The sequence below is a fragment of the Phalacrocorax carbo genome, chromosome 1 (genome assembly GCF_963921805.1).
Source record: "Phalacrocorax carbo chromosome 1, bPhaCar2.1, whole genome shotgun sequence".
Lineage (NCBI taxonomy): Eukaryota > Metazoa > Chordata > Aves > Suliformes > Phalacrocoracidae > Phalacrocorax > Phalacrocorax carbo.
Window position 1 is genome coordinate 141,243,814 of NC_087513.1, and position 144,179 is coordinate 141,387,992.

The 144,179-nt window shown below is 38.8% G+C and overlaps 1 protein-coding gene and 1 long non-coding RNA gene across 2 annotated transcripts; one reads left to right on the forward strand and one right to left on the reverse strand.

Moving 5' to 3' along the window:
- The first annotated feature begins 3,972 nt into the window (after positions 1-3,972).
- PRKX (protein kinase cAMP-dependent X-linked catalytic subunit) lies at positions 3,973-67,144 on the forward strand. Its single transcript, XM_064437438.1, has 9 exons — positions 3,973-4,469; positions 34,898-35,066; positions 39,325-39,588; positions 46,099-46,218; positions 52,103-52,198; positions 56,389-56,446; positions 59,575-59,652; positions 62,662-62,810; positions 63,331-67,144. The coding sequence occupies exons 1-8, from the start codon at positions 4,277-4,279 to the stop codon at positions 62,785-62,787; spliced, it is 1,104 nt and encodes a 367-aa protein (XP_064293508.1). The 5' UTR covers positions 3,973-4,276; the 3' UTR covers positions 62,788-62,810; positions 63,331-67,144.
- Positions 34,803-54,017, reverse strand: LOC135310248 (uncharacterized). Its single transcript, XR_010370400.1, has 3 exons — positions 53,910-54,017; positions 43,228-43,341; positions 34,803-34,923 (listed from the first exon to the last, which is right to left on the reverse strand). It is a non-coding gene; the product is annotated as an uncharacterized LOC135310248 (long non-coding RNA).
- Positions 67,145-144,179: the final 77,035 nt, after the last annotated feature.

The following is a 144,179-nucleotide window of genomic DNA, read 5'->3' on the forward strand; positions in this document are numbered from 1 at the left end:
TACTAACAGCATTTCCGTGTTTGAACCAGCTAAGTTGATGCACTTCCAAAGTGAGGCATCAACTCAGCAAGACTCTGTAGAATCGTGATTTTGGATATAGGCATCTACCTTATATTCTTGGTGCTTCAGTTCTCGTTTGGAATCAGCCACTATACTCATAATCATTTAAATGCTTTAAAAAAAAAAACATTAAACATAACCATATTAAAATACAGATGTGATAGTTGCTTTATGAATGTGTAGATACATTCACATGATGTGTGATTGCTCATTACACGAATGGTCTTATTTCCATACTATGAAGGAATTACTTCAGACGGGTGGAACAATTTCCCCCGTCCTTTTTCACAGGCAGGGATTTCTTGCATGAAAGGGTGCTCATTTACTTTGTAGAACTTGCCTGATCATGAGCTTCTTTAGCAAAACAAAATAAACAAGAAACACAGACCAGTACTAATTATTTTTACCAGTTATTCTTCCTCCTCAGAGCAGTCCCACTTTTTCAGGCGCTGTACATAATGTGACAAAAGGAGAAGATACAGAGGTATTTACTAGTAATAACCACCATTGAAGGACTTCTCCATTTCCTCCCTATGGGTCTGAACAAGTTCTGTAACAAACTTCTTGTAGTAGTTTTACTATGACGGTGATGTTGAAGATACACTTTAACAAGATTTGTAAGGAAAATTTTGTATTTGCAGGGAAGGAAAAAAGCACACTTTCAGGTAGACAAATGCAAACCTGCTCAGACCACAGGAGAGACTCCTGTCTGCAGTCATGGAGACATTAAAATGACTGATTCCTTCCTCAGAGAACCAGAAGACCAAGAGTTAGGTGCTTAAACCATATTCCATTTGCATAATACATGTATCACAATGTCCCCTTGAAATGACAGAAGATTGATATCTTGTATCATCAATTCATAGGTAGTCAGGTAGAAAGTTTGTAAACATTTCCATTAGTATAAAATTGTTAACCAAAGGTTTTCTGGGGGGGGAAACAAAAAGGAAGGAATGGGAGGTAGGTTAGTAATTCAGCACCTACTGGTGTGGCTGTACCTGAGACAAACTGAAGTCTGGCAAACATACATAAATGAAAGGCAGCATGGAGTAGCCAATTTGACACCTGGGACCCTTCTGGCCCCTCAAAATTCTGAGCTTATAAAGGAATATAAGTACACGGAACACTTCTTGCAGCAGAAATGGAAGAAAAAAACCCTCACCTAAAATCCTGAGTATTGTGAAAGCTATTTAAACTACTGTTCTCTATATTAAAAGTATCTTTCAGTAAGGCATTCACTGTCTGTGGAAAGAATAATCTGTAACAACTGGTACTTTTAAAGGAAAATGAAAATAGAGCTAACCCCTGGTGTAAGGACCTGCAAGGTAAAGGAATGGAAATGTAAGGCATTAAACTCTGCTTTAAACTAAAGGAACCTGGCTGTAGGCATCTACTGCACGTGTAGGGAAGGTGAAAAAGAGGAGAACTATGAATTTTCAAGGGCAAAGAAAAGGCTAAAATTATCTTTAAAGCACCTGTCACAAAATGTTCCCATATTAAGTTAAAATAATGGCAAAAATGAAAGACAGGGCTGCAGACTTTCCTATCAAGTGTGGACAAATTGGGCAAGAAACTAGGTTTCATACATGCTATTGCAACCCTGTGGGCAGCTCTACTTCCACATGAAATTTATGATTTTTTTTTTTTCATATTTTTCATTGAATTGAATTCACATTCACAGAATCAATCAAAAATTTAAAGTTTTGATTCTCAATCTTGTATTTAGAAAGAATGTCTTTTCTTTCCTTGATATATTGTGAATAATAATCAGTATCTGCAAGATAAATTCTAAGTAGGTTATACAGAGGTGGTAAAGCACACTAATAATATGTTGACATTCTAAATATAAACACTGCAATTATCTTGCTACAGCTACAGCTAGTGAATGCTTTGGATGCCAGGCTAGCAAGGTAGGAAGCTAACTTTAATCGTAAGATGAGAGACACTGCATTGAACGGAGCTAATCCTGCGCTTATGAACCTTGCTGAATCACAGACTTTTTGATTGTGTGCTGTCATACAGGCCACCGACTGTTAAAGCATGGCAGGAGGAGGCTGTTTAAACAAAGTTTTAAGTTCCTGAATGCAAGTCATTTAACTACTGATTAAAGTCTGTAGCATAAATAGAAATATCAGCTGAAAGTAATCAATACCTTTTGTAAAGAATTTTATGTCCTTTTAAACATCTAGGCAGTGAGTGAATGATTTCTTAGCTTTTATGAAAAAAAAAAAAAGTTTTCAGGAAGACCTCATATTGATCTTCTTGCCTACACTGAAGTCAAGGTACTCTCTCCTGAAAATTATGATCACAATGAGCTTGTACCTTTTCCTAAAAATCGTCTCAATTTGCAATTATTTGGCTAAAAGACAAAGTTACATTCATATATACACTGAGATTTCCTCAGTGTATGAATGTTCGTTTTTCAAACTGTTATCTTAAACAATATTTTCTGTTATTGTTAAGAGAAGTTTGTTGGCTCACTCATCTTTTGACCAAACAGGAACTAAATTTCTAGCCTGCCAGAACATTTACAATCTGCAATTGAAGCAATCTCTAAAATACTGAATTCAAGGCATAAATCACAGTAACTTCTGTACACAAAGTACAAAACATAATACAAAAAGAAATTAAGCACTAAAGCAAAATAGAAGTGCCAAACTTGCATTCTGAAGAGTACACAAATGAAATTTGAAATTTTGTAGCAAAAGTGACATCATCCTCCACAACTGGTGATTCTTTTCTCAGGCTGACGGGAAGCAGAGATGACCTAGCATTTTCCCAAATTAGTCATAACCTTTCATGTCAACAAGCTAAAAGATAAAAATACATGTTATATCCTCTGAGTAACATGACTATGAACAAGACTGTAAAATCTTTTAAAATTCAGGAAAGATGTGTAAGAATTACAAGTTTATGTACATCATTTATATATTTATACTCATTTTCTGTACACTCACACATAATTATTTCTATTATTGAACCTACTCCAGACAGAAACTAGTAGGCCTTACAGTCCCATGCTTCCACATTTCATAAAAACGAGATGCAAAACACCACCTTTGTGACTCGATTTACACATCAGCTTCACAGATATTACTGGAGCATAGGGCAGGAGCTGTGAACAGTGTAAAACTGGGCCTGAAGAAGGCTTGGAAAAAACTAGGATTTCCCTCCCAATTTTGACACCAACGCTCCTCAAGTGACTCGGCTCGCGCACCGATTTTCCCTGCCTTTCACCATAATCGTCAACAGTTTCTTGGCTGCCGTGGAAGGAGCTATATTCGGTACTCGCCCGCTCCTACGTTAGGTGCCCTCTCGGTTCAGCTCGGGGCACCCGCCAGCCGCCCCCCCCCCCCCCCCCCGTCACCTGAACGCTTTCCAGGCTCGAGCAGGGGACACGGAGGGGCCGCGCCCGGTGCAAGACCCACACTTGCTTGAAAACAGGGAGTAAAATAAGGCGTGAGAAACCCTTGGAGGTGCGGGGCTGAGGGACACGCGCGAGCCCCGGAACAGCCGCGCTGCTCCCAACGCGGGCTCGCGCGCGTGGGGAGCGACCGACTCTTCCCCAGCGTGGAACCCGGAGGGCCAGCAGGCCGCTCTGCGGGGGGCCCGCCACTCGTTCTGAACTTTCCGCGCGGAGCGGGCGGGACCTCTCCCCGTCCCCGGCAGCGGCCAGTGCCCTGCTCCGTGTCGCCTCCCCACCCCCCGCCACCCGGCGCTGCCTCTCAGCGGGTGGGGAAGGACGAGCGAAGGGCACCGGCCTCACCAGGCGCCCCCAGGCCGTGCCCGCGGCGGGGGGCGAGCTCCGCGTGCCCGCCGTGCGGCGGGGCCGCGCCTCCCTCCCCACCCCTCTCCTCTCCTCCGCCCCCTCCCCGCCGCGCCAGCCCTCTGCGGGACCGTGCCGCAGCGGCAGCAAGGCAAACCCCGCCCCGCCTGTGGTGCGGCGCGGCGCGGCGCGGCTCGTCACGGCACAGCACGGCACGGCTCGGCCGGGCTCGCCCTCGCCATTGTCTGCCTGCGCGGCGGTCGGCTGGCCGCGATGCTGAAGGGCTCTGCGCCCCCTCAGAGGCGGCAGCGGGAACGGGCTCCAGCCGCTCCGCCTGCTCAAGACTGAAACTTTGCGTCCTCGCCGCTCCCTCTCCGCCCCCTTCCCCTCAGCCGGCCCGGCTCGCCCTTCTCCATGCGCTGAGCGGCCGCGGGGCGCCCGCTTGGCCCCATGGACGCCTTCAGCGCCGCCAAGGCCAAAATGGGGGCGAAGAGCGGCGGCGAAGCGGCGGCAGCCGCGGCGGTGGGGCTGACCGTGCCTCAGCCCGCCGCGCCGGCACCCAGCCCCGCCGGACCGGGCTCGCCCGCAGCGCCCGAGCCCGCCGCCTACAAGCTGGAGGACCTGGAGACCCTGGCCACCGTGGGTGAGTGCGGGAAGGGGCGAGGCGGCGGGACCGGGGAGGAACAAAGGAGCTGCCCAGGTGCCTGTCTGCGGCCGGGCGCGGCCCCCGGAGGCACCCCAGCAGCCACATACCCCCTTCCCTTCCCGGGCGCCCTCGTTTTGTGGGCGCTCCCCCTCTCCTCCTCCTCCCTCTTTCTCCCGCCGCGCCCCGGAGCCACGGCCGCTGGGCGTTGTGGGCCCGTTCTGAGGCAGCGGTGTTGGACCGTCGGCCGTTAAACGGCCGGCAGGTGCCGTTGGGGGCGACCCCCATCGCCCCGACACACACGCCAGCGCTGCCGCTGCCATCGTCTGCGGCTGCGAGACCGTGGTTTTGATCCCCCGCTTGTGAGACGGGGACAGTCGGTGCAAGACCTTTTGGCGTGAAACCTGGTTTACCAGGTTTAACTTCATTTACCTGTATCATGATAAAAAATTCATCATTTAAATGTGGTTGTTGGGCCAGCGAAGAGATCTGACAGGTTAACTGAATATAGCAAAATACATTGCAAAACTCCGACGCGCAGTTGCCCTGAATATTGATGGAAAGATGCTTTGCGTGCGTAGAATTTTGGTAGGAGGCAAGGTCACGTCTCCCATCTACTACGCTTGCTAAAAACTGCCTGTAACCAGCAGCATTGCAGAGTCAACACATGTGTTTTGTAAATTGGCATTTCAGACATCAGTGATGACTTTCCTTGTGTTCATCCCCACTTGTATTTGTCTGTGCATTGTGTTTGGACATACGTATGTGTAGTTGTATACGTTTTTGCACCTGGTTTGAAGGATTGTCTGTTCAACCATATGGAAGTTTTATTTTTTCTTTAGAGGACTCTGAAATAATTTTGGATAGATTTATTCTAGTAAGTGATGTAAATACCAATCTCCCCTAAGCGTTCTTCAGCAGAAAAAGTGTGATTTAAACCCTTTCTTAATGAAGTGTACGTTTTTAATAGGTATTTTTAAAAATTGAGTTGGAGAGGCCTAAGAATGTTGTGATCGGTGAAGACCATGTTATCTCTGTAGTGCATTGTTTTTATTTTATATCAATTTTCCAATTTGAAAAGTGAACTGGTATCGTATTGACAAATTAATTGAGATTATTAAGAGACTGCTTGAGAGGTTCGTGATGCTTTTTTTACACCAGAAGTGGTTGATCTTGTTTGTTACATCATGACTAGTGGCTGTGGATACAATTGTCATCACAGAGGATTATAACTTGAAGTGAAGCATAGGCTGCAGAAATCCAGCAATTTTTAAAGAAGGCATAATAGTCATGGAAGTGTTCCTGAGGCCAATGAAGAAATGTAGACATAATCCTAGTGTCAATTCTAAACAGCATATCTCTCTAGAGTGTTCTTTAATGTGCACCTTAGAGGTTAAGGAAGAGGAAAGTCATGATTCCACAAGGAATAACGAGAGACTTAAAAAAAGAGAGATTGCTTGATGTGAAGACACAGAGAAGGGAATAAAATGTAAAAGGAGCAGATAGCTGCCTATCAGGGTACTGACAGAATACTTGAAGAACAGTCTCCCTTCTCTGTCTTCTCCAGCTTGAGTTTTTTTTTTTTTTTCTTTTCTCAAATTGTCCTGTCTGAGAAGATGACTCTTCTTTTCACCTCTTAATGAACCATGGCATTGGTTGTTCAGTAGGGAGAAGGAAGACAAAACACAAAACTTGAAGGGTATAAAAATGCGCCACAGATAAATACAGAAGGCCTTACCTTATCAAAGAAGCTGAGCTGGCTTACTAGAAGTTGGTTTTAAAATAAGTTTATGACATGCCTTTGCACCTCAATAGAAAGCTGTAAGGAGGGAAGGGATCTAGCTCCTGACCGGGAAGTAATACAGCAGCCCCAAAGTGATACTGAAACTGAAAACATTTATACCTGCCTCCAAGTGTCAGAGTTTATAAGAAATGCAGTGCCCTGCTAATGTGTCTGCAGTGCATCTGAGACCTGGGCCAGTAACTGCCTGAGGTTGGGCTGCTCCCTACGCACCTACTAACATGGTACGTTGCATTCCCAGGTTAAATGGGCTGCAAGTTAAATCAGTGCAGAGTACTGCAGAATACTCTGTAGATGTGTGGTTTAGCTTGAAAAGCTCTTTTTTTTTGCTTGGTTTAAACCTTTTTAAAGTTACTTCAGTACAGTTTACGTTTATATCAAATGTACTGAAAGAATATATCTACAATTTCTTTTTAGCAGTAGTTTAAGTCAATATTACCCTATCCTCTGTTTCGATCCCCCTTCACAAATAGATGAGATTAATGTATTGTCATCAATTTTACTACATCAATTTAGAGTTGTCTGCAGTTTGATTGCTGTGATAAGAATAGCCATTTCCTTTCTGCTAATGTTCTCGAAAACTATGTGCTTTATCTGAGGTATTTGGAGATGTTTGTGGAGGGGAAGGGAATACCCAGAAATTACCAGACAGGAAATTCTGTTATCTTCCGTGCTAGAATCATTGTTGCTTATAGATACAGCCAGGCTTAGAAACAGTATGGCCTTGGAAACTATCAATTTAAGAAAGTGGCAGAATAGGGAGGTGAGCTCCATGCTCTTACAGCTGTTTATGAGTAGTATTTAAGGTAACAAAATGACGGTGTCTGAGATTGTGGTCATCCCTGACTTTAGGCATCTTCTCCTGGAGGATGGAATAAAGTTCATGTAAAAATAATAATAATTAAAAAATCAGAAGCAGTACCTGCTTTGTATGTAATAGCTACTGTTTTAAATATCCTTCATAGTCTAAGAGAATTAAGATACCTCTGTTAACCTGACCACCATAATGCAGGCTGGATTGGATGTGCTCTTTGTGATTGACATTGGACACTGTGCTTGGTGTAGCAAAGATCTCACTGAGGGAAGGAAAGGCAAAATCACATAACGATTGGGAGGACATTTACCTCCCCCAGATATCCCAGGACTCAACCTCTGTTTTACTGTGTGTGGGCCTTTTGGTAAAAGGCATTGGAAGCGGAGACTAAAGTACAGGTATGGTTTGGGGGAAGTGCCCTAATATTTAGGTGATAAAGCGAAGTTATGGGTTTGGGGAGGGAAAAGGAGTGGGGTGTGTACTGGTTTCTGGCACTAAGAGAGGTTGAACAGGAAGAATATTTCTTTGAGGGTACTTCCTGAGAGGTTGAAGATGTGGCTTTGAACCTTTGAGGTGTATGGGTTTTTTAACTAGTTCTCTTATATGAAAGGCGAGTGCTCTTGCTCTGGAGCTGTTGAAGGCGCCTGGTTGTCCACTGCTGTTCTGGAATTAATTTTCCTTTCAAAGGAGGTCGAAATATGAATGTTTGCTCAGCACTCTCAGAAACTGCTGTTGAGACCAGGCCGAAATATCCTGTGAATCGCAATTTGAGACCAGGCTGAAATATCCTGTGAATCGCAATTGAATTTACATACTCAGCTGTGCCAAGACTGAGGTGGTTCTGTGTTGCACAGAAGTAAAAATTTATATGCCATGACCACCATGTTCACTGAAACTTAACTGCTGAAAGTTCACGGCCTGCCCATGCTCATCTGAACCCATTTCAAACTTTTTGTAGATCTGGTTGGTGGAAGAGAGAGGGTCTCTGAACACTAGAGGCATAGTTTCTGAATCATCCTTGGTTTTGATGAGCATTTAACAAGAGCAACCTTTCTATTCCAGCAGCCAGAGCGGCTGTGTTGGACAGTTTACGGATACCCTGAAATGGAGATATTAAATTTTTAATTATGCCTTAATGAAGAAGTTATTCAGGTAAACTAGCATAATAAGTACAGGAAAACCAGAATGTATTTCTTCACTTTTGAGTAGGTGAACTTGGGAGACCAAATGTTATGTTCCTAAATGAAATGTGTGATAATAGGGAAGGGGGAAGGAAGAGAACTCTAGGAGGGGGAAGAGGACACACTTATTCTTGCCCTCTGTCCTGTGAGATCTGTTTCTTGCCCATTTTTCAAAGCCCAATGAATTCCATAGCAGGCTTTATAAATGTAAATTGGGTTTTATAAATCTATTCAATTGATTGAAATATTTTAATAATAGTATTTTCATATGAAAACATTCTTTTAAACAACTGTTCCCATGAAGTGCTTTACACTAAACAAATGCAGAAATAAAAAGTTGGGCAAACCAGTATTTTAATTTTTATGAGCATGGGAAAATTTTAAAGAGTACATGGGAAAAGTGAGGTGCAACATATTTTTAAATGCTTAATTTCACTGTGTTCACACACAAAATATGGTAGCCAAATATATTTCAAATTACATTATATCAGCAGGACAGTAGGTACAGAACTGTAGTCTAATGCTGTAAGGAGGAATCTGCTTCTGTATAGGGCACTACAGTACTATTTTCCCTGTGTATAGTCTAAGTAAAAAATTCTGCACTAGAATAGCCAAGTTCTACTTTACTAGCAAAGAACACTGGTGGCTTGGTGGTATAGGGTGTTGGTTTTTTAAATTATTTTTTATTTTATTTTATTTTATTTTTTTCTTCTGAAGGGACTCAAATTAGTTTTGTTTCTTACCAAGTGTTATTTTTGGTTTCACTACTGAGGTCCTCACCTATTTAGAATATTATATTTTAAGGGATGTGTGAGCATTTTTTCCTGTTTTGTTACCTTTTCTTGATCCCAAAATGATAAATAATGATCCATGATTTTACTTGGCAACATCCTTAAATACCACAAGTTTTGAAAGAAAACACGGTCTGAATGTTGTGACTGTAACGGTGACCTGAATTCACTCTCACATTTGTACATCTTTAAGACTTTAGTCATAAAGCTAAATGACTTGGATTTTGTTTTCATTCTCTGTCTGTGGAATGTCTTTCTTGCTTCATTTTTCCCTCCCACAAGATCATACTTGTCCCAGAATAAGTCCTTAATATTGTTACAGCTGATGTTCTAGAGAGAAAATGACCAGGTGTGACTCAGCTTTCTTCTCTTGCTTTTCCTGTTATCCACTGCTAAGGTGAACTTCAGTAGCATAATGTTCGTTGCAGCAACAGGTCCTTTCCCATAAGGTCTTTGTACTCATTAGACTGGAAAAATGGATTGAAACAAATGTTTTATCTGTCAGAAAAGTGAGAGTATATGGAATAAGGCTGAACATTTGAAAACTGAAAGTTCACATTTCTGCTTTTCTATCTTCAGTGTTTAAAAATCAGCATTGAGGTAAAAGGCTAGTGTCACCTGTTTCTTTTACCTTAATTTTAGGTGTCTGACTGATTGCAGGAAGAAACTCAGTATTCTTTCTGTGATGTTGTGAACATGATGGTATGTTATAGAATAGGCCTTGACACTGAAATACACTTCTTAAAGATAAATAATTTGTTAAGTCTTGTAAATAGCCCAGAGATGCCCAATATACAAATATTAGAAGAAAGAAAAGGGTGGCAGAGTGTATGTACAATTTCTGTTATGGGAGGCATTAGACGTGTATACAGCAATGAAGAGTGAATTTTTGTGAAGTAAAAGACAGGAACTTTGTGTTTACCTTGCAAGGGCTTGTCTGGGCATAAGCTGTTCTTAACCAAATTAGGTTAAACAACACAATTCACTTACTGTTGGTACTTATCAGTGTAAAATATCTTCACCATTAGCTTGCACTACTCAGGAGTAGTTTAACATGATGTCTTTACTTGGGGAAGCATCCTCCCATTTCTATACAGTTTTAGAGGGTTTTTTAGCAGCTTCAAAGGTATTGGTAAGTACTGTGTGTTAGTGTGCACCTGCAATATTCAGACGATGGGGAACAGCAATTCTCAGAATTAGACTTTATTTCTGTTTTCCCACAGGAAGACTATCTTTCAAATAAAAAACTACATTTGTTCATTCTTGTTTGCGTGGTTTTTTTTAAAGGGGGAGGAGGTATATGATACAACATTCCTTTAACCACTGTTTGCACTTTGCATTAGAGCAGTGGTTCAATCTTTATTTGAAATATGTATTGCTTTATTATTGTTCTTTTTTAATACTGAAGTGGATCAGAGATTTTCCCCTAGTACAGCTTCTTTACCATAGAGACTGTACATTTAGAGTGCTAAAGAAATTCACCCGGGAGACAGGTGAGAAAATTGTTAACTACTTTCACAAAACACATTATATTTGGAAAGTGAGTGGAATGCCACAGAATGAGAACGCATTGAAAAACCACTTATGTCAGTCTCATTATTGTATTTCTGTGGATAATTGTAGTCTTGCTTTGTTAATTTTGGTAAAATAAAATGTTCAAATTTTTGCTCTTCATGTTATGTTTAACATTTTATCTTGGGTAAATGATATATTTCAAGGGTATTGAAATAATTTCAGTTGTGATGGTAAGATTGTAAGTTGGCAAATTAAAGACCTCTTTCTTGAGGGGTTTTGGGGATGGTGTTTGAAAAGATGCCACCTCTGAAACAGTGAGTGATTTTTTTTTTTTTTGTTTTCTTCTAAAGGTTTAAAGGGACAGGAAGTAAAATAGATACAGTGTTTCTGTGAGCAGTTTTGCCCTGAACCCACTGATAATTAAAAAAAAAAAAACACAAAAGCAAGACAAACACACGCACACACACACACACACACACACACACCCCCCAAAAAAAATATTCTGAGAATAATACAGATTTATCATTTTGGAAAGTTTATTTGAACTTGAAGAAAACATCTTGTTCAACTCTGAAGAGCATTCTGAAAATATTAAAATAGCAATCTCGGTATGAGTATTAACTTAAGCTTTTATTTTTACACAGTTTAAGGGCCGCAGTCTTAATGAACTCTGAATTTCATGGTTTTTAGAATTCAGTTTAAGCAACTTAACTGTTCTATGTAAATACCTAAGCTCTTTCACTGAAGGGCCAAAAGGTGACTGGAGCAGGGAAAACAGTGTTGAAATTCTAAGTCATAGCGTACTAGAAGTATTCAGAATGTGCTCTTCCGGACATATCTACGTTGTAGAGTATGCAATTACAGTTCTCCTTTTTAGACATACCTAAACTAGATTTCATCTGTCTTCATTTCAGTGCAACTGCTAGCTATATTGCTGAAGTGCTTGTGCTTTTGTGCTTGTAAAATAAGCTTGCCTGAGTTGCTGTGTAATGCTCATACTGAAGGATTTGTATTAATATCTATACCTATTTTAAGGCAGTTTGAGGATGTTTGTGTTACAGAGTTGCCCTTCAAAAGTGTGGACACTCAAATTTTCTTTTGGTGAATCCTGACAGCTGCCCTATCCAGTCTTAAACGGTGGTGATCTGTGGTATTTGTTCATGAAAACTTTCCATTTGGCTACCCTCTTTCTTCAGTCCCATCCCAGCTTGGAGCAGTTGATAGCTGGTCTATTAATTGACTGACAATAAGTTAAACGCGTTGTCATTTTTCTCCAGGGATTCAGTTGGTCTGCTTCGATGTGCTTCATCTCAGACAAATTGCTTGTGTGTGCGCGTTTTATTTTTTTCTTTATAACTGAAACACATCAAAATTAATGAAGGAAGCATCGTTTCCATGTGACTAAACTACATGGAACAACATATTTCTGTATAATACCAGTGGTGATGGTTAAGGCTCTGTCTGGTTGGGTTGATCTCTGGTCAGTGGAACCACTCCTGAAGTCTTGCTTTGACCCTCAATTTTCTTAGTCTGCTGAGGGAACAGGGAAGTCCAGCTCAATTTGACCTACATTCGAGTTAAGTAAATCTGAACTGCACCCCTCGGGCAATTTGAATACTTTGTGAAGTATCTGGGTTTCTAATCTTGTGACTATTTGTTGGGAGTGTTTATTTAATACCAAAGTAAAAGTAGATTACTTATATGGTTTTATTTAGTTTGCAGTGTATTTTCTAGCTCTTATGCCAACAGGTTATGGTGTCTAAATAAGACTAATTTTTATATACAATCTTCTTTGCTCTTGAATATCACCTACAGCTTTGTCTATTGGATTATAAATTTTATATGTGCATTATATAAACTCATAAGTTCTATAATTCTACAGCTTGATGTAGGAAGATTGAGAATATGCAAAAGATTTGTGCTCATTTTCTGTCTGCATATATAGGACTTCTTAATTGGCTGTCTATTGCATTTAGTAGATCTTTGTTTCTACAAACCATTCATACCATATCTACAGCATTTAGCAATTCTTTTTTATTTTAAATTGGATAATTTTTACTTCCTTAAAGGATTGATTCTGAGCTAATTTTTCTTGAAAGGTCATGTATCTGGTATTTGTTAATTTGATTATACCATGCAATTTGTAAGAATTCAGGTGTAATGATTTCTATTTTGTATTTATTGGAGTACCTGAGAAAGGCAACTCAAGGCAGAAGAGCTATATAATATAAACTATTACTAGCGGTTGTAGCCTGTGACTTAGACATGCATTTGTTTTTGTTGTGTACTAAAGCTATCAATGCAATACATTATTTTGCCTGGAAAATGTGGCTATATAATCTCTGGCATTGTGTAACAGGAGAGGAAACTGCATAGAGCTGCCAAGGTTTGTGATTTTTTTTTTTTTTTAAACATGATTCTTACAAAGGAGATAATGGCTTGTTACCAAAATCATATAAAGTGACCAATTAAGTTACACACTATGCAGTATATTTTATGAGGTTTGGTATGGCGCTTCATTAAAATGTAGCTTACACAGCATTCTTGGCATTTGCTTAAGTGTTGTTGTGTTTATATTGGGGAATATGGGGACTCTGAGCAATCTGAAATATTTACAGTAGTGACACTGCCATTATTGTTGAAGGTGCAGGGAGCTCTCTGGATTAAAGCAAAATGTCTGGTTTGTATTGCTTTTTATGCCTCTCAGGTATTGCTCCAGTCAGTAGATTAAATGCTCTAAAATTGTTTACGTAGATGTTAAGAGAGCTATCCCTCCACAGTCTCTTCAAAAAACAGGCTAAACTGGGTTTAAGATTTTTGCTTTGCAGATCTACTAATTAGGATGCACTGTAATAGCTATATGGATGGTGAACATAAAAAAATAAAAGGCTGAGAGCTGACTGTGTTTATGTGAAACTTCTGGATGCTATCATAGCAGACTCCTCTAGCCACCTGCCCTAAAACTGATGACAGACTTCTAACCTCAGACCTCTTCCCCCCAGCTTGGTTTTGGCTTCTTACAGCTCCTTGGGTGCAGGAGATAGTAGCCTGTACAGTTTTAATTTGCATAGCCTGCCAAAAATAACTTCAGAGTATGCATGGTGAAATTTTAGTTTGTTTTCAGGAAGATTAGTAGGTAACTCCTAGTCTGTCCCTGGAGAACGAATAATGAGGACAGCTGCTGGTCAGTCTATTTCTAAACTGGGATTCTTGTCCCCTGTTTCATCAAAATGTTTCAGATTGCATGTTGGTATGCTGAATTTGTGTTCTGAGGCCACTAAACTCTCCCTGACTTTCGTGACTTTCAAAGGCTTGTGAAGACTTCTGCAGCATGTCTTTATTTAACCCACACAGTTGTCACACTCAGAAGGGGTGGATATACAAGTTATACTGAATCAACATTGTTCTTTGTCTTTTTTTAGCAACCAACATAATTCAGTCCAGTTAAAATAAATTCACATTAGTGGCCATATATGTAGAAACTACTCATTCATTGATTCCTTGGATCTGTTCACGGAAAATTTTCCTTGATTAAAGTTAGTTTTGTTCCTTTTTTTTCTACTAGAAAAGGCATCTGGGAAGAAGCTGTGAGAAAGACAGTGTATCCTACAAGTCAGAACCATTAGAAGGAAAACAAAGTAATTGAGAAGAGATTTGGAAAGAATCTGAAAAAAGATCTAACACTAAAGTTAATGCAAAATATCTTAAAAGACATGGAAATATATTTCTTCTGGGGAAAAAGAAAGGTGGTTTTTAAAGTTAATTTTCTGGATTTCAGTTGTATACATTTCATCCTCATGAGTTGAAAAGTAGAAACAAATAAGTGCTTGTCCATTTGTGATGCTGTAAAGCCTGTGAAAGCTATCCCTTTCCAGTATTTAATAAAATAAACTATGTCCTATGTTCTGAATGTCATGAGTGAAGACGGTTTCTAGAATGATCTCAACTCTTTTAACCTGCAACACATCACTAAATCATAGAATGTCCTGAGTTGGAAGGGACCCACAGGGATCATCAACTCCAACTCCTGTCCCTGCACAGGACAACCCTGAAATTCACACCATATCTCTGAGGGCGTTGTCCAAGTGCTGCTTGAATATCATCACACTTGGTGCCATGACTGCCTCCCTGGGGAGCCTGTTCCAGTGCTCCACCACCTTCTGGGTGAAGAACCTTTTCCTAATATCTAACCTAAACCTCTCCTGGCACATCTTCTTGCCATTTTCTCAGGTCCTATCAGTGGTCACCAGCGAGAAGAGATCAGTGCCTGCCCTTGTGAGGAAGCTGCGGACTGTGAGGAGGTCTTCCTTCAGTCTCCTCTTTTCCAGGTTGAACAAACCAAGTGACTTTAGCTGCTCCTCTTGGCTGCCAGGGCACTTGCTGTTGACCAGAACCCCCAGGTCCCTCTCTGTGGGGCTGCTCTCCAGCCTCTCATTCCCCAGGCTGTATGTACATCCAGGGTTGCCGTGCCCAAGGTGTAAAACCCGGCACTTCGCCTTGTTAAACTTCATATGGTTGGTGATCGCCCAGCTCTCCAGTCTTTCCAGATCACCCTGCAGGGCCTCTCTGCCCTCAAGAGTGTCAACAGCTCCTCCCAATTTTGTGTCATCAGCAAACTTAATTCATATTCCTACCAGTCCTGCATCCAAGACATTTATGAAGACATTAAAGAGCAGTGGCCCTAAGATGGATCCATGCAGAACCCCACTAGTGACTGGCTGCCAGCCTGATGTAACCCCATTTACTATGACCCTTTGAACCCAACCCATCAGCCAATTGCTCACCCATTGCATTATGTGTTTATCCAGCTGTGTGCTGGGCATTTTGTCCGAGAGGATACTGTGAGAAACAGTATCAAAAGTTTGACTGAAATCCAAAAGGATTGCATTGATTGTCTTCCCTTGGTCAGCTACATGGATAACCTTGTCATAGAAGGAAATAAAATTTGTTGGGCAGGACTTTCCCCTCATGAACCCGTGCTGGCTGGGACCAATGACTGTGTTGTCTTTCAGGTGTTTTTCAATAACTGCCAGAACAATCTTCTCCAAAATTTTACCAGGCACAGAAGTGAGACTGATGGGCCTGTAGTTACTGGGGTCATCCCTGTTGCCCTTCTTGAAGACTGGGATAACGTTTGCCAGGTTCCAGTCACCTGGGACCCCTCCAGATTCCCATGAGCATTGAAAAATCATTGAGAGAGGTCTCGCTGTGACATCAGCCAGCTCTTCAAGTGCCCTTGGATGAATCCCATCAGACCCTATTGATTTATAGGGAGGCAGATGGAAGAGCAAGTCCCACACAAGGTTGGGGTTGATTGGGAGTTTATCATTCCCACAGTCATGGTGCTCAAGCCCAGGGCTCTGGGGGTCCCTGAGCCCACCATCGGTGTTGAAGACTGAGGTGAAGAAAGCATTAATGGTCTCTGCCTTGTCTGTGTCCGTTTGTGAGGTGACCATCCTCACTGATGGAACCCGGCACAAATTTTTTTTTTTTAAAATTATTGTTTTGAAATAATTGTTTCCTCCCCACCACAGCTCCTTGTGCTCTGTGCTTGCTGTTGCAGGTTTTCTCTTACTTTGATTACTTACTGTAATAAGTAATATAGTACATCATACTTACTGTATTCGGTTGTTCACTGTGGTTTGCCTTTTTCACAGACACTTATACGTAAGTGTATACGCTTCACATACTTCACATACACATGCTTGACTTATTGTAAGCTAAAAGATTTGTTTTGGTAGTGGTAGAGATTATTTTTTGCTGCCTTTCGTTTTAGGCCTAAATTTTCAATTCTCCTGCTGTACTGTCGGTTGTGGGTTAGGCAGAGTATAGCCTTGTTGGCTTGATTTGGGATAATTCTGGGAAAACAATGCTCTGGAAATCTGTGATAGGACAATTTGAGTGGGTCACATGCATTTTGTGAAATAACCGTTTGACATCTGAAATCTAAAGGATATTTTGGAATTATGCCTTCCCCCCCAAATAAAAAAAAAAAAAAAGTAATATGATTTAATTTTGTGACAGGAAGTTGAGCATAAGATGTGGCCAGGGTGTAATTCCATAAATATTCAACCTGACTGACATCAGAGGCAGACTGAGAAATAGAATCTCAAAATCCTGTTTAGCAAGGATTTGTAATGTTCTTTTAACATAAATATGTATGAATTCTACTATACTGCAGGTGATGTTACTTACCAATGTCTTTATCTGTTGAGAGGAGCTTGCAATGCCTGCTAACAGTAAATAGAGAAGCAACATTGTGAAGTGGGAAACGTAGAAGATGACTGTCTTTGTGGCTAATTAGCCAGTCCCTCGGCAATCTTTATTTTTTTCCTGACAGGTCTGCAGGTAAACCCATCTAACTTAAAACTGAAGCAGGATTTGCTGCAGTTATTGATTTTATAGCTTAGAGTATGCCTGTTTCACATTGCTTTTAAGAGTTTCCCAGGAGTGTACCTTGGTGATAAAAGCCTGCAATATAAATAATTTTGTCTTTGAGTCTTTATCTTCAGTGTTTAATTGCAAGTGAAAAGCTTTGACACCATGTGTTTGGAGACAAAGTTTCACACCTCCATATTAATTCTAAATATTCTTTTTGAATTTTACTGACTTTTTGGCATGGTTGCTATTTGTATTTTAGTAAGGAGGATTTTTAGTGAAATGGGGACTACCAGGGTGGGTGAATACTCAGAGAAGGCTGGCAGGCAGTAACGGAGATGAATGCATAGGAGAGGCTATACCTTTGGTTCAGAATGTTGGAATTCCTACTTAAAAATGATGTTGGAAAAAGAGAATAGGAGAAGGGGAATTAACAATGTTTTAAGATACTCTTCCATCTGTTTAGGTAGGTTGGTGTTTCCTCAAGACTCTTTCATTTCAGAGCAGAACAAGTAGAATGGAATGAAAGTCTGACTAGGGGCATGGTTGGGTATTCTAAATGATTGTATGTGAAGGAACATTTGTTACTAGTGTTTGATTTGGTAGGTATATCTGAACTTATTGCTAGTTAATACTGAGAGTGCAGTGTCAGCAACTTTATGTGGAAATAAGTGAGCTATGGATTCACTGATATCCTGAAGCTGGGCACTCTTGCATGGAATATTGCCAGTTTAACTCCTATAATAAAATACATTGATAAACCTCTCTCTAATCTTCACGTGCTTTGGCATTTAAAATATTTGTAAGAGGAAAAAGTTTCCTGCTGGCTGTTGGATGTAACAGCTAGGGAGAGATTCAGAACTCCAGATACTCCCAGACTAGATGTGATTTCTAGCCTAATTGGCTTTCATTTTTCATAGAGATTTTAGGAGCTGCACTGTTTGAGAACAAACACAACTTTGTTGCTTGGCCTTTCTTGATTTTCTGAAATATGATTCTTGAAATAAAATTAAACAATGATTGTAGTAATAGGAAAAAACCCAAAACCAAGCAACCTAGAGAGGGAGAACAGAGAGATGGAAAAAATCCGTACTGTTTGATCACTTTGCTTTGGACATCCTTCCATAGCATAGTTGGCTTAGTTTTCTAAGCAAGACAAATCTTCTTTTGTGTGTGTGCATGCGTGTGAAATATTGAATGATTTACCATGAAGTACAGTCATCCCTAGAGAGTTTTGCATGTCATGCACAGAGTTCATTTTAAAGACTGAGGAACTCACTAAACTTGACCTGACTAAACAGGAGAGTACAGTGAAAACAGGTGCTTAGGGACTCTTTAAACATTGATGGTACTTAACTTGTGTACTGGCAAATGCTATTAAGGATAACATTTAATTTTTATGTCAAGAAGTAAGATATTTGTATTACTTATTGGCACAGCTTTCTTCTGGTCCTTCCTGAGGAGGTATATTTTGGATAGTGCAATGCTAGTTTCCTCTTCCATCAGTGATATAGGAGGACTTCTTATATATGAAATAATAATTTCATCAGTCTGTGTCATGTCTTCTGAGACTGTTACTTGCTCCTAGGAAATGTGCAAGTATCTGAAACAAACTGAGGTTCACTTCATAGAACAGTAAATACCTACTGTGCCTAATAATTTTTCTTTTTTGTCATATTTCATTTCTCGTCAGGGCAGAAGTATGCCTTTTATATTTGCTGCTGAAAACTTAACATGCTTCAGCTTCTGTAAAAAGTGTTAATGGAAGATATATTAATAACTGTCAGATACCAGTAACATTCAATTACAACTGATTTATTTGGGTTATATATGAACTGATGACCTAGCCCAGATAGACTGGTTTTGTGTTCATTTCTGAACCTTATATCTGCCCTGCCTTCTACTCTTAGCACATTTGTGCTTGTGCAGTATTTCTTTAAGAGTAAGTCCTGAATTATAAATGATATTGAAATGCTTATTCTTTGAAATGAATAATTTAAAACGCGTTTCTGTTGAAAGGTGTGCTATGTCAACTATAATAGTGAATGAACTTCTTAGCAAGCAATGGTGTTACAATTTTGGAGAAACAGTCTACAAGAGCATGTCAAGTACTCTTGGCATGTGAACTACAGTTCATGAACTCAATTAGCTGTAATTTAATCTATCCTATCAAGGTGGTGTTGGATTTGCTATTCATTGCTCTCTGTACTGCAGACTGTGATCCTGTTTTTAAATATATCAGATTAGGTTCAGATAATTAATTCTGAGATTATATGGGGCAAGAGAATGGGAGAGAGTAGAAGTAAGAAGCAACTATGGCAGGAAACAAGAAAATAGATTAACTTGAGGGTTAACTGGTACTAAATTATCAGTTAAACCTGAGGATTAACCTGATACTAAATGGGGGGTGGGGGTGTATATATATTATATACCCATATATCTATGTATATAGGTATGTGTTGCTGAGAAATTTGATGTACGATGAAGACATACATAGGATAAGAGAGTGAAATAACTGAAATCTGAAAGAAAATGTTGATTCTTATGAAAAAAGAGAACTTGTTTTTATTTTAAAGATTTGAGTATTAATGACTAGCTGCTTTCAGTGACTGGAAAGTGAGAACATACAAAAGGCTCTGTATGGCTGACTAGCTCATAACCGTAACTGATACAGTGAGTTGGAAATTTTGTTTCTATTAGTAAGGTCTATCTAGTAGCCTTCACTATTATTACTACTATATAATACACTTGATACTCTTCATGGCCATACAGAGCATTATGATTTAAGATTTGGGAAACAACTCCTCAGGGCCTGTGGAATAGAGCAATTGGTAAATTTTTAATGCTGAAAATTGGTTTCCATGCAGTATTCTAAATACACTATATGTAAAAGTTAAACTCTTGTGTTTGGAATAGAGGTTTGTGAGAAGGGGTGTTGCTAGGTAACACTAATCATGGACTGATCGGTTTTAGATCTTAAGGTTCTGATCTCCTGATGCTTTTGATTGTCACAGGTAATGGAGAGGGGTTTTATTATTTTTCTTTTCTTTTCTTTTTAAAGCTCTGTTTTCCATTTGAGACATTCTTTAGATTAGCTACTCCACTCTAGGATAGAGAGCTGTTCATGTGTATTGAGTCAGTGTATTGTCCAAACAGTTGTCCTGAAATGTTGTTTTTAACATCTCAGTTGACTTTTCTTGTGTACATATCTTAAGTGATTTGCTACTGTACTACTTTGACCTTAGTTAACATCGGGTTAGTGGGTGAATCCAATGAATTGTTAAACTGAGATTCTGCAATTTGAGGTGAGTCTTGAACGCTGGATCATTAGTAAGGATGAGATTTTATCAGCCCAAACTCAATAGCTGTAAAGAGTTATATGGGCTTTTCTTCGGGATGCATTTAAAACCTCAATTAAATTCATTTGACGGTGTTTGAAGTGCTTTCAGATTTTATGGCAAGTTCTCAGGTTTTATAGAGATTTGTGTAGGGTACGAGCTCATGTATGTTTTCTTTCTGGATTTATAAGGATTTGTGTCTATGGTATTGTTCAAATCCTGCAACATAGGGAGGGATGAGGTGACTTTTTCAATTTTATTTTTTTTTAAATTTTAATGGAGACAGTCCTTCAATTGACAGATATTTAAGAAAGTCCTACTCATAAACAATTTAGGAATTGTAAATTTGAACAAAACTGGCATCAGAAATGTCACTTGAGATCTGTATTTTGAAAGATTATATACCATTTTAAAAAGCATATAGTGTGCCATTAATGGGACTTAGTAGTGTTCTGCAATACAGGTTTTGGTTTTCTTAGATTCAAGCCTTCTCGTACCACACACACTGTTTTATACTGGATAGTTGGTCATTCTATAAAACCAACTACCAAATAGTATAAAATTGCTCTGAAATCACATACCCTCATTTTCTTCTCCAGTGTTTATATTAGCTTGGAAATTTAGGAGTGAATATTGCACCTTGGTAAGTGTAAATTGAGGTAAGCTAAATTGTCCTCACTTGTCCAAATAAGGCATCCTTTCAGGAATCTTAAAAGCCTTGACCTATGTGTGACTGAAGTATATGTACTGTAGGATATTTTATTTCCCTATGTCATTGGTGTTTCATTTTGAATGTTATCCCTGTCTTTGCTCTTTATGTGACTGTGTGAAAAATTCTCACTTTCATATTGTGACTTCTGAATAATTTAAAATCGGATAAATTCTTTATTATACATATATATTTACTCTTTAAATATTTTTGTTCAGGAACAGCTAATAATCATTGCAAATTAGATTTATTTCCATAACCTTGTATGTCAAGCTTGCTTCTGCATGGGGAATAATTTATTGTTCAGGGAGTTCACCTATATAATTTCCTGTTCATGATGTACTGCATCTTCCCACCTGTGTTTTCAGGTGTATGAAATTAGCAAACTGTATTTAATGCAATGCGAATGATGTTAAAATAAATTTTGTACCTTAGGTGATTTTATGCTTTTTTTTTTTACAAAAAAAAAAAAAAAAAAGGAAAAGCTGTACAGAAACAATGTCCAGCACAAAAATGCTTTCTGGGGTCAGCCAAAAAGTCTATCCTTACTGTTCCAAAATTAATCATATTGTTACAATTGTTATGATGTATGCCATAGCCTCTGGAACTTTAGAATTGGCTGTAGCGACCCATTCACCTCTTGATTTCTATTTTCTTGTACAGTTTGTTTCTTGAGAGTCACTTTGCAAATTAAGGTTGTTTCATGCAAGGAATGTATTTGTAGGTTGTTTGGGTGTACTCTTTCATAAATTCTCGAATGTTCTCATCCTAGTTCGTCTTTGACCATTTAAATAATTGTCAATTGCATACAACCTGCTATTTAAAGTCTTATTTGTTGGCTTCGATCTGTTTCTTGCATATGATATTCAGAGGTATAATATTGGAGAGAGACTGGATCTGAGTTTGGAAATGGGTGGGAAAAGGAAAGTGTGTATATAAAACCAAAAAAGGCAGTTGGCTTCTAACTGGAAGCTTTGTAGAATGGCTTTTCTTTCCTATTAAGAAGCTGTATAGTAAAAATAGAAAAAACTAATCTATCCATTCTGCGTTTCAGTCACATAGTAGGCTGAACTGAAGTTAGAAGACAGCAGAATTTTGATTGAGTTTAGACTTATGTTTCTGCATTATAGAGAAAAAACATTGTAGTGGTCCATACAATCCTGAATAGTGTGACAAATTTAAAGACCACAGTCCTTTTCTGCGAGAGTGTGTACGTGTTTATACTAAACATAAGTGTTAAGTCAACATTGGCATGTCTTCAGGAACATTAGATATTAATACAAAGAATATTTTCAGTCTTTACTTTTATAAGTCATGTAATTCCTGGGAACTACAGAGATTTTCTTCTGAAATGTTTAACTGATATTTGGAATTTGGAGACTGGGATTTCGAAACTTAATACTTGTGTTAGTGCACTTGTTCCAGTTTCATGTCAGATATAACTTTATTTGGAAATTCTAGACTTACTCTCTTTTTCTCACATAATAGCTCTTTATGTGGAGAATATTATTATGTCCATTCTAGTGCCAAACGACAGTGATTTCATCACCTTTCCTTGGACAGTGTTACACTATTTTTTTTGTATGATGTACCATGAGAGAATTTGGAAAGGTAATGAACACATGAAGTAAATGCTGGATATGTAATGTATCTTTACTCTGTAGTCTCTCAGGAATATCAGTTTATGCTGCCTTATGAATTCCCTTTGAGGAATACTTGGTTCCACTCGTGAATTCTCCTTGCACTAACCCTTAATCAAAAATAAATCCATTTGCAGTGCTTGTTCTAGATTGAAATAGTGTTTTAGGACAAGATTCTTACTGTCTTGTAGCTTGATTTTGTTTTGTAAAACTGAATTTATGGAAGATAAAATAGAGGGTCTCAGTGGCCCAGCACACTGTTCATAGCTTATAGATGTAAAGAAATTATTTGAGTCTTTCAGGAAGGTATTAATTTTGCTACAGCTACAATGCTAAGTCCTTTGTGCATATTATAATAAAATCTTTAGTACTCAGAACAACCCATTCAAAACAAAGATAAAACTAAATAAAGTTTTCAGAAAAGGGCTTAGTTGCATCAGAAATCTTTTCCCTTTTTTGTCTGCATAACAGCTCAAGTGTAAGGTAAACATAACAATAGTTTTAAGTACCTTCTAAGACTTTTGTGCTGTGTAAACTGGAATGGCTTACGTAAAATTACAGATTACATGGGTAAATGCAAGCTTGCAAATTGGATTTGGTTTGAGCTGTGATTATTTGTAAAAACTGCATTTCTTCTTTGTTGTGTGTAATATTCTTTCTTGTGTGTAATATTAACTGTATAAATATTTTTTTTAAAAAATTGCTAGATGAATGAGCTGACATTTTTAATAGCGCATTTGTGATATTGTGCCAGTAAGTTTTATTTGGGTCACAGTGCTGAAGATTATAATGTTGTATAGGTATCATTAGGCATAGTTTTGGTGACATATATGAAGAATTTAGTGAGTTGCTATTAATTATTTTTTAAACCTAACGAATGTGTACTTCCTTATGCAAATTAGCATATTCTCTGTTAATAATTTCCATGTCGTGAAAACCTATGTGCACTTATCAGACCATATAACTTTGAGGCTGGTTTCATCTGTCTGAATGTAGACCTATGCAGTGTAAACGACTATGAAACCTACATGTGTAGAATCACTTTGTAATTAGCAGAGGGAAATAGGTACTTCTGGGTTCATAAATTGCATGTGTAAAACTGCTCAATTGAATACAGAAGTGCCTCTTTTTTCCCCTCTGTTGACTTGGAAGGAATTCCACCTGGCTGGTCCAAAGGTAAACCCTGTAATAAATGAGGAAGCTCCAATTCAAGGTGTCTGGGAAGGCTGTTGGTTGTTTGCCTAAAAGATGGAGAAATGTCTCTCAGCTTGTGTTTGGGGTACACATGAGTTGGTCAGTTACTGCTTGTGTACATGGTTTGCCTGCAACTTTACTACTTCTGGTTTTTTGTACTGTGAAAACACTTTTTATAAGTTCCCACCATAAATTGCAACAGGCCAAGAACAATAACAGCCTTTCAGGACATATATCCATTGTATCTTTTAATGTCCAACAATAAGGAGATGATATGGGGCTCCATGGTTCTCTGTGGTAGTCTTCTACCTTTGAAAGAACTCCAGTTTGTCATTTTTCAAAAATACCAATCTTTGAAGGTATAATGCAAAGAACAAACTTTCTGATGCTTTGAGGCCTTTAATTACTACTCACTAGACAGGCTTTGTCTTCAGTGTGAATGTCCAGAGGTTTAGGGATTTTTTGTCTGGTTGGTTTTTTTTTCTTTCTTATGCTGAGCTAGTTCGATGTCTGTGAAATTTTAAAAATGAAAGTCAAAAGTCTGAATAAGAAAAGGTTAAACTTAAAAAAAAAAACTGGAAAAGTAGGTATTGGCTGCCACTGAACTTTAATTTCACTGCTAATTTAATAGAATTTGCATTCTGAATATTAGTGTGTCTGGTTTTCAACCTGGCCTTTATAGCTAAATCTCAGTTTTGCTGGTGTATGTGTATGTAAATACATGTGCAAGTGTGCTTCCGGACTGGGGCCTTCTATGCCTGATTTTGTGGTAACGCACAAAATAGCAAAGAACAGGTAATCTTGAAAAATTTCTATTAGTTGCCGATTTAGCTACTTCCTGAAACATACAAGACAACTGAATTGTGCTGAGTGCATCTAAGTTAAGTCAAAGTCTTTGATATGTCTTCATCCAGGAGCTCTTCAACATAATTTAATCTTCAGTCTTATACTTCAAAATCTTTGTAGAAATACCAGATTAAGTAGTGAATGGATAATCTGTTTTAAAAGTATTTAAAAATACAGTTTTTGTGCACTAGGTGAAATGTCCCCCTCAATTTGTTTCTTCTTTAGCACTACTTTAGATGAAGATGGAAATGAAATGTAATTGAAAGGAATGTAGTACAAGAGGTACCAGTCCCGCAAAGGCTTCTGTCCAGCACTGAAGGAGGAGGAAATTGGTCAAGTACAAACAATGTGGCTTTTATTACCTTCATTCAGCAATAATAAACCTTTGTACTTTAATAAGATTTTTTGTTTGCTTTTTAAAAGGACACAGTCAAGGATATTAAGCCTGATACTTTCTTTGCATTAATATGGGACTGACTTGCATCAAGTAGTTCTTCTGGAGAAAACGAAGAAACCTGCAAGAGCTGAGTTTCAGGACAGACAAATTTATGTTAATTATGTAAAAATCCTAGAAATATGTAGAGGTGCATATTTCTGAGTTGAAAAAGAAAGTGGCTAATCAGGTGTTAGACACCTACTAAGTACCCATATTTAGCCTCACATAGTTCAGAGAGGGCTGCTGTTAAAGTTTTGACCCATGCTGCTGCATGTATCCCTGATCTTTATCAGACTCCATGTAACTTTAACTTCTGTGGAACAAAGTGACTCTTTAAATCCTTCATGGATTATTGCATTTGTAAGTGTTTTTTTCTTAGTCATCAAAATGTTGTGTTTTTTTTTTTTTAATTTTATTTTTTTTTATTTTTCTCAGATGAGAACATGAGTTTAGGGCACAGCTATGTTTTGTAGTTAACTTTATTTTAAGGGTCGCTCTTTTCTTTGAGTATAATTATAAATTTTGTCCATAGTTTCACAGCAACACATAGGGCCTAAGATGTTCGACTGTAGGAACTGACAGAGCAAAAGATACTGGAACAATCTATGAAGTACCTGATCTATGGTGTATCTTCTACTGAGGTGCTGTTTTAGACTTCAAAGACCTTAATGACTCTTTCTTTTAGTTTAAGTTACTTGAAAAGGTTTTAAGTCTGCCCTTGACTTTGTGACACAGCAAACTGCTGCAGGTGGTTTTGTTTTGGGTAGTGTTTTGGGGTTTTGGGGTTGTGTTTTGGGTTTGTTTTGGTGTGGTGGTTTTCTTTGTTTGTTTGTTTCTTCTTTTGTTTGGAAAACCAAACTGAATATCTCCATGCTGAATTTGAGTAAGGCAACTAGCCAAATCAGTATTGTAAACATATCCTGTAAACAGGGAAACTGAAGGTGATGATAGAAGTGCTGACAAATGATGAGAGAAAAAGGTTTACTGTTCTTTTGGGTAAAGATTTGATTGTGGGAATTAAACTCAGCAACAGAGCTGGTTTTTTTCCAATTTAGTATGTCCCTGCGTTGGTCTTACTCACCATCTTTCTTCCTACCTTCATTGAGAAGGGAAAAAAGTCACTGGGAAGCACTTCTAGCTCATAATCAGAATAGAATAAGTAAAAAATGGTGTATTAATAATTCACCAGAATTGATTCTTTATGCACTATCAGAGATAAACTGCAAGGTATTAATCTTCATAGAAAACTAGAGGGCAATCCCTTTTGGCTTAAACTTCTTATGGGACACCCAGTTTAAAACTTGGAATGTAGTACTAATCCCAACTCGAGAAGAAGGTGCCATGTGTTCACAACATCAGACCCAAATTTAAATACTATCTGAAGAGAGATCAGGATTCATCGTTCTGGGTTATAATGTAAAGTGTTTCTGTCACAACTTTTTTTTTTAAAAAAAACAACTGAAAGGAATCTTGTAGCCTGAAATCTGGGATTTGGTGGTACCTAGATTAATGCTGGACTCATAATTTTTGGTTTCCGGTTCCCTTTGCCTAAGTCTTGTTACTTTGTGATGCATTCATGTATTATATTTGTGGTAAGTGAAGTGTAACATGCTTTAATTAAAATAGTAACTTTTAGCCTAAATGTCCATCAATTTACTTTATATTTCACTTTAAGGAAGCTGTTTCATAGTGTTTTTAAACACTTAAAGAAAAAAATAAAGCAATTATAAAAGATTAACTTTGAGCACAAATTAATTTAGAAAGAATCCTGAATTTCTGTTAACTTGATGGGAATTTTGAGCACCAGTTAATGAACAGGAGGTGGCTAGATATATGTCTGGCTTTTGTTGTTGTAGGGACCTTTTCTGGGGAGGGGAAGGCAACACAATAAAAAGTCTTCTCTTTTAATATTTACATTCCAAGAAGCTCTGAGTTAATGTGCTTATTTTAATCTTTCCCTACCTCTGTCTGAAAGAAGCAATTCTGTGAATAGGATTTGAATGGTGTTTTGTAACTTGAAAAAGTCCAAATATGGCCTATCTTGCTAGTATACGTTGTAATATATTATTTTCCGACTATAAAAAAGTGACATTTTTTGATAATGCTGCAATTACCTGAAATTCATATCAGATTAAATATATAATTTAATGCTTTCTAGTGTTTTAACTTGGACTGTGTTTCTATCCAGACAGGCACACAATTCTTAGCTTAACTGTGCTTGTCTCTTAAAATGTGATAGACCAGTTTTGTTTTGGTTGTTTTTTTATTTTTAAATCAGGTCAATACAGATTGATGTGCTTTACTTTTAGCAGGGGTTTGATATCATTTAAAATATGCTGTTTCAACAGGCCTCCTAAATTTAGTTCAGCAAAAGTAGCCTAGAGCTTAATTTCTAGATGAGAAAGGAGTACATCTTTAAAGGATTCTGTCTGAACTGTTTTTATAAAATGTTTACATCTTTACAGTTTTGCAGGTGAGGCCTCTCAACACTTCATGGGCAATATTTATGTAGGTAAAAGTAGGAGTAGTAATGACTTTGCAATGTTCTATTTTCAATACGGAGGGAAAACTTCTCATGCACTCAACTGTTCATATTCTTTATGTCAACGTGTCATGAATCACAGGTGGCAGAAGGCACAGGAAGAGTTACAAAAACAGCATTGAACAATCAAGTGGGGAAATATGAGTTTTATGAGAATTGTTCTGAAGGTTGTGGATGTTAAAGTTTTGTGAAGGGAGATGGACAAATCCGGTGTTCTAAGACCTTTTATGAAATGGAAAGGATTAAGGATTATTTTATCACCAGCAGGCTGGTGACTTTCTGGTATCATTTATTAATTGGTCCCTGGTATTTAAAAATAACAAATAAAGAATAAAAAGAGAGAAGAAACTTTCAAGGATTCTGCTTATTTTGTTTAAAGATACTCTTGAGAGTTACAGTATTTTGTAGACACCCAATAAGTTGTGAGAAAAAAAAATTATCTGTATTAGAAAGGAATTCCCATCTTGGGTGTTCTGTTGAATGGCACTTTTTGGAAATCAGGAACCTGTCTCCGAACTATGTGAAAAACAGGAAGCTTGACTAATGGGTATTAATTAGCCTGGTGATTCCTGTGTTCTTAATTCTTAAGGATTGTAATTCAGAAAGATTTAATTGGGTGGATCAACAATAAGAGTTGTTGACAAAATAGCTTGGTATTCTCTGTCATACCAATTCTTGTGCAAAGTTAAAAAGAGACTATACCAAATTCCAGATTGTTAAATGTAGTTTTAGTGGTGTAGTGTTATAGGTTCCCTGTATGTCAAGTAAGAAAGAACCTGAAAATATGTCTGATCTTTGGAATCTGGAAGCAGCAAAGAGGTGGAAAATTTTTACAGCAGCATCTTTGAGTCAAAAGCTAGGCTCTACTTCAAAATGCAAAGTTTCGTTTGAACTTCAAATGAGCTGGGATAAAGTATTAATGATAATGAGCTTTCATTGAAAAATGGGTTGACAAGGGATGAGTCTAGAATCCAAAACAGGCGTAAGAGAGAACCACTGATATGCCACTACCAATAAAATTTCTGGGACAAGTAGTCTGAAAAGTGATGATCTTGCCTGAAATGTAATGGGCATGGTTTTTTTTGCTGTAGTGTTTCACATTATTGCTATGTAGAAAGAAATTTTCGCTGTCCAAGGAGTTCCTAGTGTAAACTGAATCATAGCACAATGGATGAATGAACAAAGTCATAGAAAGAAGTTGCTCTGGGAGAGCTGCATGTGGTGAATGCTGCACAATGCATCTCCATTTTATATGCTTTTAAGGTCTTTTATTCAGACTGTCTCCTCAGATATATTATCACTGAAGGATATACAAAAGCTTTGCAAAAAGTATTGTCTGACATTTACTTCTTGCATTGATTAGTATGAGACACTCAGTTCTAGACAGAAAAATACGTAGCCTGTAAAACCTCCTCTAAATTTATTTTTCTGGCATGTTTTTCACGTTTAGATCAGAACCCTCTAGAGTGGTATAGGAGTAGAGGAGCAGCAGTCTAAAAGTTACAGTGATCAGTCCACAGCGGGTTTGTGGAACAGTGTGAAGACACTGAATGTGAGAAGGTTGAATGGTAGTCTGCAAGGCATTTTCAGTTGACACTGGTCTATGGGTCGAAAAATAAAAAAAAAGTGAACCTGGCTACTGTGATATCCAAAATCATTATCCTCGTTCTGTGTTGCCCTGTTCATGTGCCAACGACATCTTCTGTTGTAGAAGCCCACAGTTGCTCATATCGTGTGGTTTCCCCCTATCTTTCTCTCAAGTGTTCATCTTCTGATTACCAGTCTGTTTGGGCAGACTGGTTTCCTTTGCTGCACCACTTCTTCCCATCTTTTTCAAGAATTAATGACAACCCCCACTCCTCCTTTTGAGACATGTATCGCTAGGCTGTTCAAGTTCCATCCTGAGATGAGACAGATATTAAATGGCAGACAAACTTGACATTTAAGAGTGAGTTTGTAATTTGATACAATTCATCTAGTTTATCTCTGATATTCAACAGAATTAAGTCTGTCATGCTTGTGGCTATCAGCGAAGACTAATGTGGCACAGTAGGAAACATTTCTTCTAACTGTAAATAAAAGCACATACATCTGATACTTTTTGTAGGTATCTGTGGAAGTCAGGACCAACCCCTTTGGGACTTGGAAAGCAGCCCTCAGGGTCGCGGATCTCACATGCCCTAGTTTATTCTTCATTAAAACAGATGGTATCTATCTGAGCAAGGCAAACCCGGTTTTAAGAAAGAGCTGGGGATTAAAAGGATGGGAAGCTGGGACAGCGGGGCCTAATTAGTGGGAGCAAATAAAGAGGCAAACTGAGCATTAAATTAGTCACCTACATCAGTAGCAAAATAGTCACTACCTGACTATTCACTCAATTGTTTTAGCTGATCAAAAGTTTCAGGATTGGATTGGTTTTCCTAGCATCAAAAGTATCTAAAATTGCATCAGAAATATTCCCACATTCTTTATTCTTTTTACCAGGCTTCAAAGAGAGTAAAATCCTGGAAGCTTGCTATGGTTTGGCATAGCATGAGGGAGTCCAGCTTGTTTTGTAAGGCTGAGAATGCCCTTCTTACCTTTGATACCTAGGCCAAGCTGGTCCTCTGCAGTTTTTAGCCTCCTCCCTTTGTGTGTTTAACATGAGAAGGTTACATAATTGAGAATATTGCTGGCATTCCTTCAAGTTCTGTATCTACATTAAATTTGCAAAGGGATCAAAAAATTTTATTGTTTCTGTTGTAAACAGATTATACGGGATTAGTGGTTAGCATTTTGCATGCTTGTTCTGTTTGCCTGTTTAGTTCTGAAAATCTTCAACTGTGTTGTTGGATTGAATGTTGCAAATAGCACAGGCAGCCTTCGCTTGCTTTTGTTACTGGTGGCCGGAAACCTTCATTTGCGATATGCCTTAGGAGGGAGAAGGGGACTGCGCAAATACACTACTTTACCTTCTAATAATTACCATTTCATGAGGTATCATTTTCTGATGTAAGTGCATTTTTGCTCTAAAAGTCTGATATTACGTGCTATAATAGAGGCGCGTAGGGGTGTGTGCGTGTATGTGTATGTGTGTAGCCATTCCTCTTCCTTTAGCAGGATTGTACTTGCCAGATCCCAGGACTCATCCAGAGTGGTACACAGTCCCTGAAGTTCTCGTTTTGAACTCAATATTAAACAAATGTCAGTAGAACATTGTGCAAATCTGTAAACACTATTTCCTTTAATTGTTACATCGTAGATGGGCAAGTACAGAATATTTCTATTTTAAGGTAGTCCTAAGGAATGTTTACTTATCTGTCACAGAGGGTCAAATTTAGCTGGTTTATACAGCCGAGCTCTGAGGTGATTGGGGAAAAAAATGAAAAATTCTTTCATGTGGATTAACAGAAACTGTTCCATGAGCTCAGTGTCCCTTTCCTAGAGGGCAGGAGGCAGTGGTGGTTTATAGAAGGCTAGTAACTTTTCCTTTTTCTGCTTCCAAAAACCTTCCCTGAAATTTATGGAGCTGGTCCTCCATCTTACACGCTGCCACTTCGCTGCTTCAATTTTTTAGTTTTCTTTCCATGAATGTGAGGGGCAGGATTTCCACCTAGTCACAACAATAAGGACCTGTTTTTGTAAAACAGCTAGCTTTTCTTGACTGTGCTAAACAACCATAACAATATTTTGTTGCAGCCTCCCACCTTGAGCGTCATGTCCCATCCCATTCCTCCCTTTCATTTGCAAGGAAGAGAATTTAAAAAATCTTTGCAGAAATGGCTAAAAGCTTGAGCAGGAGATCCACACCAAATGTTTGAAGTGAGATATTTGAATTTTAGTCATCTTTGCATGCAAACCTGATCTGGTTGTCTGAAGACTGGCTAAGCATACAAAAAAACCAACTCAACAATTAATCCTGTATGTGGCTGTGCAAAGGCATAAATTAAAATCCATTTGCATGCTTTTATACAACTGTTTTTAAGTTTCAGCAAGTTACCCTGCTCTCCCATGTTAATGGCCCCACATGGTTGAAGTCTGCGGTTGAAAAAATATGTAGTAGTCACCATGTTTGCTCCTTGCTTCTTTTTACAGTAAGAGGAGTTTGACTGAACAGCTTAAATAGTGTAAGTAATTTCCAGAATATCACTTTGATTTAGGGCTTTAAGAGAGCATATTGGTTGTCAAAAGTGCTGGAAGGGTGGTGGTTGTGTGTATGGGTATTGTCACTACCAACTGATGTAGGTCTGATGGATTTTTCTGAGAAGACCGAATGGGAGAAAATTCATATTATGAAGAGATGTCTGAAACAAATGTTAGATGCGCCTTGGTCTGTATTGTCGTCCTGTTTTCCACAGTTGCTTGAAACTGGGCTAAAGACATTTGAAAAAAGACTGCCTGCAATTGGTTCAACAACAAAACTGGTTAGAGAGGTGGTATGTTCTCGCCTGTGAGGTCTTTTGGTTTTCCCAGAGGCTCTCTAGATTGCCACTGTTCTGGAATAGCCTGCCAGGCTTTGCTGTTCCTGTCAGAGACATTTTTAAAGAGCCTGGGTTTCCAAAGTTAGGGCTATTGCTAAATAAGTCCCTGACAGGTTCTTCTTTGAAAATGGATAGAACTTGTGATTGCTGTTGTTATTACTGATACTATTTCTGTGCAGCACCATTTGTAAAGTTAGACCAATAGCATAATGAAAAATTAAAGCATTTTACAATAAAAATTTCCAGGACAAGTAGAACAAGTCATGAAACATGAGATCGCTAAAGACCTAGGAACAATTAGATATGTGTTCACTTATGACTTCCGTGTTGAATATGTCTATGGAAGCATTTTGTTCATACAAATACTAAAATGCATATAAACCCAGCATTTACTTACAGATACTGTTAATGGCCCTGAGTTCACATTTGGAAGTCTTAAAAATATAAGACGATTTTTACTTTTGGTGTGCAATGCAACTAGTTATTCTTGACAGGGTTCCACATACTCAGAACTTAAATTTCAGCTCCTAGTTCTGAAATAGCCTAAGTTAATTTTTGTCTATGCATTTAGTAAAGATGTAAATAATCAGTATTTTAAGGAGCTTGAACAGATGGCTCTGCTTGGAAGCTTTTGGGCCTTTTTTTTTATATGGGTTTTTTTACTGCAGAAGCCCATCCCCATGAAAATAAGGTTGTTTACAGGTAGTGTTATGTAATATGACTGCATTGTTAAAGGATTTAATTGCATGATAAATTTTCCAGGGTAGCCTGGTGGCTTACTTCACTATAACAGCAGGCTTTATCTGAGACCTATTTACACTTCTCATGGTTAAAGGACTGTAACTCAGGACAGGTGGGAATGTAAAACTGCTTTGATAGAATCTTTTGTGCTTGGACAACTGTAATCCTTGGTGGGTTTGTGTAGTGAGAAGTTTTATGTCAAAAGCTGGTTTTGCAAGCTGTATTGGTAATGGAGCTGCAAGTTCCATAAAACTAGATTGCTGAAGTTGATAGTTTCTAGTTTGTAATATTAATATTTTATTTTGGTTTTTAGTAAACGTGGTACTCTTAAACAATACTAAAAGTGACTGGAAGCAATAACTCCTAGAGAAAATGCAAATGTTTTAAGTGAGACTACGCATACAGAACACAAATGTTTTTAAATAAATTCTCAAGTTCTTAAACCTACAAGGGGCAAAAACTCCCTCGTTTTTTTCTCCCCTCCTCAAGTAAAGTAGTTTTGGAAGTTCGTTTTCTGGTGTCTTCCTGCCCTGCCTCCCCTCCGTCAAAAATCTGTTTCCTTTCACATACATACTCATCTTCCTGCGCACACTACACTTCTTAGAAAATTGTCTTGTCGTATAAGTTGATTATAACTGGTCAGCACAATCTGAAATCGGTTGACATACTGCTTAATAATACTGAAACAGGTCCATGGGCTGCCCTCCTATGACATGTGCAAAGACGGGGATGATTGTGAGCTTAAATATAAGATTTTTATTTTTTTGGAAAGGTGTTTCTCGACAAGAGAGTGACCTTTTACAAGTTAGGCAATTGGCTTGAATGCCAAGCGTCCTTTATAGTGGCACATACTTCTGCCAGAGGATAGGATTAAAAATATCTGGTGTACTGTTCTAGTGGAACCTACATGGCATTTTTTAATGAGTGAAAAAAAAATGAGCAACCACCCAACAAGCTGAAATGTGTGTTCATCTTCAAATGTATAATGCTGTGCTGCAGTTCAAATAGCAGTGTGGCTAAATGTGCTAGTTTTAACTTCCATTTCAAACTAAAAAGTTCTCAGCTCGCTTATGTATAATTGTCTTGAGTGCAGTGCACTTAAAAGGAACTTTAATGACTACTGTATTGAATAGAGAAATGCATAATACATTATTGAAAAGACATGTTTTTCTTTTTCTTTCATACTTTTAAGAGTGAATTGAAAAAGGAGTACATTAACTACCAAGAAAGGGTGCCTGAAGTCTACTGTTTCCATGTAATATAACAAAGCAGCACTATAAGGAGCTTTGTTTGTTTGTTTTTAGAAGGGTCAGCAACTTTTAAAGTATTTTTTCCCATCACTCCCTTATCCTACTGAATTACTTCACCTCTTTGTGCACATTTAAGGGAATAATCCTGATTGATTTTTAGCTATTTTGTTTTACTAAATAATATAAAGAAAGTTGTGTTTTGTGTTGAGGAATAATTGAATCCATTACATTGAATCCATTACATTCTTGGTAAGTGATTATTTTTTTTCTTTCCCCTTTCATGCCCTGCACTGTGGATACAGTAAGCTGAATGCTACTTTCGAGTTTATCATGCTCCTCCCGCCCGATCTAAATTAAAACTGAACTCTGAAATTTGAGTTTCCCAGACTTTCTTCTGCACTTGAGAAGAGTTTTGCTTGTTTCATTTATATTGGTTGCATTTGAATCTTACATATTATATACTTCTATTTTTTTTATACATCCCCCATACCCTTTCTGAGGACCACTTCTCTTCTTTGCAAGAAATGCTTCCAGTATCTATCCAAAGAGTGGCAGTATCACAATATCATTATTTTTATTAAATCATTATCACTAAAAATTGAGACATCCCAAGAAAATATCGTGTGAAAACAGGTAAAAAATGTAATATTGATATATTGATGAGGAAAAAATTCCAACCAAACAATAACCCCAGGAATTGAGTTCCGGTAGGTTTTGAATTTAGTAAATTACCTTTGCTTTTTTTTTTTTTTTTTTCAACAACAAGTTGGCATTTCTTCTTCAACTTTTCAGGCACGGGTACCTTTGGGCGTGTTCACCTGGTGAAGGAAAAAATGGCCAAACGTTACTTTGCACTGAAAGTAATGAGCATTCCTGATGTCATTCGACTGAAGCAAGAACAACATGTGCACAATGAAAAGTCAGTCTTGAAAGAGGTCAACCACCCCTTTTTGATCAGATTGTAAGTTGTATTTTTTAATTCATTTAATTCATATATAAAGTGCAGTTAATGTTCCAGAGTCTCATTGCAAATTCTTATGTACTTAATCAACACCAAGCATTTAATTTCTGTTATGTAATCTAGAATAAAATAGGCTTCAAACTAAAATATTTATCATAGAAGAATAAAAAATTTAAAATTAAGAGGCATAAGTTAAACATTTAAGCAATAATTTATTATAAGCTTTACTCTGTCTTATTATCATACTACAGAAGAGAAATTTTCTTAAGTGAGGGGAAAATACTAATGAAGAAATGTTAGGATTGTCTCATCAAAATGACTTCTAGAATGATTCTTGATGTTAGAATGGCAAGAAGTGTTTCTACATATATATTTCCTGTAGATGTCTAGATAAAGATGTAATTAAAGTTTCGGTTTTTTGAAAACTATTGTGAACTTTACTTTTGAAAATGTTATTTTTAAAGAATTTAAATGACTGCAGTGCTTCTTGGGCTTTGTTATTCTCATATTTGACATTAAGTAATGGAACCTATTGAGAAACACGACTTAAACACATTTAATGAAGAATAATTTTTTTAGGGGAATTGTGATGATTCTAATTATCCCTTTATGGAGGAGGCAAGGCATCATACTTTTCTGTTCACAGCACCACAGTGCCTTTTGTGTATCTGAGTCCATATTTATTAATGGGATAACTAAACTTCTGGGTGATTGCACAGTTAATTTCCATTTATATTTTCTCATGCATGGATACAAGGCCATTGACCAAGATCTGTTTTGCATTTACGTGCCTTAATCAGTTTTACATAAAATTAGACAAAATTAACCTTAGTTAATCTCTAGCTGCAGGGAGTGCAGCCTCCTCCCAGGGCTAAGAAAGTATCAGAGGGAAAACAAGAGGCGAAATCATGGTAGTCATCTGAAAGATGGAAAGAGCCTTGCAGGAAGAGGCTTTTTCCCTGGTGTGCTGTTGCTTTTTGCAGCGTGATAATGCTGTTAGTTTCCAGCCAGTGTTTTGATATCCTCTGTGTCGCATAGTATCAGTAAGATGAGTTCTAGGATATATGGAGTCTGAGATGCATGTGGGAAAGCAAGATGGAGAGGCTGACTACATCTGGTTAGACTGGTTAAAATATGGATGGAACAGGGGGAACAGGGTTATATATGTATATCTATTATGTACATAAATTCTTAAAAAAAAAAACAGCCCAAACAAAAAACCCAACCAAAACCCAAAACAAACCCAGAGAAACTACCAAAAACAACCATAAAAAAACCCCCAACCAGTACATCTGTGAATCTAGAACAGTGCAGCAAGAGTGGGAATAGACAAATTTGGGTGAAAAGTCAGACAGGGATGTGAGGGTTCGTGTCTCTGCAGAAGTGATCAAAAATCCAAGCTGACAAGTTTTCTTGGATTTCGTTCATGCCTTATTTCTACAAGGTCAGATTTTAAAGTTGCCAAAGGAAGGACACAATTCAAATGGAAGTTCACTTGTGTGCAAGGCAAATGTTCTTCATGTCTTCTAGCTCTCTGCCTTTTCTGTTGACATGTTCAATGAGATGCTGCATTGGCTATGCTCATGTAATTGTCCATGTGCTGCCTTTGTCCTTCGGCAAAGGAGACTCAAAGCAACCCAGCTGAAAGGAGGTAGTTAAATTTTAAGTCATGTTATTATTTGTGTGCTTTAGGTTAAACAAGCATTCATGTACGGTTATCACTGGCTGTACGACAAGTAAAACTTTCTGCAGCTTTTTGTGTGGCTAATAGCTTTATTCAGTTGCCTCCTCCCCTGTCCAATACATGTTTTTTCCTTTAAGTTTTCGACTATAATTGATCAGCAAAAGGAGAAAAAAAATTTTCAATATACTTCTGCTTTAATGTCTGTGAACTCTGTTACCTACATGGTCCGTTTTTTGTATTTTCTGTTAGTGTCACCATCTTAAACATGGACAGTATCATCTTCTGGTTGCAAAACAAGGACTATGTGCCAGGGTAGCATAATACAGTATTTTTTTAGCACTTCATGATGGAATTAATGCTGCATGTAATTTATTTCTGGTGTTCAGCCTTCCTATGTATTCCTGTATATAAAGACTTCTATATAAGATCTTTTTTTTTTCTTGTTACTTTTGAGAAACACTCTTCCTGCGTGTAGGGAGGTCCTGAATCAGATTTTCTGTAGATAATGAAGTTATTTATCTACTTATTCTTTATACTGTTCTTTGGAAATGCTTTGGTGCTCTTGCAGCAGCTGGTCACCGGAGACTCCTAGGTAGCCTTTACTGACATGTTTGAGTGACATTTCATAACTCTGTGGGCGCAGCGGTTCATATTGTGCTATAATTTTTCTTTTTTAAGGGAACAGGAATTAAGAAAAATCAACCATGTCTTATAAGCTAAAATAGGTTATTTGTCTGTAAGAGTTCACAGTGGTGTCCAAAGTTTATGTAGTGAAGCTGAATTTTAAAATTGCCTGATACCATGCATATTATTCTAACCACAGCTTCTGTGATATTTTCCTTTTGTGTATCAAAATACCATTTAAAGTATTCTGTGTTGCAAATATTAAAGTTCCTTATTTTGTTATTTTTCATGTATATCAAATAGTGTATCCATTTTTTTTTTCTGTAGATAGTCAATCCTTTAAGTGAGTTCTTTGAAGAAATTAATTCCAGTAAAATTACTGTGTTTTAATGGTCTTCCATTTTTTTCTCTATATTCTTTGTCAGATTGTGATCTTTCTCTCCCCTGTATGTGTTTTTTTAAATATGTGGTTTGCTTAATTTGTCCATTCCTGTTCGTCTTTGTTTATTGTACATGCAACTTTGCCTAACTCCTTAAAATACATCTCAAGAGTGGTTTTACATAGTCAGTAAAGATACTATGAACATCACCAGTAGTCAGTTAATTACGTTATTGACTTTGTGATAGGGAAGTAATGCCATAAAAGCAAAAGGCAAGCCTGGGCTCTGCTTTCTTCATCATTTTGAAGGAATGGAGGAGCTGTTGCTGATGTCTGACAGTCTGTCTCATTTTCTTGTTTGCCCTCAATGTCAGTATCAAGAAGGAAAATCTTGCTGAGCAAAAGTCACTCAGGGGTTTGTGAGCTCAGTTTGCTCTGCTTATCTTTCTTGAGACTCTATGCCTTGATTAGAAACCAGCTAATGTGGGGGGGGGCGGGGGGTGGGGGAAGATATTTGATCTTTCATTCTTGTAACACTGCTGAAGCAGTTCCTAGAAACGAAAGTAACTTATATTCTTGTGTCATTAAATAGGTAGAGATACAGTGTTCTATATATGTTGTCATTGTAATAGGGATAGATGTTTGTTTTAAAATGCTAAAATATTCTTCAAGATGTTACCAGATACTTACTTTCGTCTTAACTGTTGAGTTACATTTCTGTGTGGTGTGTGAGTTTTGTTTAATGTGGGTAGAAAGAACAACAGCCTAGTTTTGGGGAATGTGGAAGAGAAGATTCCTGTATTCTGTAATGAAGCATTTGAAAGCCAAGTGGAATTATTTTCTTTCTTCCTTAGCTCTCTTATACTGCACTCCAGTAATGAATGTACCACAATAATAGTTCTTAAATTAAAGGCAATGGTCTGAATAATGGAAGGTTCTTATTAGGTTAATTCTGAGGTACAGAAATGAATCTTGTTTTGCTGGTGTTTTTGCCTTTCTTTTGCTTTTGTTGAAGATCCCGCAGACAAGCAAGCACTGTGATCTGATGCTTATCTAGGAATGAGCCACTTCAGTTGGATTGTATATTTCTGGGGAGGAAGGGATAGGAGAGGGGAAGGAGAACTCCCTGGTGTTGTGGTTTTGAACATATTTTCATAAACATCTTTACAAAAGGAGATTCTGCTCACCTTTGGCAATATTTGATTAAATAAAAGGTAAGGTGTGTAATAATTTTCTGGTCTTGGCAGACTGGCAGTGTACTAAGTCATTTATTAGGTGCTTAGCAGAAACCAGATTTGTACAATTCAACAGAGTGTAGCAGTTAGGTTTTCTTTCTTAGCCTGTGCTGTGCTCATCCTGACCTATCTGTTTTACTTTTCAGGGTAAGTCAGCTGTTTGACTGTCAGTTACATAATCCTGCTGGATTCTTGGAGTTTTAATATTTGCAGAATAGGAACCATAAATTAATTGTGTACATAGTTGGGGCAACAGAGATCATTTTACAGAAATTTACTTCAAAGCAAATCAGAGAGACAATTTGTTCATTCAATAAAATAATATTTTCATTACAGATATTGGACCAACCATGATGAACGTTTTTTATACATGTTAATGGAATATGTGCCAGGAGGAGAACTTTTTAGTTACCTGCGCAACATGGGGCGTTTCAACAACAGCACAGGACTGTTTTACTCAACAGAAATTATTTGTGCAATAGAATACTTGCACTCCAAAGAAATAGTTTACAGAGATTTAAAACCTGAAAATATATTACTAGACAAAGAAGGACATATCAAGCTTACTGATTTTGGATTTGCTAAAAAGCTGGTGGATAGGTAAGTGGGTTTTTGTTATGGTTTAACATGCAAAAATGTAATTACACTTAGAAGAAAAAAAGTTTAATTTCTGAGCTCAGCATTTCACCTGATGTTCTGTGTGGTTCACACATCCCTTAATATGAAGGAAATAATCGTCTTAAAATGGCTGTATGGAAACTGGTACTATACCTTAGGTATAGCTAGGAGCAATATCACAGATAAGCTACCACAGAAGAATGTTTTATCTAAGTAGCTTTGTATATTTATGTTGTCAGCAGGCATCTTGTAAAAAGGGAGTTCAGTAAAGTAAAATGAGCAAATACTGATATGTGTCCATCAATACATTAAATGGTGCATTAATCTTCCACACAAGTTGAATTGCTAAATTTATTGTAACTGCTGATTCTTTCTGCTTTCCTTTTAGGGAGTTTTTGAAATGTGGGAATAACATTTTAAAACTGGATACTGTGTTTTAACTAGCCTGTTACTAAAATGAAACTGAAAAATGTAGACAGAAACAATAAGACCAGCTTCAGCAGAAGTATTTATTTAACTGTAACTTCTACAATACTGTCAGCCTTATGTCTGTTTTACTCGCATACATACTTTTGATAACGCAGAGGGATTTTTTTTCCCAGTGATATCTCTGTTCTCTCCGTTTGAACTACCCTTCCAAGATTATAATGCATGTTCTTCAAAGGAAGGAAGAGCCATTACTGGGATTGAAAATAAGGGAGGAAAACACTAGCCTGTCATATTAGAAAAGCAGCATTACAAGGTTTGGTATTATGCCTTAGGGCCACCTCTTGAGGGAGACCATATCTGATTGTTCTAGTTGAGGCAGCCTAGTAAGCGAGTTAGGCATCACACAGGTGCTAATCCTCTTCACTCATCTGGTTTTGCCTGTTCGCTGCTGCTTTTTCAACAGTTGGGGGGGGAGGGAGGGGCGTGTCAGAATTCTACAAGATCAATCTGAAGTGATGGTGGGTCTGAGGGATCTACTCTTAATGGATCTGATATGAAGTACAAGTCAGATGGGACAGATCAAGTTGTGTTATGGAGGTCATAAAGGTTGCTTCCCTACTGGTTATGTGCTACCAGTGCTGGGTTGCTTCAGCACAGAAAAATGGTAGGCGACTAATAAGTACACTGGTTCTATTCACCCTTAAGGTCTAAAAGTCTGTTTTAAAACCATAGTGTCTGTGTGTTTGAATTAATTTTCCACTGGGCAAGCAGGTAGGCCTACAAATGTTGGCGCTTTTTTTAATGTTTTGTTTTTAAATCAAAATAACTTTTTGCAGGAAGAGGTAAGGCTACTTCCACGTTAAAAAAGAAAAAAAAAAGATATCTTTATAAGACATTTTCATACAAATTCTTATGACTTCCTTTTTACATGTAGATACTGCCACTTAGTGGTTATTCTTAATTTTGATTTCTGTGGATTTCAGGCACAGTAGAAGTAACCGTTCATTAAATAATGTGATTGTTTGCACATCAAAGTATATTTTTCAATCTGGAAGATGATTCTATGAGTAAATATGTTCAAATACATTGTAAAAACTTGTTTTGATGTCCTACTACTTTTTGAATTGGATTTTCTTGTCTGTGTCTTGTCTTGCCGGGGGTGAGGAGAGGTATGAGGAGGGGTGTGAAGTTGATCAGTTTGTGTTGAACTGAATCATAGAATGCTATAGTAGTTGTATATTAGTACGTGCATTACCTATAAATGTACAACAGGTAATATAAAATGCAGAACACAAAGTTGGAAGGAGCAAGGACTTTATCAGTTAGAGCATGGTAGTTACCTATGCAAGTCTGATTATTTTCTTTTCACACACACACACTCCCAATTATATAGGATTCACCCTATTAGCTAGCAGTCATTTTCACAATGCTGTTTTTGTCCTTGTAAAAATACACAGTTGTCAGCAATTTATCCACTAATGCACTCCAGCAGGTTATTTTGTTTCATAGACCATTTGACCTAAAGTATAGGAGATGTTTTGTCATTTTTATATATGGCAAACATCTATACACATGAACCTTAACATGTATGTATGTGTATATATGCATACATGTATATAGTGCATATGAAATGTGAAAATAGAATGGAAAGTATATATGTTTTTCAAACAGCTGTGAGGAAGCATGCCACTTAGGACCAACAAATGTTTCCCTAGAGAAACATGACATTTAAAATAAAACATGGTCTGCAGAAGACCTTCAGTCCAAGTACACATTTCTTAATGCATATTATTTCCTGTGAATGATTCTGTGGTTGCTTCATTGAGATTCTTCTGGAAGCATTTTCCTTTCTTCCCACTGTCCTGTGTAAAAGGGTGAAGTGTTCACCATGTCCATCTACAATTAAGCTGCTTTTTAGAGAGTGTGTCTGGCTTGTAGCTCACGTTCCTGCTGTGGGAAGCAGCCTGCACATTTACCTTCTTATTAGTAAGTAAATTTTCTCTGGTATTTTTTTTTCTAGAGAAAGAGGAAAGGGAGGAGGTTTTCTTGTCTCCTTCTGTTCCTTATTGATATGTCCTTCTGTTTATCCTTGTTCTTCCCTTTTGGGTCATAGTGTACTTCTAAAAATTCTAAATTTTTCTCCAAAACAGTGTGTCTTTGCCTCAGCTGCTGTTTATTTCTTCTCTTTCCCACCTTGGTGTTCCTTAACTGAAGACTTAATAACCTTTTCAGTTTCTTGTAAGTACATTCACAAAATCTAGATGTGCCACTACTTTAAAAAAAGGGCAATGTCAAGAAAAAAGGAGGGACGGGGGGACTGGAATAAATGACTGTTACTTGAAGGATGTAGAAAGGATTTGCTTTGACTTACATAGCCATTACATTTTTAGACCTTTCTTTTTCTGGAAAGCATGTGCCACTTTTCAGGTACAATATATCCATTAAACATGTTTCTAATCTTTCCTACTGGTTTTTTTTTTGCTGTTGGGTTTTTTTTTTTGAGGAGCTTTTTATCCCTCTTGTGCTCTTTCAGAGAAACTGAAACGTTCATAGAATTTTGTGTTTTCTTTAGGCACAGATTTCACACAATTTTTGAAAGTTTTAAGTAAATTTATGGGGGTTTGGTTGGTTTTTGTTTTTAAGAGGATTGTTGTTTGCTGTTCTTTTTGGTTTGCTTGGTTTAATTTAATACAAAAAAAAAAAATCTTAAAGATTTTGGGGATGCTTCTGCACTGTTGCTTAAACTGGATGTACCTCATGACTATTCTGCAGAGTGGACTTGAAGAGAATGAAAAAAAAAAAACCTAAACAAGATGTAGCAAATCTTGTTTGTAAAGTGTATTGTGTGTCACTGTAGAAGCAAGAATGTCTTGGAGAACAAACTTTTATGGCCTGGAAACAAAGCAATCTCTATTGAGTATAATTATGGAGAAACTTCCAGAAGAGAACACTGAAAAGGACACTGTTGTTTATCTCTGGCTCGTTTGTGAGAAGCTTGTCAGGAACTACAGAGGTAGATACTGAATAGTAGAACGTGAAAATACGTTAACCATTGAGACTTAGCTTCTTCAAATAATGCTGTTACCAGGTCCCACAAATATTATTTTATAGCTTATCTTTGTGACCAGAGTAGATTGTGTTTCGGTTTCGTGTTTTAAAATTACATGTTCAACCTTATCAACTACTGCTTACCTGTATTTCAGCTTTTATCTTGAAAACCCAGAGCAGTGGAATTTTTGTAGCAGTTTGAAGGAAAACCGTCTATTCTTATTTTTCTGCTTTATAATTTATCTTCAGAAGGATAATCTGGAGTTTCAGATGAATATGCAGCAGTCATGAAATAGTAAAGCTAAAAAAATACTTAATTTAATTTGTTTATAGAAATTACTTGATGCGTTTTCCAAAATATTAGTTTCTTTCATGACCAGCAAAAGAGGAGATAGAAGGCATGATTGTATGGCACAAATACACAGCTTGACAAAGGATTTGAGCTTCCTCCAAGTTCTTGGGTAGTTAGTAAACATAAATTTCTTGATTGTTATTAAGAGAAGTATATGACCTGCTGGTGGTAATAAATTTTACTTCCTAGTGCAACTAGGGGGCTTCAAGTTATGGTGGCCTTTCCTTAATTTGTGGTTTTCCTTTTGCTTGAATAAAAAAGATGTTGTTATTAACCTATAAGGTAATTAAGGGTTATTTTAGTTACATTGTCACCAGCAAATTAGGTGGGTCCTAGAAGTCATGGTCAAGTGTTAAACTGATTTTTTTTTTTTTTTTTGTTATCCTAAATGACCTTGATAAACCACGAAAACCACCAAAGGCTCCATCTTTGCTGAATTTGTGCGTTCATAGGGTTGGCAGGTTTGGGGCAGGAAAGGATGACTGATGTGGGGCATTGTCCTGCAAAGTGTCTGGGTTGTGGGTTAAAAAAAATGTGCATGCCTTGTCTGCTTTATTTATACAGCCCTTTTTCCCCCAAATACAATAAAACTGGTAGCTGTTTCATTTGCAGAGCTGAATAAATCAGTATGAATAAAAATTCATACAATGGATTGTAATACAGCTTTTTAGATTTGGGGTGGGATGACTATTTTGTTTTAGAAGACAACAAAGCTTTGTTGTTTTTCTTAATTGTCTGATCTAGGCAACTGCTAGATGGCAGTAGTGTGTAAAGCAGTGCTGTATGTAAGAATTTTCTTGCGTATGCTTGATTTGGAAAATGAGAATTTATGTTTTCTAGCAACAAATATTATGCTGCCCTTCTGTGATAAAAGTTAAAGATGTATACTTTACCCTAATGAACGTAGTTTCAAGAACCAATTGAGTACTTGGGTGCCGACTCTGTGTAACGCGTTCTGTGAGTTTAGCTGGACTAATTTAGCTTTTGTCATATTAAAATCAGGCCTAAAGAAATTCAGTTCTGTTTATCATGAATCTTCATTTAAAATTTTGACTGACTGAACAGCTCCTCTCCCCTTGACCTTAAGTGTTTTTATGAATCAAGGCTAAGGCTTTAAAAAAACAAACAAAAACAAAAACCACGAAAACCAAACCACAAAGCAGCAGGGAGAACAACCAAATGCTCTGTTTAAAATAATTCTGCAATCTCAGAAAAGTATATTATTTAATCTTTAAAAAAAATTTAAAGTTACGTACCATAGGTGCATCTTGAATATCCATTTTTCGTTAGGAAAAAGAAGGTTTGTAAAGTTTAACAGAACAGTGGTAGGAAAAAGCTAGGGGTTGAAAGAGGTATGTATTACTTCTAAAAGTGATTGCTCATCATTTTAATGCATTTGTTCAGGACCATGTTACGAGTTTGATTTGTGCTTTGGAGAAGATTCTTCCTCCACTCACAAATAAAACTATTGGAGTTTCTTCTGCTGCAAGTTAGAAATTGTGTGCAGTGACCATTAATTTTTTGACTCTGTTCTTTGTCATTTCATACTAGAACTCTTCTTAAAATACAATATGCTTTTTTACTATTATTCTCTGCTGTTATTTCATCCTCTCTTGAATTGATGAGCACTTGTTCAAAGTTTCCTCTTCTGACTTGCTGTCAGGGAAGTTTAATTTATTCAGAATGAAAGCACATTTTTTTCCTCTAACGTATTTAAACGTAAGTCAAGGTAGTGAAACCAAGCAAATTCTACATGGGTATTTTTACAAAGAAGATTTCACATTTCTGAAAGAAATTGTTTCAGAATATTCTGTGTTTCAAATTGTGAATTGGTCTTTGTAAATATTAACAGCTTAGCTTCAATTTATTTCCTGAAGTTATAGAACTTGTAATATGCATTTCAACTAGGTAGTAATGTAACACTTTTATATCCTGAGCTTCTATAAAGAAAGATACGAGTAAAAATGACATTAAAATGTATCAAAAATAGTATTAGTTGTATACCTTACACTTGCTTAACTAACTTTGTAAGTATTTTAAATAATGAAAAACACAAAATGTTTTGCTTTAAATGGATATTGTGAAAGTGATACAGATTACAGTTCAATAGTATTTGAAAAATGTTACTTAAATTGTAGAAGGAATCTTACATATGTCTGCAGCTATTTACTGATGTATACTACTACATCTCCCCCTCCTCCCTTTGTTTTTTCTAAAGAAAAAATTTTCCTTTTGCTGGAAAGTGCCAATAAGTTTGCCTTTTGCTGGGCCTGTCAGTAGTCAATGAACTCCCCAGGGTCTGCAGCTTACAGGATGAAAACCACTCTTAATAATTTCAAAGCAACATGTAGCCTAATGGATAAAGTACCACACCAGCAGTCGGGAAACTCAATGCACTGATGTTTCCTGTAGCCAAGAAGTTTCGTAATTTCTATATATCTTTCCTACAGTAGGGTTGGAGAGCATCAGTAAAGCACTTCTGTCAGATCTGGTAGAGGTCTTCTTTTTCTTGTTCCTATATACAGTAAATGCATAGGCATATGTTGGGTACTTCATATCTGAGTGTTTGCTTTGTTCTATTACTGTTATTTCAGTTTCACTTCAGTCTGTTTTTGTTGTTTGTTTTTGGTTTGGTTTGGTTTGTTTTCTTCTTTTCCTCCCAGGACATGGACGCTCTGTGGCACCCCAGAGTACCTTGCACCAGAAGTTATACAAAGCAAAGGCCATGGAAGAGCTGTGGATTGGTGGGCCCTGGGAATTCTTATATTTGAGATGTTGTCAGGGTAAGTGATAATGATTACTATATCACAGCAACATTATGTACATATATATTTACGCACATATACAGGATTCTTATTAGTTCTGTTTACGATATTCAGAATAGCAAATTTGGGCTAAAATTATTATTCATATACCAGTTTCATTTCTACCTCTGAAGAAAGGAATTGAGTAGCTATACCAAAGAACATACTTCACTGTTGTGCCTAGGATTTTTTTAGTTTTTTGAGTTTGTTGGGTTTTTTTGGTGTTTTGTTGTTGTTTGGTTGGGTTTTCTTTACTTATGACTTTTTTAACAGCTGCTCTTATCCATTCTGGAAATTCAGGTTTTATTGAAATTTAGATTTTAATACATAAAATCCTTTATATTTAAAGGGTGAAGATGAGGACTACCAGTTTTCTTTGAAACTTCTGTAATTTCTAGCACAGTGAAATAATATTTGCAGTGGGAGCTTTAGTCTGTAAAAAGGCACAGTGGCATTTAGGAAGACTTATTAGTACAGCTTGTATTACTACTGAGCACTGGCTTTCTTTAAACCAAAGGAAAAAAGCACAGGGAAAAGCTTAAAAGGTCTATTCAGAAATCAGTTTGGTCAAACACTACTTTTGATGTTTCGGAATTTGCTTGATAAGCAGTGTTTTCAAAAGATTAAAATTCAAACTGAAGAGAGACTTTCTGGCATTAATATAATTAACTGTCTTATTTTGCTCTGATTTCAAAAAAATTTCATTTTCAGTAGAATAAATAACTGATTTAGGGAGTGTCATGGGAGAATGTGAAATTCTGCTTGTGTACTGAACAAGGCATCTGTGTTTTCCCTCGTTTTTTCTCTTGGCTGAATCTTTTGAAGGTACTTGGAAAAAAAAAAAAAAAAAAAAAAAAAAAAAAGCACCAAAACCCTGAGTCAGAATTTTGAAAGAAATTCGGTTTTGCCATGGTTGGTGCAGTGGAATAAATGCAGGTGAAAGCAAGGCTTTCATAGCTTCAGAATAAACATGGTATATTTAATCTGTTTTGGTTTCATAGTCATTAGAACTTCTTTTTGGTACCAGGCCCAGCATGCTCTGTGCCTTCTCACTCCCTGAGCATGCATCGCATTGCCTCTATGGCCTTTCATTCTGGATCTGCAGCCTCATAGAGTGAAGTTGGAACGAAAACATCCTTGCATGGATTTATTCTTCCTTTTCTCCATGCAGTCCTGTCAGCTCAGGGTAACTTTGGTAACTGTTCTGGTGTTTGGACAAGCTCATCAGATTGCCTGAGTAGACAGTTCCCCTGATGGACGATCACTTCAGAGCTCCAATCCATTATGTGTGTTTGATGTGAAGAAGTCCAACCACTAGCATCGAAACTTTATCCCAGGACAGCATTGCTGCCCACCACTTGTGCTCTTAATGTCCTGAGGGCTTGCATGTGCATTTACTTTGAATCTGGACAGAAAAAAACATTAAAAAAATACTAATAGTTCCCTACTGACCGCAGCAGGCTTGGCTGACTGGTCTAATAAAATGTTGTTATTTATGTAGGCAGAGGCCAGGCTTCACCTTTCTTCCAGCATTCCCTCTAAGGGTGAGCGGCCCAAGTTGGTAAAGGGGATCGTTCTTGGAGGGGTGAAAGAGCAAGAGATTCCCAGCAGCCTTGCTGCCACTAATCATAGTCCTAGACAGCACAAAGAGTGTAGATAGAAGTCTCTGATGCTGTAACATTAGCATAGGTGCTGCCACCTCCCAGCTGTAGTCTGAGTGATTTACCTTCCTGCTGTGGGTTTCTGTGGGACCAGTCTCTGGTCCCTGTGGTCTCAGTGTAAGTAGATATTGGGCATTTTTCCTTTCTGTGCCTTAGAGATGTTGATAGGATTCTCTCTGCTAGAGCAAGTAATAGGAATATGGTTTCCACAGTTAACATAGTGACTACAGGCAATAATCAAGCGAGATATCATCTCTGGAGTCAGTGAGACCTCAAGACTGCAGAGCACTGAAGTACGACTGATATATATTCTTCATTAAAAAAGGGAGCAGTTGCCATCGTTTCTATGTAGGATCTTCTGTGTCCTGAAACTATCTGGCTCAAGTGATGAGATCTGGATTCCTCCAAGCTTAATATAAACACATTGGCTCTGGAGACTCTTAACCAATAGAGGTAAATTACACATTTCTAAAAGGCAACTGGGATCTCATACAGGCTGATTGACAGAGCAGCTGTTTGCTGCAAGTGATTTCATAATGGTTTTTACCACAGTATTTGTGTAGATACACTCTTCATAATGATTGGATGATGCTTTTTATTTTTTACTTTTTGGGTGAAGTCCCTTTCCAAAGCTGGGATAGGGAATCCACACAAGTTGGTTGGTTGGTATGGGTTTTTTGTTTGGGTTTTTTTTGTGTGTGTTTTGGGTTTTTTGGGTGGTGCAGGGTGTAGATTGATACTACTCGATTATGATTTTTAAGATTCTGGGGTTTGGGGGTTGAGGGGGGCAGGGCTTGTGGTTTGTGTGTACTTTCTGTAAGAGGGCAGGTTGTCAGGTAGGGCATATGCTTTTAGCATTCTGTCAGCTTTTTGCTCTTGTTGGCAGTAGTGTTCTAAAACGCTTTCCTCGCCAATTCAACATGTGGCCTGGTATCAAATCCATTAATGCAAAAACAGTCCTAGGTAACTTTATTCCTTGAAATTCAAAGAAGATTTAAGAAACATTAAAATTAGTTGAAGGTGAACAAAACCTGACTTGAAGACTAAATTATTGTCTGCAAGTAAATTACTGAAGCATTTGGTAGTTATTTCCTGAAGTTACTCTCCCTGAACCCCAAAAGCAATTGAAAAGAATTTGTAGATGTGTGTGTAAGGAAATTGTTTCTATAAAAACAAACAAACAAAACCACACGTTCCTGTTCTGCAGTGTCCTATTTCTCTAACTTAATCTCTAGAGGCCTGTGGAATTCTAGTTCTGCGCATACTAGATTTAAGGTAAGATCCCATTTAGGTTTAGGATAGTAAAATATAGGAAGGGGAGAGAACAGGGAGAACCAGGGGTGAGAAGAAATCTTTACAGAACTGATTGGTAATATCCAGTACATCAAGTTAATCTGAACAAGCAAAACAAACTGTCAATAGAAAGAGTTGAAAGATCTATCTATTTTGAGTAAACATGTTCTGTTACAATCCATCATAGTGTAAAACATACTTGTTTAACATTAGCTGTGTTGGGTTGTAATTGTACTGTCATCAGATGTGTAGCTGGCTGATTTTTCTCATCTAATGAGGGTTTTGTGTTTTCCATTTTTGCTTTGGTGGGCACATGTGATGTGCCTATCTATCTTTTTATGGAGGTAATGGTTCCTGTCTATGGTTTCATTTTCCCAGACCTGTGCATTTTCCCTTGAGGTTTTACAACTTATCTTCTGCAGTGCTAAAACTGTTATCTTTGAGACCAATGTCAGTGCCATTGTTATGCATCAGTTAGCAAAAGGAATGATTTGCAGCTGTTGTCCCATATACAGAGATTTATTTTTTTTTTAGCTTCTTTTCGGTTGGTGGAAAAAAGGCAGCTGTTTGTATTTGGGTTATGGTGTGAAGGCAGCCTGACACTCAAGGGGGTTTTTGTTGATTTATTAGGTAGCTTCCAGCACAATGCTTGCGTTGTTTGGTCTGAAAACTGTGCTGTGCTGCAGATTAACATTTGCAGGTAGTATCAAAATCAAGTTATTTGGCTTGTCCGTAAGAAAACTATGTAATCTTACAAAGCTATTCTCATTTTGCATACAGTTCAAGTGCACTTTAAACAGTATCGCATTAAATTATTATTTATCCAAGTGTGATTTAAATTTCTCTCAAGAATTCTAGACATAGTAATTTTGGATTTTCAAAGTGGGAGAGCAAAGAGCAATTTAAACATATGTAAATGTATAAAAACATATGCATACTTCTTATTCTTTATTTTATACCTCGGTAGTGTACATAATGTTTGGAGATGGAGGAAGAAAATCCTGCATTTCATATCAATCTGCTTACTGCAGCTGGCACCTTTGTAATAGGTCATTTTAAAGTCTGATTCTAATTGCTTTATGCATTTAGAGATGCTAATACATAATAACAAATACAAAATTGGAAACAGAGTTTTCTGTTTGTCAACCTGCTTTTGGAGAATGTGAAAGACACAATCTTGCCTGACTGAAAAAGAAACTTTATATGATAGTCTCTCTGGTGTGGGAAACTTCTATGCATGTTAAATATCTAACACATTTTCCCTGTTCTTTAGTGTCAAAGCAGGAATTTATAAACACACAAATATTTTTTTCCCCGAGATTTTTATGTTTTCCAGTTTCTTTCTAGCTGAGACTATTCGCTTTTTCATAATGAAACTACTCTGGCTTTTTGGACAACACCAATAAACACTCTTCAGTCTTTCCAGAACCAGATATCTTTGTCATGCTTTTCTGTGCTTTGAAGTATTACTTTTGTTATCTTGTGCATACAGACAGCTTTATTTAACTTTTCTGATGCAATTTGGTTTTGTCTGTGGCTGAATTTTGGAGTATTTCAAAGGAGATGCTAATCCACTTGGTCATCAGCTGAATAACGAAGAAATTAATGCTTCTGAAAACACTTACAGAATGGAAATAATGTATAGAACTTGTTGAGAAATAAGCTAGTTTGAGTAACATCAAATTAAGAAGAGAACGTGTGTGCCAAAACCAGCACAACATGAAATGAAGAAACACTGTTTTCACCCTTTTTTGTGCTACCAGTGATTTCCAAAGCCACCAGCACTGTATTTGCCTGTGTATGCACATAGTTAAGTTCTCTTAGAAAGTAATTATAAAAAGTTAGAGAGATGTGAAAGTATTTTAAATGTTGGACTGTAATAGCGGTTGGATGTTAATAATATGGTTGATCCCTTTATTCTGTAAGGGTTTTGAAGACGGAAGCATAGTAAGAGAGATGCTTTGGTCATGTTACAGAAGTCAAAGTGGGACTGAGATTAGTGAATGCGTAGTTAGTTATTCCATTCCTCCAAAAGGTTTCCTGTAGAAACTTCTAAAAAGGTGACCACCACTCTGAAAACCTATCGGCACTTGGGCTTAGTTGCTTATATCACCTGTACTGATGCACCCATATTCTGAGCTTCATGCAGTAATCAGGATATGTATTACACTAGTAAAGGAAGGACAGCAGAAAACTGTATCAATTCTTACTGTAACTGTAAAACAAGATTTAGTCTCTCTCTTAGCTCATAACTTCATGAAAAACTTTTTAGAAAATAGTAAGTGTAGAATTTTAACTGCATCTTGATTTACTGATCATCTTGGGAAGATTCTGAAATAAGTACTTTATCTGTCCAACACAGAAATACAGCTTCACTTTGAAATAATTTCAGGTTCTGAACAGTCTCTCTTTCAAACCTTCTGTAACAAAACATACACTTGAATTCGAGAAATAACTGAACTGGACAATCTATTCATATGAGGGTCCTTTGACACTTTAGACAGAAAGTAGCAAATAGGGGTAAGCCTGCAGTTACAGGACAAGATCAAAAATGGTAATGCTGTTTTGGAAAGTACACCCTTGGGTTTTATAGATAATGGCAAAGCTTTTTTACTTTAACACTGAAAATTGGTTTCATAGTTAATATTTTTACTGTATTAATGTAAGAAGAATCTCTCTTGTGATACTTCAGCTTTAATTCTATATTCAGTGTATTGTATAAAAAATGTTTTTTGTTTTGTAGTAGCAGTCTTAAGTTATTCTTCAAGTTAGTATTTGACTGATGATGCCCTACCAAAAAGAACAATATAATCAATGATTTCTAAGGGGAATTACTATAACATAATATTGTTTATAAGATTTTTAGAAATCCTTTTTCTAACCTCTAAAAATTTGCTGTATTAAAATAGGTTTCCTCCATTTTTTGATGACAATCCATTTGGTATATATCAGAAGATTCTTGCCGGCAAAATAGATTTTCCAAGGCATTTGGATTTATATGTAAAGTAAGTCCATGACTCCAAACCCTGTCTTTTATATTCTAAACACCTCCTGAGCACTGTTTCTAAAGGACCTCCATAGAAGACCAGATACCAGATTCTGATTTTTCTACAACACCATGTTGGAAAACATTTTAGATTATGTTTACTCTTGTAGTCCAAATAAAATTGTGTTTGGTATACTTCAAGCTGGAGACACAGTTGTAAGATAGTTTCTGCCTCTCTTACTTTTCTCCATATTTTGGAATATTAAATGTTTTCCCACCTTGTACAAAGCTCTTTGGTACCCAGTTGGTGTGTGGAAGGAAGAAAAGTGGAGAAATATGAGGGGTTAATTTAATATGAATAAAAACCAGGAGAGCAGGAAGTGAACACTAAACTGTTCCTTCATATGCATATATACAGGTTAAGTCATGCTTAACATAACTACTTGAATGAACTTTCTGATACTTAAGAAGCTCCAATGTAAAAACGACTTCCATTTCTGATTGCAGGGCCCCAGTTCAATATGCAGTGTTATATATACATGTGTGGGTTTTATTCAAAGTATTTTGCAGTCTTTACAGGTTTATTGCAGATGAAATGCTTTTTTTCCCTATTTAAATATTACATAATAGGTAGTAAACATTAAAAAAGAAGTGCAATTTTGAGCATGGAAGCTTCTCCTCAGAAGCAGAGGTGGCTGAATGAGGACAGGAAGTTATTCTTACATTCCCATGTTAACCATTCAAGGTATTTTGAAGAAGTGACCCTAGAGGTGGCACTTGCTTACTGTGACCACTAGGTAAACAGGTAAAACATTGTATAGCAAGTCTAATGAAATCTGTCCAACTTCCTCTGAACTTTTTTAAATTCTCATGCAAAAATAATCGTTTGGGGAGGAATTTTTTAAGTCTCTGTTGAATGAACAGGTGCACTAAATCAAGCATGTCTACATTACCTTAGGACGATTAGTGTCTCATATTTGTGTCTGTTCTTAACAGAGTTTTCCCTTACTATCTTGATGCTGTTTCCAATTTAGTGTAGTCTCATTGTCTGGTCTTCCTAACCCGGTCTGTTTTAGAAAGAAAAATGAGTTTCTCACATAATATTATACGCACTAAAGTATAAGGGTGTGACCAGAGGATGAACAGCTCAAGTTAGGTTATTATCGCTAGCAACCTGTCTAACATGGCGAAAGCATTTAAAAGCAGGGAAGCTGTTAGCTTCTGTTTGTGCTTGACGTTCACAGACCAACACTGATTTCTACCATCCAGAAGACACCTGATGCTGTGAAGTTTCCTAGTTATGGTAGTAAGCATGCACATGCAGGTTTTGTTCTTCAGTCTATACATGACTGTGAATGAATTGTAGGATACATTAGTCAACATAGTTGTTGATAAATCTCTTTCCCAGCTTTTCTTATCCAGATGTTCTTTCAGTGTGTGCTTGGCAGCTCATTCCCATTACACTCCTGCCTTTAAGGGGTCTGATGGGATTCTAGCTTGGTCTTTCCTCCTTTCACATCTTGGTTTTGAGTGTCCTCATTCATTTGCAGGGCTTCACCCGCTTTCTGCAGCAAGTTGTTAGTGTAATGTATCTCTCTTGTTCCATTAACCCCTCTTCCTTTTTTTAAAACCACATTATGTAGAACTGGATAGTCTTTGACATCTTTGCACCCTTAGCTTAAAGTATGTGCCAAGATTGTTTTGTCCGAAGAAGGCAGTCTGCTTCTTACCTTATTTGTGTCACATTTGCTTTCTCTCTCTTCTTCCCTATCAGTTGGTATCTCAGCAAGGATGGAGACTGCCTTGGGTCCTGTCACATCCAGGCTATGTCTGAAGTATTAGTGCTACACAGTGTTTGTAACAGTTGAACTTTAACTCTCTGCACTTAGGCAGCAAACATGTTTTCCTTTCTGAACTCTGAGGAAACTTTTTTACCTAGATGTATTACATCACCTTACTGGTTGATGTTTTTCTACCCACCTACACCTTATCATCTTCCCACACTTTCAACCTTTTGAATTTGTACCATTTTTGCTTTCCCTCCTGCTGCATGATGTTTACTGTCTGTTACTGTGCTATGAAACTGCTGTGTGTCTTGTGTAAGTGCTGTTCCTTCTGGCCTCTTTTTTAGCACCTCTTCACACTGCTCTTTACTGTGTGCCTTTTGTTAGACGCCTTGCAAATCGATCAGATGTTTTTTACAAGTCCTTTGTTCTGTATACATTAATTCCTTGACATATTTGACCATTAGTTCAGATCTCTTCTGAAGAGCAGATTCTGCCATGAAGATGATAAATTAACCAACTAGAAATTCCAAAATAAGAATGTCAGCAAAGTTTTGTGTTACTTAATTTCTGATAAAATATAAGTATTAATTAGTCTCCACCTATCTCTTTGGTCACTAATGGGTTCATACCTTTCTTTTTTCCTTTTGTAAGCTTTTCTTTGCAACACAGTTTTGGAAAATACCAAACAGAACATCAGTGCTACAGCAGTTTAATGATTATTGGTTTGGAAAGACCTTGATGTAGAATTTCATTCCCTAAATACATACAACTACTATCCATTGGATTAACTTTAACATGATCATTTCTAAATTATTCTTTAGAAACTGTGTAGTAAAGAAGCACTAAACTAGCTACTGCTTGATCCAGTTTGATATTTGTTATATTTGAATGCAGCAAATGTCTTCATCTTTTGTGACGACACAGTATCACTGAGCATCCCTTAACTGTGCTTTTCTAAGATGAATTTTTGAATGATCTGTTTAATGTTTTCTAGTTATATAGGAATAGGAAACTCAGTGACTTATCTTTGGCAATATAGCCTGGATTTCTTTTCAGTCCTACTCCTGTTTTAAAGTCTCGTTATAGACCAGAAGGTGACTGTAAAAGGAGTTAGTCACATGATTTAGTCCAGTCCAAACATTGATTGGCTGGAGTGATCATGAGAGTTTTAAAAATTGCTTTCTACCTTGACTTTTTTATTCTCCTTCTATCTGGCAGTTGACTATTTTTCCAGTTGAATGTTAGAACTATATTCCTGCCAAATACAACAGCTTTTCAAACAGTCCAGGACATTCACTCTCAGTTCATATATTCTTTGTGCATACGCTTTTATGATTTCAAGGATAGGTGACAGAATACTGTTTTTGTTTTGGGGTAGTAGGTGTTACAGTTAAGGGTGGAGAGCAGCACTGTGTCATTAATATGTTTGCATTCTTTACTGTAAATGAAGTTGTTGGTTTTTTTAATTATTTCTGCAAAGTTAAAAATTGGAATTTGCCATACTCTGTAGATCTCCAGCATTTCATGCATTATTGCATCTCTTAAGTCTATTTGAGGCTGTAGAAACAAGAAGGGTGGCTAAACTTTTGTTTTTTCCTGTCATTGGTACTTTATGCAATGAGACCAGGATTTATTCTAAAAATAAATAGCAAAATAATCTTTCAGATAGAAGATACCTGCTTTTACAAATGTGGAGCCAGAGTTTTTTCTCTCAACTCATAAGTAATCAAACTAACCTAATAAATTGTGATACTGATTTTGATTTACATTGGACTGTTTTGGTGCTTAATATATGAAGTACTTTGCTGTTAAAATGGAAGTCCTTTATGTCTCTAAACTTAAAATTGATCTTTTAAAATGTTGATTTAGCTTTATGTAGAACTGTTCAATGAACTAGAATCTCGGGAGGCTTTTCATTTTCAGTGAAATTAAAGCTTATAGATGTTACTAGTTTTAGGAAGATGACTAGCTCTTCCTTGGTTTCTCTGAATATTTAGCTGCCACAGAATTTAAATGTCAATGTATAAAGTTGAGGGTGTGGCTTTATCTGTATTTTTCATATATATTAAAGTTGTGTTCTGCCAAATAGGTTTGACATTCATTTTGAGGCTTGGAATGCCCAGCAAAATACAAAAATACCAAGAGAGATATGGTACTATTGGGGAGGGGAGAATAGAGAGATCCTTTGTTTCTTGAAAGAGTCTAGCAGGAACTTGAAAGAATACTGCAAGTTCCTTTTAGAACAGGTTATTCCTTTTTATCATTCACTCTTAAGTGTCCTAAAATATGAAGGAAATGAGTAGGTAAATTATACATAGAATTAGCTAGTCAAAGGGAAGTATGCTCATGGTCTTTAATATTTGTATGATAGTCAAATAGAAATTTCTTTTGTTTAACAGAGAACATGTTTTCTTTACTGTAGAGACCTTATTAAGAAGCTGCTTGTGGTTGACAGGACAAGACGATTAGGAAATATGAAGGTCAGTATAAAATGTTAAGTGTAATGCAGAACATAGCACGAGGTTGAATGAATTCTGTAGGAGATATGTAGAACAGCTCTCCTATGGCTTTTGGTTTTATAAGCGTGAAATTGAGATATATTTTCCCATACATTGCTTCAGTTGTGCAATCCCAAATGCAGAGTTTAACTGTATATTTCTGGAAATCATACTCCTATTGTCTGGATTAATGCTACCCTTCATAATAGTTTCTTCCCTCCCCCTTCATCCCCCGCCCCACCCCCAAAACAAACAAACAAACAAAAACCCCTGCCTGTTTACTGATTAATTTGAAGACTTTAATTAGACAAGAAACATGATGCAAAGTCCTGTAGGACAGAGAGCACCAGCTGGGTTGTTTCTTTGGAGTAGTTTAATCCCTCGAGGAGCACTAATCAAATTTGAAGCTTTAAAATTATTTTAAAGAATATAAGGGTTGTTGTAGTACCATGATGATTGGTCATTGTCCTGATAGTTTGGTGGTGGGGCTGATGAAGCACAGTCAAATAGTCTTCCACCAAGAATTATTTATCCTATTCTGAACAGACTTCTGAAGACAATAGCCTACTAGTCAGAAACATGCTCAAGTGTCTCAGGTAGCGTTCTAGCCTACCTCAGAAATATATTATATCTGTGATATGTCAAGGGGGAACACAAAGCAACCGTGCAAATTCTGTGCGATGTCCTAATGTGGTACTACTTGTAATGCCAAGAAGATGACAGCTGTATTACAAGCTTATTTGATTCTCTAGCTGTGCAGTAGCTGTGGTTGGTAGCACAGTGAGAAGTTAGCTGTGTGTGAACTAACTCAGGTAGATTAACAGGTGCCAAAGCACCACACAGGACTCAGTGTAGGTTAATTTACCCTTCTGCCAGAGTAAGTTAATGCCATATTCATTGTTAATGTTGTTAACGTTGCAGATACTTAAATTAGCTTGTGCAATCTTTTAGTCTGTTAGAGACAGCTAAAATTTCCAGTTCCCTGCACAGGGGAGTTCAGAGGTTTGCTTTTTTGAACAAAGCACTATTTATGTTGCACACAGGTGAAGAAGGTAAGAGATGCAGAGCCATCCAAGTTCCTTGAATATATTATTTTAAGTATAGATGCTGGAACCTGCTGTCCAAAGTTCCTTTTCAGAGCCTTTTATGGCACAAGCATAGATGGGTAAGAAAAGCTAGAAAATGTATGTTTTCCATATCCTCCAGAAATCACAGTGCTTTTCAGGGCAGAGGGTGCAGCAGGAGGATTAAACCCCACTTTTATAAACTGAAAATTTTAGAAAGTTATTGACCAGTAAAAACTTCTATATCTTATGACAGTTTTGAAGGAAACCAAACCAAAACAAAACCTTGGTGTATTCAAAATTGGGTTTTCTGAAATGTGTTTGGCTGGCTTTTGGGTTTTGTTTTTTTTGGTTTAGTTTGGTTTGGTTTTTTTGGTTGGTTGGTTTTTTTTAGTCTGTGGTTATTTTGGTTTCTTTTGGAGTTTTTCCCTACAATTGGCTAAAATGTAGTCATGGTTTAGTCCCAGTCAAGAACTAAGCACCACACAGCTGCTCACTCGCTCCCCCCATCCCAGTGGGATGGGGGAGAAAATGGGAAGAGGAAAAGTAAGAAAACTCGTGGGTTGAGATAAGAACAGTTTAATAATTAAAATAAAATAACAAGAGAGGGAGGGAGGTGAAACCCAGGGAAAATAAAATTACAAAAAAGTGATGCAACCACTCACCACCCACCCATCGCCTGATGCCACCAGTCCCTGAGCCGTGATCACTGCTTCCCCTGGCCAACTCTCCACAGTTTAGATACAGAGCATGACATCATATGATATGGAATATCCCTTTGGCCAGTTTGGGTCAGCTGTCCCGCTGTGCTCCCTCGCAGCTTCTTGTGCACCTGGCAGAGCATGGGAGGCTGGAAAAGTCCTTGACTAGTGTAAGCACTGCTTAGCAACAACTAAAACATCGGTGTGTTATCAACATTATTCTCATCCTAAATCCAAAACACAGCACTATATCAGCTACAAGTGAAGAAAATTAACTTTATCCCAGCCAAAACTATGACACATGTCAAATCAAAATTAGTTCTAATTAGAAGCGGGATTTGGAGTGGGGGCGGTAGGTCGTTCTTACGTCCAATCCTTTTCCATAATCATAGCTGGTTTTAAAAGATTTAAATCTCATTGGGCTTTTTCTGGTGAAGCATTCAATCAGATCTGCTTTTGAGGGAACTAGGTGATAAATTACTCTCCTTGTGCCTTTTTGGGTATGAGCATGTATAGTCCCACTCCATATAAATCTTAAAAAAAACCAAATGTGTGGTATGCTTCATTCCATGAAGCTGCATGTGGTATGAGCTTGAGTGCTGTGCATTAAAACTATGCTGTGATCAGGCGTGAGACAGAGAACCAGCTGTTTTTCCCCAGTGCTTAATGCCTTGAGCATGTCTGTCCTTGAACCAAGCTTCATCGGGGAGGGGGAGACATTTTCATTCTTTACATACATAATCAAAACAGCTCAGGGAGAATAATCATTACAACACAAATATGCTTTTAACCATATAACTAAAATGAAAACAAATGCTTTTTTATATATATACATATACTTTTGTAACAGTACTGAGAACCTCTTGTTGTTGGCACTAAACATCTGTAATATTTGATAGAACTTAGTGGTCCCCAGACATTATTTTTATTTAAGACACCATCAACCCTCAGGTATGTTTTTTTTTTTATTAGTGTAAGAATTAGAAAGCGTATCTCAATAAGAGTCATTCTCTAAAATGTTGGGAGAAAACAGAAGTGAATAGAATGGCAGTGGATGCTTTTGTGGGTATTTTAAAGCCTATTCTTTGATCTCCTTTGGGTCAGAAGAATGCTGCTGAAAAAAGAGAAAAAACTTTAGATCTTATTACTGGAACTCAGGATGTGCTAGGGAAATAACACCAAATTTATCCTGTAGGATCTTTTAACGATTATCACCTGAGAAAAGAAAAAAGGTTAGACGCACCATTAGTCTGCCTTGATACCACAGTTCTTATGATGAAATACATGGTTTGGCATACATATAACTTCATAAATATTTATGATGTTTGGTTTTTTTTCTTTAAAGAATGGAGCAGATGATGTGAAGAGACATCGATGGTTCAGGTCTATAGATTGGGATGCTGTACCCCAAAGGAGATTGAAGGTATATTCTGCAAAATACTGTACAGGACATTGCAACAAGAAATCATTGTTCATTTAGCTGATCTGTTGAGGTTTTGTTGCCTCTTGTGTCTGTTCATATGTGTGTACGAGCATGTGCGTATACGCACACATCAGTAATTACATGCATTTTGCACTTCTACACTGCTGAATTAATTGTATGAATGTTGACTTGCATTTTTGTCTATATACAAAATGTCTAAAGAAAATTCCTGATTTGTTTTCCTGAAGTTCATTAGTTAACACAACATTTAATTTTCTGTTTTAGGGTTTTGTAAGTAACTACTTTTTGTAGGTGTTTTTCTGTTGGGCGATTTGGGGGGGATTGTTGATTTGATGGGGGATTGTTTTGGGTTTTTTTCCTTTTCTTTTCTTTCTTTCCCTGATATTTGTGGAAGTATTTTACTCTAAATTCTTGTGCCAAGTTCAATTCAGGTAAATGCTTTAATGAAATGTAAAGCATATGGGAGTAGGAGGAATAGGGAAGGTGAGAGAGAAGGATTTATGAATGTAATTCTAACATACTTTTTAACAGCACTGAATTCTAGTATTATATGAGGGCAGATGTTTGCAAAAGCTATCAACACTGCAAAATGCCTTTTAAAGTCCTTTGGAAGTAAAACTGCCTTCTTTCTTTCCTTTTCCAAAGTTCTAACTAGTACAGTTTTTTACAGCAATGATTTTTCAGTAACAGGTTGCCATCAATCAAGTACCAATTAAGTGTTTCGGTTTCCTTTTCTTTGCATTAGTTTCTCACAATGAATTTCTGGATAGAGATTTTAAACTGAGCTCTTGCAAAATAGATAAGACATGAAAATGTTCTCGATGTGTTCTTGTAGGCAATGTCCTAATACAAAGCTGTAGGTGACACTTTTCCTTAACAAAAAGTTTACATCATTTTAAATGTGTGGGTTTGGGTTGTTTGGTTTTTTTGTGGTTTTTTTTTTTATGTTTTATGTAGATCTGTTTTAATTAAGTCACACTTCTCAAATTATTTACTGTGAATTCTGGTCACACAAATCTGCAATGAACACAAACTGGATGATAATGTTTTATAAATATTTGAACTCCTGAAAGTTATGACAGCCTACTGTATTACCAAATAACAAACAAGTAGTATTAAAAACTGAATGTTAGAGATAAAAATTAAAAGTCTCAGGTCCAAACATCCTTTGTGTTGCATTTTTATTTAAAAGAAAAATAGTCACCATGGTATTCAGATTATTGTGAATCCAAAACTTGTTTCTTAATTTTTGTGCTGGTTACATTAAGTTCTTAGAAGACAAGATGGTGCTTAATTATACTTCAGAGCAAGGATGTGAATTGGGTCAGAAATTTACTTCCTTATTTCTAGAGGCAGCCATATTCTTCAGACCTAGTTTTCACAATCTCACTCTGTTTCATACTGATGAAGAGATTGAAAATATGAAATAATGGATACAGTGATCTATTTTCCCCTGTAAAAAGTGTGAATTGGCCTGTTGTACAAATGAAGCATTGATTCACAGTCCTGAGTAGTTCTTAAATACCAGTATTATACAAATTATAGTAATTGCTGAGAGAAAAGAAATTCCTTAATCTAAAATAGATTTTCCTTTCTCTATTCCTTTCTTTAAAATTTTTCTCTTTTTTAATGTCACTTCACAAAACTGGTTTTCCTTCCAAAATGCTTACAGGGAGGTGGGGGTACCAGGCATCGTGCACAGTGGAGCAGATTCTGCACATTTTGTTCAGCATCTGGGCAGTATGCTGTGACTGCCACATTGCAAAAGTATGACTTTGCTTTTGGCTGAAGCTTAGAAGTACCATCCCTCCGGACCCTTTCTTTCCCATGAAAAACCTGCCGATGGCGTTATTTCAAACTGAGAAGCCCAAGAGATCGGATAAGATCTCAGAGTTGGCAGAAGCCAGACTTTTATCTTTTTGAGGAGATGCTGAATAACATTTTGCTGTACTTTATAGTTCTGTCTGTGGTATGAGTTTTATTAGCCAGTTTGGTGATCATCCGTAAGGTTTTCTCATCCTAGTGTTCTGTTGGACTCATGACGATAGTTAAGCTCTTTGTTACTGAGAAAGGGATAGTGACGTGAATGTCCCTTGAGGGAGGAGAAGGGTTTTGCCCTACATCAACCCCTGCAATTAATGAAATGCTCCAGAAAGGAGCTTTATCTCATAGTCTGTAGCTAGTAGGGCAGAGTAATCTCCATGCTAGACATAAGACAAGGAAAAACTACAGGTACTGTGGAGCTGGTGGGCAATACTAGAAATCTGAAGGATCCTCTGAAGAAAGAAATAGAAAACAGACATTTTTCTTGGCACTTCCGAGTTTTCTTAAAAAGATCCATTTGAATTAAGGTCCTTTTACAGACACCTTTGTGCAATGAGTTTTTTACAGTACAGCAATTTCTTTAGCTGCCAGTATTTATTGCTAGGCTAGGAAAAAGCATTGTAGGTAGTGTGAGGCATACACTAACTAGGTAGTATTTCAGCCTCCTTAAAAGCAATCAATCTATCAAAAAGCAATGAAGAGGAGGCTTTTTTCCTTCAATTAGAAAGCAGTTACCCATGCTGCTATCAAGACTTTCTTAGTTGAAAGGAACCTAATGTGATTACACTCCTTTTTTGCTCATAGGCCACAGAAGAGGGGAGGAGTAAGGAAGGAGAGTGGCCGAATGTGTTGTAACACCACTTGCGTGGAAGCTTAATTGTAGTAACCTTTTGCAGTAGTTACCTTCAGTCTGCAAGGTATCTGTATTATAAGTGTCTTTTAACCACAGTATTTAACTGCAATCTAGGCAAATCGTTGGAACGTCTGTGTTTCTGCAAGCTTCTCTCTGTCATGCCATTCATTATTGGTGAAAAAGGTGAACCTTTATAAATATGTACCCCTTTTGTTTAATCAGTCTTTTACAGAATTTCTGCTTTGATACGATGGAGAGGAGCATTGTTTAGGAAACTGTACTAACATTTTTGTCGTGCTTGTTCTGACCAGCCTCCCATAGTACCGAAAGTATCCAATGATGGGGATACTTCCAATTTTGAAGCTTATCCTGAAGATGACTGGAACAAGATGCCTCCAGTACCCCCTAAAGATCTAGAAATTTTCAAGAACTTCTGAATGCTGCATCTACACTAGATAAGGTATGTCCAAATGTCAGGAGTCCTCTTCAAAATATTAGAGGTCTCCAAGTGAGAGCGGTATGCAGAAATTGCCTCTTCTGATTCGTAAAAGTGATTAATACTACCTCACAACTTGTAAAAACAACATGAATCACAGTAACAGATAGTATAATTAAACCGTTAAAATAAAATACTGTAAAGCAGGCTTGTGGAATGACAAAGATAATTTATCTCGCACACTTTGGAGTTCTACAGTGATGAAGAGTTACTTGCATACAGACATTTAAGTCCTTCTGTCCCTAAAACTTTTTAAATAGTGTGTTAAAAGCAAATATGTAGGTTGATTTGACAGGAAATGTGATCGTTCTTGATTTTAAGATTTTTATGTTCAGAATGAAGACTTTAGTTAGAGGAATAAGATTGTCAGATTAATTCTGTACCCTGGATTCTGTCTTATAACTGTTTTAGGTTGATACTTGTTATTCAATTCACATGCTCCACATTGTATTTTTTATTCCTTTTTCATTATTTTTTGTCTTAGGAACTGGAAGGAAATTGAAGTGCTAGGAGCAAGTCTGAAGAAAAATGGAGTTCATACGTGAATGAAGACTTTCTTTGTGGATACAAATGATACTGCATTCAGATATGCCTATTAGTATATAGTAAATATCTAAGGAGTTGGCAGGCAAGAATAATTTTTTGCTGTAAACATTTGACATTAGTTTAGTAAATTGTAATATTGATAGTCTACTCTGAAGTAGACTCACTAAAATGGTATATTTTAGGATTTTTTTTTTAACTTATGGTTCAGTTAAGTTTCCTGCTATTCCCTGATCCTTTTTTGCATAGTTAACTCATAGACTTAATTTTATAAGTTTATACTAAACTTGTGTAATTGAAAGCACAAATTAGTATATGTGTATATAATGAATACAATACAACTAAGCACAGGAACTGTGCAAAGATGTAAATTTTTGTACTTTGCAGAGTCTATGATTTTTATTTTTCAAATAATGTTTTTCAAGGAGTTCTCTAGGAATAAAAATCTTAAAAGGATAAATGAGTTTTTCATCATCTTATATACATTTTATAATTCTTTGTAAAAAATAAAAATAATTAAGTTTTAAAAAGATTTGTACCTAAAATTTCCAATGCCTCACACTTGCAACCATAGTACTTGAAAGCAGAAGACAAGGGCATGTTTTATTGTTGATTAATATGCATCTTAATGGCTAATTTATGAAGTTTTGTTATAGTGATGTTTCTTTACAAACCAGGATATTGAGTGATTATACACTGTCTGAAATGAGATTCCTCACATGAAGACTCTCTGTAAACATGCAATTCAGTGCATAACGATAAAAGGGCTCTAACTGGCTCTTCCAGGAGTTGTTCTCTCTCAAGCTTGCTGTCTTCTCCAAATGTAAAGCACGAGCCATAACAGACTTTTTTCATTATTGAAATAGCTGTTGAATTCTTGGCACTTCAGAATATCAGAGGGAAGACTGAATATATATCAGAGCCTGATTTTTCTGCTCCTGCTTTTGGAAATGTCCTAAAGTCTCTGCTGCCAGGAATTCCATATGTACAGAGTTCAAACCTTAGATGGAAGGAGTCTGTTTTATTTCACCCTGTACTAACGTCTTTCTAGTAGCTTTAGTACACTGTATTTAGGAAGTATTTGCAATATTGCTTCATTTTAAGTAGCACCAAATAACAGTACTTGCATATGTATATGAATACACATAAACATGAAGGTAGATTGAATGCAAGTCAGGATCTTTTTTTAGGGTTTTTCATGTTCCATATTACGATACTTGTGTTAATATAGGAGAACTGATTTTTGAAGTGCTTTGGTTTCAAAAAGTAAGTACGTTCTTTCAGATGTTGTGATTTTAGATAACTTTTAGTGAAATTATGATATTTAGACCAAAATGCTTCGTTTCAAAAGCACATCAGCTCACTGGAGTTCCACTACTATGACTGATGGCTCTACATAAAACTGTTTAAGTAGATCATACAGACAGTTGCTCCCACAAACTGCTCTCCGCATTTTTGATCTGAAATGCCATAAGAAAGGTAGGCCAAAGATTCATTTTTCTGAACTAGATCCTGAATGCTCATGAAGTAGACATTCCAGTAATCACTAATGAAATTAGCATGTTTGTAAGTTTATGACAAATCTGCAGCTGGAGTCTTCATGTGGAAGAGTGACCTCCATTTTCTTTTGTTTAGCTCTAAACAGTACCAAAGTGCTGTTGAGAACTTGCAGTTTCTAGGGTATTAGATCTGTTTCTTCATAAAGCAAGTCTAATTTTAAGAGAATGCGTAACTTTTTGCAAAAATACACAATGTGTAACAAAATCAGGATATTCAAAAGTGGTAATTCTGGAATACCACAGTGTCTTCTTGATGTCATATAAGTGCCACAAGTTGATGGCCCCAGCTTCCACTTAGTACTGTGTAGGAATGTATGACATACAGGAAAATCCATAGAAAAATATAATCTTAACCGGGTAAAAATACCTTATTCTCTTAAAAAAAAAAAAAGAATCTGGTCCACTGTATTTGTATTTGCAGAATTAGTTATTCCAAATTAATCGGAAAAACTGAAGCACATAAACACAGCTTACTTTGTCTGATGGGAGCAAGCACAGTTCAGGGTTTTTTTCCATGTGTAAGCCTACAGTATTTTATGGAATCTGATTACTACAAAACCAATTTCATATTTAAAAATGTACATACTGCAACAAGCAAACGTGCTAAATATATATATTTTTTTTTAATTTAAAACCTGCACTGTGTTTAAGTCTTCAAAGCTGAGGAAATGAAGTTGAATTTAAGTAACGTGCCACATTGGTGGTTAGAAGTTTTGAATGCTTGAACAACAAGAGATAGTGGATTTCCTTTTTATGAATCCTATCCATTGCCGGCAGTGGATGCACTGACACTCATTATGATAGAGGCTAAAGAAACAAATACAATCTTGTTAATAATGCTAATCCATTGACTTTACATTGTTTCCAGAGCCATGTGTAAATATACTTAACTACTGACCTCGTCAATATGCTTTCTAGTACAAAACTACTTTCAAACTTTTTTAATTAAAATCCTTAACTTTAAAAAAAAAAAACCCAAAAACATTTTTGAAGCATTATTTTAAGTAATCAGTTATTTTCTCTACAGTCTTGGGCTTAATGAGCTGTTATTACCTGCCTATTTTATTTATTTGCACAAGTGGGTCTGTTTTATTTTAAGTCTTTGCTGGGACTTCATGGCCCACTTATGTAGTTCTGTCCAAATGCTCACACAGAAGTCCCTGGATACACACTGCACTAAGGACTTTGGATTTATGTTTTGTTTTTTTTTAAGCAGACTAGAACATTTTCTATTTTCTATTTTGTTTTCTGTTCAATTATGGTAGTCTCTGAAGTTCATTTTATTATGGTTGCTTCTGTTAACGTGTGTTTTTGCGTATCAGCTGTTGCATAAGGACTGTTTTCTTGCCAGAGCCCATAGGCCTTTGGTGTTCTGCTTCAGTGAACAAGAATGTTAAACATTAAAAAAAACCAACCTTTATTTTGGAGTTTTAGATATATATATATTTTTAATTGCCCAATTTGAGGTTTTAAGTGATAAACGTGCATTGTAAACTCAATTGCCTTGTAACCAAATGATATAAATGCTTCATGATTTTAATGGAGAACATGCTGTAGATTTTCCTGTAAATTAGCTTGATCAATGAATATGTGTGCTACTGAGCTTTAACTGATGTGATCTTCCACTGTAGAAAGTCATTGTTAATTGATCAAAATATAGGTACTAAACTATGTTTAAATGGATGAACAGGGATTTTGCAGTTTTGAAAGCAATCACGATATGGCTGTTCCTCAGGCCACCTGCTTGCCATTCAGAAGAGTTGTGACGCAGTGCTTCCTACGCTATAGAATTCTTTTTCAGCTTTCAATGACTGTAGCATGATTCCTTTTTGTACTGTACTGTGTACAGACTTTCCATGTTTTGCACTTTTCTATGGCAAACCTTGACTGCTTTATAAATACTCTGTTGTGTAGTAAGTAGTGATAGTGGTAGCAGGCATTTGTGTACTGCGTAATCTGTTTGAACTGCTAGACTTGCGAGGTTAACTTGGACTAACGTTGTATGTTGCTGGTTGCTTGTTGTAGCTCACATGTGTAAGTACTGTTCAAAGTTACAAAGTCAGCCCTCATTGCACAATGAAAATCACTGTGATCTGTACATAAACCCTAGTAAAATTTTATTGCTGTTTAATTTATGTAATATCTGTCAAATCTGGATTCATTTAATAAACCTTTATATCTTTTTAAATGTTTAAACCTAGTTTGCTTCCATTTATGTTGGGAGGAGGTAGAGGTTCTTCATCCAAAAAAACGATGAAGGCGAGAGGAGAGGAGTAGAAAAACAACTGTTCCTTTTTTTCAGGAGTTAAGCCTTTCCAGAGCAAGGCACAAGTGGTGGAACATATTTCAGCTGGCACGGAAGAAGCACCAGAAAGTATATTTTCAAATTTATTTCAGATAGTGCACTGATAATGAAAAGTGTTAATTCTGACTACTCATTAATCTTTGATTATATGACCCTAATTGCTTTGACTTTTTCACAACTTAATGACCTGAACACTGTCCAGAACACTAATTTCAATCTATTTCTTTAAGCATCAAAAAATATTCTCATGATGTCAGGCACACCTAACTAAGCCATTATTTCATCTTCTATCAAGAACTTCAAAAGTCCATTTTTAACAAAATTCTATTACCTGTTGCTGTTAAATTACTTCTCCTGGGTCAACTGTATTTTTATTTCTTACCCATTAGATAGCTTAATCTTGCAGAGATAATTATGTAGACATAGAACCAACTGGATAGAGTCTGGACTATTACGGGGTGTTTTTTCAACACGGAACTTCGTGCTTTCTTTCTGCCTGGCTTAATTCTAAATTTTGTTCATTGACGTTTTTCTCTTGCAAACCACTATGTCATGTGCTTCAAGAAACTGCTAATGGAAAGCGAAGGAACACAGGAATGAGCCCTGGCAAGCTTTTAGTCAGGTCTTTGACATGAATCAAAAGAACTGCTCAGTTAAAACATAACAAATTTCTGAATGTAAGCAAGTGTCCAGGGTGTTTGTAAAGAATTTGGTTTGGCATCTTGTTCTTACCCCAGCCTTTTGCCATGTTGTACAGTTTTTGTTCATTTGTTCTAACCTGAGTACTGCATCTTTTTTTGTCTGCACATATAGCTCTGGATCTTATCCAACAAAGGCCATTTTTAAATATACTTTTTCACTCATGCAGGGCAGGTAAGTTTTGCTGGTGTGTAACTGTCTGGACCGTACTCAAACAGCATTACTCACTACTCCCAAATCTGTCTCACTTGCATGGTTCATTAGCTGTTTTTACTGCAAAATACTGTTAAAACATCATTTGACAGGAACCCACCCTTCTGTGACCCTACTGTTAGCCAGTAAGAGTATGATATTATAAGAAATGGCTGAAAGCAATTGGCACTGTTGCAACTCTGGATCTTGCCCAGTGCTTTGTGAATTGGTTTTTAATTCATAGACCAAGCTCTTCCTTGTGTGATATCCTGCTAGCCACTGCAGTCTCAGCTTCAGAATTCAGACAGCTTTTCACAGGGATAGTAAAGGCTCTTCTGCTGTCCCAGTGGAAGAGTCTAGCTATCCTTTCTCTCTTATACTCCTCCCTTCTGTCTGCCTTTCAAAGAAACGCCAAGCATGAATGCGTGTCGAGCTTCATATTTATACTTGAAACCAGGAATATTGTAAAATTTTACCAAGCTGACAGGAAGAATTTCTTTTATTGCGTCCAGATATTTTTCTAGTCTTGTGCAGGAACATTCCAAAGTGTGACAACAGAAAATTTCAGCAGTAAGTACAGCTATTACACAGTCTTACAGTTATGGTACGATTTTATCTGATTTGCTGCGTTTGTTTCAGTGCCAATAAGAATGAGTTGTTGGGGCAGTTGAGAGCCGAGCATCTCTTACTGCATCTGGAGTTTAGGACACAGGCCACCAAAGTCTCTGAGGGAAATCCCAAAACGAACCTGCAGCACGAAAACGCAGGCCTATCTAACTTCTAGTATGTGAACTAAGGTGCTGTGCAGGTGCTGTCTCTACTCCAGTAATTTACTTAGTCTGTAAAAGTGTATTACAGATACCTTGAAAAGTGTAGTCTGTTTCAACTTAACTAACCAACTTGAGGTTTTGGGTTTGGTTTTTATTTTAATTTGTTCCTTCTTGTCTCCAGCATATTGTCCCTATTCTGGACTGCTGTCATAGAGACGGGAAATGGAAGAGAGAATACTATTTTGGGAAACGAAATAAGCTTGAGTTGGACTTTAATCCAAGAAATTACTTAGTATGCCTGGACAGTATGTACTTGTACATGTACTTGCTCTATCACTAAAGGTTGTAGAGAAAATTGTGCCGCTCTAGCTTTATGCTGGCTGCTAAGCTATAAACTGCTTTTCCCAATATTGTATAAAAAGAGGTAGTTGTAGGAGCCAGGGTTTATTTCAAATTTAGTCAGCATTTACTCTAGTTTACTGAATTCTTGAGACTAAGACCTCTTGGTTGGAGGAGAAAAGCGCTTTACAGTCATCATCCACTTAATTTTCTGTTCTGCGCAACTGTAAGCTGTGCAGAGGAGATGGTTGTGCTTTGAATGCTGCTACTGTTGTAAATCGCAAGAAGAAAACAGCAGCTCGCTCAGGCATGCAGTGTCAGGCTTCTTTCAGAGCCCAAACTTAAGTCTTCTCACCTTGAAGGACCAGGTCTTTTTATCTTTCAGCCGCCTCGTGGAGGTGTAACCGAACAGCTTAGCAAATATTAAGACTGGACCTTAGAAAAACTCTGAGCTTTTCAATGGCAGCTTTCTTAAAGTCCACATTTCTTCAGAAGTTAGGTGTTAAGACAGCTCAATGATTTATTGGGGATACAAAAAAGAAAAGATTCTGAGCTGTTCAGTGCTTCTGAAGTTTGGTAAATAAATGTCATAAATGGAGTGTTTCAAATTGTGTGTGTAATACCTAGTACTTTCTCTGACCTGATTTAGTTTCTCAGTTAAAAAGAAATTTTAAGTTTGATTAGAAGAGGGTTCTAAACTAAGTGCTTGTAAAAAATATTTCACTGAAGCAGGGCTGCTGGGCTATGTTAATGTAGCTAAAACCTTCACAAGAGGCATGTCTTTCATTTCTACTGATGAAGACTTTCCTTCGAGGCATGCTGACAAAATTACACAACTTTCTGTTCTTACTTTTTGGTCAAGCTTTTACTCATTCTAGTAACACACTTTGCAAAAAATAAACACAGTTAAGTAAATAGAAATAGGTAAATTATTTTGTCTTTCTGTTAGTAATACTGAGCTGGGAGTACATATGTAAATTCATTATCAAGGAACAGCAAAATTTGTTCCGTATTAATGTGTCCATGGTTTGAGCGTATTCAGATTTAGGATTTTTCCTACTGGCCTCTATCTTAAAGCAGCGCTGCAGTCCCGTGCCATGACACTTGCGTCCTCCTGCCAGTCCGCCATCCCTGTAGCAGCAGTAAGTCAGCGCATTAACTGATATGTGAGAAATGTTTTCCTTCTGTGAATTGAACTTTGGATCAAAAGCACTACTACTTAGTTGATCTGAAAAGGAATTTCCCATAGCTGAGTGTACCTGAAGTCCTTCTATTCTCACTGCAGGTATTTGCCACTAGGGAGCAAGACTATTGCAATTTGCCATGAAGTAACATGAAATTCAAATAGCACATTTTGAACTTATTTTAAAATCTTTACAAAAGTTCCTGTGACTCATGTAATCCCTGGCAAAAACTTGGTGATACAAGAAGGGAAGTGTGGTGGTGGATCATCTAACTAAGCATTGTTAGAGACTGAGGCTGTTCTCTAATTTCACTGTCTGGCCACTGAGGAAAGGGAGATTTTAATTTTTTCTATTTCTAGGCAGGCCATCGGTGTGCGACTGGCCATCACTCTTCAGTCGGGTTTTCTTGTTGAGCTTTAGTTCTGAGATAATGAATTGTTGGATTGTGAAAATGTCTGAAGTCTGTTTGGAGACTCTGTAGATTCTTACAGTAATTAATGATCTTAAATGTTATTTATACAGCTGGTGATTATTTACTTGCAAAATATGACAGGTTTGAAATGAATACATTAATTTGGTTAGAATTTTAATATTTTAATACACTGAATTGGCAGTCAAACAAAGAAAATCCATTAATTCAATATAAGAACAAGATATTTAAAAATATTCAACACTTTTGATGTAAAATATTTGAAGATTGGTAATAGAGTAATATTGTCTGAATAAACAGGTATCAGGAAGGTGGGCTGATTTCAGTTCTTCAGATGGGGATTAAAACTGGAAGTTATTGAATGAGAAAAGGAAAGAGGAAGTTGGAACCCAGTCCTCTCTTCCAGCCGTGTGTCAAAACTTACGTAGTAGTAAAAATGTAGCTACGGCACCCGCTAATATCTAACAAGGAAGCTGAGATATCTGCAGGGCGTTTCTCAGAACTGCAATTCAGGTCATGGTGAATGTTCCACATCTTGTCCGCTGTTTTGTATTGGACAGGTTTTACTAGGGTGCTTTAATTAAAAAAATTGGTGAGATATGTTGGGGGTCACTTACCTCCTGAAAACAAATTGTTGGTTGTTGTCATTCATTAATACTCTCTAAATGTCTTTTGTATGACTTTAAAGTGTAAGTCTTTGATAGAAGTGTAAAATCTGGCTTATAACCCCCAAAAGCAGTGTTCACCTGGATGGAAAAGGAGCGGCTGAGTTAATAGTATTAACTGTGTCTTTTTTTTTTTAACGTATTCAAAATTACTAAGTGACTACATGAAACATTAAATGGCTTGAAGTTCGACATGTGACATGTCACATTTTTTAAGCAAAGGAGTCATTACAGCTTTAAAATATGGGGCTTTTTCACTGTTTGTTCCTGTATGGGTGTTAAGCACGGAGGATGTCAAAGGAGGAGTGGAGTTGCCACTACAAGGAAGTTTTCAGCTTCTAGGCTTTCTGCAGAGTAGATATATTCTCGTAGGTGATAAGTTTACCAGAGGATGGGGTTCATGAAGTAAAATAGCCTACGTTAAGGATAACCTATCAGCCTAGGAAACAAGCTTCTGTTAGGCTTGTGGTGGTAGACAAGAGTTGCAAAAGGTTTTTTGAATTTGCAAGTATAAAACAAGAAGATTCAATGATCAAACAGTGGAATGATGATTTTTGTCACTGTAATTCCGAAATAAAAACAAATAGACTTTCTTATTGTGCCAGTGCCAAGATAATTAACAGTACAGAAACATATCCTCCATGTTTAACTTTGTTATGCGTCTTTGTGTTCTGGGGGGTTTCTTCTGATTTCAAACTGTCAACAATAATAGAAATTAATACTTTAAAAATGCAAATGATGAGACATTTACCTTGTAATATCTTTAAGCTTCTAGTGTAATCTGTACACTGAGTGGAGATTTCATCCTACTTGAAATAATTCAGTCCATAACTTATTTCTCTCTAAATCCCTGGTTGATCTTAGACTGGCACAGCTTCAAGCAGCTAAAAAGAGAAGAGCTGCAAGAAGATTATAGAAACAGTCAATGACTTTTAGAACATATGTTGTCCAAAAGTGCATTGTTGTTTTTTTCTCTGCACAGGGCCATAGCGTATGATGTATTGGAAGAAAAAATAGAAACCACCTTGAAAATCTGGTTTGAGTTACAGTATAGTTTTTGAGTTACAGTATAGTTTCATATATTGCCAAAAAGTTGTTGCATTTACTGGCTTCTTTTAGCTAGTTCCCTTTAAAGACATCCATAGCTGTGTTTTCCTTTATTGTTTTGGAAGTGCTTCCTTCATGCTCAAGCTTCTTCCCGAGTTGCCCTGAGGGTGATGTTCAGTGGACTTCTCTTCTGTTTATTCTGTTAAAAAAAAATCTCTGATCCTGTTTCTTCTCAAGGTGTGACGGGAGGTAGCAGCAATAAATTACAGATTGAAACAGTGCATTATTGTGAGTTGTTTGAAAGGCTATGAACGAGAAGTAGACAAACAGAAGAGGGGGAAAAAGTCCTATCCATGCTGGAGTCTTTAAAAGGATTTCCAGTAACACGATCAAGTTAAAATTCTTTAAAACAAGGTCTTGAGACACAAAGCTTAAGGATCAAAGACAATTTATCCTATTAATGTCACTTGTTCCATCTACCCAATCTCTATCATTTTGCATGTTTTGAATAGGGGGAAGTCAGTAAGTAGGGGTGTACGTAATTGGCTGGAAAAAGAGGGTCTCTGGGTAAGGGAATAAGTGAAAAAAAATTATGCTCTACAAACTTATCTAATAGAAACGTAGCACTGCATAACAAATGTTTACTCAGGGCAAGAAGTGGCAGGGAACTGCGTTGCATTTGTTTCATGGTGTTGCCATAGCACGTTTAGGCAGTGTTCCTTTCTTTGGTCAGGATTTTAATTTTTTTTCAAATTGGAAACGGGACTGTGCAAAATAAAAATCTTCAACACCTCTTCCCTTTGATACTGTATCCTCTTCTGTAAGAATAAAATCAAAACCACCTAAAAAAAACCTCCACCATCCCTGAAGTAGTTGATTTAAGGCAGATGCGGCTTCTAAGGACAGCGAGAGTACTTGAAACTCAAGTACAGCAACATCTCAGGAACAGGAGAGAAAGTGTTATTTCCTTGGTTTTGAAAGTTTTCTATCTGAATCTCATACTTGGTGCCTTACGTTACGGCAGAGGGACTCAGGACTTCAAAGATCAAATTAGGTAAATTAATTTGAGGGAGGGAAGGAAATACTTAGGAGAAGTTTTGACTTTCACTTGACCATTTCACAGAATCACAGGATGGTTGAGGTTGGAAGGGATCTCCGGAGGTCATCTGGTCCAACTCCCCGGCTCACGCACGGCCACCTAGAGCCAAAACAATAAAACTGTATTTTGCAATGATCATATTTTTTTTTCTATTTCACTCAAAACTAAAGCATTTATAAATTTTTTTTCCATTTTAAAACTTTTCCAAACAGCCACCAAACTAATAAATTCATTATCCTCACAGCTTTAGCTTCAGCAGAGTAGAAATAACCAGTGAAGGAATTTGTTCATTGTCTCCTTAAATGCTGTGGAAGGACTGTTTAACCTCTCTGAACTTAATGAAGGTCTAAAGCTGTGAATTGGACTGTGTGTTGATGTCAACAGCTGTACACTGCTTTCTCGTGACAATCAAGTTCTTTTGTTTGAATGTGGTGCTGCTTTGCTGTCTCTGCAGGCAGCTTTGGATTTTCATTTGGGAGAAAGCTGATTCTGTATATCTACCAGCTCATGGTAGAAAGAATGCTGCCACATTGACTTCCAGGTGCAGAATTTTTCAGAAGTTCATAAACACTTCTGAGATAAACAAGTTTGAAGACATTCAACCTCATTTCTCTCAAGTCTAGAAAGCTAAGCTAGCCTGGCCTTTCTCTGGCTTGTGGAGGGGAGCTGAACCCAGGTCTTTGCAAACGGAGGGACAGAAGGCTGGTGTGCTCACGTGTTGCTGGACGCGCACTGCATGCAAAGGCTACTGGATGCTGCTCGGTATATGCCTCTGTCAGATAAAGAGGTTTCTTTAGAAAACTTACTTAGAAACTTACTTTCACCCAATTCTTTCTATGGTGATGCGACAAGCTGGCAAATAACGAAGTCTAATGAGGTTGTGCTTGCATTTCCACCAGACATGGTTGTCTGGATGATTCATAAATGCTGAGGAGCTCCCGTATGGCTAGCTGGAGTGTGGAAAGAGAATGTGTCACCACAAAAAAGCCCTTCCAGGAACCACGAGCCCAAGCATGATCACGTTTGGCTTGCCAGCCAGCTCTTTCGTCACAAGCAGGCAGGAATGGAGCACAGCGAGACCTCTCAGAAAAGACGGCGTTACCTCAGTCAGGAAAGACATTGAAGACACGTCCGTCCCTTGGGCTGGGTGACAGTTGTATGATAGGTCTAAAGACATAGACCTGTCTGCACCCACCTGGCTTTGTTCAGGCACCCTGAATGTATAACTACCTTATTGTTTGTGCAGGGCTTCTCATGTCAATAAAATAATTCCCTCTAATATTGTGTCTTTTACTAATAGAGAAAGTACCTCTCCTTCCTCCTCCACTGAAAACTGCCATGGGAATTGGCTGGGAATATGTTTAATTGGAAGCAGAGGAAGACTGATGCCATTTCCAAGTAATGCCTTTCTTGTGATATACTACTCCTATACTTACTTAGCAATCAGTTTATGTAAATACAGTAACAACATAATCTAACTTTTTAATACCCCGCTTTTAAAATACCATATAATGAGAAAGAAAAACTTTCCAGACAAAGTCAAGAAGCATTTGACCACTGTTAATTAATAGAACATGAATCATTCCTGTCCTTTTGGTGACAGGAGGATAAAGGAAGAATTGTTCCCCCTCTTAAAAAAGAAACGAGAAAAAAAAAGTATCTTAAGGAATAAAACAACCACAGAAGTAATTTTATAGTATACTCTAGAGTCATATTATTTATTTTTAAACAATAGTAAATCATTTGATTGTTTGAACCGGGCTTAGTTCCAAACATTTCTAAATTTGGTGTTAAAGAATTGATCTTGAGAGGACATATAGGAAAACAGAACACTTTTCCTCTCTCATTTCCTTTTTGAAGTGATGGGAATTCAGGCTCCTCTTTAGTTAACTTGGCAAACATTACTCCCCTATGAACTGTCTTTTTAGTTGAGGATCACAGAATGTCCTCTTCTCATATGAAAAGCATGAATTTATAATCCAGTGTGTGTTGTAAAACAGTATTTTTTCTTTAAAAAAATGAGCCACAGCACTATTAAAAGCATTTTCATGGCTTTATACTACTGTGTACAGAAGTGATTCCACTTTCAGCTTGCTGTGTTTTGAATACATTATGTATTGCCTTCTAACACTGCTGATCACAATCTTAGAAGTGTAATACATAGCAGTAAAAGCACGGCAAGGCACAGTGAGATAACAAGGACATCATCAACTGTCATGCACCAACTGCTCTGATTCCTCTTGATCGTCCTGAATCAAAAAGGAGTGATATAAATGAATCAGGAGATGGAGACACTGCACCAAGAATTTAAGTAAATGACCAAGGAGCTTCAGAATGCCCTTAGATGGAAGGAGATTGTGTGGACCTCTGGAGGGGCTCTGCCTTTGTTCACATGGGGCATCAAGGGTTTCTTTGAGACATTAAGTGTGGACTTAGAGTATAAGGAGGTCAAGAGTTTTGAGACTTCGGTCACAAGTTTTTTTATTGTACACTTGTGAGTCTGTAAAACTTTATAATTGAAATACATATTTTGTGACATTTATGTCTGCAAATACTAGTGATTCTAAAAGTGACAGCATCATAAGGGTCAGTGAGTGTGGGAGGCACCACTCACAAAACAATCCATTTAACTGGAAGGTATTTAAACAGAACGTTTTCCAAAACAAAGGTAATTTTGTTTGACATTGGTTTTTCTGATATTTTCTAAGAATTTCTAACCCAGAGTGGCAACCATAGGTTTATTCAGATGAAAGCTATGCAGCTGTTTAACTGAGTAATCATTAAAGACTCCCTATTCAGGTAAGTCAAAGTCATACAAGTAGCTCTGACATCTGATTTAAGAAGGCTGTGATGTTGACATGCTTTGCTATCCTTTTAGGTTGCCTTTATTCACTAAAAAGTAGACTTGTCATCACATTAACAGCACCTGTAAACTTGGCTTATACTTGAACATGGTAATGAGATTAGAAAGATTATTTCTTCTGTAACAGTTTAGGTGTTTCAAAGCACTTTGCAAAAACAAGATTATAAATTTCTTCCTGTGTCTGCGAGTCCATCTCTCTTAACCCAGTCATAGTGGGTTAACATCATAATGTTTCTGTTTTAACTGAATGAAACAATGATTATTAGCTTTGAATGTATAAATCAGGAAGATAAAAATATATAGTACTTGGGCTAGCACCAGAGTACTGTGAAGGGGAAAAAAAAATCCAAACCTGGATCAAAATTTCTGGTTTTTGCTTTAAATAGTCTTCCAGACAAGTAGCTGGGAGATAAATTAAGGACAAAGTGATTCGATTTGTAAGAATGCGTCAACACATGATTTCAGAGACAAGAAAAACCTTTACTAATACACAAAAATATTTTTTGTGTCCAGGTGTCATACAAGACCATTAAAAAATTGTGATTCATCAGGCTGGAGATGTGTTATCTTAATGTAGAATGACAGTGCCATGATCCAGTAAAGAGCTTCTGCAGACGTTTATCAATCTGAGCTTTCCACAATACCCTAGATGTGTCCAAGTAGTGGGTAAAAATTCTCTAGAAGGCCTGCGGTACACTGGGTTTTTGCACGCTGTTGGACACTGTACCGAAGGGAGTCTGGCACCCTGAGACACATATTTCAGCCTGAGTCAAGGGCTTGGTACCTTCCAGGCAGTTATCCAGCATCTGTCGTACGCAGTTGCTGTAAATGTGCTTCTAGAGCCAAATTAGGACTTAAAATTCTTTGATAATTTTATCTCTGCAAGCATCTGCCAGCATTAAGGAAGCGGTGCTGCTCTCTGCGCTGCTGGAAGAAGGTGGGTGTTAGCTCTGGGGAGGGCAACCCTGCGAGTGGTGGCGTGGTGTGGGGAGACATGACCAGAGGGACAGGGACCTGCTGGCTGACGCAGAGCAGTTGCCTCCACCTGTCAGTACCTGCTAACCACAAGTGCGCAGCCCAAAAGGGCATTTTTAGTAGGTGTATTTGTGGTGGAGGTGTTGAAGCATCCTGTTGTGCAAGGCGCCAACCCAAACACCCACACGTCTCTCCTCTCTTCCAGCAGACCTGTAACGGTAGCATAAATATGGGAGCCAAAATAAGGAGTGGTCTTTTTCCATTGTATTTTAGTAAGATGAGAGTCTGTAAGCATGATCCAAGGGGAAAAAAAGTAAATAAATAAAAGAAAAAGTCTTGTGGGGTAGAGCCTGTGGACTGGGGTTTGCACAAAGATGTTAAATGGCAGCAGGAGAGAGAAAGCAGAGCTTTGACAGCTAGCTGGGGGAGGAGGTGATGTCTGAAAGCGATGGGGTAGGAAAAGGAAACTGTCATAAAGCATAAAGCCAAAATGAATTAAAAAGGAGTGAGGCTGAAAGGACTTGAATGGAGAGATTTCATTTGCCTCTTCTTGGTTGAAGAAGCAACCTCCTTGGAAAGGAAAAATATTTTTGAAGTGTTTGTAGCCTGTTGCTCCCTAGGAGTAGGCCTGTTCTTATGGCATAAGTGGGTCTGCAGATAAATCCCCCTCTCCCGAGGGGAGCTGGGAAGCGAGGACAGACCCATCTCACCCCACCGCGCTTTGCAGCGGTGTAAGTCTGTTCCCTTCAGCAGGCAGGGCTCCTGTTTCTCGTGGCCGCTGCTATCAGTTTAGCAAAGCTCATTGCCCTGCTGCAAACCTCAAGCTTCTTTAGCTTTAGAGACTGCAAATGTGCTGTTGTTTGTCCTTTCCTTGCAGTCCTCTCTCTTTTGGTCACTTTTAATGGATACTGTTTTATTATATCACAGATAAATAAACATATCTATTACTGTAGTTACGTAAGTAATAACATTGCCTTCTCTCTCTCACTCTCACAGTTTTTCCTGTGAAAATGGAGCCTACTTATTAGGTATCAGTTATCTATTGTGCAGCACCAGAACTGTAAGTTTGAGTTTGTTTTCTAGTATAAATAGATAGCTTAATCTCATTAGCTGTAGTAATTTTTTACACTGACACCCTATATCGTTGCTACCTGTGCTGTGTCTCCTATGGGTAAACGTGTCTGCCTGGTACCTTTGCCTAGCTGTACATCCCTATACTTAAGACCTTTGACTGCCATGTGAGAATATATGTTTTCCAGTACTCTTGGGATAAAATTATGTAGAAATACTGTAGTGGGAGGGAAGGAAAAATTATTTAGAGCCAGGGGCACCAAATCTTCTTCTGTCACCAGAGGTGGAGAGAACACTAGAAAAAGTATGGTAGGGGGTAAGCAGGCAGCTGGTTTTCCAGGCTGATTACTAATAACTAGCTTTTGCTGTTAAGGGAACAAAAGCCCTTTGGGAGTCCTTAGTTTCTGCTCTGTTTCTTACCTACTCTGTCTCTGTATCCCTTTTGTGGCTTTCTGTCGTGGTCGAACCCCAGCCAGCAGCTAAGCACCACCCAGCTGCTCGCTCAGCCCCCAACCCCGGTGGGATGGGGGAGAGAATCAGAAGAGTAAAAGTGAGAAAACTCATGGATTGAGATAAGAACAGTTTAATAATAAAAACAAAATAAAGTTAATAATAATTATTATTAATAATAATAACAGAATATACAGGGATGCACAATGCAATTGCTTACCACCTGCTGATTGTTCGCAGCCTACAGAAGAACTGCTGTGCCCACTCGCTTGTGGAACGATAGTCTGGTGGCAGCAATACAGGTTAGGAGGAGCGAAGCAAAGATCAGTGTAAATTGTAGGGCAATTATTTGAAAACTTTTAAAATGAGATTTGAAAATCCAGTGGAATAAGCTTAGAAAGAGACTGTTCTAGGGTCTTACTGTATAAATTAATCCAGACCTTGTACTTGCCTTACATAAAGGTCTTATTTTTTCAAGCATAAAATGTCATACGCTGCGTAGAGCTGTGTCCAGATCCTGTCTGATCTTGGCAAATTAGAAACAAAGATAAACATTTCAGGACCGTAAGAAGTCAAGGAATATCCCACTGGAGTGAGGAGAGAGAAGTGTGATTCCTGAGAGGATAACTCTGATAAAAGACTCAACCTGCAGACATGGACTTTCCTAGAGATTTCTGTGATTGAGGAAGGAGCCCCAATTCTCCAGAATGCCACCCTGCCCGCTCTAAGGGCCAGCCCAGTTAAACCATTGCTTCTTGGCCTTAAGAGAAGTGCCAAAATGGGGCATGCAGTTACTCACATAGCAAGAATTACTGGAAGACTGGCAAAGTGGCAAAAATTAGGTGTGTATCTGAAAAAGCAAATAAGTGCTCCTGCTAGAAATAATAGGCATACTGCTGTTGTGGGGTGGAATTTCCTCTCCTCTCTCAAGCTTGGGCAGCCTCACACAGACACACAAGATATCTCAGTCTGACTGAAAGCCTCAAATCCTCTTTTACAGGTTGGCACAGGTAACTGTGAAAGCACAGTCTCCCAAGGAAGTGGTGCTACCGCTGTCTTTTGTAAAATAGAGTGATTACTTACCCCAAAAATGAAAACAGAAGTTCAGAGACCACCATTTACTTTCTCAGCTCTGATTTCACAGAGCGCATGACCACACTTTTTCTTGAAGAAATGTGGTATAATAGGGGCAAGGATCTAGTATGAATGGATGAGAAAGAGAGCAAAGCTCAGGATTTTGGAGCCTGGAAGGGAGTCTTGGGCTCCATCCCTGCACCAGAGATTATTTCTGTGCAATGTAAACCTGTCTAACTAGGAAACATATCCCTGCTTTCTCAGCATCCTGATTACCTTTGTGAATTCCTACCCTTGGTAACTTACTGTCTTTCTAGTCCTGAGCCTGTAGGACAGAAGACCTTGGAAATACTTCAGGTTCCTTTCTTTGCCTAATAATTTCTTTTTTTCCTTTCATTCCTGAGGAATTTGAAAGAATAAGGAATAAATAATTAAAACCAGATTGCTTATATAATCATATAACAATCAAAAAAATAAACAAAATACAAACAGCTCGAATAATTGAGGCTGTGTTGCCAAGCCTTGGCAGCCTGGCTTACTGAGTTTCACTGTCCCATCCACCTACAATCCCACTGAGTCTGCCGAGAGCTTGTGCTCATGGAAGGGGAGCTTGCCTGCCTCTGCTCTTCCATTGTTGGTTTCCAAGGGGAGGGCTCCACACAAGCAGGAAACCAACACAGATCCCCTTTCCTGCTCTCCGTGTATTTCTAATTGTCTACCAAAGTAGGGGCAAACAGCTGTGAGATCAGCGTGAACCATTTACTCTAGGTCATATGTCGAAGGGTTCCTGTGCCCTTTCTCATGGCTGTAAACAGTGATGATCTATTAGCATTTACATGCAATACAGTCATGGTACAGCTGCAAGTTGTAGTGGTGCCGAAAGTGATATAAATGAGGCTGGCCAAAGCTCCTTCTATCGCTATATGTTCTCCAGCTCTGGGGTTTACACTTGCATTGTGTTACAAAGGCTTTGGCCAAACTCCTTTCTTCCCCAGGGAAGCTCAGCACAGCTCCCTCACCTATCTCAAAGTCCAAATCAGAATCAAATTTCTGGATCATGAGCCAGACTCTTGGCCTCAGGCCCCAGGCCCAGCTGGCTGGGGAAGCATATAACTGCCTTAAAAACTGTCCTGAACATGCTGTGGAGTAAGACAGAAAGCAAAATGGCTTTTGCCCATCCTATACGCTCACAGCAGTAAGAAGAGATGGACATGCCAGAGCTGGCTGCGGCTCTTGATGGTGCCTAGGTTAAAGGAAACATAGCTCTCCTCCCATGCCTCAAATATCTACTCCATTGATTTGATCTGGTTTTCCTCTAGCATTAGAAAGTTAGGGGGTGGAAGCTGAGATCATTTTCTGATAAAGCAAAAACATCTGTTAACCTGGAGTGCTGTCATGTCTGCGCCCAGCAGCCAAGAAACCTCCATTTCTGCTCCACATTATCACTGGGCGATACTTTGATCAGCAGGAAAAGTCTAGGGAAATCAGATTTATGGAGAACAAAGCTTTGCTGGTGTGAATCAGAGGGGTGGCTGCTCTCGCTCAGCAGTGAGGTCTCTTGAAATGCAGGTCCTCCCCTTCACTTGCTCAGTGAATTAGCTGTGCGTGGTCAGTCCTGCACAGAGGACTCGGAGAGGGAAGGAATTTCTGGTAAATCAATAGCCAGGAAATGGACCGGCAGAGGATGCCGGTGGCAAACCAATGTCTTCTCGGAGCTATTTTAAATAATGATACTGGGGGGATGGGGGTTGGTGTGTATGGTCATCCCAGCTGCCACTGCATGGGAGTTCTGCATTGTGAAAGAACATTTGAGTAAACAAACCCCTTGGTTTTTCAGTACAAAATTGTCTGTGCAATCCTATGTGTATATAGGGATTCAAACTGGGAGTTAATTATTTTAAACAAGAGCCAAAAAAAAGGAAAAATCTTAATTTAGGATGTCTGCAACCGTAATATCAGGTGGCACTATCTTAGACATAATCGGTGGACTGTCTCAGGACTCAGACAATCAGTACCCTGATGTCCTTTCCATGCATGTGAGAATGTCAGGCAGTCTTAAAGCTATCTTTGATATTTAATTTTTCATATCTCTGTTCCTGAATCTTACCTCTAAATGGCCTGAGATACTGTTAATTCTTCTGAAACTTGTCATCCAAGACATTGATACTTCCCTGAATATCTCTAATTAGAAACATTTGTAATTGATACCTGTTTATGTACATTTGGTTACTGAGGGAGTAGATCTAGTAAATTATTTTTGTTAAATCTTAGATACTGTGTTCTGAATGGAAGATCAAAACATTTTGCAGTGAGGTGTCCAACATCTAACAAATCACCAATGATGTAAGTAGGATTTTCTACCTAGTATTGCTATGGTTATATAGCTGTTACCCTTTCAAGGTTCTTTAAATACTTCTCAACAGCAATGCTAACAGCTGTGTGTTCAGGAATGCAGAATGCAGTTACTAGTCAGGAGATCTGACTGAATTTGGACGCTTTTCTTGCAATGTGCTGTAATTATGTGACTGCAAGAGGTGCCGTTAAAGATTTTAAGGGTCAATGAGAGAGATTTTGATTATATCATGCTGACAGTTCTTTTGCTTTCCACGCATAAAGTATGAAGTGTTAAAACCCTGGCCCGATTAGTAGGAAATCAAGATTAATGTCTTATCATACTGCAAAGAGAAGGAAATGTGGGCATTGTTAGCAAAAAAAAAAACGAACCCAGATAAACTAGACAGCTATAATCCTTTTGTGGAAAGGACCAGGATAATGGAATATGACATTTGGCTTTGTTAATGAAAAAGCCTTATGAAATAAAGCAAAACTCAGATGTTTGATTGCTTCAGGGTGACATCATATAGGCGCTAGCTGCCTCCACATATCCTCGCTGTACGCCTTCTATGCAGAGCTCACTGTGGAGGGGGGTAGTTGGAAACAGCTGCTTTGCCTCAAATATTCCAGATAGCAGCTTCTCAAAACAGTCTGCTGGTGAGCAGGGAACTTGTTGTGACTAAGTCATTTTTAGTGGATGTTTCATCTATTTGTCTCATTTTCAAAGATCTTCTTCCTTACAGGATTATCTAGTGAAAGAGTCATGAAAGGCAGCTATGGTTAATGTTTTTTGCGTTATGGATTATTGTTACTTTGTCCCTAACACAGGATTTTACAATCTGTGTATGTATGTTTGTCAGTTTTGTACTGCATTCAACGCAGATGGGTTGACTCTGTGACCAGGGCTCTTGGAAGTGAGTCATGCAAACAATTAATAACAGTGCCACCCACCCAGAAATCTCAGTGTCCTGGATATTACAAATGAGGAAAAACTGATGTGCAGAATTAAATGACTTTCTGGGGGTCACTCAATTCAATGTTTAATTTAAGCCTGCCATCCCAGACTCCTCACCGCCAAAGCCTTTTTCTTCTCTAACCGATGCCTTGGTAATATTGCGTGACACAGGAACACAGCAGAAAAAAAGACACTGTGTAGATTCTGTTCACATAAATCTACATTAAAATGAAAAGCAAGAAATATGATGGAGTTGAGTCACCAAAGACGTCAGGACAGCTGAGATAACTCATGACAGCCTTCTAAGTATGCGTTCTGCAGTGGTTAAGAGGAACCCATTTCACATCCTGTCACCTACCTCAAAGGCTAGATCTGGAATGTAAATAAAGAAAAGGATTTCAGACTGTGTGGTAGTGAAGACAAACTCATTGCACTTACAGGCCAACCGAAAACGTAACTCAGAAGAACGGGGTAAACACACGCTAGTCTTTTCTCATCCTTATAGAAGAGCAAACACAAACTTGTCATTTCCTGATTTTCTTTTGACTATGTATGTATTTGAGTAGAAGTATTACCAGGAACAAGTGTTTTAATTTAATGCAAATATTTTTTGGTTTTTGTTTAACAGCAGTGAAGTTACACAGCTTCAGAATTCTTAAGACCATTTCCTGAACACTTTTTAGCATCCACCTGCCATTGTTTTTTGGAGATATTGATTAGTGAATACTCCATCAGCTCCCCATGACATTTTACTTACGATATTTTCTACAAACCACATGATGAAATAATGAAACTGACCTTACTTGATTTCCTTATGTAATGCTGCCAAAGTCCGTAAAAGTAATGATGATAAATACAAACTCCGAATTTCTTAGCCAAGATTTTGTAATGAAAAAGCATCAAATTCCACAGACAATATATTCAGCTGCATAACTGCTTTGTAGGGACTCCGAGATACAACAGGTGGTTGGGAACAGAAATGGTTCAATTTGCCTCATTTGGGTGTGTGTTTACACAGTGAAATACTCTTGATATTTACATAAAAATTGTACAAGAGGCCAAAGACACCCCCAGAGTCCATATATGAGGGTGTAAAACTGCAACATAGCATAAAATTGAGCAAGAGAGACATTTTTCAAAAAATATAAATCTCTAGTCCTAAAATCCTCCAAAAATACCAAATTGCAACAATAGCTTTAGCTATTTCTGTGTTTACCTCCTAAAAAGCAATATTCAGTCTTTAAAATCTATGCCGGTTAATACATCCACTCAAACCTCTGCTCTTTTCTGGTATTTGCGTGCCAGACAGTTAAACCTGATTTAGCTGCTCCATTTGAGACTGTCTGCATAGGAAGAAAACAGGAGTTGTAGGAAGCAACCCACTCATGACCTATCAGGTTTCACTGAAACTGCTGTGTGGGATTAAGCAGAGAGATTGCAGAAAAGGAGAATGGAAAAATCTATGCATCTTTGTGTCCTGAGGCAATGTCTGACAGTTAATTCAAGCCTCCTTAGACCCATATATGCACTGACGTATCATCTGAGAACCAAGATTTCACTGCCTAGCTGGAGCTGCAGAATCGCCTGGCTGCTGAGAGGACATGAGGGTTGCTGATATTCCCAGCTGACTTGATAACAGCAGCACTGGTGCCTTCTGCTATTGCCTTGGTTTCACAATAAATGCGTAGGTGGTGGGTGGGTTTTTCCAGTCGACAGTGTCTACACACAATGTTTAGCAATAGTCGTGTAGCTGTAAAAATAGCCAAGCCAGACTTTCCTGACAGCTCTCTTCCCCTTATGCTGAAAGCAAGAAAGGCAAAACACATTGCCTTCACTTCCTACACCCTCAACATAATTTTTTAAGGTCTTTCTCTTTTAATCTCACACATCGTAGTTTTCTCTCACCCCACTTTCCATCCAGAAAATGCTAGGTGCATAATAAAATCTTTAGACAAAGCCACAGGTGACAGCAAATCTGGAAATAAGTAACTATTACAATCCTGGTAAAGTGCTCTTTCCCCTTTATCACTGCAAAGACAGCCTCATCTCTCTTGTTGGTTTTCCCCATCTTGTCCAAAACTTTCAGCTCAGCAACAATTTCTGGTAGCAGGTAACGTATTTAAAAGATAACATTTTTCTGCTGATCATAGTAGAGACAGCATGAAGCCTCAAAGCATAGAGTCTGGGTCTGTTGTGGCTGGACCTGTTTTCAGATCTGGGAATGCTAAGTGCAGAGACAAAAGATTTATTCAATCAGTCTGCACACCTCCTTGCCAGGGCAGGCATGCTCCCCCCAGCACATTTTCTAGTGTTAAGTCTAATTTTAAATGTGGTTTCTACCACTTCCTTATGCTAGCCTTTCTTACTTAGAGTTGATCTCATTGTCAGGCAGTTTTTCCATATGTTCAAATGTTTGCTTTCTCAATTCCACCCTATTACTCCTAATAAACTCCCTCATACCATGTTTAATAACTTCTCTTCTTACTACCTCCATCTATATGCAGACGATTATGTTTCCCTGTAGTCACAGCTTAATCAGCTTGCACATGCTGAACACATTAGGACCGTCCAGGGTTGTGTGTGCAGGATGGCTGGCCCCGTGTCACCAGGTTTTTCTGAAAGAGGCCAGTCCCACACACATGCCAGTGACCTGGAAGCCTTAGCCAGAGCTGCTGAAGGGTGCTTCAGCAAGAAAGAGGCCAGGGGATGTCTGTCTGGGGAGGAAGGGGAGCAGGGAGAAAGAGAAAGAGGGACTTTGTTCCCTTCCAGCACCTAGAGGAGAGCCTGGGCATGCATGGCAGGGAAGGAAAACAGAGCTCTGCGTTTATTAGATACCTGTTTCTAGCAGCACAGGGGATGAGAGCCTTGTATTGAATGAGAAACCACTCTGAGCATCTCTCCTTCTTCCTGACAGCAGTGAGATGAATGGAGGGAATAAATTTTCAGCTCACAATTTCATGACGGATTTCTTCCCTCTCTCCCCCCTTCCTGGTGCCTAATCTTTATTTACCATTGCCCATGTATTTTAGGCTTCTGGGTCCTCAAAGATATGTGTGTTCAGTTCGAGCTGGCGTGAGGGGCACTGGCCGAGTGCAATGTGACCTGGTTGACAGTCCCGTGGGACCAAGGGGTGCTTCCTCCCAGCTGCAGAGGAGAAACCGGCAATAGGGAAGGAAACAGTGAGAGGGAAGAGGATGTTTGGATAAGGTAACTATTGATCCACTAAATAAAAACAATAAGGATCTGTCATGCTAAATTTAGATGGAGACAGACAATGCTTTACTATATTATTCTTTTGGAGAGATTAGGATAGCAGATCTTATTCTTCCCATTAGATCAGATTTCCCCAGCTAACTTGCATCTCCTTACCGTGAAAGAATTTACAGCAGCATCACGTGCTCATGACATGCACAAAACTCTCCTTTGGATGCCATCTTATCTCATAGGCATGTAACTTTCACTGCCAAACCAGTGTAGGTAAATTTGGTCCATGACTGTCCCAGCAGGACACAGTTATTGGTATGTTTTTAGAATCATTGAATCATAGAATTATTTAGGTTGGAAAAGACCTTTAAGATCATCAAGACCAACCATTAGCCTAGCACTGCCAAGTCCACCACTACACCATGTCCCTAAGTGCCACATCTACATGTCATTTGAATATGTGCAGGGACAGTGACTTAATCGTTTCCCTGGGCAGCCTGTTCCACTCCCTGACAACCCTTTCAATGAAGAAATTTTTCCTAACATCCAATCTAAACCATCCCTGGTGCAAATTGAGGCCATTTTCTCTCATCCTATCCCTTGTTACTTGGGAGAAGAGAATGACACTCACCTCACTACAACCTCCTTTCAGGTAGCTGTAGAGAGTGATAAGGTCTCCCCTCATCCTCCCCTCCTCCAGGGTAAACAACCCCAGTTCCCTCAGCTGCTCCTCATAAGACTTGTTCTCCAGACACTTCACCAGCTTTGTTGCCCTTCTCTGGACATGCTCCAGCACCTCAATGTCCTTCTTGTAGTGAGGGGCCCAAAACTAAACACAGTATGTAAGATGTGGCCTCACCAGTGCCGAGTTACAGGGACACGATCACCTCCCTGCTCCTGCTGGCCAAGCTAGTCCTGATACAAGTCAGGATGCTGTTGACCTTCTTGGCCACCTGGGCACACTGCTGGCTCATGTTCAGCCGGCTGTCAGCCAGCACTCCCAGGTATTGTTGTCCAAGGGACTGGCTTTACAGCTGTGTTCTGAGTATCTAGAGTAAATAAAGCTGTGCCCAAAGTAGTGGCTCCTCTCTTTCCCAATATTTCAGTGGAGAGAAAATTAATCCAGTTTGTGCAGGATCCAGTTCAGTTTCTTATTTGCTTGTCAAGATTTGAACCAACATCACCTCCTCTCCAGTGGGTGTACTGCTGAGGAAAGTCCTCTTCTGCTCACTTACTAATGCTACTTACACTAATACACAAGCAAATCGGGACTAGAATGCAGCTTATCTGCTTTTATCGAAGAAAGCTGGTCCGCAAGGTTATCCTTCTTTATGACTTCCCATTTAAATACTGAACCACTAAACCATTAGATATCAGGGATGCTAGTTCCTTCATTTTGTGTAAAAAGGGTTTATTTCAGGCAGCTAATTCCAAAAAAAAAAAAAAAAGAGAGATCCCAGAGATAGCTGGGATGGGTGCCCTACTCATTGGGACAAACACTGATGATTTGGGAGATCATGATGTCACAATGGGCCAACACCTTAATGCTGGTCCTTGCTACTAGGTGGCTCAAGTAGCTCACCAGCCAGGGCTGTATGGATCTCCTGCTTAGGTGTCTGTGCATTTCATAGGAGTGCTTTTTGCTTGGGATATGGATTTGGCTTTGCAACCTAATCCAAAAAATAAATAACTGCTCTCCTGCCTCCCAGTTGAACATCCTAATAAGTGTACTATAGATTCACACTTTCACTGTATCTCTCCACACTTCCTCTTAGAGTAAGTGATTTTTACGCACAGCTTTACTGGGGGAGGGCTGAGGCATGCTCCCTCCCCAGCTTCATGGGAATTTTGGGTCTGAAACCCTCCACGTGAAAGGAGACCTTCAATGCTCCCACACCAAGGGATTAATTCTGTCCAGGAGTGTGCTCAACAGATGCTTGCTTTCTTTACAACCTCCACAGGCCATGCTTAATGAAAACCGGTGCCTGGACTCACCTTTAGCAGAGGCTTCTGGTTTTTAAGGGGTTCCCTTCAACTTAGCGTTTTTTCCATAAATGCTTTCCTACTCACAGGGTTGGATTTTTTGAATAATTGTATTTGAATCTACTTAATTTTTTCACTTGCACTGTGGAGGGAGGCCTCAGTGCTCTGTTCCCTGTTACAATGGGAAGAAAAGCACCAAAGTCTGTCTGACCTGCCAGTGGATATTGGGCATTTCCATCTCCGCTAGTTCATCACAGTTTTATTTTATTTTATGTGTATCAAATCTAAATTTATATCAGGGAATATAAATAATCTATATCCCTATTTTTCTTTTCCTAACATAAAAGTGTCAAAAATGACAGCATCTGAGGTAAAACACAACTTTATTTCTTTAATATAGATTTTGGTGGATGTTTGTTTTATAGCTCACCAATTTAACTGTCCAATTGCCTTGTATTTTAGATCACCATGTCTCCTTTATGCCTTCTTTTTTGTTTCTAGTACACTGGAAGCTGGGGCATATTTTTAGGTACTAATTATAGTAAAGATAAATTAAGAAACAAAATCAAGAACTAGGTGAAAAGGGCTGTCCATATGTCTTTGTTTTAAAAACACTTCCATTCATGACATCTTCCTGGAGCTGATTGTTTTTCTAGCATAACACTGAGTAAAATGGAAATAAATTATAACCGCTTGCATTGTTTTGAGGCCCAGACTGTGACTTAGAAAAACAACGTGGGATTACAATGAAAATGGCTTATTACCGAAGAAGCTGAAGTATCACCAGACTTGATGCATCACCTTCTTGTCTGCCAGTAAAATTATGCCTTGCATGTATTTATGTACGTATTATAACTATTGGAAGGCATGTATGCCTTCCAGTTCTGCATGTTAATACATACAGAAGCTTTCTTTTGAAAGATTAAAGAAATATTGAGCTGGCATTAATTGGAGAGATTTTGTCCTATCAGAGAGAATAACCACCACCATACCTATTTCAGGGGTACTACACAAAAAAGCGTTATGATTGGATTGAAATGCTCTGAGGGTGGAGGAAACGTCTGGAAGTTGTTCAATGCAGCCTGGACTTCTTTTTTTCATTTGAAACTAAGACTGAGCTGTTCAGTCATGAATGAGAACAATAGTGGCTTTTAAAGGAATGCAGTTGGGAAGGTCGGCTTTTATTGGCAGTTTGTGCTTCCAGAGTGCTGTCAGATGCAAGTCTGGAGTGACTGAGGAGCTGGACCAGCATTTTGTGTTGCGTAAATGCAGATTTGGTCTTGTGGCGTGCAGACCGTGATAGTGGCACCAGCCCAGCAATAATCGAAGACAGACAGGAAAGAGAAGAGAGTCTCCTCAGAAAAGGGCACTATAAAAATTGAATTATAAACCAGAATGTGCAGATTCCACTTGGCTGGATGGAAAAGCCCACTGTTTCTCTGTTGTTGCAGTAAGGTTTTAATTAAAGGTAGGTTCGGGTTATAAATTTTATGGCAACCGCATCTGGATGGTTTCTTAACACTTAGGTGAATGACTAAAGGTATGGCTTTCCCAAGATTTCAGAGGAAAGTTTGGTATAGTATTTTCTCTTGGCAGATTTGAAGCTTCTGTGAAACCAAGAATTAAAAAGAAATCTTCAGCAATTCATTGACTTTTGCTGACCAAAAATAAGGATAAATCTGTTCAATCATTTAATGTCTCTTAACGGAAAGTCACAAATGTGTAGGAAGGAACAAATAGTTCCCAGAATAGGGAAGCAAAAAGCATTGGCCAGGTCAAAGCACATTCAGATGCTCTGCAGTAATATCCTGAAGAAGGAAGCCTGGCAGGCAGAATTGTTAGCATTTTATTATTATTTATGTTACCATTGCCCCCAAGGAGACCCCATTGTGCTGGAGTTGCTCAGGCCTGTCCCAGAGTGCCTGTGACTTGTTCCACCAACCTCTTTTCCAAAATAATATTCTACAAGAAGGGCACTGTAAAAAATATGAAATGCAAATTAAAGATATCATTAACAGACTCTTCCATGTCAGTTTTTTTAAAAATAGAAAGGCCCACTATGATGAATATACAGTGAATGGGAATAAAGATAGTCAGTATAGGCAAATCGAGCCTATTCAAAAGTGGTTATTTCTGAACAGAGGGGATGTTTAGGTAACCTAAGTATATTACAAGGTATTGTGAATTTTCGTTCTCATCTTCCCTTTTTGTTCTGGGACTTAAACTCCATATTCAGTAAGCTATTCTTTTCAAGTGATGATCTTTTCCCAAAGCATTCATTGATGTTACGGCGTTTTTCACACAGTCAATGCAGAAGTGGTATTTCCGATTGTAAGAAGGATGAGGACATATTCCAGGTGTACCATCCCATTTCCACCACATATGTGTGCACTGAACTATCTTTCTCTCCTAACATGGCAGCTTTATCTCAGAACAAGTTTCTGAAACTCCCACTTACCTTGTAAACTCCTTAGATGCAGTTATATGATGCTTAGTTTTATGTAAAGAACCTGACATATATTGCAGGATTTTAAAATTCCTTTTATCCCATTGGGTTGAACACATTAAATAACATGAAAAAATCAAAAATACCTGTCCTTTATGGTAGTATTTCTATAATCCTGGCATATGCAGAAATATACTTGTCAGAGGAGCAAAACATGTATCTGTGGTTATATATACTACATTTGGTAAACAGAATAGCCTATTAAATAATTTTCTTGGTTCTTAAGTTGGAAAGGTTCAATAAAATTAAATCCTTTTATTAACTGTGTTTATTTTCCTTGTAGAACAGCTACAAATCCTGGTTAGACCCTGCTCTGCTGTGTTTCATATAAAGGTAGCCTCACCCTAGAGACCCCACAGCCTACACACATGTGTAATGCACAGATGAGCAAGGCACATAAAGGGAGCACATAAATATGGGAAAACTACAGAGAAAGCCAAACAGAATACACAGATGAGGCCAATTCTCCATGAGCATTAGCTTTAGGTCCTTGCTTGTCATTATCTATTATCGATAGACTCAATCACGGGCTACAGACCGGTAATTTGTTTTGACATTTTTATAATTTGATTCCTGATGTTTGTCTGATGTTGGCTGAATGGGAGCCTGTAATGCATAAAGGCTCCAAAAGCTTGATCGGGATATCAGGAATGAGTTACAAGGGGCATATACTTTACAGTATGAGGAATTTTATCATTGCTTCCACTAGATTCTCTGCCTCTGTGGTGCGGTTGCCAAGTGGGACTATTTAACTCATTCCGTCCTTAAGCTATGTGAGAGATGCAAGCAATTCAGGTGCCCTCAGCACAGAGATGCAAGGGCTGCTTGCCTAGGTACTTCCATGGTGTCCAGAAAAGCTGGGCTCTGTCCCTGGCCGAGGGCTGAATTTCTAGTTTAGTGGAACACATGGCATTACTGCACAGATTAGCTGTTACTCAGTGCTTCTCCGGGTTTCTCTACACATGGCCACCAAGCATGTCGGCTGAGGTGCAATACTGTCTTACAGACATTCCTCCTCTCTTTTAAAAACATTTCTGAATTGGGGAAAACTTTGCATAGGCTTTCTGACAATTTGAATTTTAGAGCACATAAAGCCATCTGCATCTCATAATCCCACCCACTCCAAAATAGCTGTTAACTGCAGCATTGTATACTATTTTTCTACAGAAGTTGTGCCAAGTTCTGTCTTGATCTAGTATGTATTTCTTCTGTACATTGCTGGCTCTGATGATTTGTTTTACACTGTTTCAGGTAGTCCACGTCTACAGACATTTCAAGTTATTGAATAGTTCTCCCACTAGTGCCTGCTTAGGCAACATAAGAGAAAAAAACCAGAAGTTTTGGGAATACAGGAACAGAAAAGAAGGAGAATGCCTAGAAAAAAATAGTTGTTTAAGACTGTGAGAAAGAAAAGGTTAAGGAAAAGACAAAAACAACACCAAAGAGGAGTAAAGAATCTTTTAGTAAAATTAGTGATAAGCAAATAACCTGATTTATTGTGCCTTGACTTAAGCACTGCTGAGAATATTAATAAAAATCACTAGTAACATTTTTGATGATTTTTAAAATTCCCTTTTGAATTTCTGTGCAATTCTTTAAAAAAATATGCACTGTCAGCCTTTGAAACCTTGTGTGCACAAATCACATGTGCGAACTGCAGCAGGATACAGCACTTTCCCAAACCCCTTTGCATTGCCTTCCCTTCCCTTCCCTTCCCTTTTCCTGCTTTTGCCTTTTTTTAAAGAGGTGTCTCCCTAACATGTGTCAAGTACCAGCTATAAATCAAAAGATCACACATGAAAGGAAAAAAATGTCAGAAAAATCACAGGAGAAAAAAGAGTCAGAAAAAAGGGATGAAATCTCCCAGCACCCAGGATATACTTTTCATGAGAATTGCACCTGAGTGAGGCTACGACCTCACTGACGTGCTTCATAGGCTCAGTCCGCTGAATCTGGGGACTTCCTGGAGATGTTGATGTACTTTCCTACACAAATCAGATTCCTGGGAAACGGTGCATACCTCTATCTTTTTCCAGAATGGAGCTAAGGTTCTTCCCTATAACTGGGAACTGAGAACTGTACTTACCAACATACCAATTAAGAAATGAAAACTGCATTTGTTATTTTAAACATTTTGGCTCTTTACTGAGCCCAGAAGATGTAGATGTCTCAACAGTTTTGCTTGTTTTTACAGAAACCAAAGAGAAAATCTCTGTCCATATGAAAAATATAAATAAATTAAAATAATCTGAATTGTAACTTCCACCAATAAAGGCAGGAATGTTACGTAATGCATCAAAAATGAAAACCTTTATCCAACAGAGCAATATTTTATATGAACATTAAAATAGGTGTGGTTTTACTACTTTCCACTGCTTTAATAATACAATAGACCCCCAAGCATAATGGAGAAGGGTAAGTCAGCATGATGTCTGCTTTACATTGCTGAAATAGCTACCAAGAACAGTAATGAATGTGATCTCAATGGATGCATTATAAAGCATATTCTGATGAATTTTCCCTTTTGAATAGCTGGTTGGCAGATGAACATGGCTATGTAAAGGGGAAGGCTAGGGGAATGAACGTATAATGGTGTCTGTTGTTAGGATATTGTTGCTAACAGTATGCTCTTGCCTGTTTTATATGAAGCCTTCCAGAAAACAGTATTTTAGTAGAATGCAATGTATTGCTTTACCTTCTGATGTCCCTTGAAGACTGGGAAATGGGAAACAGGCCTTCAACAGAATAACAAGTGGAGTGAGAACATTTGCAATCTTCAAAATCCAGTGATTTTCATACAGTTACCTCTGAGGATTAAGGTTTTGTTGATTTTCTGAGAGGGTTCCCTGGGGAGTTGCTCTAAGAGCTTCCACCCAGGATCTCTGAACTGTCCTGCTGCAGTAATTCTCCTCTTTTATTTATGACCATCTTCCTGGAAAAGGAGTCTTCATTTTCTAATTATCTTATCTTTCTCAGTATTAAAGAAAAAATATTCCTCATGAATTCAGTTACAGCTACATAACAAGGGGTGAGGAAGGCTGCTATATGAAAACAAATAATGTTAGTGAAGACTGTTTTCCATTTGCATAATGGTTGTTGATCTGTGTTCAATGACCAAGTTCTCTGCTCCTGTAAATGTGCTGAACTTCACTGAAGACGCTGAAGTGCTCTCAGTTAAACTCACTCAAAATTAACCTTTCCTAAAACCCACATTTTTAAGGATGGAAATAAAGTCAAGAGCACTAGTCAAGGCTGATTCAACTTGAGAGCTTTCTTAGGCGTTCCTGAGATAATCTGAAGGAAATCGATCCTTAAGCCCATGGTTATTGGGAAGATTGTAATCACATCTGCATTACTTAGGGTGGGATCGAAGGGGGTTGGATTATCTGTGCAGAGACCCTTCACTTTGTATGCCTACATGAAAGAACATGGCTTCCAAAGCACTGCTGTGGTGTGTGGATTCCCCAGCTCAGGCCAGCTCCAGCTCAGAGCTTCTTCAAACCACAGCTGATGCAACCACCTATGTCCGGTCTTATTCCCTGTCCTTCTAGACCAGATTACATTTGTTTTGTATTACTTGTGTTTTTGTATTATCCAGGTTACCTGTGGCAATGGGATATTAGGATATTTGAGCAGATAATCTCTAGCAATCCCACGTCTACTTTAGTTTCTCCTGAAAACACACCATGTTCCTACAGTACAGGCAGAACCAGTGTTTTACCAAAAATATAGGGCACTGCAAGTTCTGTAGACCTACATTTGGTAGGACTCAGGATAGATGGTTGCAGAAACAGAGAAACACTAGTGCTTTTCTCTGCAAAGCTGTATTGCAGTTTCATCTGCTCTTACTATGTGTGTGGTTAGGGACCAACAGCACCTCCACCGGTAACAGATTAAATAAAATTGTACTGATGTTTTTATTCTTTGGGGAAAGTTTTGTATTCCAGGTTAAAAAAGTATGTGGCTAGACAGACTTTATGCCAGTTTTGCCATTTGGTACTGACTTAGTTGAGAATTATTTTTACTGAGAGTGATACTCAATGAACATAATACCTTGTTTTATAGACTGTTTCTTAGGATGTTTATATAACTACTTTCTTCAGTATCACATGCTTTGATACCGTGAAAAAGTTTTTTGTATTCAAATGATTTATTACAGGAGACAGAGAGGTTTTTTGATTCTGAAATATTTAAGGTTTTTCTTTTCTCTCTCTTTGTTTTTAAAAGGATCAATATCTCAGAAAGCATATGGGAAAAAGGATAAAGGATATGGATGTTGGAGTTTTTGCTTAACGTATTGCTAAGAGTAGGGAAGTAGGCCAAAATAAAATGAGAAGAGAGCTTACCATTTTTTCTACCAACCCAGGACCACCATAGCAGTGTGAGAAAACAGGTATTCAGAGGTAGCACTTTGGAAGGAAAATAAATAGAAGACTAGATTAAAACATACAACCCATAGCGCAAGGTTTTTTACTAATTCTTCACAGGCATAATTCCAAAGTCCTAAAAGTCAAAGTAGAAGATAAGAGACAGAGCCACTGGTTGGCATTCATCCCAGGGACACAGTTTTATATAATTAGATTTCAGCTCTCTTCCCTTCCCGAAAACTGATGATATAAAAACAAAAAACCTTTTCCTATCCTAGAATGGTTTATGAACTTTTAGTAATCTATTAGTTTTCTGTTTTCATCTGTTCTGTGTAGAGCTGTATGAAGTATTACATCACATCGGCTAAAATATTTAAGACACAATTAAAACTTGTATGAGATATTTTATTAAAAAGATCTTTGGACACAATAATTTCATTAAGGATATAGAAACAAACTTCCTACAGATGTATGTGTTTAAACTTTCTTGGTTTCCATACAACTTGGTTGTTCTGTTTGTTTTAGGATTTGAACAAATAAATCTTTCATATGCCGTCATCATAGTTTTAACCTCTTTTAATATGGCATCGTCTTCTCCTGACTGACATGTAGACTGTCTTTTGTCTCTTTTTCTGTATCCTGTAAAGGCATGATTACTGTAAATTGTTTCTTGACAAATACAGTGAGTGCAGTGAAAGTAGGTGATTTGTTATCTCTTGAAAAGCTTTTAAAAACTCCCTGAACCTTCTGGAAAAACTGAAGGCAGCTGGTTGATCTTAAACTGGACAGTATGAATTTTCCTGGAAGACTTAGGCCTGCTAATGAATTATCTGCCTGGAAAATATATCATTATTGATTCTTGTAAAAATTAAGCAGTCTTTCTTTTTGCAGTTTTTAATATATTTACATGAAATGGTTTGTTAAATATGGAGAAATGGCAACCCACTTAGCCAGTGGCTACAAGTTTTGCCAAGTGGGTTGAGCCTTAAAACTATGGGAACCCCTATCCGTATACAGAGCTGGGATATGAAAATCATGTGCCCACACCAAAATCTCTTACAAAAACATGGAGAACTCATACAGACAATTTTTCTTAGTGAGGTTGGCCTGTTTCAACAGTTCTTTGTGTGAGTCTACACTTCCAGAGGTCTGGAATTTGTCTGGGAAGTAAAAGAAAGCTACTAAGGTATAAACTGGTTGCCTTATTGCACCACCAGTGCTGAGGCCAAAGTCTTAACTAGATGCATCACATCTTTCTAGCAATTTTCCTCCACAAATTCTAAGTGACCAAGACGATAATCCTCTATCACTTGCTTTCAAGTTTGTTTTATAGTTTTAGAATCCATTTTTCCACTCTTTTTCTTTTTTTCCTACTAAATCCTACTTCTTCCCCTTCTAATAAATAACAGTAGTGGGATTTTCTTTTATTTTTACTGAAAAGCAAAAGATAGAAACAGGACAGGTTTTGAAAGCCCAAATTCACATGACTGTATCTACAGATGTAAAAAGATGATCTACAAGTGGAAGACAATGCATTAAAGTGATACTGTTGTCTTTTTACTTGGCTAAGGTTTGAGCTCAGGATTCTTGGGTTCTCCTGCAGTAAACGAAGACTTCACTAACACCCAAAACACAGCAAGGAACTGAAAGGGTTAAACAGCTTTGCATGTAGAGGGGGAAACTCTGGAAAGAATTACATATGGATTTGGTGTCATATGAAAAAAAAAGGATAAAACACAAAAATGCAGCAAAAAATACACTTCCATAAGTTTGGGGTCTTTACCTATGTTTGCAACTCAGGCCTGTTTCTATGACACGGTGATGTAATGTACTTGGACTTGTGAAAAAAAGGGCACTTTGTTTTTAGGACAGTAAATGTTTCATGTTTTACTTTGGGGGGGGGGAAGTAAAATTACAGAATTATGAGTGATATTTTTTTTTCCTGGGATAAACTATAGAGACAACATTTTTATTTCTTTATTTAACAAACAAACGAACAAGCCCCAAACAAACAAAAAACCCACAACCAAAACCCTCAGACCAGAGAATGAATTTTTCAGTCAAATGCTGTCCCTTTACTAAATTTCTGAATAAAAACTCCATAGACATGAACAGGAGAAATATGGAAACTCAAAAACTCTTCAATACCTTGCAAAACAAAGGAATAGAAACAAAGAAAAAGTAAACACCAGAAGCCAGCAGTCACACTGCCTTTTCCAATACTCTTCTCCTTCAGTTTCAGGACCAAGTCCAAATCTGTTAAAGGAATTGTTTAGTAAACACCCTTTGCAAAGTTAATTGGTGCAGGTCTCCATCCCTAAACAGCAGGGTTACCTCCACATTTCAGACTGTATCTAGTGTGAGTGTGAAGCAGTTAAAGTAAACCTCTAATGAGCAGCATGAATTTAAAGTATCTTCCTTCTCTCTTAATGACCTGTTGGCTTTCTGATTTCTTTTCCAATCTGGATTCAGGTTTGGATTTGGTGCCCGAAATGAGGAAAATTGTAGCAGCAGAAGTTGTTCATTTATGTTTTCTTTCCTGTTCCTCCTTTTTATTTGTGATCATTACTTGTCCCTTCCTCTCCCTTCTGCCGCTGTAAGTACAGAATTAATTGTTTTAAAGGGGCAAAAAGATTACTTGATCTGATTAACTTATTTTTTTCCCCCTAAGTCTTGCTTTATTTATGAACTTTCTGGTTGTTTTTTTTGCTTTCTGCTTCAGAAGCCTGAAGTTAGTTTTGTCTCAGACTCTGGCAGTTAATTATAATTAATTATTTAATTATTTTTATTTGGCATCTTTCTGCAACATAAAAAAGTGTGTTTACTTCTTACAAACCACAGTTTTCTCTGAAGTCTGTTACGTGATGATGGCTTGGAACAAGGGGACCTAGCAGAGGTCTGCCTTGCTGGCAGAGGTCTGACAGATCAGTATTTTGTAAGACGATCTTTTGCATGAAATCACAAGCTGTTCCAGCTGGCTTTTTTGTCTGTGTCTATATGGAAAGTCAAAGGAGAGGGTCTGAGAACAGGCGTGCGATTTCCAAGCCTTGCCGTACTACTGGTGAGCACTTGGCCGTTCCTGCCTCTCAGTTTCCCTGCTACTTTTTCTACCTGCCAATGATTATTTCAGATCATTCCCATGCCTCTACAGGCCATATGAATAATATAGTGAGCTTTTGGAGCAGGTAACCAAGGGAGGCTTAGGAGCTTGTAGCTTTTAAGAACAAGTTAGATATAATACGAGTGAAGTAGGAGCAGCTTGAGGAGGTTGATGGATCTCAGTATCACCTGAAGCTCTCTCCAGCGCTGCCCAGTATTCTCTCATGGTGCATCTGGCTATATGACAGCATGCTAAATGTATTGGAGCCTGGCTTCTGCAAGGAGGAAAAAGTGCATTTTTAGGGTAGTTTGTCAGTTCACAAAGTGGTGATCTTCATGAACCTGGATTGAATTTAACAAAAAAAACTGTAAGCAGACCCTAGGAATTCCAGTTCCCTATAGATAAAAATATCTGTCAGGAAAAGCCAGAGCTGCACATTACACAAACTGAGTTAGGCTAGATTAGGCCTAGGCAGTGCTTGGGTAAGATTTAACCTGGAAGAAAGCTTAGAAAGATGTTGTCACCTTCAGAACTGGCTTCTGTCTTCAAACATCTTCTGTGTTGTTATAGGACCACCTGACATATTTGGCACATTACACCTTAGAGATTGTGCAATTGAAAATTGACTAAACAGGAATAATGAGATTACCTTTTAAAAAGAGTAGATGTTAAATATATATAGTTTTAATAGAAAATATTTCAGAAATATTTTGTGGTGTTTTCTGACAAGAAGAAAGTGATTTTCATTGTTCTCCTCCTTCATCCTCCCACAGAGTGATAGAAATAAGTTATTGCTCCAAGTGTGTCATATCAATGCACAAGTCTCACAAAATCGTTTGCAGCTTTCAGATGGTACTATCTCAGGAGAGGTTTTGTTTTCATATTTGGTTTTTAAGAAACTGTACACTGCTAAGAGCTAGGGGAGAGAATGAGAGAGGGACCTATGCTCCTTTAAGGTCATAAAAAGGTTTTTTGAGAAGAAGTAACATGTTTATTCAGTTCTTGTCAATGCTAACACTCAAAAATGTCATCTGTAAATGAAACATGTGTTTGCTTAAGTTCATAATGATGAACACAGTGTGAAAACACTGATATATTTTAAGCAGTCAAGTCATAGTAAAACAGGTATGTTTTATCTATCAGCATATTTGAAACCTCAACTGTATTCATTTGGCACAGCAGAGGTAGATGTTGGATTAATGTAATTGTATATATACGTATAAATTACATATAACTACATACATACACATACGTATATACCTGTCTAAAAATGTAACCTATGCACTTTCTTCCCAGATTGGGTTCTACTGAACTTAAATTATGTTAAATTCTGAAACTCCAGTTTCATTCTGAGGATGCTGAATCTGAATTTTCATCAGCATAATCCTCCCAAGCCCACACTGGCAATTCTGCAAAAGCGTTTTCCCTAGAATATCATATTTTGGGGGTTCGCTGTTTACGAAGCGAGATCTCTGTCTGAGAAGTATGATGATGACGCACAAGAACAGTTTGCCATAGGTGTTGCTTGTCTGTGGCAGCAGCTACGGTGATCTTGGCCAGCACATAGTTTTCAAAACCCGTGAAGCTGACCATGTGCAACAGTAGTCCATTTTACTACTTCAGTAATTCTGAAGGTGATATATCCAGCATAGATAAGACTGGGGTCCATGGGATTTTCCTTGCACTCCAACTTGTGGTGCATGATAGCGATTATAATTTTCTTCCCAGCATCAATTGTATTACAAATCATTTAACACAGACAGTGATTTGGTGCTCGCTGGGTGGGCTACGGCCCGCAGCTACCTGAGGCAATGCCTTTCTGTTAAAAGTAGTGGAAATGGCATTGTCTCAGAAACGTACCTGCCACCAATTCTCTTAAAATGCCTGATAAAGATTTATATGTATAAACTATACTCCAATGCAGCATAGGTGTTAATGATACTTGAAGAAAATGTCAAAAAAATAGCTAATAGAAAATCCCTCCAGAGATATTTCTAATAAGCATGTGGGACTGGTGTTCATTTGATTCTACATTAATGCACACCTGGAATAGTCATTACACCACTCAGCAGGAAGTTCAATGTGCTCCCATTGTGATTAAGTGGTGTCTGACACCTTCTGCTTGTTCATTTTATGTCACAGTTCCGTAAGGTGGAAAGCAGGGAAGAAACAGGCTTCATGTTTTCATTTAATAATAGTGCTATGGAAGACTTAACAGCATTTTCAGGGGAAAACACCAAACCAAACCAAAAAAATCTCCACTGGAATAGATATAAACTACCACTACCTCAACATATATGTTCGTTTAAATTATATTTCAATTTTTTTTTCTTTTTTAAACCATTGTTTTTGTAGTTTTAGTCGTAGGACGCATAGTTACAGAGGGCAGGTTGGGGAAGTACAAAGTTTGGACATGGATTTGCCCACAGAAACTAGGTAAATTGATCAAAACACAAAGGTTTTCTTGATAAGTACTTTCTAAAGTTTATCTTTTTAAACAATTAATATCAGTGGAAACCTGATTTGCATAGAAGTCTTCAGTGTTTCAGGATTTATAGGTCTGTGTTATTGGACACTTATGGGTGGACACTTGCAAGTATGGAATTCATGTACAAGCAGGCACACCCAGACACTTTGGAGCAAGCTATTTTTCTGAGCAAGCTCACCAGAAATTATTGAATTTCCATTCAGGGATGCCAGAAACACTTTCCACTTTTCCTAAATACTCTAAGAGACCAGTTTTGAGTTATATGCCTCAGTATGCAGTAGAAGTATATTTTGCCAGTAAGTTTCTCAATCTGAGCTTTTCCCATATCAACTTCAATCTTCTATTTGGAAGATATAAAGTTGTAATCCAATAAGTGCTGTTAATGTCATGCAAGGTATGGCCAAAACCTGCCTTCTTGTGTTCCTTGAAAAAGTTTGGATACCATCTCTGGAACAGTTTTTGCAAATAATTCTAGGTAGCTACACCAGAGACTGTGGTGATACCACTAGTTTTTTGAAACTGTTAGATAATTTACTGGCTTTCCTCATGATGTGGTACAGGGTGACAGAGTGTATGTATAAATCTGAACTATATTTATATCCAGAAAAGGCATATATTTCAGAATAAATGGAGAATTTCTCTGTTGTAACAGCCAATTGATGTTCACCACAGTGTTCAGGGCTTAGGAGTTTGATCGTGAGTTTCTTCGAGAAGATGTTTTTATGGATAAATTGATACAGAATGTGGACAGATGTTAGAACTGAATCTAGGAAAGCATTCATCTACAAGGATATTTGATTGTATATATACCAAGCAAATCTCGGAAGGGAAGAGATTTCATCTTGTAAGTGGTGTAACTGTGCAGATCTAAACACACTTCTCATTTTTTTTTCTCGAAAAATTCAAGACCCGTTCACCACTTGTGCAACTGGGAGGTGGGAAAGAGAGTGGAGTCGGAAGGAGAAATGTGGCAGCAGACATTCCCCACATGGGACTCTGTGGGCAGCCAAGCCCACATCACAGCACTGGGACCTCTCTTCTGCTCTCAGACCAGCAACAATCAAAGCAGCTGCTTGGTAGGGCACTACCATTGCCACTGGCGGGCTTCCAGAGGCAAAGTTAGGGCACTTGTGTCTTGAAGTAAAGAGCTGCAACAGACATGCAGCCACTGTGAAAGACACAACCCTCACGCATTTACTAGGGGCTAATTTTTGTCGCCTTGGTAAGGTCTGTTCAAGTTCCAAGGTTCACAAATTGCCATTTGTTTTATCTTTTGAATTCTAAAGGTAAAGGTCCAAATATTTACCACTGAAGATGCCAGTTCATTCTCCTCTGTTTTCTTTTTGGAATAAACAAGTCCACTCCTCCTTCACCTCCTTTTCTCAGAGTTTACCAGGAAAACCACAACAGAATCTTAATCTACATAAAATTTCCAAGTGTAGTTATTATAAATTTCTATGGTCCAATCTTACAGCTTTGGAGACCATTAAGCTTTGATTAGTGGACCTTTTAGGAGGACTGTGACCAATGGAGCCTTGCTGGTCTACCGTAGCATTCATGTCTCCAAATCTGGAGGGAATAAGTAGTAATAATAATTTTTCCTCTAGATCTCAGATAAGCAGAATATAACATAGTTGGGTAAGACAAAAGTAGAACCTGGCTTGTGTTTCTGTTGAGTAATCCCAGTTAATCAAGCTCTCTGACACCTTAAGAAGACCCAAATCTAGAAGTAAGGACTTTGATGAATTAAAACCTTGCTTGAGGAGTCATACAGACAATGGGTTTTTATATTAAAAAGTCAGATAATCTGATTTATTTATAGATTTATAGTGGGAAAAATAAGTGAGTTGTTGACTTTGTTTGTTAAATGTTTACATTTCCTGTCTTTCTGTATATATTGATATAGCAGGGTCAAACATACTGTAGGAGGGATATGTGTAAGAGGAAATTAGCAGTAGATAACAGACGGGCCCTTCTTCCAAGAACTTGGAGGAGTGTTTGGCACAAGATGAACAGGACAGGGCTCCATGCGTGGAAGACCAAATTATTAAGTCTGAAACTAAAGAAAAGAAGGAAGAGAGGAAGCTCTGCCTGTCCAGGTATGAAGGATCCACAAGGTTTAGGGTATGAACACAGTACTGAAATCTGGAAGGAGAAATTACTGAGGTCCAGCATGCAAATTTGTGGGATTATTCTGATGGTGTTCTAGGATTTGTCACAGAATCATAGAATGATTTGTGTTAGAAGGGACCTTTAAAGGTCATCTAGTCCAACCCTGCCCGGCACTGAGCAGGGACATCTTCAACTAGACCAGGTTGCTCAGAGCCCCGTCTGACCTGACCTTGAATGTTTCCAGGGAAGATGTATCTACCATCTTTCTGGGCAACCTGTTCCAGCATTCCACCTCCTTCTTCATAAAAAAAAAAAATCTTCTTTATATGTAGCCTAAATCTACCCTTTTTTAGTTTAAAACCATTACCCCTTCTCCTATCGCAACAGGCCCTGCTAAAAAGTTTGTCCCCATCTTTCTTATAAGCCCCCTCTAAAGTACTGAAAGGCTGCAACAAGGTCTTCCTGGAGCCTTTGCTCCTCCAGGCTGAACAATCCCAACTGTCTCAGCCTTCACAGGAGAGGTGTTCCAGCCCTCTGATTCATATGCCATTGCCATTAACAACTGTCTCCTGATAACACCAGCTTTCAGAAATATGTGAGATTACCCACTCCCAGTAGATCAGGATTCAGTAAAAAGACAGTGAAAAGATTTGCTGCATAGCAATCACCAAGAGTGACATTCCATCGGCTTCTCTGCAGATGAGTTTCCCAGTGGACCCACCTCATTTCCTTATTCGTTGTTTCACAATTATTTGTAATACGTTAAATACCACTGAAATCATTCTACCATGAAATTAAATTTTTAGTTTTTTCCATGCTGCCATTCTGAAGTTGTGCTAATGGTTACTGGAACTAGCAAGATAACCAAAGATGATTTTACCTGCTAAACATTCAGTAAGAAAGCATTTCTGATATACCGCAGCATACACTAACCCATTTTAGATATAGTCAGTTATAAAAACACTTGTATTTTAGACAAATGATGGAAATTTCTGAACATATTAAATGCCTGCTTACTTGTAAAACACTGTAACTCTGTCAGTTCAGGACATATCACTTTATTTTTAGAGCATTAATTGGTTTTCATCAAGCCACAGGAAGGAATAAGGAATATCTTTTAAAGCCTAGGAAGCAGGACAACATTTTCAAATTGTTATTTCCAATAATAATGTTCAATAAAGGGTTCATTTTGGACAAAAATCTTCCCATAGTTCAGCCCGCTCTATTTGTTTCACTGCTTTGCTGTCCAGCATTATAATGATTACACAGTTCAGTCCTGTTGTCAATTACCTTCCTGGGAATCTCTCAAGAACTTCTAAAACAAAAATAATTGTATTATTCCTTAAAATAAAAAAGAGAGATCTTGCAATGTAATCTGCATGTATGTGTTCTTTCTATGGAGATCCCTGACTCATGAAGTATTCAGCGTTAGGGGAAATGTGCTGTGGTTCAGGCACTTTGACCTAGTTGTGTTGCAGTGCTGAGAGGGCTTTTGAAATCCATGACTGTCATTGTGTCCTAACCCCACAGTGGACTGCAGGGGCTATGAGAGTCCGCATTGCTTTGGCTGCCCTTCTGACGCCAATTCTGCCATCCAGGGTGAATTTCAGTAACTATCAGATTCAACAGAAAAGACAGGGAACACTCCCACACTACCACAGAAGATAATCTGGGCTTTTGGTCACTCGTGGAAGCTGAGAGATGTCAGTCTGAATTCCTTTCAGGCAGAGGTAGAAGGTGACCCATGGTCTCCTACCTGCTGCTTTGACTTCCCACAGTTACCAAAAAGTTCACCAGTGGCAAGACTGTCGATCACAATAAGAAGCAAAAGGAGGACGTTATAAGTAAGAGGTAGTTCCCACTGCATGTTGCGTAAGGATCATTTTGGCAAGTGTGCTCTGTGAAGAAAACTCCTTTCCCTTCAGGTAAGCAAAGCAAGAGCATACTTAGTTTATGTATCCTAATACAGTACATGATACTCTTCCACTGCTCAACACCACAGGACTCAGGTGACTGTGGGGCTGTCGCAAATCAGAACTGTAAGGATCCTTAAGATATGTAATATTAAAGGACTTATGGCTCCCACAAGCTTTATACATCTCTAGGATTAGGTGAGACTAAAGCAAATATTTTGAGGATTTATACTTTGGATTTGGAGGCATATCACCAGCAATTTTTTTTCTATTCAACTATTCTCTGCATCACAATAAGCTAAAATGAAGGAATATCACATTGCTATTTGCAGTGCAGATATTTTGGATCTAAAAATTTAGAGCTGAACCCAATCTTCTTATCTCTTTATAAGGATGTTTAAAATAAGGGGTTGGATTCAAGCCTATCTCTGATGTATATGTATCTTACATAACAATATATATATATATATATATGTAAAAACTATATTTTTCTATTATTGGCAGCTTTCCTTCCAGAAGATTAACCATGTCTGGTACTTACATACAGTTACAATTAGAGCTAATAAATATGTAATTTAGCCTAACATAATATGGTTGAAATAAACCATTCCGAGAAGTATTTTTTTAAATATGGCAGCTGTCATGTTTGTGTCTGAAGACAGGAGCCACTAGAGGCCACCATACACTCCAGAAAAATGAGGTTCCTTTCCCAGGGGAAAAGCTTAAAACACATTCCACTTGTACATAACTGACCTCATCTTTCCCATGAAATTTATCTGAAAAATTTGCAAAGGGTTTTCTTGTAGTTATGCTTTCCTTTCTGTCTCATCCATTTCCAGTGGCACAGTTGTGCACATGTTCATGGCAAGAGTCTGAAGGGTGGGGAGCACTAAATGACGACCTCACTTCAGGAAAGGTGCTTTCTCTGTGAATTACTCCTGGATAAAAGGAGTCTGCTTTGTGTTTCCCAGTAGGTGCCTTTTGAGAGAAGACCGTGTATTCTAACAAGGAATCAATAATGCCAAAGCTGTAATTGAAGTTGTAATGCGTTGCAATTACTTTTGTTGGAGCTAGCTCTTCCCTTTATGTCTTTAGGATTTTCAGGGAAAGTGTTCTGTTCAGTCACTCAGCTAACTACTTATAACACATACAACTTCTGCAGGAATCACAGTAAAAATAACATTTAGAAAAGTTATCTTGTTTCTTTGGCAGAGGCTGCATATACATAATTTTCCACCTACACCCCTTCTCTTTATCCACACATTAATCCCAGTCGAATAGCAATTGACAATACAGAGCATCCTGTAAGACTGAGTCCTTTGTTCATGTTAGAAATAGGAGAACCCTGAAATTCTGAGTGGAAAGAGTTTGTTTTAACCAGCAGACCATTTAGATTTTTAAGATAGATACATATATATACACACAGAGCTAGCTGGATATTTGGGCAGATGTTCAGTCCGTGTGTGTATTGTCGATATGATTCCACTGGGCCCAGCAAAACTGTCTGTATAGATTCCCACAACCTAGCCAGTAAGATTCATGGTTACCTTCACATTTATTTATGTGTTTCATGTGAGAAATTTAAAGCTATATTAGCAAATTTCTAATATAAGCTACTAGAATTCAGATTCCAACTAAAATCCTTTTTTCTTTTTCCTGTTTCCATTTGGGATATTCTGTACAGAATACTGGGTTTTCCATTCTCAAATGCTTACATTTAGGGCAAGTTCTTAGCCACAGTGGAAGGATCGGGTTTGTTCAGTCTTGAGAAAAGGAGGCTCAGAGGGGATCTCATCACCGTGTACCAGTACTTAAGGGGTAGCTACAAAGAAGATGGAGACTCCCTTTTTACAAGGAGTCCCATGGAGAGGACAAGGGGGAATGGACACAAGTTGCTCTTGGGGCAATTCCAATTGGACACGAGAGGGAAATTTTTCACAGTGAGGACAGTCACCATTGGAATAATCTCCCCAGGGAAGTGGTTGACTCGGCCACGTTGGACACCATCAAGAGTCGTCTGGACAGGGTGCTGGGCCATCTTGTCTAGACTGTGCTCTTCCTAGAAAGGTTGGACTAGATGATCCCTGAGGTCCCTTCCAACCTGTGATTCTGTGATTCTGTGATTGCAAAAACCCTGTTTATACCCATTAATATTTCTCAATTAAGATCATGTGGCATTCACTGCAGTCATACTGAGACTCCTATTAAAATGAAATTGAATCTTGCACTTTTACATTTCTTCATTTTTTATGCAAAAATAGTCTTTAGCTGAAAGCAGCCTTTCTTTCTCCTGGTTGTTCCTCGATCTCTGTGTTCAACCAGCTGAAGAGCCTTTGCTACTTTTCAGAACTGAGCATCCTTCAGCTGCCATTGCCTTTCTGGAGCGGCGTGGACACAAAGAATAGTTTATAGAGGAGGCTAATACCTGCTGTTATGCTATGATTCATACTGCAGTGCAGATCAGTTCAAACTGTGGGCTGCTCCTTTGACAGTGTGAGACAGTCAAGAAGGTGTTACATTTTGTTTAATACTTATTGTCTTTGTCTTAATTTGAGAACAATTTAAAGCATGAAATTATTGAGAAATTTAAACTCATATTGAAGCTTTTAGCCACTGAGGTTTTGTTAAGTTTCTGTAATGCAGCATGTTCATGTTCATGATCTGTGCTCTCACAGGTAAAATTCAATGGTCAAATATTATCAAAACAGACTGCCTCTAAGAAGAGTGGGTGATTCATGAGAGGGATAGAGATCGAATGTTGTTCCTGCATGTTCTTTATTTTCTGAAAAGCCAGAACCTCAGTGTAAGATGATAGTGTAAGAATAAGAAGTATTAAACTGCTGCCAAGTGTAATACCCCAGGATAATTACAGACTGGTGAATTCTGACATAAGATACTGATCAAGACATAAATCATGTGGGGGTAGCAGAGGCATTCATGATTTATTACAGAGTAAACCCTGCTCTTCAGTGGGATAGTACCATCTATCACAGGCAGTGTCCTGGATTTTCAAAGGATCGTCTGGATATTAGGCATCAACTTTTTAAGACCATTCAGCAGAATTTGATTATTGCACTCCCCTAAGGGCTAAATATTTCTTGCCTACTGGAAAGTGAATATAGGTGAAGGAAAAGTTGTGGGGAAAGGTCAGTATTGGTTATTCCATTCACACATGGATCTGTGTTTTCATTCCTTCATTCTCAAACATACCACATACCAGAAATTTTGCTGCTGAGTGTTTTCTCTAATTACTAAACTGTAAATGGTAATCAGCACCCCTTAACTGCCATGCCGGTCCCAAATTTCAAGCTAAGTGGTATCTCACTGTCAAGGGGATACTGCCTTGAGCAACAATTATGACTCGTGGTTTACGTCTTCCTCAGAAGGAAAATGCTGTTAGTTTATGGGCCCGTTGGGAAGGGAATGTTAGTGGCTACAGGACACTGTGGCCACTTATAAAACTGGTTTTGTTTGGCTTTTGCTGGTGTTTCAGTGCAAATAGGTTTGATCATAAATCCATATCCAACTTTTTTTGTTTTTAATAGATTATGTGATGTGTGTCAGAGTTCATGTTTTAAAGAGTAGGGTTGAAAAATGTTTTGTCTCATGGTTTAGCTTTGGAAAATGTATTTTTAAGTTCTGCTTCAGACAACTACTTACTTACACAAAGATATTATTTTCTGAGGCCTAAAATTATTGCAGAATTTGGTGAAATTTCAGCAACAAGTCTTCTTCTGGGGTGAGTCAGAAAGTCAAAAGATTTCCTTTGAGACCTCATAGCATATCTATAGTTTGTAGACCTCTTGCAGTGTTACCATACTTTATTCATAGTATTCCTGTTTAAGAATAATGAATCTATAATTTTAGAAAGTTTTTGAAGCATTTTAAAAAATCAAACTTGAATCTGAAATTAAGCTAAATTGAGCTGCCACGTTTCTTTGTTTGCTTTTCAGTGTTCAAAGGGAAAAAACCACATGGATTTTGTATGATGTTAAAGTAGGCGTCCCTCCCATTCCCCAGTTAGGCAAATAACTGAAAGTTTACTCACTACTACAGTTTTGTTTAGAACTTTTCCAATGGAAGCTTCCTTGTCTTGTTTTTTTTTGACTCAGCTACCTGCAGATTGTTTTTCGAGAAGACCTCTCCTCAGGATATTGTTTTTCAGTGAATCCTTTATTTCTCCTTCACATGAATATATAACTTCTGTTGAGGTCAGCAGCACTTTTTTCTTTCTTTCTGCTCTAATTTCCAGAAACTGCTCAGCTCATTTACATTTACTGTTGTGCTCCCTTTTCCTAGACCAACCCTTTAACTTACCTGTCTGCTTTTACCTCCTTCAGTTCTTCTGGACCACTGTGAGATATTTCTATTAGTTTTGCTCTTTCTTATTCCGACAGTTTGCACATATTTGGTGTGAGGATCAATGCATCATTTTGCATCTGTGCCCCAGTAACTAACTCCCCAGCACAGTATCCCTCCCCCAGCACTGTCAGGGCTGTTCCTGATGGGTGAGATGACCCCCTGACCTATGTGCAGCAAGCTGGAACTCCCTTTTTCACAATCCTAGAAAAACATTCCTCTTTCACGATTCCCAGAGGAAGTGAATTAGTTATAATAATGGAGGGAGGGGAGAAAAAGCCGCTAGTTTTTTCCATCTCTGGATATTTTGGTTGCAAGGAGAGGGGGTACTGTATTGTTGGGAGAGGATGCTGTGCTATTCTGAGATCTCAAAACAAGAGGAGGGTAAACAATTTGATTTTTTTTTATTTCCGTGTTTACAGATATGGGAGACGATCTGTCTCATTGGTCTTCTGGACTCAGAAACTGATTAATGAAATCTACCTTCATTTGGTGGTTTAAGGTTGTACTTTGGACTGCAATAAAACACACACTGACCTTTCTGAGGGTCAGTTACCTGTTTTGCTTGCAACCATGTCTCAAACACGTATGCAGGGTCTCTGCAGTGCAGGGGACACGTTGCCATCCCTTCTCCCCGCTCGGGTTGTCTGCAGTCCATCCAGGTGCCTTTTCCCATTCAGAAGCAAGGAACCATGCAACCCTGAGAGCCTCACCCTGCTGGCATCCCCGTGGCCCCAGCCCCAACCCCGACAGCCGGGGCTGGGGACGCCTCGCCTGAGGCTGCCCCGGGCCCCCAGCTGCCACCAAGGGGCTACAGGGGCACTACGAGGGTCTTCTGCAGAGACCTGTGCTCCTCTGCCCCATGGGAGGTCTCTGTATTTTGCTGTTAATGACCTTGGGGGACTATTAATGAGCTGGTAACACTGCTTGTAGGCCCATGTGGGTGGACATTTATAGTACCCAAAGCAAAAGAAAGCTGGGTAGTGAAGTTGTGTGTGCTACAGGTAAGTGCTAATAAGATGCCTTATTGTAACAATTAGACGTGGAGTTTCACCTCTGGAGCATTAACATGTATGAACATCACTTCCCAATTTTAGATAGGGATGAGGCCCTGAAAGGTAACTGTTCTGCTTTATATTTTGTAGAGCAGATGAATCTGAGATGTAGATCAGCTGCATCCTCCCATTTAGTAAGGTGAAAAGTTCAGCATTTTTCCCTCTTTTTCCATTCGGCCCCGTGTAGATCAAAATTTGATTATCAGTTCTGTATCATTACAGACAGCCTTGGAGCCAGGTTTATTTGATCGCTGCCAGAGCGGCGTGCTGTTAGTCACCCCTCCTGCACTGCAAATGGCATACCCCCCGCATCAGAGAGCCTGCAGACAGAGGATGGGCAGCTGGGACCCATCAGGTACCGCTGTCACATCCAAGCAGCCAGTAACACGACCTCTCCCAGGAGAAATAGGTACTGTAGTGTTACTTGATTCAGGGGGCCAAGACTGCTTTGGCTCTTTCTGCATTAAAAAAGAACTCGTGGGGTTCTTTCAAATGTCTGCAGGTGTCTGAGAAAGAAGTTATCAGATAGACAAAGATTAAATATCCTAATGCAAAAAGCATGAAGGCAAGACGGTGAGACAAAGAAACAAAGTAATGAGCTTTTTTTTTCCACCCTATTATGCACATCTGTGTGGTTTTTCTTGATTCTAGACTCTTCTCTAGAAAAGCCATCTGCAAGTATATCTGGCCAGCAGAGGTTATAGTCATCATGGTTATGATGATTGCTTATAGTATCTGCTTTACATTAATATGTAAGCTCATGTCAGAAAGAACCATTTAAAGTTAGCACTAAGATACTGTATATTTCAATAACGTTGAATAAACAAAAATACAAAGGACAGAAGAAAAGAAATGGCAACACTGAAAAATAACGAATCTGTTCACCCGTGTCTTAGTTCTTGACACCCCAAACTGAAAATGGATGTTGCTGCTTTCTAGAGCGCTGGACTAATGAAATTCTACTGTTAAACGCTGTGTTCACATAACAATAACAAGCTGTTGAGGTGGCATGATCTTGTTATCACTTGGGGAGAGAACTGTGATTCCTACACATTTTACCTGACGAACAGGGTTAATTATGTCAAGCTATTTGCATTCATCAGTGCCGAAGGATTATAAACATTTATAACAGACTGTTTATACCAGTTTAATTTTAATACAATAGAGTGTCATGAAACTTTCCTCCTCAATTGAGTAAGTCTGGTGTGTGGTTAGAGACTAAATACAAAGGTGTTTCCAACATTATTTTTGGTCTGGAGGTGATTTTATGCTAATGAATTTCACACATTGCATGTTATACCTAATTAGTGTTTATTTTCCCTGGGTTATAGTAACATTTCATATTAATACATTTAACAGCACCAGTTACTAGTATTACGCAGAGGGTGTGCATATTACTTAAAGACTACAGATACATGAATGCACACTACTCAAATGGGACCATGTCCTGCCTTAAACAATATCAAAGCAGGAGAATGCAGGCAGTGCACAGGGGAAAGAATTAGACCCTGAGATTCTCCATTTGATCTGCGTATATAAGACATGGTACATGTGTATGATTGACAAGGGCTGCAGTAACCCTAGGCTGTTGCCTTGGTTCTGACACCTTCGTGGTTATGAACTTAACATGTGGCATGTGCTTCATAAAACAATAAACAACTGCCATTGTTAAGCTTCTTTGCACAGACAATGAACAAATTTATTGGACTATGCACATTGTGCATGAAAATTCAGTCTCTGAGGATTACGTTTTGTTTGCCAGAACCTGAGATATTTCCAGTACATTTGAGGACTTTCCACAATTGAAAAACATCTAACTGTGGGTGTGGGATAAACAGGGAGAGAAAAAAAAAATCCTGTAACTCTTAAAATTTCCACTAATAGGATTGAAAGTTGGGAGCAAATGTGCCTGGGATGGCAAAAAGGATTTCATAAACCATTGCATATCCAGAATCAGCTGTTGGTATTTCAAATGTAGCAGATTTGTGGCACATATGGGACAACAACCCTTTGTATGCATAACAGATGTAAACCTACTTATCATGCCAGGAGGAACACTCCAATAGATGTCATAAGCCTCACTTCACAGTTAAAATTTCAAGGGTTGTTGCTGTTTTTAGTTGCTGGTATAACCTTACTGACTGCATCTTTCAAAAGTTTTGGAATACTGCAATACTGCAAGAATGTTGAGAAAATAGGTTGATATAGAAAGCGAAGGAACACTGTGAGACCTCCTGTTTTCAGACTACACTTTGGAGGCACGATCTGCTGCTTATGCTTCATTTGATGTGGAAATATCTTTACGGGTGAACTGTTCCAAATCAAGGCAACTTCCTTTCTACTAATTTACTATTTGGATTCTCTAATTGTTCTTGTAACAACAATAATGCAAAGTCTTTAGGAAAAGGATTATTATTCAGTTTTACATATGCAGGGACAAAGAGAACGTAGTCCAAAGGCCCAGTCAGTAGCATAACCAAGCAAAATATTGTTTTCATTGCAGTCATGCAACCCCATTGATTTGATGAGAACAAATAAAAATTGTAAATCAATTTGTGGTGTAATGTGATTGTGCCTCTATCTGGTGACTCAAGTTCTTAAAAGGACTTTGGTTTTGGTCCCAGGTAATTAAATTTTAGGCAGTAAAGGCTGAGGTGGCAATGCAAGAAAAATATGATCTGCAACAACCTAGCACAGAAGTCACCTGAAATCATTAAGCGTCTTCCTCTTGGCCTAAAAATTTCCTTGTAGCTGTATTTCTGCTGCCACACCCTGGGCACCCAAATGTCCACTTTCCCTCTGCTCCATATTGGGATCAGGGAGGCTGGTAGAGCTGCCCCTGACCTGTGCAATGCTTGGCAGTTCAAACACACAGTGAAGAAAGGGAAGCCTTTGGACCTGGTCCCTGACCCCAGTACTATTTCTATTAACATCTTTTCTGTTTCTAACTCATGCCTGGATTCTGTCTCTGTTCCCAGAAGCATTCACACACATTTTTACATTGAATAGACATTGGAATAAAAGAATTTTTTCCATTTTCCGACCCCCAGACTTAGATCCCAGTGGTTAAGACTTCTTTCCTAGAAAAAGGAAAATGTGAATTTGTCACTTCTGTAGCTGAGGAGGGGATTGGATCCTGGCCCATCACATTCTAAATAAGTGTTGTCACCAAGGGACTGTTGTTAAGGGCAGAGGGCAACACTTACTATTGCTTTAGCATCAGTATCTTAGAAATGAGACCACTGGTTCTTTCAAATAATATTTCACAGATGTCTGCACAGGTTTCTAAATCCTGATTAGGCAGAATGGCCTTTCCTGGTCCTAGAGTCACACATTCAAACACTGGAGAAGGATGTGATTTCAGTCCTATCTTCCACACAGCGTTTCTCAAGAGGTACAGCTAGTCCCCTGACCACTTCTGTTTTGTGGAGCTGCTACTATGAATCTTATCCCTTACAAATCCTCAAGGTTTAATTCTGCGTTGTCAGTTCAGAGCAATGATGACGCACCTAAAAGCCAGTGTGAGGCTGGTAGGAATGGGTAAGGCCTTAAGAGTAACCTATCTAGGAAAAAGGTGGGCAGCCTGATCTGCCTCAGCAGAGAGTGAGTGACTCTCTGGCAAGAAGGGGCATAGAGAACTGAAGTTCTCCAGCATCAGCATTGCTGCAGAGCCTTGGAAGAAGATCCTGGCAAGGCCTAAACATGAACGTGAACAGTTAGATTTAATGACATGAAAGAGAGCCACAAAAAAGGACTGTTTGATCTTGAGAATAGGGCTGGACAAGATCTGCAGAGGTTGTATGGTAATTCTAATTTTTCCCTCTTATCCCTCAGAATAATCTCTACATATGTTTGTCTAACCTGCTTGTGAAGACACTGAGTAATTGAAACAATATAACCTCCTCACACATTTTATTCTTTTAATCTTTCCTTATTTCTAGGAATTTCTTCCTAGAGGCTAACCTGAATCTCTTTGTAGCTGAAATCCATGTCATCTTGCTTTTGTCCATGAACCCAGAAAACAGATTTTTTTCCTTGCTTCTTGGGGACTTTTGTGATGTCCTCCCTCAGTTTTCTGTTGTCTAGTCAAAACAAGCCATTTTTAATCTTTTTGCTCTAAATCAGATTTTCTAATCCTCAGATCAATCTCTTTTGTCTTCTTCAAGTGTTGTGTCTAAAACTGGACACTTTATTCTAGCTAAGCTGTAGCAATGTTGAACTGACTGAAGAATGACTTAACATTTCTCATTTTTGTTTATATATCTCAATATGCTGTGTGCATCTCCTATGACACGATTGACTCGTTAGCTCCATATGTATGTCAAGATTCTTTCACAAAGAACTGCTAACAGCTTGTTTTACAGCTGTGTTTCTGCTGTTGATTATTCCTTCATGGGTGTAAAATCTTCTATTTGTTCTTATTGTGCCCCATTTTTTCAGACTATTTCTCCAGTCTGTCAATATAAATTGCTGATCCTGTCTTCTGGTTATTTTATCATCCTGCTCTCTTTTTGAATAGTCTGTACATTTTCCAAGCCTTTCATTTCCAGAACGTAGGTTCCCAAAGCAATATTAAAGAGGAGTAGAACCAGAAATAAACCATTATCTATCATATATCCTTCTATTTTACTGGATTTGAAGTTATTTATATTTATTAATACTAAAATGACAAACCAGAATGATGGCTTGAAAACTGAAAGTGAGGAGGCTTGAGATATATTGTGAGCCCAGGAAAAAATGAGATCTCTGGCAGGTTAGACTTCATTTGAAATTGCAGAAGCAGAGAGAGTTCTCTGAGGAATTCCTGTCTGACCCTGAATTAATGAGAACCATGTTAACTGTAGCACTTTGCCAGATTTAGTTATCACAGATCAGATAGTAATTAGAATTAAAGATCCAAAACTACAGATAAGACTTCTGGAAGTGCAGACTTGGGCACATGAAAAGTTTACGTCAGTCTGCATCAATCTACAGAAATGACTTAACAGAGGCTGAAAGTACAAGAAGGAAAGCAAGATGTGGGTACACCAGGCAATTGAGTGGTTGGACAGGCAGCTGGAAAACAGATTTTATAGAGTAGAAATACTCAGATAAAAAAGCAAGAAGTCACAAAACCAAAGTTCACAAGAGATGGGAACATGCAGGCTCAAATGATGTCCAGAATTTGGGAAAGACTGTAAGAACATTGAGAAGTGTAACCACTTTAGAAATATTCACAAGACAGAGCAAGCAAAGCAGAAGCAGGACAACAGGGTAAATAAAGAGGTGAGTGGAGGATGAAAGTGCAGAACACAGTGAAGAAAAACTGCATAGAAACCCTGAGTGGCATTCAGCTCATCTTTCTTCAGTAGTCTAAAAAGTGAATTATATCTTCTAAGCGACACGCCTAGGCTCCCTCTGCAGTCATTGGTAAGAAATAGACATCTCCATAAAAAAAGGAGGTAAAATAACCCTGCAGCCTGGGACATAGGCAAGTGGGGTAAAGGGTGCTGTGGAGATAAGTAATATTATATATAAAATGAGATGCGTAAGGAACAATTATTCTTGTTAGCATTTGTCAAATAACAACATAATTTGGTAACCAGTGCAGAAATGGATGAGAAATGCAACTGTTTGTCAACATTTAAATTCAGGAGCAGCAGAACTGGAAAACAATTAATAAATGTGCTGCTACAGTGTCCTCAGGAAGCTGCAAATGATGGTCAGAGATGGCTAGTTGTGCTTACAGCCCAGAGGAAAAGGTAACTGCAGACCAGGATGACAAGAATCGCACTGTATCAACATGTTTGTTGACTCTTCTTGAAGCATTTAACATTTATCCCAGTTGGAAATGTCATACTGTACAAGATGGAGCTTTGATCAAATCACTGGTTGTGCGGGTGTCTGGAGACTCAAGAGAGCAACAGTAAGTGAAATAAACTTACAAGTGTTTTGGGAGATCAATAGGAGCGTGCAGCCCCCAAGGAGCTTATGCAAATTGTTATTTGTAATTACATGATTTTCAGTTATGAAGGAAGTTATAGGATTTACATAACCCTTAACAATTCCACAGGCAGGAGGTGGATAACTGAGGTGATTGGATAGAAAGCATGTATCAGTCCAAAAAGTGAGGTCAGGAAGACTGGTCCCGTTGTAAAATACTGCTCCTACTTGAAGCCTTGTTTAAACTTTCCTTCTTTTAGGATCTCAAATGACCTATTGGCCATTTACATAAATCAACTATGCACTTTATTTTGGCATGTCCTTCAATGTTCAGCTGACAAGCACCTCAATCTAGCTGAAACTTAAGCGAAAGATTAGAACTACTGAGTCAGCACCATATATTTGTCCAAATTAAGGATGATTTCAGTATTGGACAGAATAAAATCAGTCTACAATGTAAACTGAACTTACAGGCTGGTTAAGTTCTGGGTACACCAAGACTGTTAGTGATGTTATGGAAACTATCACATTTCATTCTGTGAGCTACTTTTCCACTTAATACCAATATACCTCAGTTTTCACCATATGTGAAGGGTTTTGCCTCTGTGTGGGTGAAGTTAGGCTGCTTATTTTTAAACGTGGGATACATTTGCTCAGTTCCAATGAACTATTCCAGTGATTTCCTTTCTAAAATACTACATGAGTCAAAACAAATACAAGAAAATCAGTGGGATATTCTACTAGGCTAATAAAAAACAATTCACTTGCAAACATTTGGCTTGCCGTTACTTGCTATGTCTTATTGGAGGAGGTGTAGGCAGGCTGAAGCAGAGAAAACTCCTTGGAGGTATTTCCATTTTTCAATGGACAAAGCCAGTATAGTTGACACAGTGTCTTCATGGAGGTGAAGGTAACAGTCATTTTGGAGTCATACATGAAAACATGTAAGACTTTGAAGAAGTTGTAGTTCATATATACATGGTCTGGAACCTGACTTTTAATAATGAGGTGTTGAGCCACCACAGCACAATCAGTGCAATTATTAATGCTGGTCTGTCTAAAAATGTTTCTGCTATTTGTTTGGATGTTTAACAAAAGAAACACATCCAAGACAATACTATTGGAAAATGAAAGGTAGCTTATATTTACTTTTAAAATGCTCTTTAATAAGAGGTATTGTGGACTCTGATGGAAAGACATAGGGAAAAGATGTTAAAGAAAAAGTTAAATTGTATTAAATCGATTAGGAGCTGTGAATGAATATTGAAAGTAAGATGCAAATTAATTCTGCCCTAAAATGCCCTGTGATGATGAGAAAATACAGTTTGCTCAAAGGTTTCACAGGTCTCTCATATAAATCCCTCTTAAACATACAGGAGAATCAGTGGCATCATCAGGCTTTGTGCAATACCACAGGTCACGCAGCCAAAATCTTTTTTATTGTTGCATGGTGGGTCATATTATCCAACGGGAATATATGGAGCACTTTTGTTTTTTACTGTTATTACATATCCAGATTAGTTCATTGTCTTGGAAAACAATCACAAGCTAAATTGCAAACTGTATAAAGGAGTAAAATGTACTGTTTATTAACCTTAGTTTGGTACTATGTTGCCCTTTTATCAGTCGTGTCTACCATTTCACATCAGGACCACAACACTGGCCAACAAAACCAGTGTTTAATTATCTATTCTATGGGAGCATTAACACCCAATTTCACTGGTCATCAAGTGTCTATCAACGAATTCAAGTGGTAACCATGTGTTAAATTTTCATGAGTATCATATAATTTACCCATCTTGATTATTATAGCTTTCACTCAGCCATGATGGAGAAATAAGCGGGTTTTTGTTGTGGGAACAGGGCTCGTAAAATGTGTGGTGGGTTTGCGGTATTACACTAGAGCCTGAAATCGAAAATATTCATCCACTTGGGTGACTTTACTTGCTTAAGGAGCTTTATATTTATAGTACTGTGATAGAAGAAGGCCTTGAAATGCTTAAGCAATTAATCTGTTCTGTAACTGCTGTGTTTCTTTTCCAGGGTAATAGACAGACTGCAAAGACAGTGTTCTTCAGAGGATGTCTGAGGAAAGAGTTTGTAACCTGGTCACTAAATGTGTCCTAGAGCTAAAAGAAAAGAAATTAAATACTACATTGGACGTAGAGGACTTGAAGGCACATACAACTATTTGTTGAAGAGTTGTGGCAGTACAAAGGATTATTACACTTAATCACAAGATTTTTTTTGTCAGAAAATATAACTAACTTTAAAATGACCACCTGTATTTCAGCTGAATATGGGAAAAGCTGATTGGAGAAAAAAATCTACAGAACCAACTGAAGGGAAGTAACTCTTTTTCCTTGGAAACGGGAATTAAACAACTGAAACTTTATAGAACTTGAATGGAAAAGATTGCATAATAAGTAGAAATGTGTTTGCTGTAATTTGCCTCTGAAAACATCTGGTCTTTCTTGTTAAATGTGATTAGTGGTACTTGAATCAAATTCAAGTACTTCATCAAATTATCATTGTTTAAGTTGGTGGCGGTAATACTAATTACATGTATGAAGCAAGACAGTTTTTATTCAGTAGTATTTATCCTCAACATTTAGTTTGTCATTCTTTGATCACAGAAGACAGTGGCGCATCAGGATAGTTGAATCAAGCCTGGCATAGGTATATATATTCTAGTTATGCCACATGGGAGCTGTTTGGGGATTCAGGATTCATTCTTCTGGACCACTAATGACCTTTGTTATTGAAGCCTCTCAGGCCATTCAGCCACAGACTGGCCATAGCAGTGTCTTACAACCTGCTGAGGAATAGTTGCTACCTCGTGGCAAATGTCTGTGAAATAATGTTCAATTTCTTTATGTTCCAGTCTACAATACCAGGGTAAAAGCTTTAGGGTGGGGGTAGAATGAGGTCATGTAGGGACCACACAAATTTTGCTCACTTGCCTTTGTAGAAATAAGAGACGACTTCTCCATCCGCAGTTTCTCAAAACTGACTTGGAGGTCATTTCCACTCACCTCTCTCTTCCAGATGCTGTTTTATACATAATATTGCTTTTCCTCAAACAGAAATGTAGTCCAAAGCCTATCATAAAACTAGTAAATCAGTCCTGTTCAGTGTGGCTCATCATCAGCCTGTAAGTATTTGTATAGGAATTTCTTTTTTCTTTTTGGCAGTCTTAAACCCAATGAAATTGGAGTCTGAAGAGTTTAGCCAACTTGTTTGCTACTTGAAAGTGATTGTTAATATCAGTTACAGGGCTACCAGATTATTTTCTGCATAATACATTGGAAATGGGATACGCACATCAGCTTTACAAAGAAGTGGAATAGAATTCTCCCAACCTTTATTCTGGCATCACAGCCCACAGCTATCTCAGAAGCATCAGAAACCATATGGTAAAGGCCTCACAGAGCTCCGCAAGCTAAGCTTGCTCATTTGTCTCTCATTGGATCAGTGAAACTACACAGCAACTGGACCTTTCCACTTGATGAAGTAGATCTGTCACATGCCCAAAATATGTTGACAAGTGATCAGCAGGCAGTCAGATATTTCTTCTGTCGGTTTTTGAAAACAGCTGCACCACTGAGTTTCTGAGACAACCTTGGTAACCAGAGTCCTGCATTGTCTCAGTCAGAAGTTCCCATTTGCTTTGCAGATTTCTAAAGGATGGCATATGTGCCAGGTTCCCAGGCCAGGCACCTTTCACAGGTACATAAGCTCATCAGTGCTCAGATCTGTCCTGGTTTCAACTGGGATAGAGCTAATTTTCTTCCTAGTAGCTGCTGTGGTGCTGTGCTTTGGATTCAAGATGAGAATAATGTTGATAACACAGTGATGAATTAGTTGTTGCTAAGCAGTGCTTACATTAAGTCAAGGACTTTTCAGCCTCCCACGCTCTGCTGGGTGCACAAGAAGCTGGGAGGGGAGGGGGCACAGCCAGGACAGCTGATCCAAACTGGCCAAAGGGATATTCCATATCATATGACGTCATGCTCTGTATATAAACTGGGGGGAGTTGGTCAGGGGGCAGCAATGGTTGCTTGGGGGCTGTCTGGGCATTATTTGGTGGGTGGTGAGCTGTTGTATTGCTTGTTTTTCTTGGTTTTTGTTCCTCTTGCTCTTTTTTGTTCTTTTTCTTTTCAGTACATTTTATTGTCATTATTATTTTTATTATTATTACCATTATTATAATTATTATTTTAGTTATTGAACTGTTTTTATCTCAACCATGAGTTTTCTTACTTTTGCTCTTCAACTCTCTTCCCCATCCCACCAGGGGTGGAGGGTGAGCAAGTGGCTGTGTAGCGCTTGGTTGCTGGCTGGGACTAAACGATGACAGATCTCATAAGCTATTTGGTTTTCGCCAATTTCATCTACGCTTACAAGCTCAGAACTTATCAGGCTCCCCAGGAAGGCTAGAGGTCAACTATCATGTTTATTCTGAAGAGATAATAAAAACTTTAGGTCTAGCACTACCTTACGCTTTTGAGATCTGTGACTGGTCTTTGCATTTGGCCAGACCCAGACTGGCCCATGCACCAGGTTGAATTAATGCTGGTACATTCACATAGTATTCATCAGCTTAAGCCTGAAAATCATTAGTGCTTATCTCTCTTTTAATATTGCCTGGTCGGAACCTGTAGAAAATCTTGTTATAAACCACTAACCTGAGGTCTGATCAGCGTACACTGAGTGCTTGGGTTTTGTTTTTCCTATGAAGTTGGTGATATACATCAAGTAAAAGACAGTCCTACGCATGAAATTCTATTATGCAGCAAAATGTATAAATAACGTATAAATAAGGCCGTGTAAGTACGGACAAAGAAAAAATTATAAGATGCTTTGATACATATTTTTCAAATAAAAATGAAGAAAAACAGGCAAATTGTTAATGACACTGAACAAAAATAAGCTTTGAACTCTTGTCAAAAGGCAATGAATTTATCCGTATCAGGTAATTTTTCTTCAGGAGATGAATACTGTGGGTTTGTTTTTAATTTAATGTTCATGTGTAGTTAATGTTTCTCTAGCAGCTCACTGCTAATAAGGAAGTTGGCTTCTTAATAAAAAAAAATACACCAAACCCAAATTAGCCACACAGGTATTCTACTTTCCATTGTAAAAAGGGCATCACAGATATCACATGGTATTTCTCAAGAGTTTATCTTAATAACCGTTGCTGAAAAGTAGAGCCAAAGGCCTAGGTTGTGGGTTTTTTTTTTTTCCCCTGTTATTTTCTACTTGCTTTTAAATATCATTCTAGTTTGTATAAGTGCAGAAGAAACTACCTCCTTCACTTTAGGAGGAATACTGAAACTATTTTTTACACAAGTCAAGTAATGCTATATTTACTGCTCTGCAAAATTAAATTGTTTTAGAATTATAAATTATTTGCAGATACATTGCTATGTCAAAAGGAATCATTATTCAGTCTGAGAATATTGAAGCTGTACATAAACAATTCTAAGAAAGAGTTATGCATTGCAATATAGTCAAAGATAATATTGAAGTATGACAGCAATTTGTACTTGTGTTCTATTTTTACCCTTTCACCTTTAGAGTGTTACAAGAAACATCAAAAAAAGGGAAAGCACTTTCAAGCAATACTTTTCCATTAATGACAAGACATGTTGGATTAGATCCTCTGGCAAAATTTTTATCCTGTGAAATGTTCAGTAGTTAAAGAGCAAAAACACATGGTAACTTCTGAGGAATCATAGAATGATAGAGTTCAAGGTCAAAAAGCGTGGTCACTACATGTTTCCATCACTGAAACTAAGACTAATAACATCTTTTGGGAGTAATAAATAGTGCAGCTAGAATTACCATTTAATGAAGAAAATATTGAGTCTTTCACAGAAAAATCAGGGATTAAAACATTTAGTTTTGATTAAATTGTTTTCTGGAGGGTGAAACAAGAAAAGCAAAAAACGTTATTATTGTTCACATATATTCGTATTGGGCCTTATTTTTTTAATGTACTTATTCATAGGTAACTGAGAGCCAGCGTAATGATTTTGCCATTGACTTCTTCAGGCTTTAAATCAAGCTATTAGATTATTTAGGTATTTAGTTTTTTAGCTATTTTTAAAAAAATATTTCCTGAAATTCTTCACCCAGAAATCTGCATAGCCAGCTGAACTGTGGCCTGGTACGTGCTATGTTATGACATAGATCTGTTTCAAAGCAACCACACTGTTTGGCGATTTGCAGGCACTCTGTGTTAATGTTGACTTGGTTACTGTGTGTTGACTCATGTCTGAATTCCTCAAAACCTTATATGGTCAAATAATACTGCATGTGAACCATTAAAAAATAAGTGTTGCCATACTTTGCTGAAGACATGAGCAATGAAAAAAAATTTAGTTCTTCCTTCATTCTTCCCTCATCTTCCCTCATTATTTCCTGTGCTGAAAAGCAATACTATGGAGCTGCAGCTTTTTATTGAAAGAAAGAAGTTATCTCTGGTGGAGCTCCACCAGATAAACCAGGAGAAGATGCTATAAACCAGCAATACTTAGAAAAAAGAAAACTTCAGTTCCAGGCCGGGACTGACAGAGCCTATTTAATCCTGGCAGATGAACTGCCTAAGAGGAGGATCTCAAACGTAAAGTAGGACACTGAGCACTGACGTGCAAATTGCATAGCGTGTTATGAAAGCATGTAAAAGAAATATTCACAACACGTTATTGTGCCAGTAACAGTTTGGTTGTGGACAGTTGACACAGATGGGAAAAAAAAAGTCACCGTTTCACAAATGTGTCAAATTCCCCTTTTTTCCCTGTCCGAGCATCTCTAAATGCTGCACCCCAATATGCAGTTCAAATTTAAAAAACAAAGCTGTGCAATTTTTTGGCCTTGTTTTTTACACAGATTATGAACAAAGAGAGGGTTTGAGATCTTTGTATACCCTTACACCATGGGAGAGCTCAGAACTGAATCCTGACCTTCTAAGTCTGTACCTGAAATGCACTACAGTATTTCCTGTTCTGCATCCTGGGACAGTGCCACTGCTGGACAACTAGCTGGCCATAATAGAAGGAGAGAGACATAAAAGTACTTGTGCCCTGATTCACAAAAGTGTTTTGAAATCTAACTGGGATTTAGACACTCATCTGAGGAAAGATCATGATGCCTGAATACCATCAGCTCTCCAATGTCTGTGGGCAATGTATTTTAGTTCCAGATAATCTGTGCCTTATCTTCATGATGGCTAGCCAAAGCCTATCAAGATTTATCATATCAGGCATAAAAGCTTTTTCAGGTGGCTACATTGCCACTGAATCCCAAAAATAGTATAGCCAAGGCAGTGCAGCACCGAAACGAGTCTATGGAGCTTTGCTGAGCCTCTGCCAGCCCACATAAATCCAGACTTCACTTTAGTGTGGGCACAGTACAGAAAAAGATGAGCTTAGTTCTGGTGGACCTAGCTCAGATCCAGAGCAGTGGTATTACTCAGGCTGTCCTGGTTCATCTTGGTTTAGGAAGATCAGGGAGCAGTAAGTAGAGACCTAACTCACGCTCTGCTCCAGCAAGCAAGCAAGGTGAGGTGCTGTGCCCCACGGATCCCTGGCAGTCCCAACTCCTGAGTCCAGACCTTTGACCATGTGCTGACAACTATCTGTTAGAAGGTGATTTTGGTATTCATTGTCCCTCTGTGTTCCCTGGCTCCTTGGTATGGACACCTAATTCTGCAGAAAAAAACACTGCTTCCCAAGAGCCCTGCTGTAGTTGCCCAGGGACCCAGAACAGAGGGCCTGTGCAGGCAAACCCTTTGTGGATCTGGCAATGGGCAACTTGGCTCTGCACAGTCTGCAATTTTCCACGTGTGTGTGAACTGCTGAGATAAGGGAATTAAATTTAAAATTGTGTCAGGGACATAGTCCATCCTATGGGTGAGGAGAGGCACTGAAAAATAATGGTCAGTGAAAAACTTTTTTCATGAACGAACGGACATGTTGTGAACAATTCCTTCCAAAGCAGTAAGAGGAAACTCTCCATCTAGCTATCATATGCAAACACACAATTTCAAATCATGCTTTTAAGCAGAAATAGGCGTGTGCACGCTTTAAAGGTCAGGTTCATTTTTTTCCAAATAGAGAGAGGTGGTAGTGCTTCAGTACAGAACCACCCCTACCTCTTCCATATGATTTCTGCATACTAGAATAATTTATCAAACTCTGTGGAGAAAGAAGTTTGAGTCTGTTTTTCTTCATTTGGCTTGTGAGTGCTTTTCAGATGGTGATCAAAACAAACCATATCCTGCCCCTGTGGAAAATACATTTATACTCAAGATATGCAAAACAGGATATGACAAAATTCTGGAGAAAAAATACAGCACCACTGATACATGAGGTTCTGGTATAAATCATTCCTCAGCTCTGGGATTCATGTTGGAAACTGCTCAGATAGATGATTTGATGCTTCTGAACTCTTAAGGAATAAATAGAAAGGAGAACAAAAAGACACTGATCTACAGTGAAAATGAAGTCATGTATTTACACTGAAGGAGTGAAGTCCTCATCAGGATCTGTAATTGCAATGTGTAATCTACTTTGGGTTTATATCCAGCAAGTAACGGAATTATGATATAGTTATTTCATCAGGGTTTTCCAGTTTGGTCATATACTAAAACTTCTTAGTTAATTAGCTACAATACTGGTTTGCTTTTTAGTTATTTATTTACTTTAGCTGCTGTTGCTGATTTCTATTCTTTCTTTGCCTTTAATTTGAAGTTCATTCATGCACTGTCTTTTGGTTAAAGTAACATACAAGAGCAGTATTTTTTGTCAAGACCAAATTTAAACAGGTGGCATAGTTGTACACAAATAAAGCGTTATTCAAATGGGACATAAACTACTTCTGACACAAGCATCTATGTGATCTTGATCTATTTTTTAACACAAATTTTATTTGGGCCTCCATAGTTCCTGTTATGCTTTTGCCGATAGCTCTGTGCTATAGGCAAGAGCCATATAAAAGCGATACTAAAACCAGCTTTTCACCGTCTCTTAAATAAAGCTTTTCACACCAGACAGAACTTGGAGGATGTACTTGCTCCTAAGTAAAACTGACTAATATTGTCAAAGGGATTTCCCATTGATGAATTAATGGTGTTCATAATCAGCAGAAGACGTACTTCTCACCCACATTGTGTATGCTATAGCATCATTGAAGATGCCATTACTTCCAGCTGTGCTTTTTCAGTACAGTAGGCATCTTCTCAAAGTTTAATCTAATGAGGAAAACCTAATTTTCTGTCTTGCAGCAAGGAAGAGCTTACCCCAATGAAAAACATAAATAGGTCCTAAGAGTTATGCAGTTCTATTAGTAACATTTTAAATGCTTAGTCCTGGAACTGTATGTGAAAATTAGTTGCGTATTTAGGTCCCATGAAATGCACTTGAGATGTGATTAGGGCAATCTGAAGACCTCTGTTCCTCCTGAGGGCTAGTCGAGAGGGGCTGTTGAATGCTGAACGCTCCTGAACTTCTGTTACTGCAGGCACCTCTTCTGATGTGGTGCAGGTTGGAACCCCTTACTGAGAGTGGATCATAGAATCATAGAATCACAGAATGGTTTAGGTTGGAAGGGACCTTTAGAGGTCATCTATTCCACCCCCCATGCAGAGCAGGGACATCTTCAACCAGATCAGGTTGCTCAGAGCCCCATCCAACCTGACCTTGAATGTTTCTAGGCATGAGGCCTCCACAACCTCTCTGGGCACCTGTTCCAGTGTTTCACCACCCACATAATAAAGCATTTTTTCCTTATAACCAGTCTAAATCTACCCTCCTTTAGTTTAAAACCATTACCCCTTGTCCTGTCATAACAGGCCTTGCTAAAGATGTTGCTCCCATCTTTCCTGTAGTCCCCCTTTAAGTACTGAAAGGCAGCAATAAGGTCTCCCCACAGCCTTCTCTTCTCCAGCCTGAACAACCCCAACTCTTTCAGCCTTTCTTCAGAGGAGAGGTGCTCCAGCCCTTGGATCATTTCTGTGGCCCTTCTCTGGACCCAATCCTACAGGTCCATATCCTTTCTGTGATGAGGGCTCCAAAGCAGGATGCAGCACTGCAGGTGAGGTCTCACCAGAGCGGAGCAGAGGGGCAGAATCATCTCCCTCGACCTGCTGGCCATGCCGCTTTTGATGCAGCCCAGGATATGGTTGGTCTTCTGGGCTGCAAGGGTGCATTGTTGGGTCATGTCCAGCTTTTCGTCCACCAGCAACCCCAAGTCCTTCTCCTCAGGGCTGCTTTTAACTCCTTCATCCTGCAGCCTCTATTGATATCGGGGGTTGCCCTGACCCAGGTGCAGGACCTTGTACTTGGCCTTGTTGAACCTCATGAGGTTCTCACAGACCTATGTCTCCAGCTTGTCCAGATGGATGCTTCCAACTCTTAAGCTTGAATTATTAAATAAGGCTGACATCCTTTTTAAATAAAATTGTTGTAGTATAAAATGGGTGGACAAAATAAGCCTGCAAGAAGCTTGCTTATTTACCTTCATTTCCTGTTTTAGCTTCATATATTCCAACCTCAATTTTCCATCTCCCAGAAAAATCCCCCTTAAAAAAAGCATTGGAAAAGACTCAGTCCTCAAGATTTATCACACTGTAGCAACTTATTTTCTGGATTCTCGTAAGTTTTTTGAATATGGGAGCTAAAATGATAAGAGCCGTTTGTATTTTGACCAGAAGAAAAACTAATTAAAGTGCCTGAAGTGTTGTTTTAGGCTCTAGCATTCCTAGTCAAATCAATCATTTAGTACAAGATCTTATGAAGAGTCGAACTTTCATTCTGGCAGAATGTGCAATAGTGACAATTAAAAATAAAATGAATATAATACATAAGAAAACTTATAAAATATAAGAAAAAGCAAACAAAATCTATTAATCAAATAAGTTATAAATGCTTGCCTAGCCATATAGTCACAGTTTATGAAGTTTTAAGGTCTATAGTGCCTAATGATTTCAAGTAGTACAAAACAAGCACAAGAAGCTTGAGTTGCCAAAAGCAGCTGTTCCAGATGTTTGGATCGTAGGACAGAAGTGATGCTTTTATGGATGCCTCAGTGTTTCCTTCTGTCTTTGTATGGATGTGTGTTCTGGTGGTAAAAGAAAGCTGCCTCAGATCTTTCTATATTCTTTTCTTTCACAGGATGATAGACATTTTCTCCCATGATCTTTGCAGCTTTTTTTGACACAAGCATCTCAAAACATGCTGAGAGCACCCAAGCAGCAACAGTTCATTTACCTGCTGAAATGACTTCATCTCTAACACAGACTCTTCCATATGCTCTTCTTCAATATATGAAATTCTATCCAAACCATTGTAGAGCAGCAGTGGCAACAAGGTTACTAAATCCAACGTGTTGGACTAAGGTGGAGGGAAACCTGTACATGAAGAATCACCTTGCAAACACAAAGAAAGATCCCACACAGCAGACTTCTGTCTTCATTATCCCTTTGTCATGAGCACATGACATGAACTGTCAGTCCTGACAGGGACAGTAAACCCCCTTGCACCTGAGCACATGAGGGTTCTCAAAACCTTTTTCCAGCACATTCATCAGTTTACATTTAGGAAAACTGAGGTGAAGTGAGGCTAAGTGAATTTTCCAGATCACATTTTAGAAGTATATATTCCCATCCTTCTACACAGAACACACTCATATGCAGCATATCTTCTTTTCTTTAGTTTGCCTTTATTAGTAATTCACATATTAATAAACCCAAAGAAGCTCCATTATATTTTCAATGTATTTTCCTGTTCACTTTTCAGGCCTGTTAGCTGTTGCTTTCTTTCATTTACTTGAGCTCCCCTTGTATTACTGGGAGGTGACCAAACCCTTTCATAATCCATAAAGCAAAAGGAGAAACTGAATCATCCAGCCTGACTTTTTGCATATAAAAGGGTAAGTAGGTAGACATCAAGAGGTAGACAGATATGTGGAAGGAAGGAAGGAAGGAAGGAAGGAAGGAAGGAAGGAAGGAAGGAAGGAAGGAAGGAAGGAAGGAAGGAAGGAAGGAAGGAAGGAAGGAAGGAAGGAAGGAAGGAAGGAAGGAAGGAAGGAAGGAAGGAAGGAAGGAAGGAAGGAAGGAAGGAAGGAAGGAAGGAAGGAAGGAAGGAAGGAAGGAAGGAAGGAAGGAAGGAAGGAAGGAAGGAAGGAAGGAAGGAAGGAAGGAAGGAAGGAAGGAAGGAAGGAAGGAAGGAAAGTTAGTTATGGATGTTATTAGAGATACAGTATACAGATACAATATATTATATAATTTATTTTTTAAAAAGACTCTTTATATTCATCTAGAGAACTTGCTCTTGAACAGTAGCAAATATATCTTCATAAGACTAATGTTAAAGTTTGTCTTCAGTGTTGGTGAGGCACACAGTGGCAGAAATGGTAAGTCCTGTGACTGGGCGCTAGATTGGGGTAGAAACAGGGGTTTCCTGTGCCAGGGAACCCGACAAAGAGCCCGGTGGGACCCTCGCACCAAAAACAACAGGCTGCTCTCGCGAGCGAGGCAGGCGGTGCTTGGGCGCTGCCGGGGCAACGGCGGGAGATTTAAATGGCTCCCTAGGGAGCGCAAGCCACCAGGAGCGTGGCGCGTCAGGAAGGGCATGGCGCGGCAGTTTGCACGGCAGTTCGAGCGGGCAGCTGGTGAGCTCTCCTCGTGGTCTATGCTCTCCCGGAAAAGACATAGCCATGGTCTCCACTCGGACAACAGCTATCGCCAGGACACATGTGGCAACACAGACAGAACTCCCACTAAGACATGCAGCCACCCGGGTCTCTGGCTGCAGGGAGTGCCAGAGCCTTGCTCCAGTCATGGAGGGCTCCCGAGACAGGACCTGCATGAGGTGTGAGCAGGTGGAGGATCTGCTCAGCATGGTGGCAGAGCTGAAAGAGGAAGTTGCGAGACTGAGGATTATCAGGGAATGTGAGAGGCAGATAGACTGCTGGAGCCACTCCCTACCATCCCTGAGACAAGCACACCAGATGGAAGCATCAAGAGAAGGAGCGGCGCCCCTGCCCTTGTGCCACCAGGCAGAGGGAGGGGACCCAAGAGATGGAGGAGGATGGATTCAGATCCCTGCTCAGCACAGTAGGAAAATCCTCTCCAGGCTGACTTCGCCCCCCCAGGTGCCCTTACGCAATAGGTATGGGGCTCTGGAACCCCAGGGCCAGGAGGACGAAGATACAGACAGCGATCCACCCAACGGGTTGACTAGAGGGAACCAGTCAGCCCCACGCATTACAACAGCCACTGGTAAGAAAAAAAGAAGGGTAACTGTTGTAGGGGACTCCCTTCTGAGGGGAACAGAGGGCCCGATATGCCGGCCGGACCCATCCCATAAGGAAGTGTGCTGCCTCCCTGGGGCAAGGGTAACAGACATTACCAGGAAGCTCCCTGGGCTAGTAAAAGGATCTGATTCAGGTCAGCAGTGGTAAGGTATCTGGGAGAGTTGCAAAGACAATCAAAAGGGACTTTAGAGAACTGGGGCTATTGCCTGAAGGATCAGGAGTGCAGGTAGTGTTTTCCTCCATCCCATCGGTAGCCGGGAGACATATGGAAAGGAACAGGAAGTCCCATCTCATTAACACGTGGCTCAGAGGCTGGTGGCAGTGGCGGAATTTTGGTTTTGTTGATCATGGTTCAGCTTACATGGTCACAGGCCTGCTGGGGACAGATGGGGTTCACCTGTCACAAAGGGGGAAAAGGATTCTGGCTCAGGAGTTAGCAGGCCTCGTTGAGAGGGCTTTAAACTACATACAAAGGGGGAAGGGGATAAAACCAGGCTTGCTAGGAATGAGCCTAGGGGTGGCACACCTGTGTTGGAAAAGGGATCAATAGATCAACTGAAGTGCAGTTATACCAAAGCACGCAGCATGGGCAATAAACAGGAGGAGCTGGAAGCCATTGTGCATCAGGGAAACTATGATGTGGTTGCCATCACGGAAACATGGTGGGATGACTCACACAACTGGAGTACTGCAATGGATGGCTACAAGCCCTTTAGAAGGGACAGGCAAGGAAGGAGAGGTGGAGGGGTAGCCTTGTATGTTAGAGGGTGTTTTGACTGTCTAGAACTCAATGACGGTAATGATAAAGTTGAGTGCTTATGGGTAAGGGTCAGGGGGAAGGCCAATAAGGGAGACAACCTGGTGGGAGTCTGTTATAGACCACCCAACCAGGATGAGGAGACAGATGAAGTACTCTACAAGCAGTTGGCTGAAGTCTCACAATCTCTAGCCCTTGTTCTCGTGGCCAACTTCAACTTACCAGATACCTGCTGGAAATACACCACAGCAGACAGAAAGCAGTCTCAGAGGTTCCGGGTGTGTGTGGGAGATAACTTCCTGACGCAGTTGGTAAGTGAGTCAAGCAGGGGAGGTGCCCCGCTGGACCTGCTGTTTATGAACAGAGAATGCCTGGTGGGTGATGAGGTGGTCAGAGGCTGTCTTGGGCTCAGCGACCATGACATGATAGAGTTCTCGATTCTTGGACAAGTAAGGAAAAGGGTCAGCAAAACCACTACCCTAAACTTCAGAAGGGCAGACTTTGGGTTGTTAAGGCGTCTGTTTAAGAGAGTCCCTTGGGAGGCAGTCCTGAAGGGCAAAGGAGTCCAGGAAGGCTGGATGTTATTAAAGAAGGAAGGCTCAAAGGCGCAGGAGCAGGCCGTCCCCGTGTGCCATAAGTCGAGCAGGCAGGGGAGAAGACCGGCTTGGCTGACTAGGGAGCTTTGGCTGGAACTCAAGAAAAAAAGGAGAGCTTACTGCCTTTGGAAGAAGGGGCAGGTGACTCAGGAGGACTACAAGGGTGTTTGAGGTTATGCAGGGACAAGATTAGGAAGGCAAAGGCCCAGCTGGAACTTAAACTGGCCGCCACCATTAAAGAAAACAAAAAATGTTTTTATAAATACATCAGTGACAAAAGGAGGGCCAGGAGCAATCTCCCTCCTTTGTTGGATGTGGAAGATAACCTTGCCATGAAAGATGAGGAGAAGGCTGAGGTACTTAATGCTTTCTTTGCCTCAGGCTTTAATAGTCAGACTAGTCATCCTTGGGGTTGTCAGGCCCCTGTGCTGGGAGATGGAGATAGCATGCAGAATGAAGTCCCAGTTGTTGAAGAGGTGGCAGTCACCGACCTGCGCCTTCACCTGGATGTTCGCAAGTCCATGGGGCCGGATGGGATCCACCCAAGGATACTGAGGGAGCTGGCAGAGGAGCTCACCAAACCACTCTCCATTATTTATCAGCACTCCTGGTCAACTGGGGAGGTCCCAGATGACTGGAAGTTAGCGAATGTGACACCCCTCTACAAGAAAGGCTGGAAGGAGGATCCGGGGAATTACAGGCCTGTCAGCCTGACCTCGGTGCCGGGAAAGGTCATGGAGCAGATCATATTGAATACCATTATGCAGCACATGCGGGACACCCAGGGGATCGGGCTCAGCCAGCACGGGTTTATGAAAGGGAGGTCCTGCCTCACTAACCTGGTCTTCTTCTATGATAAGGTGACCTGCTTCGTGGATGAGGGGTAGGCTGTGGGCGTTGTCTACTTGGACTTTAGTAAGGCCTTTGACACTGTCCCCCACAGCATTCTCCTGGAGAAGCTGGCTGCTCATGGCTTGACCAAGTGCACTCTCCGCTGGGTTAAAAACTGGCTGGATGGCCGAGGCCAGAGGGTGGTGGTGAATGGAGTCAAATCCAGTTGGCAGCCAGTCATAAGTGGTGTTCCCCATGGCTCAGTGTTGGGGCCAGTCCTGTTCAATATCTTCATTGATGATCTGGATGAAGGGATTGAGTGCACCCTCAGTAAATTTGCAGGTGACACCAAGCTGGGTGGGAGTGTTGATCTGCTGGAGGGCAGGAAGGCCCTACAGGGGGACCTGGACAGGCTGGACCGTTGGGCCAGAGCCAACGGTATGAGATTCAACAAAGCCAAGTGCCAGGTCCTGCACTTGGGTCACAACAACCCCATGCAACGTGTGCTGGTTTTGGCTGAGAAGGGGTTAATTCTCCTCACTGTGGGGGTCGGCTACCTTTCCAGCTTCCCGCGCTCTGCCGCGTGGTGGGGGGGGCTGGGAGGGGCAGGGCCGTGGTGGGGGCGGCTGACCCCAACTGGCCAATGGCAGGTTCATTCCATACCATGTGACACCATGACCAGTATATTGGGGGGGGGCAGTTGCGGCTCGGGAGCGGCGCGGCGTCAGGTCGGCGGGCGGCGAGCGGCTGCGGCGCGTGCGGTTCGTTTCAGCGGTTCATTCCCCCTCTCCCCTCCCTTTCCCCCTCCCCCGGGGCTTTGCGCCTCTCGTTGTTCTCCTTTACATTGCCTTTCTATTGTTGTTTCTTTTAATTTTAATTATTAAACTGTTCTTATCCCAACCCACGAGCGTTACCCTTCTGACTCTTTCCCCCATCTACCAGTGGGGGAGTGAGCGAGCGGCTGTGTGGGGCTGAGCTGCCGGCTAAACCATGACACAATGCTACAGGCTTGGGGAGGAGTGGCTGGAGAGCTGCCTGGCAGAGAAGGACCTGGCGGGGTTGGTTTACAGCCACCTGAATATGAGCCAGCAGTGTGCTCAGGTGGCCAAGAAGGCCAACAGCATCCTGGCTTGTATCAGGACTAGTGTGGCCAGCAGGAGCAGGGAGGTGATCGTGCCCCTGTACTGGGCATTGGTGAGGCCGCAACTCAAGTACTGTGTTCAGTTTTGGGCCCCTCACTACAAGAAGGACATTGAGGTGCTGGAGCGTGTCCAGAGAAGGACAACAAAGTTGGTGAAGGGCCTAGAGAACAAGTCATATGAAGAGCAGCTGAGGGAATTGGGGTTGTTTAGTCTGGAGAAGAGGAGGCTGAGGGGAGACCTTATCACTCTCTGCAACTACCTGAAAGGTTGTAGCGCGGCGGGTTTCGGTCTCTTCTCCCTAGTAACAATCAATAGGACAAAACTAAATGGCCTCAAGCTGTGCCAAGGGAAGTTTAGGCTGGATATTAGGAAAAACCTCTTCACCGAAAGGGTTGTCAAGCATTGGAACAGACTACCAAGGGAGGTAGGTGGAGTCTCCATCCCTGGAGGTGTTTAAAAGAAGGGTAGACGTGGTGCTTGAGGATATGGTTTAGTGGTGGACTTGGCAGTGAGAGGTTAGCGGTTGGACTCCATGATCTTAAGGGTCTTTTCCAACCTTAATGATTCTATGATTCTATGAGAAGTCTTCCACCAATTTTCAGTGGTTATAGTCAAACGAGTCAATAACAGAGTAAAGCGATGCTGCAAAAAACTTGTAGACACTGGACAATATCTCCTACTTTTTTTTTAAGTTTGTCCTGGTTTCAACTGGGATAGAGTTAATTTTCTTCCTAGTAGCTGCTGTGGTGCTGTGCTTTGGATTCAAGATGAGAATAATGTTGATAACACAGTGATGAATTAGTTGTTGCTAAGCAGTGCTTACATTAAGTCAAGGACTTTTCAGCCTCCCACGCTCTGCTGGGTGCACAAGAAGCTGGGAGGGGAGGGGGCACAGCCAGGACAGCTGATCCAAACTGGCCAAAGGGATATTCCATATCATATGACATCATGGTCTGTATATAAACTGGGGGGAGTTGGTCAGGGGGCAGCAATGGTTGCTTGGGGGCTGTCTGGGCATTATTTGGTGGGTGGTGAGCTGTTGTATTGCTTATCTTTCTTGGTTTTTGTTCCTCTTGCTCCTTTTTTGTTCTTTGCCTTTTCAGTACAATTAATTATGATTAGTTTAATTTTAATTTTATTTTAGTTATTGAACTGTTCTTATCTCAACCACGAGTTTTCTTATTTTTGCTCCTCAGAGTCTCTCCCCCACCCCATTGCTGGAAACGGAGGAGTGTGAGTGAGCAGCTATATGGTGCTTGGTTGCCAGCTGGAGTAAACCACAACAAAGATATATTTTATCTTCATGCCAGGGAGGAAAATATGAAGAGTGTTATTTAGTCCTTGTTTTTAACCTTCCTTTCTTTTTGCAAGAAAATCACTATCTCCTATAAGTATTCATATTCCAATGTTAAAGAACAGAGTGAAACAAGGTGACCTATTAGCATGATAGTTAAAATTACTTTTGCTCAGTTTAGGAGCAAGTTTGAGCTTGTAATTGAGGAGTTAATTTGAGCTTGTAATCATAACTGGTGATCAAACAGAAAAAAAAGATCTGTTGTTTAAAATCTTTAGTTCCCTCTCCATTTAGCACTTTGATCTTTACACCTTTCCCTCTCTGACTCCTGATTCCAAGTTTATTCTCCGCAAGCAGAGGCATTCTGGCACTGTCCTACCCTCCTGTCTCAGCTCTCTCTGCTCTAACTTTTTCCCTCCAACTGTCCCAGTCTTCCCAGCTCAGCTTAGCTCTTTGCATCTACCTCCATGGAGGATCACAGACTTCCCATGGAGGCTCAGTAGTTACTGATTGGAGACTCCAACCAGAGGTATCCTGTGTGGATGAAAATGTATGAAAGCCTTAGTGTAGAAAGCACAGTGCAATAGGGACAGGCCCAACAGGGTGGTCTCTCCATCACCACAATATTTTCTAAATCCTCAAAGAACTCAATCCTTAGTTTGAGAAAAATCTAATAACCAGATGATTTTAAATTGGCAACTAGAAAACGAGTGACTGCAAAAAGCCCTAATGGAACTCACAGCTGGAAGTCTCAGAATCACTTTTTGTATTTCAGGTGTACATATGTTTACTTAATGGTTTCAGTCTGCAATGGAAAATATCAGTAAAGCCACCAAGGTTCCTATTCAGTGGAAAATGCAGCTTCCTGTGAATCTATCCAGGTTAGTTCAGTTTTCTGTGACTGTGTGAACGTCTTGCAGAGCTTGAATCTGGTATGACCAAGGGGTTCATATTGTATCGTGATACATTGACAGCCTCCATCCTTCTGCCTCTTGCTTCTTCTGATTGAGAGGGGAGAAAATGGAGAGGGTAGAAATGGGAGGGGAAAGACAGGGTCTTTCATCCTTTTGCTCAGATGCTGCTGTTTGGTGCTGTCAGAGTAGGCTAGCTGAACCTCCAACCTGATACACGGCCCCGGTACAGTTCAGAAGCAGGTTAGAGAGCGGACAAACATACAGTTACGCGACTTGGGAGGGCAGAGTGGTGATGAGCACCGTGGCACTCTAAATCATCATCAACAACAGCCAGGTTACCTGACTAGAGCTCTTGTAGGATCCCCCTATCACAACAGCACCAAGGTTTTTAATGAGAGTCAACCAAATCTGTAGCTCAGTGTAATCCCCATCCCTTAAAGTCAGTAGAAAAAAACCCTCATCAGCTTCTCTGCATTTGCATCAGGCTTGCAGTGCTAAGTTTATTGCGTGCTGACTGCACCTTTGCCATTTGGCAGCTATTTTCAGCAAAACCAAAAAAACCGAGCTTGTGGAATAGAACCACAGTGGTCTCGTCAAAAAAGACATAAGGCATAAATACTATCTCTTTCTGAAATGTGGCATGCGCTTTTGAGATGTTAATGTCTCCCACTACTATCACTTTGTGATACAGGGAAGTTGTAGTCCTGTTTGCAGAAAAAATATATAATTTCAATACAATTTTCAGAAAAAATATATAATTTGAAATTTAATATATCTTCATGTGCAGAACACATTCATCAACAGAATCCTTCAGGCGTGTGTGAAGAGACTAACAGCACCGGTTTAGCAGAGGGATGGCACATAATGCAGCAGTGATTTGTTTATTATTTCCAGATTCATACACAATTTAAAAGATTACTGAATTTTCTGACTTCTATGTTGACATCAGGTACATTTTCAGTGTGCTGTAGATTTTCAGTGTGCAGCAACATGCCTCAGACTTGATCTGTTCAATCTGATCTATTACTTTGTTGTTCTTTTTATGTATTTCCTTTTTTTCTTAATGAATATTTGAAATTTTTTGTCCATTTTTATGTTATGACATGAATTCTGCTTCTACCTGATTCTAGATATTAAGCACTACATTTTTGACTGCTGCCAATAGTTTAGTTTTATGACAGATGGTATTGAAATTAACAGCTTATACATTCGCATTCGTATGCCATATGGAGCAAGCGCGTATTGCCAGCTCATGTCCAGCTTTTCATCCACCAGTACCCTGAAGTCCTTTTCCACAGGGCTGCTCTCAGTCCATTCATCCCCCAGCCTGTATTAATCCTGAGGATTGCCCTGACCCAGGTGCAGGACCTTGCATTTGGCCTTGTTGAACCTCATGAGGTTCACATAGGCCCACTTCTCCAGCTTGTCCAGATTCCTCTTCTTGTGTTAGTACTTTTTTTTTATATAAGCAAAAAGATTTCTGCAGAAAGCATCAGATGCTGGGTAGAGCTGATGTGTTTAGTAATTGAACCCTGTACAGCTGGCAAAAGTTCAGCTGGAAGAAGCAGGCTAGATTCTTTACATCTCACCAAGGATGCTAAGGTTTCTGATTGTTGTGTCTGCAGATCCCTTTATGGTCAGTAACCTGCAGGGCCTTAAAGCTTTATTCTCAGTTTTGTCCTCCTAAATATTCTGGTACGGAGTAGTCACTGTTAAAAGGTAACAGTATCAGATCTGCCTTCATCCCTTATAAGCTCCTCTCTCTAGCACTTTTTGGCTTGTTGTTTTCCTATTTGAAATCTCACTTTCTCAATGAAAAGCCCCTTAGAAGAGCTCTCATTCAAAATAAGATAATGACACAACAAGTGGAAATCTCTAATTGGAAAAAAACCAGGACGGTAACATCCTGGGAGGTCCCTGCTATGAGCAGAATGAGTCCCAGATGGAGTAAGGGCCACTTCAGAAACCTAGTTTATCCTACCATATCCTTTGGTAGGATATCATCTAGATTATTCTAAGTGACTTGGTGGATTCTCCAAGACCTGAGGTCAAAGTTTGCTGCTTCTCTGGAAGATCATCTGTAGTCAAACACACATTGCTGTCCTCAAGGGAAGAGAACGCAGGCAACGTGCGAAGCCCTCAAAGGAAGTCATACCAAGCAATTTAAAGATCTCTTCTGTCTTTATATGAATCTATAAAAATGGTTCGAAAATAATAGGGGTCTAATTATGGTTTTGTCTATAGGTCTAGCACTCATTGGCATCTGGACTGATATCTTTCAGATTCTGTGCACTTCTCTGGAGCTGGTTAGCTAAACAATGAAACACATTGTGCTTTTCAGAACTGTCCAGGCCTACAGATTCTCCACTGCCTTTTTCTTTCCATAATAGAAGTCCTAATGAGACTCTGATTTTTCTAATATAAGATCGTTGCTGTTGTTGCTATTATTAAATTAATAGCAAGATTTATTTTGCTATTATTTGTGTAAATATATAATTATTATATATAATACAATACAATACAATACAATACAATACAATACAATATAATACAATATAATACAATATAATATAATATAATATAATATAATATAATATAATATAATATAATATAATATAATATAATATAATATAATACAATACAATACAATATAATACAATACAATACAATACAATACAATACAATACAATACAATACAATACAATACAATACAATACAATACAATACAATACAATACAATACAATACAATACAATACAATACAATACAATACAATACAATACAATACAATACAATACAATACAATACAATACAATACAATACAATACAATACAATACAATACAATACAATACAATACAATACAATACAATATAATATAATATAATATAATATAATATAATATAATATAATATAATATAATATTTACAATAATATTTTATTATTGCATTATTTCTGTGCTTATCTGTAAGTAATTACAATAATTATAGGTACTGAATTAATACTATTTAAGAATGGAAAACAGGAAAAAACAACCCTCGCAAAGTGTAGTTTTGGGTCTGTGCTTAGATAGTCACTAATTCTGCCAAGAAAAGATGAAATATTTTGTTTTCAGCACAGCAGAGACTAAGTCAACCATTACATAAAGTAACTTCATTTTTACTGTGAATGCATTTGAAACTGTCTTTTTCAAAAGAACAAAATGAGTGTTCACTAGACATTTATTAGGAGAATAAAGCAGGAGATTCTAGGAATAATATTCTTCTCAGAGATTCATGATAGGTCTCAGCTGCAGCCTTCCATTATGTCTGTATGTATTTCACACTGGAAATATTAGGCCTGAAAAGAGAGCTAAATAATATAGTTTAGATACAGTTTATGTCAATGAATAAGAATTTTTGCCCTAAGTTTTAGTATCTTTTTTACATTATGCACAGCAATTTTAGAGCTTCTGAAGTTTTCACATTTCTCCCTAAAGCTAAATACATTGTTAAATACCGCTTGCCCTAAAATATATGTAGGTGTTCTGCAACAGTAGACCTTTCTGGAATTTTTTTGTCTAAATAACTTTTCACTTGAAAATGTTAATCTAACAACACTAGCAATTTTCAACAACTACAACAACGAAATCATTCTGGTGACACTGTGTTTTAAAGCTCAGTGAAATAATTTTCAGTTGTCAGTACGTCTCCTTTAGATGTTTTCAAAGACACCTTTAATGTTTGTGTTAAAACATTGGGTTTGTTTTTCTTTTAACATTGAACAATATGGTTTTCACTGAATACTTGAAAATACCATATTGAATTTACAAACTGAAAATGGTTGTTCCATAGAGTATTCTAAGCATTTTGCTTCAGAATGTGATTATTTTAAAATGAAGGGGTTTTGTCATTTTTTTCTTTTTTATTTTTCACTTCGGCTACAGGGAAATAATATTCAGGAAGTTTTAATAAGCAAGGAACTAATTTTCAAGACATGCACTTTAGAAAAAAAAAGAAACCCACATAATATTGGAACATAAAGACATTGATTGTTTTCCAAATGTTTAAATAGTGCACATCTGGTTTAAGGAGATGAAAGTTAGAAAAGTTTGGCGCAAAGTTCGCTCATCTGATTTTGTACACTTGTTGCATTCTTCATATAATTCTTCATGCATAATTCATATAATTCCAAAATATTAGAACTAAATATTTGCAAATATGGATGTATTTCCATGATAATAAAATCTGATTTTAAAAGAGAAGAAATCTGGGGCAGCACACACATCAGAAAACCACAGCTGTAATATTGCTCTGATTTCTTCAGACATACCTCTAAGATCAGCCTTATTATGGTTATAAGGATCGTTATGAGCGCACAGAGGTCGGCAGTCACTGATAAGTTGCACACTTATGTTTTTCTGAGGATTTTCAAAGGTTACTGGCAGAATTTTATTCTGCTGGGCATTAGCCAGACCTGAGAGAAACCAAGATAAGATAATAGGATATTTGAGCTTTTCGTCTGTCAAATTAAATGGCTTAAGCATGCAGTCAGAGAGACTTTTACTTGTATATTGGAAATCTAGGAGCTTTTTCATTGTTGTTGTTGTCCGAAAGTTGCAAAACTAGGTTATAACTAGTTTCCACAATTATAAAATAGCCGAAGCTCCAAGAAGGATAGATTTTACAGGTATAGGCTGCCATTACAGCTATTAGAGATGCAGCCAATATCTCCTTGAAGCCTAGAGAGAAACTAACCTCATAGTATCATTGCAGGCACACACCTAACCGAACACCTACTGTGTAGACATACATCTAACACTGGGTGAGATGAACCCCACCCTGGATGTTGCTTAGGTTATATTCATTCTGCTTGACGCTAAACTGGCGTCTGAGTCCACTTTTCCTGTGTTAATTTGAGGCTTTGTTTATGGGGGAGGAGTAACTGAGGTTCCTGCTGTCCCCAAGCATGAACCCAAAGTGTATTTAACTGCATGGCAGTCATGCCCACGTGTCCCATCAACTCCCTGCAGAGACACTGTTTCCTAGACTTACTGCCAGACCATCATCTCAGGCAGCCTGAACTTGGGTTCATGCAAACCTGTGTAGCCCTCATTCCTAAGGTGAGGGATATTACATGTGATAATATAGGTGGAAAGAGCGGATGGGCTTCCTAGGGCTAGAGCTCACTCTGCATTATATTCCCACTTTGCTGCATAAGTGAATGAGTACTGAGATTCACTGACGTTGCAACTCATCCCAGTTATTTCAGGATACATCAATTGCTTTCTGGAGTTATCAGCCTTTCTCTGTTGAAGCATGTGTGATGTGAGCTTAGATTAATATTTAGGCAGTGTGTATGAATACTAGAGTACGTACAGAAGAGAAACGGGAAGCATAGCAACACTGTGTAAAGCTCTGTGGTTCAACTTCAAACTCATACTCTACAGAAATGATAGAGGGTCTGTCTCATAGTTTCTGTGGCATGCAGGCTAGTCACTCAAGGTGTCTTTCAGCTAGCTGGTGTGAGCACTGTTGGCACTCCAGGAGATTTCATGAGCTTCTACTCCAGCAGCCACCTTGTGTTTTTGGTGACATTAGCACTAAGTTATGCACCAACATTGCCACAGTACTAGAAGCATCATGAGCTGGCTTCATTTTGTCTGTGCCAGCTGCAATTTACCTTTGGGGAAGTCATCTGGCAGTTAGGTTGTATTCACTGCAGGGCATGTGGACGGAACAACTTCATTAAAATCACACTTTGTACTACTTCTGTATTATTTACCTTTAGCTTCCAAAACAGTAATGATGAAGCCTAATAAGAACAGTTTTATAACAGAAGGGTTTTTTTTGTTTTGTTGAAATTCCAGAGCAAATAAGTGAACTTCAAATTCTTTGAACTTTTTAATGGCATTCCAGAATGGGATTGCACCAAGTTACCACTTCCTTACTAAACTGGTACACGTACTTTGGCCAGCATAGATGTCAAAGAAAATAAACAAATTGTTCTTATTTGTTTGTCAAAAAGTATGTGACTTTCCCAATCTGTCTTTTTGTGGCAAATTGCCTCTAACCACAGCTCTCATCTTCATGGTTACGTTTCACCAAAACGTGATTTTTATAACTCTACCTGACTTTACTTATATTAAAAAGTATGCATTTTTTCCATTTTCACTTTTAGTATTTGGCTTTTAGCTACTCTTTCAGAAATGCTTTAATTTTTCTTTTTTCCTGTTATTTGTTGTTGATTTACACATACATATGAAAGCCACTCTTGAACTTCTGACTCATGCCCAAAGGCTGCAGTGAATAACAGACTGTGGTGGGCTGACCCTGGCTGGACACCAGGTGCCCACCAAAGCCACTCTATCACTCCCCTCCTCAGCTGGACAGGGGAGAGAAAATGTAATGAAAAGCTCATGGGTCGAGATAAGGACAGGGAGAGATCACTCAGCAGTTACTGGCATGGGCAATACAGACTTGATTTGGGGAAAATTAATTTAATTTATTACCAATCAATTCAGAGTAGGGGATTGAGAAATAAAAACTAAATATTAAAACACCTTCCCCCCACCCCACCCTTCTTCCTGGGCTCATCTTTACTCGTGAATTTCTCTACCTCCTGCCCCCCAGCAGTGCAGGGGGATGGGGAATGGGGATTGTGGTCAGTTCATTGTATGTTGTTTCTGCTGCTCCATCCTCCTCATGGGGAGGACTCCTCGCACCCTTCCCCTGCTCCAGAGTGGGGTCCCTCCCACAGGAGACAGTTCTCCATGAACTTTTCCAACATGAGTCCTTCCCATGGGCTGAAGTTCTTCATGAACTGCTCCAAGATGGGTCCCTTCCACAGGGTGCAACCCTTCAGGAACAGACTGCTCCAGCGTGGGTCCTGCCAGCAAACCTGCTCCAGTGTGGGCTGCTCTCTCCATGGGGTCACAGGTCCTGCCAGGAGCCTGCTCTAGCACAGGTTCACAGGTCACAGCCTCCCTCAGGCATCCACCTGTTCCAGTGTGAGGACCTCCACAGGCTGTAGGTGGATATCTGCTCCATCATTAATGTCTGCGGGCTGCAGAGGAACAGCCTGCCTTGCCACAGTCTTCACCACAGGCTGCAGGGGAATCTCTGCTCCGGCTCCTGGAGCACCTCCTCCCCCTCCTTCTTCACTGACCTTGGTGTCTGCAGACTTGTTCCTCTCACATATTCTCACTCCTCTCTCCAGCTGTAATTGCACAGCTTTATTCCCCCTTCTTAAATGCCTTATCCCAGAGGTGCTACCACCATTGCTGATGGGCTTGGCCTTGGCCAGCAGCAGGTCTGACTATCGAACGTGGAGGAAGCTTCTAGCACCTTTTGACAGAAGCCACCCCTCTAGTTCCCCCCACTACCAAAACCTTGCCTCACAAAACCCATACATAAGTATGAATAAGGGGGAAAAAATCTTATTCCTTACAGTAAAATATAACTGGCCAACAACCCCTGATTCCCAATCATCATTTCTGATGATTCCCCATTTCTGGGAAAGTTTCCATCAAGCTACTCAGATGCTTGGCTTGAACCATTAGCTAAACCTTCAGCAGTGTTGGTGATCATCTCTTTGGACATGTTGAAGTCAAAGCCCTGACCAACTGATTCGAGAGTTCTCTACTGTTCTCTTACCTCTGGTTACCAATGTATAAAACAATCAGCATAATTAGAAATCTATAGCTGATCATATTACTATGCTCTGCTTAGATAACACAACAATAAAAAGCTGCTTGGAGTTCTTATTTCAAACAGAATAGGAAGCTCATCACAAGTTTGCTGCCATAGCACAGAAGCAGAAAGAAAGCTAGTAAGAACACAGATGTTCCGTAAGGTTTCGCCCATATGCAAAATATTACTTCCTCAATTCTTTTTTTTTTCTTGTTTTCTTTAGAAGTCTTTGTTTGCTTTGGAAGTTATATCAGATCCAAGTAATCTTTGCTTCCTCAACTCACAATACTGCCAGTGTGTAGACAGTTCTTAAAGGTACAGTATGCCAGGAAGATTGTCTCAGCAACTAGTAAGCATATACAGGCTTTTTTTTTTTCCCCCCTCCATAGACAGCTTGAACTTTTCCATTAATGCTCAATATCATAGGACTAGGGATGGTTAGAATTTGATGCATGCATGCCTACATGCACAGGGGGAAGAGATGTTCTAAATATTTCAGTTTTTCTGCTGCCATGCCTTCATACACCGGCACGTATCATGTCTGCAGAGACAGAAATTGAAAATGTTGCCATCCATCATATATCACAAAAAACTGTAGATGCATATTAAAAAACATTCACATTCTTTCTATTAAAATCTCTATTGTACTAAGCTATGAATACATTTTGTAAGCATATGAGTTACTATGAGACTGCGCCCACATACCAATGAAGTCTTTTGTGTCTAATTTGACAGTTCATGATCAGTTTGTATGAAGTTAAGTTATTTTACATGTGGCAATTTTTTTTTTTACGCCTGAATTCTCGATGGCAAAATTAAACATTTTTTCCCTCTCTTGAGTAAAGTTCATTCAGGTTCAGAAAGGGTTTAGAGGGATCTTTATTTGAATAGTGAAAGGAATTCCACTTAAAGAGCTTGCAATCCATGCAGTGAAACTTTCTTTCCCTTTCAGCATCTTGATTATTCATGCCAGCCTGGATACTTACAATGTCCTACCTCATTTCTGTAAAAAGAGGGGATTTCTGTCTATTGTGAGTGCATTAAGAGTGTGACTGATAATATGCCTTCAATGCATGTAAGCTTCAAGGACTGTAAGAACTATCACATCATCAAAATGTAATAGAATATCAAGAATCAAATAACCTGTCAGCAGTTATTGACCACATAAAATGTAAATGAAAATAATTTGTTCTGCAACTGCAAAATAAAATCCTGTTAGTAGCTTCAAAGCACCTTTTAATTTCTAATA

Excerpts from the sequence above, each read along its gene's own strand:
- PRKX (XM_064437438.1), top strand. The coding sequence starts at position 4,277 with ATGGACGCCTTCAGCGCCGCCAAGGCCAAAATGGGGGCGAAGAGCGGC. Across the intron at positions 46,219-52,102 it reads ATATTTGAGATGTTGTCAGG|GTTTCCTCCATTTTTTGATG; the intron begins GTAAGTGATAAT and ends GTATTAAAATAG. Across the intron at positions 59,653-62,661 it reads TACCCCAAAGGAGATTGAAG|CCTCCCATAGTACCGAAAGT; the intron begins GTATATTCTGCA and ends TGTTCTGACCAG.